Source organism: Vicugna pacos, chromosome 30, assembly GCF_048564905.1.
Source record: "Vicugna pacos chromosome 30, VicPac4, whole genome shotgun sequence".
Taxonomy (NCBI): Eukaryota; Metazoa; Chordata; class Mammalia; order Artiodactyla; family Camelidae; genus Vicugna; species Vicugna pacos.
Genome location: NC_133016.1, coordinates 21,425,355 through 21,562,139, shown reverse-complemented (window position 1 = coordinate 21,562,139; position 136,785 = coordinate 21,425,355). Strand labels below are relative to the sequence as shown.

Here is a 136,785-nt window from a genome sequence, read left to right as displayed (position 1 = left end):
AGGGTATTTACCTTTTCAGGAGCCATGCTGGGATCTGGGGTGACACTCCCCAAGAAGAGATTCTGAACATCACAGCGCTGGCTCCATGCTCCCATCAACATCAGTCTCCCCTTTAGACCAGGCCCCTCGGCTCCCCCCGGTTCCCTTATTTATGCTCACTGCCTACAAGCATGGGAATTATCCCTCTCTGACTAAATGAATAAGTTGATAAAAATAATTTTATAATAGCTAACTTCTTCGAATGCCTACTATTGTGCGAAGGCACCGTACTATGCATCTAAATGGATTCATTCATTTAGTGTTTACAACAGCTCTGCAGGTTTGGCGGTATTTCTGGCCCCAAGTGACAAAAGCAGAACTAGGCAGAGTGGTAAAGTGCCCTGCCCAAGGTCACACATCAATCAGAAGTGGCGGGACTGGATTCCCACACAGACAGCCAAACTCCAGAGCCCCCATTCTCAACTGCTCCCACAACTACCTCGCTGAGAACGTACTGTGTGCCAGGTCAACATCTTGTCTATGTGTGTTTCTTCACTCATTTGTTTATCCATGTATTCATTTATTTCCCTGTTACCTTAGTCCTGAAGGAATTGGAGCCTAGGCTTTTTCAGCAAAAAAAGGGAAAAGAAAAGGATCTAGTAAGATCACAGCTGTCGGTCTTGAAATGAATGAATGAACATGGACGAATACATTCGGGTTTAAAATGAATCCTGGGTGGTCTGATCTTGTCAGTGCTGTAGACTCTGAAGACTCTGACCACGGAGGTACCATCTTGGCTCCTTCTCCTGTTTGACACCAGCAATTCAATTCTCTACAGTGAATGGACTAGTCCTTACTTTTGGAGTCTGGGCTGTTTGGTACCCTAGTTACTAATATCCCTATTGCAACCATATTCAAATTGCCAGATAGGGCAGTTGCTTCTTCCCCTTCTGCAGGAGCAGGGAAAGACGGGCAGTTGATCCTACTTCTGTCTTGGAATTGTCTCCTAGAAATCTCCTGCGCATCTCATACTCAGCTCTCCAAGCTCCAGAAATACCACCTCCATAAAACCAGCCCAGCCCAGCCCCCACCCACATCACCACCACCCTTCCCACCCCTCTCCATCCTTTTCCCTCTACAGAAACTTCTGTCAAGATTCCTCTACTCACAGACACTGTCCTACCAATGTCCGCCCCTTGGCTTATCTGAAGTGTTACTACTGGATCATATCTCTGGTTCTACTCTCAACTTCTGTCGTAAACCCCGGAGGCCAAGGCCAAGCCTATCTGAATCACTTTTCAGCATCATTGCTTGCACCGCTGGGACTGGGACTGGGTCTGGGCCTGCAGCAGGTGCCTGTTAGAAACGGTGACCTGGGCCACAGCATCAGAGTGTGGCTGGCCTTGCTATGATTCTACTCTGTTCTCTCCTGACTGATCAGGTCACTTCTGAATTCTGCCCCTGTAAGGTGGACTCCAGTGTTAGAACCACTCTTACTGAGTTAAGTGGGGCATCTGAGGGACGGGACCATCGTCTCAGTTCTGGGCTGTCCCCTCTCTTCCCTCTCAGGTTGCTAAGAATGGGGCTACCCCTCCCTCAGCATACCCACTCCCACGCCCTGCCCCGGCGTAACCAGCATCCACTACAATCTCCCAGGACCTGCTATAAGTCCCTTGAACATTTGAGTGTGTGTGGGAGGGTGATATTGAATCTGCACCGTGGTGGCCACATAATTTCAGATGAGTCACCATTTTCCAGAGGGAACATTACCTGTTCTGCCTCACAGCATCATTCCACAGAACTAAATTATGTTCTCCCCATGGAAGGCCATCTGGAAGCAGCCCTAGGATTCCAGCCCAGGTGAGGGGGTCGCCAGGAAGAGAGCTCTGGAGCCTGGCAGATCTGGATCGGGATCGAGTTCTTGCTGCTTCTAGCAGAGTGACCTCTGGGCAGCTCTGTAACCTCTTGAGCCTCAGCGTCCTCACCTGTCAAACACGGATGAACCCTGAGTCTATCTTCCAGGCTGTTGTAATGGTGAGGGTGGACTGAGCTGCGTGTGTAAAGCTCTCAGCACAGCTCTGGGCTCCCAGACAACACTCTATAAACAGGGCCGTGGTTGAGACAACAAAGCTCCAGGCCGGCTCCTCTTACAAGCCCAAACTCACGCTGATCAGCTACTCAGTGGGCTCAGTTTTCCAGAGCCACAAGTTTACGTGGACCAGGATGGAACCGGACAGAAGGATGTGGTGAAGGTGGAGTCACGCAGTGGCCTAGGGCGTGTGGGAGCGGCACCACCCGCAGTGCCCCGCCTCCAGCTCTCGGGGGTGGACGATGGAGGCTCCTCTCTCTCGGGCTCCAAGCCCCTCTTTCCAATCAGGTGATCTCTCTGACATGCCTTCTATACAGAAAATCTTTAAGTCTATTAAACAGTGGAAACAAATGCAAAGGACATTTTAAATTTTTCAGCAAGTTTGTATTGGCCTCTCTTTTTTTTTGAATTAGAAATAAATTTAATGAGTAGAAAAATTACTTATAAACTTGTCTTTTTCTTTACATTTGAAAACAATCGATTTATATCAAATTTATATTTAGTTTACATTTATTAAGCACCACCTACATGGTTGTGGTGTGATGCTTAATATATTTGTGTGCATTTTCTCATCCGATTTTTTTTGTTCTTATTTTTTATTGAAGTGTAGTCAATTTACAATGTTAGTTTCAGGTGTACAGCAAAGCAATTCAGTTACACATATACATACATACATATTTTTTTTTTCAGTTTCCTTTGCATTATGTCTCATTACAAGCAATTGAATATAGTTCCCTGTGCAATACAGTAGGTCCTTGTTGTTTATCTATTTTATATACAGTAATGTGTAAGGCTTTTTTTATAAAAGGGTAGCTCTCTGTGAGAGCCCTAGAGGGGAGTTCCTTGGACACCTCATCTAAACTAGCACCCACCACCCATCACCACACCTGCTCCTTCCCCTCATAACCTTTGCCCTCCTTTGTACCTATTGTGTGGGTTCTTCTTTCTCATCCACCTGACACACCCAAGAGCAGGGGCTGAACCATGTCATCCTACGAGGAGGTGGCACCAGGTGCCAAGTGGGTGGGAGGTGGGAGGTGGGAGGCCAGCCAGAGGATCTTTTTCTTTGGAGAGAGGTAATTGGGTTTATTTTTTGATGAAAGTACTGGGGCTTGAACCCAGGGCCTCACACATGGTAGGTGGACACTCTGCCACTGAGCCGTACCCTCCCCACCAGCCAGATTGTGGTTAAAGAGAGGGGAAGAGTCAAGGCCTCGAGGGCAGAGCCCAAGCCATCCTTCCTCAGGTCCCCTTGGTGTCCAGCACAGAGCCTGGCAGTCAGGATGCGTTGAATACATGTCTGTGAGAGAAACTGACCTTTGGGGGAAGGGAGCCAGAGGTGGTAAAGCCCCTGGGGTGTTTGGAGGATGACAACCCAAGGGCTAGGCTGCCTGCGGCTGGACAGCGGAAGGGTGAGGAGAGGGCCAGCCCGCAGGGAGGTTGGGGGGCTGAATGTGAATGGAAGGAGTCTGGCTTCATTTTTTTAAGCACGGATGGGGAAGCAGGGTCTGACGTTGTCACCAGACTTCAACAGAGTGTTCAGGTCAAGACCAGGAGAAAGCGGATCGTCAGCATTGACCCCACGCTGACCACACCAAGGGGCAGGTGGAGCTCCCGGGGGAAGAAGGCTAGATCTACCATTGACTGAGAGAAAGAAAGAATAGCATCGGGAAGGAAGGGAAGAGGCTGCAGCCCCAGGGACCTCCCTTGTGGGTGGCTGATAGGACACTTTCCAAAGACACAGTGATTTAGGAGAAAGGACTCAAAGCATGCAAAGCAACACCTGCAAAGGAGAGCACCTCCAGTCCTCCCCCTCATCCTCTGCGGCTCTGAAAACGGCAGTATTTAAGTAAGAGCAACATCGGGGATCTGTGTAAAATTTAAAGCATATCTTTGGTCTTTGTCCCCAGTCACTTGCACAGAGCTCCTAAAATGCTTGGTATTTCCTGGGTGATGGGAGTGCCTTTTGTTATTCGTGAGAAACCGGAACTTATGCTAAGGCGGTAATTCTTCATGGGCTCCTAGGTAGCTGCAGGGTGGGAGCTGGTCGCCAGAGGAGCAAGACCTTGAGGAGGGAGATGGTTGGAATTTTCAGCCTCACCCCCAACCTGCCAGAAAGGGAAATGGACTGGAGGTTGAGTTCAGTGACTTATGGCTAAAGATGTAATTAACAATGCCTGCATAATGAAACCTTGATTAAAATTTTTTTTAAAACCCTACATGATGGGTTTGAGAGAGCTTCCTCAACACTTTGAGGTGCCTGGAGGCCCCGGTGAGGACGGGGAAGCTCTGGGCTGGCTCCAGCCCCAAGTTCCTCCTCCCCGCTGCTGATCCTGAGTTGCATCCTTCATAATAAGCCAGCAATAGTAAGGAAAGTGCTTTCCTGAGTTCTGTGAGTGCATCTAGCGAGTTATCAAACTTAAGCGGGAGTCACAGGAACCCCCGAATGTATAGTCTGCAGAACAGACGTGCGGGCAGCCCTGCTGGTGGCTGGCGTCTGGAGTGGGGCCCTCTCCAGGGACTGAGCCCTAGACCTGTGGGGTCAGTGCCAACTGTGGGCCGTTAGTACCCGAAGTGAACTGAATGGTTGGACACCCAGTTGTTGGAGAATCGGTGTCAGGAAAATAACACACACACATACACACAGAGAACTTTGACTTTAAACAAATATGTTACATTTGGTTTCAAATAAACATGTGACATTAAGCAAGACCAGTCCTAAGCCAAACCTCTCTTCGGACTCCTCCCTTCCCCTCCCTGTGACCGCGACCACCTTTTCACCACAGCCAGTGTTGCCATCACCCTAGACTCTGGAAGGTGGAGTGGGTTCACCTTGCCTCGCCCAGCGGTACTGAAATACAAAGGAGCGCCTCTGAGGAGGAATTCTTTCCTGGTGACACTGCAGGTTGCAAATCCGGGGGTGGGGATGGCCCCAAAGTTCCTCATTTGCACATATTAACTGGTACTACCTCTGTGTGTCTTAGGAGAGCCCAGCCAAGGATGCATGCCATTCAGTCTTAATCAGAAGATACTTCTTGGGGACCTGCCCGCTGAGCATACGGGGCACTGGTAGGCCCTCAGCATGGTGTTTCATTAATCCTAACAACAGTCCTTTACAGCAGAGGACACTGAGGCCCAGAGGAACCAAAGGGGTGGAGCCAGGATTCCTGGGGATGAGGCCACCTCCCTCAAGAACACGGATCAGGGTAGAAACAGGGCCCCATCTGGAAACAAGTCACAGTAGTTTACTGGAGGAGCACAGAGATCACCGAAGCAGAGGAGGGGCCTGAGGGAGGGAGAAATTAGCTCCTCACGGAAGAGGAAGCTTTTGACCAGGGCCTTGGAGAAAGAGCAGGGCTTCCTAGGACAGAGATGGAGAGAAGGGTATCCCGGCAAAGCAAGGTGGGCTTGAGGACAGGCTGGGGTCCTGAAGCACCAGGGGACAGGGGACAGGACTTCGTGTATTTTTCATACAAGTCACATTCCAAGTGCTGTGGTTTGGGCCCTCGTCCCCCACTCCTCCAATTTTATTTTTATTTTGTTTGCTGATTATTATCAACAATGTACATTTGTATCGAGCTTACTCTGATGTAAGAACTTACTTCATAAATAGGGCTTCATTAGCTCCTCCAAACAGTCCTGGAAGGTAGTGGGGCGAGCATTGTTAATACTCTGCAGAGAGATTATAGCAGAATGACACAAGGAGAGTCTGAATAAAGGCTTACTGAACGCATGATAATGAATGACGACTTGCCCAAGGTCACCAGCGCTAAATGGGAGAGTCAGGACCAAACTTTGCTCTGCTGCCTCCAAATCGCAGACTCTTCACTACTGTTCATGTCTGGGGGACTTAGTAGTGCCATTGTGTGTGTGTGTGTGTTGTGTGTGTGTGTGTGTGTGTAATTAGACTCATTATTGTGTTTTATAATGTGCTGATCATTTGAAAAAGGCACGGGGCCTGAGAACAATACAGGCATTCATTAAATACTTCAATAGACCAGCAGCAGCAGCCGCAATAAACTAAAATTACACGAAGCGGAGCATCTCACGTGACTCCCCTCTTGAGGAGTCAGGGTGAAGACACCAGGCTTTGGGAAAACAGGGTGGGCCCCCAGGAGAAAGACGAGGCAGAGACTTACAAAACTTGGTGTGGGGGGTGGGCAGCAGGCTGGGAGGGTAAGTCCCCCGGAACGCAAGACACCAGGCAGCTTCCAAAGGCCTCCCCTCCTCTTGAGTAATGGTCGTTCACTGCAAATCACGAACAACCACCAGACCGAAGAGGAAGCCTTAGAGAGCACCCTCTCATTTTGCAGAGAACTGGTATATTTTTATTAAGGATATTTTTTGGAGAAATGTGTTCCTTAAAGCACTTAGTAGAGTACTTCTGGCTTTTTAATTCTGCTTGTGGTTTCTGCCATGAAAACTTCAAAGCCACTAGAAGGGCAGAAGGCTAGCTTTTCAGGGTGGCATGTCAAGATTCCTTTCTGGGGTGGTGGGGAGGCCTCACTGAGTAAAGCCAGGCCCACTCTAAGTCCAGTGTGTCTGCAAAGCTGGAGGGTGAGTGCAAAGCTGGCTCCATTCTTTTTTTTTTTAATTGATGCATAGTCAGTTCACAATGTTATGTCAATTTCTGGTGCACAGCATAATACTTTAAGTCATACAGGAACATACATATATTCTTTCATATTCTTTTTCACCATAGGTTACTACAAGATACTGAATATAGTTCCTTGTGCTACACAGTATAAACGTTTTTTTTATCTGTGCTAGCTCCATTCTTGTCACTCAAGAGAACACACACATCCATGTACCATGGACCAGACTGAAGGAGGTAGACTGGCATCCCTGCCCTCAGGGAACTAATGGACAAAACAGTGTCTCCTCAATGTGTTACCTCTGCTATACAGGTGGCCTTACATGTAAGGCAAAAGTGTAAAATCAGTTTGTCTTTTTTTTTTAACTGTAGTTGTTTTTTTTGTTTGTTTGTTTTTTTAATTGAAGTGTATTCAGTTTACAACGTTGTGCCAGTTTCTGGTGTACATCTACATATATTCGTTTTCATGTTCTTTTTCACCATAAGCTACTACAAGATATTGAATGTAGTTCGCTGTGCTATACAGTATAAACTTGTTTATCTATTCTATATATACCAGTCAGCATCTTCAAATCCCAAACTTCCAATTTATCCCTTCCCACCCCTTTCCCCCACCCCCCATAACTATACGTTTGTCTTCTGTCTGTGAGTCTGTTTCTGTTTTGTAAATAATTTCATTTGCCTTTTTTTTTTCAGATTCCACATATGAGTGATATCATACGGTATTGGTCTTTCTCTTTCTGGCTTACTTCACTTAGAATGACATTCTCCAGGTCCATCCGTGTTGCTGCAAATGGCATTATTTTTATGGCTGAGTAGTATTCCATTGTATAAATATATCACAACTTCTCTATTCAGTCATCTGTCGATGGACATTTAGGCGGTTTCCATGTCTTGGCTATTGTAAATAGTGCTGCTATGAGTATTGGGGTGCAGGTATCTTTTTGAATTGAGATTCCCTCTGGATAAAATCAGTTTGTCCCTGGTGAAGGTTTCCCTACTATGTCCAGGACCCTCCCTGACCCAGTCAGTGCCTTTACCTCCCATCACTCAAGGCCCTAGGACTTTAGGCCTCCTGCCTCTCTCCTCTACCTTCTGACAACCAAAACATTCTGGCCTAGGACTCAATTTCGAAGGCTTCTAATCTTTGTCTTAAAAACAATTAATTAAGAAACCTAATTCTTACTAGAGTGATAGCTGACTAACATATTACCCCTCCCGGTGACAGAATATTTTGCCTAACTAAAATAAACACTTCCCTAGAAACTGTCAGGGAGTGACATAAAAGACATTTCAGGCAGCATGACAGGTCAGTTGGGGAGAGGAAGATATTTTTGGTTTGCCAGGTTTTTCAGCATTCTTAAGCCACGACATTCTGATGAGTTGGGAGAGCCAATCTAACACACATTCATCTGTGTGTTCTCACCAAGCCCCAGTACCAACTGCTTTTGCGTTCCTGGTGCACCAGGAACCTGGGAAGTACCAAGAAGCTCTAGAATTTACAAGGCAAGAAGACAAAAATAACCCAAAGGGAAAGAACAGTAAAAAGTTGAGCACTAAGTCTGTGCTATCAGCTATTGGTGCTACTAAGGACTCAGAGAGGGAATAGATTGATGTTGCAGAGAATGAGTCCCTCTCTATGGTGGGAGAAAACTGGGTGTAAAGTGGAGGTAGAGTGCGCATATGGTATGTTCCAGGCCTTTTAAACTTCAGAAGCTTCAAGAGCCTGTCTCTTCAAATCTACCCAGACTGGATTTCCCTTTGCCACAGGACTGCAGGAAGCTTGCTTCCAGTCTGGCAGGGCACAATCCTTCAGTATAATCATGTGCCTTCAGCTGCCCCTTGGGAGAGGTATGTTCTCAGCCAGAACCCTAAATTCATGCTGTTGAACTGTAAGAAGCAGGAACACCTATGAGACAGCTTACCATTCTGGCAGGCCCCAAAGAGATTGCCCCTGGCTACAAGGGGGTGGGGATGCGTGGTCTCTGCCAGGGCTACCCAGTCCGCGGAGTCTGGGGGCAAAAAAGGCTGGCTCTGAGGGCTCATCCCAGCCAGTCCCAGTCCTCTGCCCTGCTCCTGTCTCCCCCCAAAACAGGGCGTGGGCCTGTCCTGCCCTCCCCTCCCCATCGCCGCCTTCTTCTCCTCCCTCTCTCCAGTCTTTTGCTACCTCGTCTTCTCCCCTCCACCACCTCGCGTTGTGCCCCAGCATCCTTGCACTCGGGGCTCACATTTTCAGTCCATCTGCTTGCCATCCCCTGCCCTGGGGCTCCCCTCCCTGGACTTTTCTGGAGGGGAGAAGGAGTTATCACCCCACAGGGCGACCCTCAGCCAGCACAGGCTGGAGCTGGTGCATAAATGTCCAGCTTCTTTCCTGCAGGCGGACAAGTCCGTGACCTGTTCTGCAGGGGTCCTTAGAGGCCACCAGCAGGACCACGCCCCGTGGCCTCTATGGAGACCGACTTGGTAGCACACCCTGGGGTGTCTCTCCCTCCTTCCCTGAGCCCCTCTTCCCAGTCCCGCCCTCCTGTTCCTGGGGAGCTTCCCCAAATCAGCTACCTGTGTGCAAGCTCTGGTCTCAGACTCTGCTGTGGCGGAGCCCAAGCCCACGGCTCTCCCTCCTCGCCCCAGCCCTCCCCCTACTTGGCTCCCTCTCCTCTCTCCGCTGCTCTGTCCTCTCAACGTCTGTTCTCCTCTCCTGTCTCCCTTGGGGTCAGCTGGTGTGTTCCTAGGTCCACCGAGAGTGAGTTTAGAGATTCCATCATCACCACGCTGTCCCTGGGGAGCTCTGGTCTGACATTGAGGGAGAGGAGGGCACAGGGACAAGTGGGGCTACAGAGACAAGAGGGAGCTTGCGGTTTCTGAGAAGTCCCACCTGGGCTGGAGGTGACCCATCAGGCCTGAGAGAGAGACGTGTGCAACTTGGGTCCCCAAGGGGCACCATGTTCCCTGGAGGTAGTCCTGGCTGCTGGCGGGGTCCCCCGGAGCTGCACAGCCTCACCCTCGCCCCCCACCGATGGGGCTCAATCCCCAGGGAGCTTCTCCTCCAACCCCTCCAGGTTGCCTCACCCTCCCCGGGGTGTCTCGCCACTTACCTAGAGCAGCCCCTCCAGTCTCCATCCCTACTGAGGGAACAGGGGAAGAATCTCCTCACTGGGGCCCTTAGTCTCAGGCAGGAGGCGTCCACTGGCTGAGGATGCGCCTTCTGAGGCTGCCCCAGGCTGCTGGGAGGGCACACCTCACAGTCTCAAGAATGCTAGCCCGCTCTCCAAACTGCCACATTCCAGGCCACAGGTAAGGGGATCAGGGGACAATGAAGCAAATTCTAGGCCAGTTCAGGCCTCAGCAAAATTTCTGGGACAGAAGAGGGGGTAGGGGGAGCAACACTGTTTACGGGGGACCTAAACAAATGATCCAGAATTCATTTCTAGTGAATGATAACCTAGTCCTCCAACTCAAGTAGGAAAGAAACACCACTTTATTTATGTCCCATAAACCAACTTAATTTCTACCCAAAGGCACCCACCTGGCAGGGAAGTCCATGTCAGTCATGGCTGACGCTTCATTTCCCTTTCCCCACCCAGGACCCCCTGAACCCAGGTGCCTGGACAGTTAGGGTAGGGTTTAGTCTTCCATCCAGGCAGATCTGTCATTTGCTAAGGCCCAGTGGTGAGTGGTAGCTGGGTTGTCTCCATGTCACGTATGGCAAGAAATCATTGCCAAGTCCTCCCACCCCACGCAGGTGGACAGGCCACCTCCATCATGGGTGGCTGTGCAGGGCTGAGGTCAGCCACACTTCTCTCCCCTTCCAGGGCCTCATGATTTCCTCTCTGTCAAAGGCCATCTCCTCTCCTTACCTCTTCCCTTCCCACAACACACAGGACACCCAGTGAGCGGAGATTTTTAAGGACAAGAAGGGTTATTGACATCAGTCTGTCTAGCTTTGCACCAAGCATGAATCACGGAAACAAGAAATTATCAATCTGGCAGTCCACACGAAATGGAAGAGGTGGGCAGAATGCTACCAGAAACACACAAATTAATAAGTCAACACATCATCCTGCCACTCACTCATTCTCCAGCACGTTATGGATGCCCGCTTTGGAGCCAAGCACTTGCCAGCACAGGGGACACGGACACAGAAGGAGTCCTTTCTGGTGCAGCACTCAAGCCAGTCTGTCCCAGTGTGGAGGACAGAGTGAAGTCACCTAACATTAGGACTATGTGACCACCTAATGGGAATACACACCCAGAATCACAGGAGCCGAGACGAGGGAGCTGCCTGTGCCAGGGGAGGACGGGGCTGGGAGGAGGCGTCTAAGCCAAGACTCTGCAAACAGGGAGAATTTGCAGCATGGAGGGGAAGAGGCAAAGCTTCTAGGCAGATGTCACAGTGGAATCAAAGAGCCAAGCCTGTTGACCACTATATACACAAATTTCTTCTGTAGAGCACAAGGAACTGTATTCAGTATCTTGTAATAACCTTTAATGAAAAAGAATATGAAAACGAATAGATGTATGTAAAAGCATGGCTGGGACATTGTGCTGTACATCAGAAACTGACAGATTGTAACTGACTGTACTTGAATTAAGGAAAAAAAAAAGGGCCAAGCCATTCTGGGAATGAGCAGGCCTGGGGGCAGGGTGCTCATTTGGGAGTGATGAGGGCAACAGTGAGAGAAGAGTCTAGAAAAAAGAACAAAATCCCCAAGGAAGATTTATGTGTAACATGAGCTGGGCTGGTTCATTTTTTCTTTTTTTCCTGCTAGGGCAGGGGTGGCGGTGCAGTAAATAACCCTCTTTCTCTCTTCCTCTCCTCAAGTTTGGAACCAACTGAGAAACAAGACACAGGAAACAGGTGAACACTTAAGTGTGAAGTTTGTGTTAAATAAAAGCTAGATCGGAGGGCACAGTACAAGTGGGCAGGCGCCATGGGCTTCCTAACACCCCACGGCCACTGTGGACAGACGTTCACCCCGCCGCAGCCTCAGCCCTTCCCTCAAGGAGCAGATTTGCTGTCTGGTGGGCAGGGGGCAGGTCCTAAAGAGAGTATTGTATGAAGTCACTAGGACTGCCATCGTGACATTCCACAGACTGGGTGACAACATAAATTTATTTCCTCATAGCTCTAGAGTTGAGAATTCCAAGACCAAGGAGTCAGCTGATTTGGTTTCTTCTGAGGCTTACAGTTGGCCTCCTTCTTTCTGTGTCATCACATGGTCACCCCTCAGTCTGTGTCGTCTGTACCCTAATGCCCTCTTCTAAGGCCACCAATCATAGTACATTAGGGTCCAGCCGAACAACCCCATTTTCACTTAATTACCTCTTCAAAGGCCCTATTTCCAAACACAGCCACATTCTGAGGTACTGGGGGTGATGGCTTCAACATATGGATTTGGGGGGGGGACACAGTTCAGCCCATAACAGGTTCCCAACTGGTTTTAGCACAGCGTGCTCAGGTCCATCCCTCAAACTTTCCAGCCCTGTGTCTTTCTTCCCGAGAAAGACAGAGGCCAGAGAGACTCCAGGACGGTGGCTCAAACACAGCCCCGTCCACGTGGACGTGCAAGGAGTGAAGAACGGAGTTCCATGTGACACTCTACATCCCTCTATGGGGGCTGACGTTATTATTGCATTCTGAAATAAAGGGCAACCTCATGTCTATGTGGAAATTAAACTTTTCATGACGCTTTCACATCTAAAACAAGCATGAAAACAAGGCAGAAGAGTTTTCAGAAATCACCTAATCGTACTCCGCCTTTTACAGGTGAAAGAACCCAGGCCCACTCTGAATCCGGCTGGGGGCTGCGCGGTTCATCCGTGGCCACCTGTCTTCCAGCACATCCACATCTCACAAGTTCATGTGACTTTAAGGTCCCCAACAAAGAACTTTCCTCCACCTTTACATCCTCTTCTCCGCAGCACCTATTCTGAGGATCAGCACAACTTTTTGTTTGTTTGTTTTTCAGTGAAACCTTTTATCGGCCTTTTGGGTAGAAACGGGAATTTATTTGCCAGGAAGGATGATTGCATCAGACTTCTGCTGGAACTAGTGCGTGGCCTCCTCTTTGCTGATTCTGTGTTTGGCTCCAACGCATCCTGTCCTGCTTCTTGTCTACAATGCTGAAACTGACCTCTCCAGCACCACGTACAAGTCCACGACGTAGACACCAGTACTTGGGTCATATTTGATCCCCAGGTCGATGTGTCCTTGGAGCCCAAAACCAAAGTTTCCGGCATCTGAGAGGTTATTTTTCCTTAACTCGCAACTTTAAGACCTTTTTCCAGGATTTCTTCTGCCTTGGCCCCTGGACTGTGCAGTGGACAGCAATCTTTTCATTTCTCCTGATGCCAAAGGATCTGACGGTGCACCTAGCTTTGGAGAACACAGGGGTCCGGCCTGTGAGCTGCTCCAGCACCCTGGCTGCCTGGGTCCGTCTGTCTGCACTCTCCCTCACACAGATGAAGTTCCCACATGGGGTTCTTTTCATCTGGATTCTGTGCCATGGTGGGAAACAGGAAGAGAGAGCACAACTCTTTGAAAAAGGGAATTGAAGTCAAAGGGATTCTGAGTGGCTAACTACTCTGGGTGGACTCAAGTCGTGTGGCCTAAGAAGTGTATTTGTTATATTTGCATTCATTCCCTGGTGCTCAGCCCACGGTCCGGTCCACAGCAGATACACTCAGTTCACATTAGCCACGTGCATGAATGAATGAGTGACGGGGTTGAAGAGCCAGAAGACTGGAGACTAGAAATGTCGTTTTTTTCAGAAGTGGGTGAAGAGAGACTCTTCAAACAATAGAGAGCCCTGAACTTGGCATTGATCTGAGGCCTCCACTGGGCTTGTACCCTGGCACCTCTCCCCACTCTGCAGGGATCTTTCAAGGTCATCTTGGGCTCTGTCCTCTCCTCCATCCCTATATCAAATTTGTTTCCAAGTTCTCTCATATCTCCTTCTTTTCCATCTCCGTTGCCACATCCTGGCCTGGGCCCTTATCGCATCATGCTGGTTTGGACTCATGTGTCGGGGCAGGGTTGAACCCAGAGGTCTGTGGGGCAGCGAGGTGCCTATCTCAGCAGATCAGGCTGCCATGGACACTTGTTCTGTGTTCCCTCCCCGTTTTGGGCCTACATCTTCCTCCTTATTGGCTCCCCTCATATGTCCTCCCCGCCTCCTCCTTCCAGCCCGCTCCCAGCTCCCCACTCCCCATCCTTTCAGGCTTCTCTCCCACCCTGCCAGGGCCCACCCCTTCCTAAGGTTTCAATTAACTAGCTGCCCATAGAAAGATTCCAGCAAATTTATTCTCCCCGAAATAGAAGTGACCCATAACAAGGCTTAATGAGATCATCCCCCAAGGAATTTAATAAGGGCCCATGGCTTCAGCCAGTGAAGTGAGAGTGTCAGCTGTGTCTGAGGGAGGGTTGGGGGGAGGGGAGGCTGTTGCTCCTCCTCCGGGGGACAGCGGTGGCCTGGGGCCCCTGTGACAGGCGGCACGAGTGGGGAAAGCAGGGACACGCGGCAGACGGGCTCAGTGAACCCAGAAGCAGAAGCACGCCCTCTTCAGAGGTTTGCCAAGAGCTCACAGGAAACCTGGCGCCCTCCCTGACTCAGCTCCCCTTGAGTTTCCCAGGTCAGTTCCTGGTGACACCTGCCAGAGAGCTTCAGGTGTCTGGAGGTGAAGATGGCTGGGAATGGACCCCTGGTTCCCCCCTAAACCAGCAGAGACGGGGCAGTGCCCGGCATGGTGGAGCTTCCCTCACAGAGCAGGGAAAAGAGGATGCTTACTTGTTCCTGCTTTTGAAAGACGATCCCCTCTGTAGCCAGGAGTGGTGCCAGCTGCAGTCAGTGTCCAGCCTGGCAGATGGGTCATCGGGGACTCAAGGGGAATCCTTGGCTGTCCACATTTTTCTCAGCCTGTGCACTTTATTGGCACCCGCAGCCCCCAGCCCCACATCTGCTCACCCACTAGAGGATCATTCTCCCTTTGCCAACATCAAAGCAGCCAGCATCTCACAGAGTCTCCAAAAACTAGAGCTGGAAAGATTCCTACGTGCGACATCAGCCCACCCTTTCCCTCAACTTGCAGATGAGCGGCTGGAGCTCAGGGAGATTGAGGGCTGTCTCTAAAGTGCTAGTTCTCTGTGTTGCATGACCAAAAATCACAGTCTGGGGGATTAAAAGAAAGCACAGTTATTAGCTCAGTTTCCATGGGTCAGGAGTGTGAGCTTGGCTTAGCTGGGTCCTCGGCTTCAGAGTTCTTGGCTCTGCTGAAATCAAGGTATTAGCTGGGGCTGTCATCTCATCAGAGGCTCGAGTGGGGAAAGATCTGCTCCCAAGCTCCCTGAGGCTGTTGGCAGAATTCCTCTTCTTGCTGTTGCAGGACTCAGGTTTTTGTTTTCTTGCTGGTGGTCAGCAAAATGCTCTCAGTGACTAAAGGCTGCCCACAGTGCCTTGTCAGTGGCCCTCTCCCAGCATGGCAAGTTCTTCAAAGCCAAGTCGGAGCCTCAGCCTCTGGGAGGGCCCAGTATCTCTTTTAAAGCTTTTCCTTGATTAAGTCAGGTCCACTCAGGATAAATAGAAATCAGCTGATATGAGATCTCAATTACATCTTCAAAATCTCTTCACCTCTGTCACAGTCTATTAGTGAGAAATAAGTCACAGGTGCGGCACACACCCAACGCGCAGGGGTTTTACAGAGCAGGGATAAATGCAGCAGACGTGGAGCTTAGGGTCACCGCATCAAATGTCACACGGCTAGATAAAAGCAGAGACAAAATATAGCACCTAGGTTTCATACAGAAGCAGGTCCCAGACCAATTATGTTTCTGATTTCAGAATGTTCCAGAATTTAAAAAGACAATCAGGCACTTACACCACAGACTCACAACACCTGTGGTGGAGTCTGGGTCAGCACTCTGTAATCAAATGCTGCAGCTTTCTGCAGTGAAATATATAATTACTCACACCAAGTGGTACATGTAGACCAAAATTAGCTACATGGTGGTTCAGGGGAGGTTGTGCCACCAAAGAAGTGCAGGTCAGATTAGGTTTTGCCAAGTGAATTATGAAAGACCTTTGGGTTTTTAGAGTTTTGAGGCTTTGGAAATTCCAGTAAGGGACTGTGAACATCTAATAACCAATGCTCATTGAGTTCTTGACTTACACAAGATTTGGGCTAAGTCTTGTGCGTTCTCACAACCCTGTGGACAGAGAATATTTTAAAGATATTATATCCATTTTCCTCTCCTTATTCAAGCGGATTGTGCCTTTATTGACTTGGGGGTGGGGGTATTACTGAACTGGTATTGGTTGACTGGACTTGTGCTGGGGTCCAAGCCTGGGCCAGGACCCCTCGTCTTGGCCGGGGAGGTTCTTCCTCCGATTGCATTTGCATAGCCAATAATGAAACTGATTCTGAGACTGGAACAGCATGAGCTTTATTTGATGGCCAAAGAATGCAGGAGCAGGAACCTAGTTCACAAATCAATTCTCAACCCAATTTCAGTGGAGACACCAAATGTATAGGAGGGTCGAGGTAAAAGGGAGGAATTTGAAAGGAATATTCATGAGTTATCTGAGAACAGGGGTGTGGTTTGGACCTGGCACTGATACCACTCTCCTTTTCAGTCCTCGTTTGGGCTTTTTCCAGTTGTTGCCATGGCAATCGTCAACTGTCATGGCGCTGGTAGGTGTGTCATTAGCATGCTAATACATTCCAATGAGCATACAATGAGGCTCAAGTTCCACTGGAAGTCAAATCTTTCACCACCTTGGGTGTAATTGGTTCTAGCTAGTTCTTGTTTTTTTTTTTTTTTTTTTTTTATCTTTTTGCAGCTTCCTTCTGAAACTTAGATAAGAGTAATTGACTTCTATTTGGGGAGGGGCATGGGTATGATTCTGGGGCAACAGCCTTGGTAACAGGGGGAGGCCGGGTGGGAAAGCAGCTTGAGTATCTCTCCTGCTTCTCTGTTCCCAGAGCTGCTCCAGCTCCAGCTCGGGGAGGGGATGTGGGGCTTTGATAAAACACTATGAACAAGCAAAAACCAAAATAAAACAAAATGAAACACTGGAAATTGATGCCTTAGCCTAGGCTAGAGGGGAGGAAAGAGCACAGATGGAGCTCCCGGAAGCCCACCTGTGCTGACGGGGCCCCATGGGTAAAGGCTGCATGCTGCGTCTGGGGAAGCTGGAGGCTTGGGTGGCCTCTGTGTGCTTCTCCTAGGATGGAGGGGAGGGAGTCCTGACCGGGCACTGGCTCCAGCTGTCCTTACTGCTCTCTCATAATGTTGTGTAAGTGAGGCCTCGCCTTGTAGTTGGAACAAGTCTCCTTGTCTCCCACTCGATATAGACCTTGCTGTTGAAAAGACAGTGCTCAGTAAGCGCTCGCTCACTGACTTTTCAGTGAGGACTTGAAAGGTGGTGGGGGTTGGGGGGTGCTCTAGGCCCCTCCCTCTAGGAGTTCCTGTGTGGTTAACATCCTTTGAAGGGTTTGGTTTGGGAGACCCTCTGATCTATTTCATTACAGCCTGGGTCAGGTTTCATTACGTCATCCTCCACTCAAGGCACCAGAGCCTCGTGACAAATTGGTACAATCCGCAGGCCTGAAGTGGGACAGCGATTTGTGCGCTGGGCTGCGTCCCCGTTGGAGTGACTCCCACCATGTGATTTTTGACGCAGGCCCCAGAACCCCAGGGATAGCCTTTCAAGGAACGGATTTGTCCTTTTTCTTCCCCCTTTGAAAATATTTTTAAAATATGACTGCCCCCTGGTGGCTAAAATTATGTACGTAAATGCTCTGTGCCCTTCGGACACAGTCTAGCGGCACAGGAATGAGGGAACAGCTGGGTCAGGTCACTGAGTTTGTTTGGGATCAGGGTAGGAGAGCTGGAGGTGACAACTTTTTCTGTGCTTGCTGGCACAAAAACCAGACCAGGCAGTTATCTGGATCTGGATCGTTTTGGCTATAAACTTCTTGAGGGCTGGGCATCACTTCTGTTTTGGTTTAGTGTTTTATCCGAGCGTCTAGCAGAGTGTCTGGCACACAGCAATGGCTCAGAAATATTACTGAGTGAATGGGTGCACTGTGGGCCTGCCTCAAATGGGGTAACCACAACCTCACTCATTTTTACTTTATTTTACTGCCTCTTCATAGATGCTGAAAAGGCATTCGAAAAAATTCACCATCTATTCTTTATTGCTAAAAAACGCAGTACTTTCAGAATAGATGGACTTCCTTGACGTGATAAATAAATAAATCTGAACCCAAGGATAAAGGTAAAGCCCCTTTAGTAGAAGAATCTCCCCTCAACTCAGGAACACAGCAAGGTTGTTCCTTTTGGCAGGTTGTATTATTCCAAAGGCGACAGATCACAACAATATCTTCCTTCCCACATGCTCTTCTTAGAATGTAATCCTGACTATCCATCCACTGGGCAGGGATTCCATGTCCCTTTTTCTTGACTCCTTAGGTGGACATTTTCAAAATTTTTTTTAATTGAAGGATAGTCATTTACAATGTTGTGTTAATTTCCGTAGGTGGACTTTTGACATAATATGGTGGAAGTGAGGTTTTCTAACTTTCAAGGTTGATCATAAGAATGCTATACACTTCTGCCTTGCTCTGTTAAAATTTTCACTTTTAAAAGCCAGCTATCGTATTGGGAAGAAGCCCAAAGTAACCATCATGGGGAGACCACACAGAGAGGTCCTGTGTAAGCATTTCAGCCAGAGGCTGACAACTTGTGACCCCAGCCCAAAGCCAGCAAAAACTGCCAGACAAGTGAGTGAAGACATCTCTGATGACTCTACCCCTCAGCTCTTAAATCATCCCTAGGTTTTAAATCTCCCCAACCTGAGGTACCAGAGAGTAAGGCACAAAAATGAGCAATGCCCACGGTGCCCCGTCCAGATTCCTCACCCACAGAATCCATGATTGTTTTATCCTCTTTGGGGGTAGTTCATTACACAATAATGACTGAAACATTTGCCGTTACCACCATTACCACATTGGTATTTCCATAACAGGATAGTGCTTCCTGAGAAAAAAATTAGAAGAACCAAGATTGATGAGGAGGAAGTAAACTTATCATTATTTGCATGTGAAATAATTACATAGCTGGAAAAGCCAAGAGAATCAACTTAATTATTATTAGAAGAATAAGAGAATTCAATAAAGGGCTAGGTTCAAAACCTAATTTCCTTCATTTGTACTTACATTCATGACCAAAGTTGTGACTCCTGTTGTCAAGATTTCTGTAATGTTGGCTACTTGCGATTGGAATTCTAATTTAGAGACACCATCAATGGCGAATACACACTGGTTGCCAGTTTAGCAAAGAAAGCAAAATTCAAGACACCCAGCTAAATTTCAGTTTCAGATAAACAACAAGGGAAGTTTTAGTGTAACTATCCCTCATGGCTTCTGTTTATTAGAAGGAAGTCAGCAAGGTCAGCCCTCAACATGAGGGGTATAGACAAAGAAGAGGATACCAGAAGGTAGGGGTCACTGGGGGCCATCTCACAGGCCCACTGCCATCCCCTACTTCGTAAATTTCCTAAGAAGTCCACTTTATCCCAAACAGATGCTTGCCCAGAGAGCAAGCCTAGATACCTCCTCTCCGGAATTCCTTCCTTGGGCGATGATTTTATGAGACGCACCAAGGGCTTAGAGGTTTTCCCACTAGGTTTTCATCTACCCAGTGTTGAAGTGAATGAGTGTGTTATTACTTGCGTCCTATGTAAATAATAAAAGGGGAGATGAAAGATGAATTACAGCGTTTGCACTTTATATGTCCACAGTGTTGCTGAGGTCTGTAAGTTATAAACATACGTATTGATGCATGTATCATTTCACAGCCTGATTATATCAGGACTGTGAGATGATATTTACTTCCTATAAAAGGATGTGAATTGAAGTGGCAAACTTTAGACCAGGCAGGATAGAATAGAGAGGTTTATGTTGAAGCATAAATATGAGCGTACGTGAATGGATTAATCCTTTTGCTGAGAACTAGAAAGCCTAGAAAGATGAAAACAGAACCTTGTGCATGAAGGTGTCAGAGAGCTGCCCAGGAGCCAAGATTCCAGAGAGAAGGGGACTCTCAGGGCTGAGCATCTCCCTTTGCGTAATGTGCTGAGTCATAAAGGGTGAGGAATGCTGAAAGGCTGAGCAAAAATTGGTTGCCAAGAGGTGGGCATCTGAACACAGTATTTGGTGGTGTCGACAGGCTGGGAAGGAAAAATCTGGAGTTTTGGAAAACCAAAGCAGTCAGAACTTGAATGCCAAGATCTCAGAAAGGAAGCTCAGAGAAGAGAACCCAACATCTGAATTGTTCTTTTTTTTTTTTTCTTCTCCTTAAGGTATTCTTCCATATGTAAGGAGCACAGGTTAAGAGGCAGAGGACTGAGCACAGGAATCAGCAGTCTCATACTGCTGGGGATAAACTTGGGGGTTCAGAGGCCACCACAGCAGAGAGGTTGTGTGGAGCAAGCCCTGAAGGGCGAGACCCTAAAAGCAAGTGTGAACGGGAAATAAAACATATCTTACTGGGTGGGGAGGGTATAGCTCAGTGATACAGTGCATTCTTAGCATGCTCCAGGTCCTGGGTTCAATCCTCAGTACCTCCATTTAAACAAACAAACAAACAAACAAATCTACTTAATTACCCCTCAAAGATAAATAAATAAAATATTAAAAATAAAAAAATTAAAATATTAAAAACAAAAAATTAAATATTTTAAAAATAAAGTCTATTAATAATAATTAAAAAAAATAAGCCTCACAGGTACTGAAACCCAACCTTGCTTTAGCTCAATCTCTGCTCCTATTCAAACTGCCTGCCGGAAGTTAACGGAGGCAGAGTCTGTCATAGACTGACGAGGGCTTCAAACTTGAACTTGTATTAGAACCAACTAGAGGGCTTGTTAAAACACAGATGGCTTCAACAAAACAAAAACAAAAACAAAAACCAGAGATTACTGGGATCTGTCCCAGAGTTCTGATTCAGCTGACCTGGGGTAAGACCAAGAAATTTCACTTTTAACAAGTTCCCAGGGGATGCTGATGTCAATGATCTAAAAACCTCTCTAGTTTTCATACTCAGTATCTGATATCCAATCAAAAAATTATCCAGTCAAAAATTACCAAAAAGCTACCATGTCAAGAGATAGGACCAAGAAAAAAAGAAGACTAGCAGGAGACCCAGGGAGATGAAGATGCTGCAGTTGCCAAACATGGGCTTTAAAATAAATGTGATGGATGTGTTCATGAAAAGACAAAATGGAGAGCTTCATCAGAGAACTGGAAGTTACATATTTTTCTTAAAAAAGAACAAAATGGGAATTATAGGCTGAAAAATAACAATCACTGAACTCAATAATGCAATAGATGTGTCTAACAGCAGATCGAGGACAAGATTGGTGATCTGGATTGTGCTCTACACTGGAAATTGACACAACATTGGAAACTGACTATAACTCAATAAAAAAGAAAAAAGATTAGTGATCTGGAAGACTGGTTAGTGAAAATATCCATGCTGAAGGAGAGAAAAAAAGATGGAAAAAATTGGAAAGAAAAAAAAAAAGTCATGAGTTTTTTTTTTTTTTAACATTTTTTTCATTGAGTTACAGTCATCACGTCATGAGATCTTAATTTAGCATAGGTGAAGGCAAATCTATGGACAGTACTGCCCCTCCTACAGGGCAGACGGTTGGGTAAAGGATAGTCATTCTGAAGGGACCGGACATACATATGCCATGGTCCCCAGGTTTGTGCCATTAGGGCTGGACTTGCTCAGACAGTTGAATTTGGGAGGGAAAGTTTCATAAACCCAGAAATAGGGGTCTAATAAAACAGTAAAAGCAAAATGGTCAAAACCAGGTATGAAAAACTGGCTTCAGACAGATACAACCACTCACAATGTATGATCTTGGATTGGAGAAACAATTGTTATGAGCACATGGAGACAACTGGAGAAAATTGAGTATGGACTATATCTTAGATAATAAAAATTTAGCCAGGTTAAATTTCCTGAATTTGACCATTTTGCTGTGATTATCTAGGAATGTTTCTGTTCTTAGTAGACAAATGCAGAAGTATTTAGGGGTGTGGTTCTCTATAGACAGACAAGCAGTCCAGGGGTCAGAATTTAAGACAAAAGAACAGAGGCCCCCCTCTCACACACGTACTCCAGACATGTGGGTATATTTGATGTTCCCAGGAAATATGCGGGTTAGAGAACTAGACGTGGAAATAGAGCAAGAAAATTTAATTATGGGCTGCTTTAGATGCTTGCTCGCCCACACCTCACATCCTCCCTGTCACACATCAATACAAACAGAGAGATGGTGGCCTGAGCCATGTCCCTGACTCCTCCATCATCCAGTCCACTTCTCTTTGCCCTCTGGACCCAGGTTTCCTGGCTTCCTGGATCAGCCTTTTTTTTTTAACCCCAAATTTTACTGGAACAAATAACCAAAGGGGATTCATTTTAGATTCTGGAGATAAGAAGACATTAATTACATTAATTAATTATAAAACGTATACATTTAAAAATTTATACAACATGGCAAATTTCCTTTTTTTTTTTTTTTTAAAGAACCAAGTCTTGGCTTTGCTGATCTTCTCCATTGTATTTATTTTATTTCATTAATTTTTGCTCCTATCTTCATTTTTCCCTCCTGCTAGCTTTTCTGGGCTTATTTTGCTCTTTTTTCCCTAACTTTCTCGGATGGATGCTCTCATCACTAACTCCATCTGTGAATAAAAATGGTTTTACTTCTTCCTTTTTCATCTGTATACCTTTCCTTCAACAGCTTTACTGAGATATAATTCATACACCGTACGATTCACCCATTTAAAGTGTGTAATTCAATGGTTTTCACAGACATTTGCAGCCATCATCTCAAAAGGAACTCTGTATCCTTTAGCTATTACCCCCATCCCTCAACCTCTCACCCCTAAGTAACTGTCTATTTGCTTTCTATCTCTATGTATTTCTGGACATTTCACATGAGTGGACTCCTATATGTGACCTTTTGTGCCTGGCTTCTTTCACTTAGCATAATGGTTTCGAGGTTCATCCATGTTGTAGCATGTCTCAGTACTTCATTCCTTTTTGTGGCTAGGTAATACTCCATTGTATGGATATACCACATTTGTTTGTCCATTCATCAGTTGATGGGCATTTGGGTTGTTATGAATAATGCTGCTGCAAACATTCGTGTATAAATTTTTGTGCAGACATGTGTTTTCATTTCTCTTGGGTATATATCTAGAAGCTGAGCTGCTGGGTCATATGGTTAACTTGATATTTAGTCATTTGAGATCCTGCCAAACTGTTTTCCAAAATGATCCTACCATTTTTCATTGTTCCAATTTGTCCACATCCTCACCAACACTTGCTATTATCTGTCTCTTTCATTCTCTCCATCTCAGTGGGTATGAGATAGTATCTCACTGTGGTTTTGATTTTTATTTCTCTGATAATTATGTCAAGCATCTTTTCATGTGCTTATTGGGCATCTGTATATCTTCACTGGAGGAATGATCATGATCTTGGATGTGGCAAAGGAAATTTTTAAGTTCAATTAGATAATCTTTAAGAAACTAATTGCTTCTTGATCACATGATAAAAAATTCTCAAAAGTACAAAAGGTACACAGTGAAAAATCTCTCTCACTTCTCTACACCACATCTGTCATGGTTTGATTTTATTTATGGAAGTTTCAGTATTTCAAAAACTTCAAACATTTCAATCATTTTACTTATGGCTCTGGAATATTGGTCAAATATTTCTGACACTGTGAGTACTTAAAAAATCACAACATTAAAACTCCTCCATGATTTCTTTTACTATCTTTTTTTTTTAAATATTTAAATCTTCGATCCTTTGGGATTATCCTGACATAAGGTGTGAAGTAAAGATCTAGCACCACGTGTTGAATTATCCATCTCTCTACTATCGATTTAAAAGGTCATCTTTCTCATAAACTAAATTCCTGCATATATTAACATTTGGAGGTAGGCAGGTGAGCTGATCAGAAAGAATGACAGCAAATCCCAGGAGGGGGAAGAGTGGGAGAAACGTAACAGAAGCTGCAGAATCTTTCCTGTTCACTTAGCTGAACTAATGAGTGACTGCATGACAACTGTTGTAGTGTTGACCTAAAAGAATTACTGAAGGGCATTTAATCACCAGCAACATAGAAAAAACAATTTTTTTTAATATGAAAACTATGAATTTGGGCATAAAAATGCAATATACAACCAGAAACCACTATTCTGTCAATATGATATTATTATCTCCTCGAAGAACACAGAAATTGGATTATTAAGGAATGGCATGAGGAAATGATTCTTTAAAGTCCTATTCAATTTACTTTGTTAAGAAAGATGAAATTTACTTGGCTCTGGTCACAGTTCCATCATATTGACTTTTTTTGTAAGTTCAGCTTCAATGGTATCCTAAAGGGAGAAAGAAACACCATAACTATTATAAATAAGGACATAAAAAAGGTGCTCTAACTTCTAACATTATTTAAAATAAGAGAAGCAAGGGGAGAGGGTATAGCTCAAGTGGTAGAGCACATGCCTAGCATGCCTGAGGTCCTGGGTTCAATCCCCAGTGCCTCCACTGAAAAATCAAATAAATAAATAAATCTAATTATCTCCCCCCTGCAAAAATAAAAATAAAAATAAAATAAAAATAATAATAATAAAGTAAAATAAAATAAGAAAAGCAAAAAGGAAAAGCATTAAAACAGAAATTAAAAAAAACCATTACAAATATTAAATATGCTTTGAGCTATTCTTTCCTTTTACATCTCTCCCCCTTCCCACACCCCAAAAGTTTTCAGACTCCTGATTCTAACAAACATCTAAAGGGGAAAAAAGAAAAAACAAAACCCTGAAGAGAGATGAATGAGTCTAGTGATACATGAATAGATTTTTCCAACCTTTATTCCTTAGGCAACATACCTTCCACAGTGTCTCTGACATCACTCTTTTTTAAGTCTCTTCACCACTGTTCTCCTCTGGCCTAAATAGCCCAACTGGTTTCTGCAATTTTCTTTCTCCCTCCTCTAATCCATCCTGTACTATTATACACCTTATATTATTCCAGAATAATCTTCTTAAAGGACTGGCCTGATCAAAAAGCGTAGCTTTGATCACATTTCTCTTTAACTTAAAAGACAAGGAAACACAGAATTGTCCCCTATAGCCTCCAAGTTCAACCCTCTTTATATTTAAGGTCCTTCATCTCACAGACCAGCTGACCTTCCTCAGCCCTATCTTCCATTGCATACTCCTAGGCAGCTGGACTGTATCACTTGCCAAAGCTTGGAAAAGTTCTCCATTTTTTAGCCTTCATGCTTTTGTTAATTTCTTTTGTCTAGAATATTCTGTGTCTCAACCAACCTTTTCCATCCACAAAACTCTTTACAAATTTTTAAAAGACGACTATGTATTTTTTATGGAAAAGATACACATATATACCAATAAAGTATTAAAAGAGGCATGGGAAGGATACACAACTGGTTTACCTCTGAGTAGGAAGGAAAGAAGGAGGAGGAAGAGAGATTTTTAGCTTTACCAACATTTATTTTTTAAAAATCTTTAGAAAAAATGGAACTACTTACTAATTCTCGCTTTGCTTCTTCAATTTTCACCTGAGCAAGAGATGGATTCTTTTAAAGAAACATAAAATAAGGAAAGGTTATGTTAGCTCAACTAGGACTCAAGGGGAAAAAAAATACAACAATCCTTTTCAAAAGGCAGAAAACCCCACAGAAAGCATATCCAATGTACACACAATACTGAAATTCAGCCCAGACCTTAAGTCCCTAAATATGGACCTGGTACTTTCATGATCATTCAGTGCCCTTGAGGAAAGCTGGAGGAGATGACTTTTTCTTTTAATTCATAAAAATAGTTACCGGCATTAAATCTAAATAGGACTCCAATTTTTTCTTCAAAGGTATAGTCTGTTGTTTTAGTTCTGCCAATTTCTAGGGGTGAAAAAAAAGAGTCACAGAGTAACAGAGATAGTCATAATACAACTAAACACTGTCCATTTTTGAAATAAAACATGACAAAGCATAAATTAACATTAGGGTATATTAAATAATGTATCAAATAAAGAGCTTCAAAGGCAAATAGATAACAAATGGAAATAATCCTCAGAAGATGCTAAAATAAGAAAGCTATACTCCCATTTATTAAGAATAGGATTTAAGTATGCTGCCTAGGAATACAAAATAATGTGGTTAAGAGGAATTAGGACATCATGGAAGAATTAAGAGTCTCAAATACATATTTATGAATTATCAATTTTAGATTCCAAAAACCAGAGTACAAAAAAATCTTAAGAACGAAGAAAATAAAACAAAACCCTCTGGGGGGAGGGTATAGCTCAAGAGGTAGAGCACATGCTTAGCATGCATGAGGTCCTGGGCTCAATCCCCAGTACCTCCTCTAAGAGTAAATAAAAAATACACCTAATTACCTCACCCAACCACAAAAAAAAAAAAAAAAAGAAAGAAAAAAACCCACCAACCCCCCCAAACAAACCAAAAACAAACAAACAAAGAAAAAACACCAAAACCCTCTATTTCTCCTTCTTCCCACAAAAATAGATAAAACCCTTTTACAACCTAAAACCCCAGAATTGTACTCCTCAGGAGTTTGCGTCTTGCATTTTTACTATACACTGAAAGGGAAGAAAGAGGAGGACCTAGATAGTTAGCACAAAGTCCCTCAATACGTTTGTCCAATAAATAATAACATACAACTGCATCCAGTAAAGCGTTTCTAGCACATAGTAATAAGTAAAGGAAACTAAACATATGTTGACAACAAATATATCCAGCTAGACAAGTAATAAAGATATAAATACTGGTGAACATAAAGTACAGAGGTAAAGGAAAAGAAATCAGGCCAGTAGTGAACAAAGCTCTACAAAAAGAAACAAATGAAAAAGCAGATTCTGCGTTAAGATTTTAAAGAAAGTTAAGTTGGTAAGTTACAGTGAGCTCACCTCTGAAAGGGCGACCAGTGACTGATGAGACAGAGAAGCATCCATTCCTCTGGCTTTAAGCTGCTCCTACAATTCCAAAAGAGAGAGCTCAGTTTAAAACATTATTTTGCCAGCGACCATCATGAAATAGTTTCAACATCTAACACAGTAAAGAGAAGCTACACATCATAGATGAAAAACTATACCTCCTTCTAATAAGCACTTCGACATTGCACATGAGTTCTTTCAGACAGTCAGGTTTGTGCCAAGATGGGTACAGTGCTTAAGAGCCTCAGCTTCGGGGCCTGGCTGCCTGCATCTGAACTGGGGTCTGCTGCTCAGTAGCTGTGTGACCTTGGGCAAGTGACCTAGTTCCTCTGCAGTTCCCTTGTCAGTAAAAAGGGAATAATAATACTGCCTAGTTGTGAGGATGAAAGTCAAAAAGGAATCTGAAGAGAGCTAAATATATTCAGTCCTTCACACAAACCTCTGTAGCTCTGATTCCAGATCTGAACTCCTCTGACTTGGCTTTGAGGAAATGCATGTTCTGAAGACGACTGTCAACTTTGGCCCGTTCCGTAGACAAATGCAACTCTGCCTTCTTGAGATCCCTTTAAACAGTAAAGTTGAAAGCGTTTTTTTTTCTCAGTGAAATTATTATTAAAAAGAAGCTCTCCTACTTTTTGGGTCAGCCAAGAGTAGATACCATACTTGCTGGATTTTCTACCATAAAATTTCTATCCCAGACTAGATACCATGAACTCTTCCAGGTCACCTTTCTCTCTGTGTTGCCATCTGGGATTTTTCTCAGAAATACTGAATAATTTCAAGATTAATATATACCAGTTATTCTTGGAGAAAGTTAAGTCTGCTGCTCAAAGAAGTGACTTAATAGATCCTAAAGCCAATTTGAATTATGGAGGTTCCAAAGGACTCTCTCCTAAATGTTACATGACACAGTGCCTTGTATACACAGTCAATATTTATTGGATAAATTTAGACACTATCAAAGTACGTGTGCATATACATACTCCTGATCTAATCTCTGGGGTCACAGGGACTTAAGGAAGGTCCAGAGCATCAACAGGGATACCACAGCGCCAATAAGAAAGGGTGACAAAGTATAACGTGACTTTAAATTGCACCATAGTTTATAAGCTAAAAGGAAAAAAATCATACATTTTGAAAATTATAGTTTATTTGTGAAAAAGAGCAAAAAAACTGTATAAAATAAAAGGTAAAAGTATGTACCCAACCAACCCTACATTCACCCAGGTCACTTTGTACTTAAACAAGCATTTTATCTTCCCATTCCTAGTGTGTTGTTTTAAATCCTATCTGATGTCAGAACTAAATCTTACAATGTCCCGTTACTGCCTTTATAATAAAAATTGTCATCATTTCAAACTCAGTTACTTACTCTCGTAGGCATTTTTCTAATACTAAAGTTGCAGTTAGATTTTTCTCGAGTTTTGTCAATTCAAGCTTGGTTTCTTCATTTTTGGATTTGGTACGAAAAAGATCAGAGGTCAAGTCATTCACTGCAGGGATAAAACTAAAAGAAGAATCTGATCACATAAACGGACATTAAGGGCAATAATTACAATTATTCCTGATTTCTACAAGTGATTTTATTTCTCTGTGATTCTTCTTTAACCATGCTGTTTCACACGTCTGTGCTATTTTAGACACTATTCTCGTTGCCAGGAATAGCTTTCCTCAGCTGGCAAATTTCCATTTGTCCTTCAAAATTCAAATAAGATTGACTCCCATTCTGGAATTCACTACCCCTTCCTCTGTGCTTCCTGGCTACAGCCTGGACACTCCTGCACTGTTTCAGCTGCCACACTACGTTATAATTTTACATATCCATCTTTCCTAATGTACTACGAGCAGAGACCGTCCTTGCTGGCATTTATTATTCTGTTCATTTCTGCTTCCTCAGTGTCGATCTGTATAGTTATATATGTATAGATACATACACACGGAGTTTTACATACAAGTTTTATATACATAGTTATATATATTACGTGCCTAGAATATAATTAGTATTTGATGTCTGCCGAATTGGCTTAATTCAAGTCTAGATTCTGCTGCCAGACAGCCTACATATTCTTATACCTAAAACTCTACTGTTTAAGCATATATAGAAATTCCAAGGCTTATATTAGCAGTTAAGCAGAATGGCTGTACAATTCTCTGCTTACAAGCTGTATGAGTTCCAGCTAAGATGTGGCCACCGGTGATAGTTCTATGGACTTTGGAGTCTGACCCAACTCTGCCATTTACTAGCTCAGAGAAATCATTTAGTCCACTGCTCCTGAGCCTCAGTTTCCCCTTAAGGTTATTGGAAGAATTATGTCATTATGTAGGTAAAACGCCTGTCATGAAGAACGAAGATCTTTAACTTACTCTAACCAGTAGGGTAGGGACATGACCAAATCACTACGCTCAACCAGATGATTTCATCTACTGCTTTTCTTGCTGTTTATGGGAACAGTGTAAGTGATACCTAACCCCTTTTCAAATATACATGAGAATCAGCCTTCAAAAACCTAATCCTGAAAGCAGAAAACATTAAAATTTAGCCAATACCAAGTTTATATGAATTAATTATACATACTAGCAATAAGAAGTTAACTAAATTCAGTGTTTCTGCATATATTATTAATTTGATTTACTCTGTGAAACAAAAGGTCCTGAGGTCATGACCTTATAGCATACATGATTACAGAAATTAAAACTGTCACAAGAATTACCTAGCTAGTGAGGTATCCTTTGTTTCAAGGGCCACTGCGCTGTCAACCAAAGCGTTCAGATACCTGGAACCAGTGCTAGAGAGGTTGGCAGGGGAAAAATTCACACTCTCCATTAGAAGGTCTTGAAGATGCTTGGCTGAAAAGATATAAAAGTTCTATGGTGACAAAGATCTTTGTTGTATTTTAATTTTTAACAGCTTTAATGAAATCTTCCAAGTATTATATAATCCACCCACCCACATGTAATTCAATGGCTTTTAGTATATTCAGAATTGAATACCATCAATAAAATAATTTTGGAAAATTTTCATCATCCTAAAAAGAAATCTCATACTCCTTGGTCATCATTTTCCAACTGTCCAACCACGAAGCCCTGGCAACCATACACAGGTTACACCGCAGGCCAGCTAGTCCGCCTGGGAGGGCCAGAAAATGAGGCTTCCCGGAGGAGACATCCTGGGGTCAGAACAAATACTCAACACTGATCTCAGCAACCATTCCCTTCAGAGTGCCAGAATTTGACTGGATTAGTTTGTGGAGCAATTTGCCCTACATCGTTGAAATGTTGTGGGCATTGTTGAAAACAATAGTCAGCTGTCAATTACTGGAACTCTACAGCTAGATCTGGACAGTAAAAGAGGGGAAGACAGTCACAACGACTGTCATCCCAGGGTGACTGTGGGCACAGTCAAGTATGTGCCTCCCTGAGGAGCAACATCAGAGGCTTAACACTGCAGGGGTAAACAGACTTCACTAAAGTAATCTAGTCAGCCACTAAATAAATAAGAACACAGCAATAATTACAGAAAACCAAGGCATTGCCCCTCTGTACTCCCATAAGATTGTGGGAATAAAGTCTTTGAGCAGGGAATGAAATAGGAGTGAAGGGCGCAGGGCACAACCACTGAAGGAATGACACAGCCACTGAGGACAGGACAAACTGGTTAGAACCAAGATGGCGGAAGATTTGACTTCCAGCAGACGTTGAGTCTCATGATACACCCTGTTTCTAGGTTGACCTTAATAGGTCAAAAAGTAGGGGGGGTGGGCCCAATTCCTGGAAATCACCACATCTTTTTCAAAACAGTTGGAATAATCCTTCTACCCATTAGCATATGAAATTACTGAGCCCATAAAACTATCAACTCTGTACCTCATGGTTGCTCTCCCTCTCACCTTCTGAGACAGCCCATTCTGCCTATGGAGGGTGTATCTCCTAAGCATTTTCCCTTCTGAGTGATACAGACCCCTCTCTGTGACGTGTGTATCTCTCTAAATAAACCAGCTTTCACTTAAAAAAAAAAAAACAATAACAAGCTCTGGAGGAGGGGGAGGAAACTGATACCTAGAGTTACTATATTACCTACAATGTCCAGTTTCCAACAAAAAATATGAGGAATGCAGAAAACAAGAATGCATGATCCACAGTAAAAAGCAAACAACAGAAACAGCCTGTGAGAATGCCCAAATGTTGGATTTGTCAGAAGAGACTTCAAAATAGCCATTATGAATACATTACACAGTAGTAAAGGAAACATGACTAAGAAGTCACAAAAGGTCTGATGACAACGTCGTATCAAGTAGAGACCATCAATAAAGGGATAGAAACAATAAAGATTAGAATGAAAACTAATAAAATAAGTTAAAAAAAGAGTTCTTTGAAAACATCAAGAAAATCGAAAAATCTTCACCTAGATTGACTAAGAAGAAAAGAGAAGACTCAAATTATTAGAACCAGAAAAGGACGGATATCCCACGGACCTACCTACTTAATAAAAAGGATTATAAAGGAGTATTATGAACAACTATACCCCCAAATTGAGATAACTTAGATGAAATGGACACATTCCAAAAAGGACACTAACTACGGAATCCAATTCAAGGTCAAATATATAATCTGAACAGACCTAAAAGTAAAGAGACTGAATTAGTATCTACCCACAAAGAATAACTCAGGTCCAGTTGGCTTTACCATTGAATTCTATAAAGGGCATAAAGAATTAAAATCAATTCTTCACCAATTATTCTGAAAAACATCATCAAAGGAAAGAAAACTACAGACTAGTATCTCATAAGTATGGACGCAAAAGTTCGCGGGAAAAAACTAGCAAACTGAACCCAGCAACCTATTAAAAAATTATATACCACAAGAATGTGGATTTATTTTATAGATAAATGTTGGATCAACATCTGAAAGTCAATTCATATAATACATCCTATCAATGGAATAAAAAACAGAAGTTACATGATCATCTCACCAAACACAGAAAAAACATTTGACAAAATCCAACACCCTTCCATGAGAAGGACACTCAGCAAACCAGGACTGGAAGGAAACTTCCTCAACCTGATAAAGTGCATCTACAAAAACCCCACAGCTGACATCACACTTAAAGGTGGAGACTAAACGCTTTTTCTCTAAGATCAGGAACAAGACGAGGATTTCTACTCTTCCTGTCACATCTATACATTTTACTGGAGGTTCTAGCCAGGGCAATTTCTTTTCATTTTTCTCCTCAACTGAAGAATTGGCAGCGTAAAGAGTGAATGGTTTCAGCAATTTCATTTGTATTTGTCATGATTAAAAAGACTTCATACAAAACTTATACATCCTTTTCCTAATTCCTGAAAATATTTCCAAAATGTTCCAATTGTACATGCTGCAAAGAACTGTGCTGTGCAGAAATAAAAACTGCATCTACAAAATGATTTTTGGCCTAAAAAATCATTCAAGTCCAGCGGCCTGCATAGTATCACTATCCCCACTACTCAAAATTTAGAATTACAAACTGAGGAAGCAGGAGCTCCTTAGCAGTATATATGAATCTTATTTGTTACAAGGGTTCTAAGTTTTCTGTTTTCTCCTTGACACTTCGCTACCTAAAAAGAGGAAAAACTTAGAAAAGAGGAGTAATGATTAAAGTCCACGACGTGTAGCGTTAGGATGTCAACGGCGGCAGGGCTCTTCCGGATACCCAAGTATGGAAAATTCTGTCAAAACTGTGTATATATTACTAGAAAAATTTGCTATTTAATGTGTCACCCTAAAAAGGACTTAAGGTCAGACATAAGTGATCTTACTTTGAAAATCCTTAGCATTTTCATTATAGACTATTATAGCAAAAAGAAATGTTTTGTAAACTAAGATTTTTCTGGACTCAAAGCCCCTTTTGCCATACGGTATTTTAGTAACTACTAAAATAAAATCATTTAAAAATTAGGCTTAAAAGCATATGGGACAGTGTGACTACAAAGGATGACCACAGGGGAGGTTTTTAGGGGTGACAGAACTGTTCCGCATCTTGGTGTGGAGGTGGTTCTCAGAATCCATGTGTGTTAAACCAGTACACCAAAACAAAAAGTTAGTTTACTGTATGTTAATTTTTAAAAGAAAATTGGGAAAAAAGTACATATACAATAGAATTACAATATAAGTTGCTCTACATTCAAAACATCATATGTAACACATGCCACAAACCTGCTTAATTATTGGGAAAATATAGGTCTCACTTTTTTCTCTTTTGTATATTCCTACCCATAAAAAGGTTTTTTATTAATTTTTACTTTTGTGGCTTGTATTATAAAAACAATGAGTGTGTTGAATACACTTTTTCAAACTACATATGCAGCAGAAAATGCTCATGAAATTCCATGAATGCATAGTATCAGAATGATTTGTTCAAGTCTTATAGTGCCTGGCTGCCACCTAAGGTGTCCTGATGGTTCATTATAACTAAATCATGGAGACTGGAAAGAGACCAAAAGATACGTAATTGAAAAACCACAGGTATCTTATATGACAGGCTAATAAGCTTAGACTCTTCTTTCTTAGGGCTCACTGTTTTACTAACAAAGTACCAATAAAATATATACTATAATGAAATTTACGATTTATTGTTACTATAACAGAGTGTAAGAGAAATCTGGGTAAAGTAAAGAAGCAAAACTAACAAGGAGTCTACACTAAATCTTGTATACTTTAGTTATAAAATTTGATTACCTCTAGTTATTCAAAATTATGTAATCTATCTCACCTTCTGATTCATATTCCCTTGCTTTCTGTTTCAAGTCATCTATTACCAGGCAGACATCCCTGTCCCGGACCCTGTTGCGTTCTGAAAGGTGATGTAAAATCTCCGTTGTCCGCGGATTCACCTCATATTGTGGAATGGGATGATCTCCAAATATTTTTTTCAACCACGCAGCAATCTAACCATTAAAAGGAATATAAACTTCATGAGCCTTGTTTATTGCAATGGCACGAAGTATGACCAAGAAGTGATCAGTAGCAAATGAAATGCTTTCTATACTCTGGCATAGTATTTACTTCACATCCTAACTTGTCTTTAGGCAGGGTTAGGGTTAGATACCAGATGTCAGGAAATAGAAAGTGAGCAAACACAACGAACAAAATTATCAGAAAACAATCCATCCTTTCCCAAAGCTACGAAAGCAGTATAGGCTATTATTTTGCATGACTTCAATGATTTTAAAGCTCTCTATACAGGTGCTAAAGCATGATTATAGGTGCAAAGTCGGGAAAAAAAGAGTTGTCCCCTACACACCATAAACCCGGGAGGCTCCTAGAGTTGGGATGCGAGAGGAGAGGCGGAAGCGGGTCAGGTGTGAAAAATCTAGCAGGAAGCAGTAGTGAACGGCGAGGCTCGGCTAGAAGGTGAGTTTGGGTTCAGAAGTCCCACTCCAGTGAGCTGGGAGAGATTTCGCACCAAGGGCCCCACAATCCATCCCCAGGCCCGCGTCCCACCCGGGAAGGCCGGGGAAGGGAGGGGCACGCCCTTTCCAGGGCTGGGGATGGGGGTCTAAGCAGAGAGAGGCTCACAGATTGTCAAGGCGGGACTAAAGATGGACCAGCGCAGTAGGTAAAGGAAAAAGTAAAAGTGCCGCGCCCAGGAGACCCGCCGGCGGGGCGGGTGTGTCAGAGACGCGGTTTCCAGGAGGCCGCAAATTCCGCTCCCGCCCCGTCACCTGCGCCTCTTTCTCCTCCTTTGCTTCCATAGTCGCCGCTCCCGCCACTTCTCGAGCAGCTCCTCGCGGGAGAAGCCAGACACTCGCCCCGACGACCCCGCCCACACACCGTTGGTCCCGCCCCCTTCGGGGCCCGGGATTTCTGGGAGTTGTAGTTTTTACCAGGACTCCAGGCGCTGAGCCCTCTCCTCCCTTGCCACCTCCCCTCTCCGCTCTGCACGTTGTCACCTCTAAGCCTAGATGTAGAGCCGCCTAGAACCGGGCTGTTCTTTCTTTCTTATATTTTTATTTCTCACTTGAATCACTCGTCTTAAAAAAAATACCTGAAACTTGTTTTTTGGATGCAAATGTTTCTTCTTCACTGAGTGCATTAACTTAAATTTTTATTTTACCGTGGCAATATGAGCTGCAGCAGTCTTAATCTTGTACTTCAGTTTCCAGTACCAAATAGCTAAATGTGTTGGAGACTGTTTTAAAACAGTTTAAATCATAGAACTGCTGGCATTGTCTCTGTCACTCAGACATTCTTCCATTCTTTCCTTGTCTTTCCCAAAGTTCTCTTTTCCTTCCATCACACTGTAGTGAATGCTATGAGAGGCTCTTTATATTTCTATCGCAATGTATAGTTTTCTGTGTTTTCCTGTTTTTGTTTTATTCTTACAGGAACCCTGCAAAATAGATGGACACACATTATTTTACCTATTTTCACATTAAAACCACACACACACACAGACACACAGACACACAGACACACAGACACACACACACACACACAGATTATATGGCTTGACTAATATTAGGTGGTAGGGCTGGAATCAGACCAGTGTTTTGACTCCAATTGGGTGTTTCAGTCTTATCAGATTATGCCACATTGCCTCCACAACCTTCTGTAGTGTACTGCTACATTAGGAAAGGTAGACAATGTACTCATCTTTCTGTGATGTGTGGTTTAATATCAAGTTTTGGGTCAGACTTGGCACCAAATATCTTTCTCCTAAGTCATAAGCATATTCTAAATGATTAAACTTTTCTTTTCAAGGTAATTTTACTAACTAGCCAATATCATATTGTATGACTTTAATTTTTTAAAATTTTTGTTTCAAATGTGTATCTGTTCATTAACTAAATTCCAGATAAGTTGGTACCCACCTTGAGTATGGGGGAAAAGTTATGCCCCTTGTCCACTTTCATCACTACAAATTTTACAAAATATCCCTGCAACTTTGTTTTTACAAACCAAAATGTTACCTATTCCTACTCCTAATTCCCAGGAGGACTGTCATATTTATCCATGGCTCACCTAGAAAAGGAAGCAGAATACTAGAGAATCAGATTGCTGACCATATATTTGCAAGCTATGTTTTAGGACATGACTGTTTCAACCCAGATATTCATATGCCTTACCCGATTTAAGGTTTGGGGTTTAAGTTAGGATTTGGTGGATGAAACTGAAAGATCCTTCCCAGAACAGCAACAAGTGAAGGCAAACTTAATAGTCTCCACTATCACAAAATTTCAAACATTCCCCTCAAATTCTGTAACTATCACAAAAATCTCAGTATCACAAAAGATCGGTGGAGGTAACAGGAGTCTCACCCTGATCTCATTGGGTAGGTATAGAAAGTTACTTTCATCATTTCCGCTTTACTTCAAATGAAAAAGTAGAGTCTCCACTGCATGAAAGTAGTTGCTGGTAGAGGAAAATTTGAGCCGGAGCCCAGTCCAGAGTGAGACTGTTAATTATGGACCATCCGTCTCAGGATTGGCAACCACTCTATCCAAATTTGGGCTTGTTATAATTTTTAAACAAATTGTTTTAATTCGTAGATACGATTTTTCAGATCGAATCTAAAAGAACTGAGATTCTCCAACTTGAGCGCGTATCGGATCACCTAGAATGATGTGGGTGCTTCTCAAAAGTTAAGATTGCCCCCAATTTTTGACTCAGAGGGTCTGGGGTGTGGCCAGCGATCTGCGGTTTAATCTGCATTAATTCTGTCGGCAGGAAACGCTATGCGGCCGACCCGCCCGGGGGGAATAACAGTTTACTGTGGCTACAGCACCGTTTTAATAGCTGTAGCCTCGCACCTGCCACCATGAACCCCTCTGATGGTCAAGCCAGCCGCGGCCCGTAATGCGGTGACGCCAACATCATCTTGCTCCCGGGATAGGGCCTGGGAACTGCTTTCAGCCGGTTCCGGTACCCATGTGGTCTCCCAAGGGCGACCACAAGTTCAATGCGAAAGATCAAAGTAAATGTGTAACCAGTGCCTGGGCCGAAGCTGGCAAAGGTCTAATCACTCATCTGCAGGTTTAAATCTAAAAATGATAACTTAAAATAAAAGTAACACGCTCCTCCCCGCCTCCAACAGGCAGATTTGCGTCCGGGGGTGAAAGCGCGGGGCGGGACTTCCGGGTCAGGCGGGCCGGTTGCATTGACCTTCCTCGCCGTTCGGCCATTTTGTCCCAGTCAGTCCTGAGGCTGCGGCTGCAGAGGTAGCACCTGCGGAGGACCTGCGAAGATGCTGTCCGTGCGCGTCGCCGCGGCCGTGGCCCGCGCCCTCCCTCGGCGGGCAGGGCTGGTGAGCGCCAGGGGCCGGAGGGAGGGAGGGGGCCGGCGGCCGCTGCGGGCGGTGGTGCGCGGCCTCGAGCGCTCTTTCTGCGCGGGGGGTGAGGGGCTGGGGCGGGCGGCGCCATCTTGCCTTGCTGGGCGCTTGGGCTGGCCTGGGTAGGGGGCGGCAGGCCCGTTTTGCTTGCTCCGTTGCGAGAGGGTGCAGAGTGGTACAGAGGAGACAGTGACCGCCATGCTGCCCAGAGATGGCGCCTCAGGAAGTCTCCCGTCTTCATCCGAGAGCGGCCCGGGAAGGGCCTGGGATGAAGGTCAGGACTGGGGCGCTAGCTCTCCGAGGCCTGCACGGGGAGGGCGAGGCTCGGCCCCGCTAATTCCCCGGGACTTACTCGCTGAAGGTCAAAGCCCTGCTGTCAGCCCTGGTCGAAGCGAGCTAGGGGAACCTGACATTGTATGAAGGTCAGCGGGCCCCGGTATTTCACCTCTGCCCCGAGGTCGGTTCAGAAGGCGGCAATAAATAAAGGGGATTTCTGAATGATAAATGATAAATAAATGAAGGTGGTTTTCCAGTAGGTGGTCTTTCAGTGCTGAATACTGAGACGATCATGAAAACACCGTACAGGTGCAAGTATGTATTTCATGTGGCCAATACCTTGACAGCTGAAGAGCTAGGTTCTAAGTTGTCTCAGTCTGGCAGAAAGACTTTGCTTTGTGGAGCTTTGACATGTTTTAAGACTTCGTCCTTGAGGAGTCGTTAGTGATTGTGAACTGAAGTAAAATAAAATAGAGCATAGGTTGAAAAATACCCTTGAAGGTCAATGCCCTTCATTACTTAACATCCCTTGAAGTTAAGACTATCATAACCCTTAGGTCCTGTGTAGACACTTCACATTTACTTGTTTTTTCATCTTAAGAGTAGTATCAATTTGGAAGGTGAAATAAACATTGGCCATTTTACTGCCCTAACACTATCACTGGTAGCATCTTGGATTTCTGTTAGCAAAACAGCATTTTTAACGATTTCATCCAACTCCTTTATAAGGAAGGAATTGACATTGACCAACCACAGCATTATAGCTTGAAGGAGAAGTCAGGGTCCAGGTTGCTGCATGCTTTGTTGAAGGCAGTAAACAACAACAAAAAAGTGCATATGCCATATCTCTTAGTTCCTAGCCAAACTGTAGTAACATTTGCAGTTTTTTTTGTTGTTAAAATAGGAAATCTGTTGAGATTTGCCCTTTCTAGGAAGCAGTTTATTGAATTGAGAATTTCTACAACTCAATTGAAATGTATCTAAAATCAAAATAATATTATCTTATGCCTTTGAAAAGAAAGATACTTTGTTGCTTCTTAAAATATGCTTTTTATAACATACTCACAGTGTACCAGGAACAGCATCAGATAACAGATTTTAACATATAAGGAGAGTATTTCCTATGTGATTAACTCTTTCAGTTTTAAGGGGACTATTTTGAGTATAATATTTACATTGATAACTGAAACCAAGCCTGCATTTGTTTAAGCTTGCTAGATTTATAAAGGCTTTTTAAAAAATCAAGTTTTAAAAAATATTCTTGCACTAGGTCTCCAAAAATGCTTTGGGATCATCCTTCATTGCTGCAAGGAACCTCCACGCGTCTAACACTCGTCTTCAGAAGACCGGTAGGTCATTATTTCTGGGTCTACACCATGCTTACTACCTTGTCACTGAAAAATTAAGTTCTGTAACTGTTGTGAGTGAGTCCTCCCTCCCCTCTAGTTACCATGGAATCTCAGATTCTTAACCTGTGATGTGCCATTTAGCTCTGACTTGGTAGGTTCCCTTGTTCTGTTGAAAATGAGCTGTAATTATATATTTCTCTCTTGATGTCAGTACAGCTTCTTTTTTTCTGGTAATGAATGCCCCTTGGGTGGAAATAGCATCGTATATCAGGCTGTGGACTCCCTTTATGATCTGTGAAAGATTTGTTTTTGTCTCTCTTAAAAAACATTGCAAAAAGCAAGTAATTTTTATCTCTTTTTCAAAGACAGTAACTGCTAGCCTTTTCCTGGATGTCTCAATTTGCACACGTAAATGTGATAGAGAAGTGGAAAGGTGAGCATAGGAAGACACTGTAGGTTGGGGCTTTTGAAATAAAGATAAGTGTTTCCCACATGATGAGATGAAGAATATGGTACCTGTTAAAGGGAAGACACAGGTTTCCCCCTCAAAGTGAAGAAGCAATTACCCTTTTTTGTAAAAGTGAAATGACATAAAGAGAACTTCTGAAAAGCAGGGGCACCTGTACTTATACTTTGTTAACAGTTGGTTTTTTAAATACACTGCATTTTAAAAATACCTTTTTTTTTTAATAGTTTAGCCAAAAATTCAGGTATCTACATAAGTAGGTTCCCTAGAGATTATACCAAAGGATTAGAAGATAGAAAATATGTATTACAAGAGTATTGCTTAATTTGATTAACTTCTAAATCTGGTTTACATTTGGTGAAGTTCTCTGACTCTTGGGTTCATTTTCATAGTGGTGGGTATCAAGCTTTTTGAATAGAATTATGTATGTTAGATTTTAGAGCACCAAAGTTGATTATTATGATCACAAAAGTATAGTTTTTATGTTATTGGGGAAATGTGTTTTGAAAAGATCTTGATAGCAGGTTATTTCTGTAACGAAACTGTCCTCTCTGTAGGCACTGCAGAGATGTCCTCTATTCTTGAAGAGCGTATTCTTGGAGCTGACACCTCTGTTGACCTTGAAGAGACTGGCCGTGTTTTAAGTATTGGTGATGGTATTGCCCGTGTACATGGGCTGAGAAATGTTCAAGCAGAAGAAATGGTAGAGTTTTCTTCAGGTTTAAAGGTAAATTATAAAAGGAGATTTTGATGTTTTTAGCATTGGTGTCTTAGTTACAGGTGTAATTTTTTTCAACTTTGAATCTCAGTCTGCTTCAGTGTTTTTCGGTTTTGTTCTTGTCATTGTAGATTATGAAAAGAATAAAGGGTTTGGGTTAAATCAAATTTTTTTACTCAGAGGGACTGATTTACACACATAAATTGTAACCACTACAACTGAAATATAAAATTGAGCCAGTTTCTAAGAAGTTCGAGCCTGGTCTTTATAGCCATTAAGATATTATACAGAAGCGTTTGATAACGTCAGATAATTTCATTTCTGGTGGAAAGGTGGAAGTCACTGACTTGTGTATCCAGTAAGAGTAGACTGTTGTTGCTGAGAAGTCAGTTGTATAGCTCTCAGACGCTCTCAGATGATACAGATCTACTTTTTTTTCCTACTAGATTGAGCCTAGTTGGCCAATGGGATGAGAAATGAAAGTTGCAGGAATCATGGGTTCTCTGAAGAGTGCAGGGCATGATATCCATGCGGACCAGGGCAGTAAATTATCCACTAATCAAACAGACAGGAGAAAAGGTCGTCTTGGTCGTCTTGCTAGTATCCAGTATGTAAAAGTGTGGAAGACTACAGAGCCAAAAGTTTTATCAGTGGCTGTAAGGCCTTGGCTAAAAATTTAACCTCTCATCTTTACTGTATCTGCCTTTGAAAAGAAAGGCTGAAATAGATGAGCTCTAAGTTTCCTTTTAGCTTTTGAGATCCAAGAGTCTGGACCAGTACTGTCCAATAGAACTTTCTGCAGTGATGGAAATGTTCTATGTCTGTGTTGTTTTAAATACGGTAACTGAGATAGATATGACGCTATTGAATGTGAAATGTAGAGTTTCTTGCTGAGAAAGTGAGTAGGTGATATTTAGAGGCATGTTAATAATTGGAGGAGAAAGTAAGTTTCTCTGGCTGTGGTAATGTGGCATTTATTAATTTAATTTAATAGCCACATGTGGTTAGTGGCTGCTGTTGAACATCAGAGATACAGAGTAAAGATTCTGTACCTGCAGTGATGTTCCTCTATGTTTACTCAGAGTAGTTCTCCAGGGCTTCCTTACTGACCAGGTTCAGGTTCCTGGACAAGCCTTCTAGCTTCAGTCGTGATTTAGGGATCTTAAGTCTAACCATTGTGAAATATGACTAATGAGGAGAGATGACCCAGGACTATTATATTGTGAAGATTTGTAATTGATTAGGTAGCTTTTAAATTTCACTTTCTACTAACCTGGTGAGTAGAGGTTCTGATAATTTTTTAAAACTGTTTATAGAGCTTCTCACAGTTGTAAATCAAGTGTGTCTTAAATTTCCAGTTGATGTTGAGCACTTTATTTCATACTGGACACTCAATTCGGAAACCACCGTAGAGTACCTGCAGTGGGAAAAGCTTAAGCTGTCCAATTTCTTTGCTGCTTTTAGTTCTGAGAGGGCGTGATAAGGAACACGTTAGGTTTATAATGTAATGTGTGATACCGTTCAAGGGAACATGTTGCTATTTTAAAAGTCTTAAGATTGTTGGGAAAATACTCAGGTAAGCCAGATCTAAAAGAATAGCACTACTGTTTTCCACTAGCTGCTTTCATGTGTGGTGTAGGTGTATGGGAAGAAGTACCCCTCAAGCTTCATGAATGTTCAATTGTGTCTTTTATGTAGGGTATGTCTCTGAATTTGGAACCTGACAACGTCGGTGTTGTCGTGTTTGGAAATGATAAACTGATTAAGGAAGGAGATATTGTGAAGAGAACTGGGGCCATCGTGGACGTTCCAGTTGGCGAGGAGCTGTTGGGTCGTGTAGTGGACGCCCTTGGTAATGCCATTGATGGAAAGGTAGGTTAGGTTTAACATTTATTAGCTGTGGTGATAGCTTTTGACAAACGGCCAGACTGATTGTTCTGGAGTTTCTTTTTATTGTTTCACAGGGTCCAATTGGTGCCAAGACCCGAAGGCGAGTTGGCCTGAAAGCCCCTGGGATCATTCCTCGAATCTCTGTGCGGGAACCAATGCAGACTGGCATTAAGGCTGTGGACAGCTTGGTGCCGATTGGTCGCGGTCAGCGTGAGCTGATTATTGGTGACCGACAGACTGGGTAAAGACTCAATAGCTTGCTAAAAGTTCTAAGTAAAATTTTATATGTGGAAAGACTACTTTTTAGGCCTAGAATGATAAATGATTTGGATGTACTGGAGAGAGAGGAATGGGATATGAAGATTAGTAGCAGTAAAATTTAGGCTGGGAAATCTTTTGAAGTATTTAGTAAGATTTATGTTTATTTTCTCTTCTTAAAGCAAAACGTCGATTGCTATTGACACAATCATTAACCAGAAACGATTCAATGATGGAACTGATGAAAAGAAGAAGCTGTACTGTATCTATGTTGCTATTGGTCAGAAGAGATCCACTGTTGCCCAGTTGGTGAAGAGACTTACAGATGCAGGTATTAAATGAAGAACTTCAGCCTCACTGCTGTTATCTGGGACGCTTACTCTTTTTTTCTTTTTTAAGGAATTATTTTTTTATTTTTTAAGATTTTTTTAAACATTTTTTTTATTGAGTGATAGTCATTTTACAATGTTGTGTCAAATTGCAGTGTAGAGCACAATTTTTCAGTTATACATGAACATACATATATTCATTGTCACATTTTTTTCTGTGAGCTATCACAAGATCTTGTATGGGATGCTTATTAAGGCTGATTTATAATTATTTCCTAATGAACTGAAGTTTCTACTAGTGTAAATTGCTATAAAGCAAGAGTGAAACAGCAGCACGAAACATCAGTAAATTGTAAGGTTCTGTTAGTTTCTATATAGTAGAAGCAGTTTGACTGTGGTTACTAATAAATCACTTAGTAGTGAAGCCCTTAGATCATTTTTATTATAGCAGTTTCTAATTTAAAATCATAGTATCAATAACCTTGTAAAACTTAAAATCTCCTCCTTTCCCAGATGCCATGAAGTACACCATCGTGGTTTCAGCTACCGCTTCTGACGCCGCCCCACTTCAGTACCTGGCGCCCTACTCCGGGTGCTCTATGGGAGAGTATTTCAGAGATAACGGCAAACATGCTTTGATCATCTATGACGACTTATCCAAACAGGTCGAAGGAAATGTGTTTTTAGAATCTGTCTGTGTGTTTGCACCGCAGTGATGGTTGGTGTGGGTAACTTGTGTCTAATTGGGGAACCTCGCAACCCTTTTCTGTACTGCAGGCTGTCGCTTACCGTCAGATGTCTCTGCTGCTCCGCCGACCCCCGGGTCGTGAGGCCTACCCTGGGGATGTGTTCTACCTGCACTCCCGTCTGCTAGAAAGAGCTGCCAAGATGAACGATGCTTTTGGTGGAGGCTCCCTGACTGCGTTACCAGTCATAGAAACCCAAGCTGGTGACGTGTCTGCTTACATTCCAACAAATGTCATTTCCATCACCGATGGACAGGTATTGTTTTTATGATTAAAATAAGCATTAGAAGCTTTGGGTGATTCCGAGGCATTGCTAGTAGTTACAAACTAATTTGTTAAATGCCCTTTAGGTTTTGTTAAGGAAAGTTTCAAATGTAAGGAGAATAGTGTAATGAAACCCCATGTGTCTCCCCCGTTTATCCATTCATGGTATGGTGTGCTTCATTCTTGCCTTCTTTTTACCCCCTGTTCTCCTCCTTAGATAATTTTGAAGTGAATCCTAGAGAGATCACATCACTTCACCTGTATCTATTTTAGCATAAATATGATACCTGTTTTTCCCCTTATCTCATGCATCTCTCCTAATCTCAGCAATAGAATATGCAGGTTGATTTGGGTTGTGAATGATTTGGGGGCTCTCTTCACCCACCACAAGAAGACGCTTAGTCTTCTTCCTCAGGGTTTTTGGGCTTCAGTTTTTGCTGCAGTGACTTAGTTTTGGAAGAAAAGTGATTTCTTTAAGCTTGCTAATAAACATGTATTTTCCTTACATTGTAGATCTTCTTGGAAACAGAATTGTTCTACAAAGGTATCCGTCCTGCCATCAATGTTGGTTTGTCTGTGTCCCGTGTCGGATCTGCTGCCCAAACCAGGGCCATGAAGCAGGTAATTTGCATCACTTTTGTCATTAGGTTAAAAATCAAAGTGTATTTATATGGTGACCCGTGTCGTTGTGGTAGGTTTTCTTGTATTGTGTGGGTTGACCATTTCTGTGTTTCAGGTGGCAGGTACCATGAAGCTGGAGTTGGCTCAGTATCGTGAGGTCGCTGCTTTTGCCCAGTTCGGTTCTGACCTCGACGCTGCCACTCAGCAGCTCCTGAGCCGCGGTGTGCGCCTGACGGAGCTGCTGAAGCAGGGCCAGTATGGTGAGCCGGGCTACTCTTCTGGTCAAGTTAGGGCTCGGGGAGGTCCTGTAGCTCCTTATAAACCGTAAGACGTGCTGTTACCTTTCATCAGAGGCACTGCCTTTTGAGTGTGTTTGATGCCTGTTTTACTTACTTGAAGTACAGTTCTTATAATTTGAGCATAAACGCTAGGAGCTGAATAACCGGGAAAGAGGTATGCTGATGCCTTTTGGGAATTAAAACAGTAGATTCTGTGCCTCTCCATCACCGCTGCCTGGGCTGTCTGAGTGTGGATGGTGCCAGATTTAAAAGAGTGTTATTCTGTATTATTTTCCTCTAAAATTTAAGCAAATTGTCTATACCTAAAACAATACAAATGCTGCCAGATGATACAGAGTTGCGCATGGACTATGCCCAGAGGTTACACCTCAAGGCTTACAGATATGAGGAAAAGCCGTTTCCCGGGGAGGGAGATGGGCAGGAGGACTAATGCAGTTTCTCAGTTGTAAAATTAGGCGATCTGTAGAGACATGTTAATTGAGGAAAAAGTAAGTTTCTCTGGTTTTGGAAACGTGGCATTTGTTTGAGCAGCTCACTCGTTTCTTTTCAGCTCCCATGGCTATTGAAGAGCAGGTGGCCGTGATCTATGCGGGCGTCAGGGGGTACCTGGATAAGCTGGAGCCCAGCAAGATCACAAAGTTTGAGACTGCTTTCTTGTCTCATGTTATCAGCCAGCACCAAGCCCTGCTGGGCAAAATCAGGTATGAGCACAGTCAGTGTCCTCTTTTCTGTAGGTTTTAAGTTAAAAAGTCTTGTTAAAATTCTTTGGAATTCTGTAATTAGGCTAGTCAAAATTTTTGTCCAGGTCAGAACTGATTTGCTTTTATTTTCAAATAGGACTGATGGAAAGATCTCAGAAGAGACAGATGCAAAACTGAAAGAGATTGTTACAAACTTCTTGGCTGGATTTGAAGCTTAAACTCCTATGGATTCACATCAAATACCAGTTTGGTTTTGTCATTGTTTCGTCTAGTAATCAGTTCATTTGTAAAAGGATTACTGCCGTACTGCAGATGTACAGTGATCACGTTAAAATAAAGGTTCCGTACTGCCTGGGCAGTTTAGTTTTCTGTAGTTTGATTCTTTAAGAAGAACTGAGATTACTTTGAGGAATTGGTAAACATGTTTCTTAACATTTTTTTATTTAAATATTATTAAAGTCAGCAAGCCTACGTAATATTCAAGACAGGTCCTTCGCAAGATTCTGGAGTGCTTTGTGATTGATTAAAGAGAAATTATGTGGCAAAGTTCATATGTGATAATGTTGAAAAGCCTGACTGGCTTCTCTGGGCAGAGGACTAATCTGCATAAAGAGGTACTGGAGGTGAGAAAGGGTGAGTAAAATTCTCAAGGAAATGAAAAAAGAGCTAAGTGAAGAATAAAAGATCAGGGCAAACACTGAGAAGGAGATATCAGACTGAATAAAATTGTGAGCACTTGTCAGTATCATTGTGTAGTTTCTTTAATGTACATTTCATAAGCTGTGGTTCTTAATTATAATGTGATCAAGTTAGTTTTCATGGTTAGCATTTTTTAGTCTGTCTTACTCTACAGTCACAAAGACAGCTAACTGTATTTTCTACTAAGAATTTGAAGTTTGCTTTTGTCATCTAAGAGCTTAATCCACGTATTAAAGTTCTCCAGAGAAACAAATGTCGATGTGTAGAGAGATTGTAGGGGTGGGCAAGAGTGAAAGGGTAGGTGGGCCGGTTGGAGACCCAGGGAAGAGTTGCACTTGGAGGTGGAATTCCTCCTCCCACGGTGGACCTCAGGTTTTTCTCGTAAGGCCTTCAACTGAGTGAGACCCACCCCTGTGGGGAATAGTCGGCTTTACTCAAAGTCTACTGCATTTTCAGTGTTATTCACGTCTAAAAAATACCTTCACAGCAATATGAAAACTGGTGTTTGGCCAAAAACTGGATACCATAGTCTAGCCAAGTTGACACGTAAGATTGACCCTCATAATCTGTGTGGAGTTGTGTTTTTGTCTAGAGGTCAGAAGTCTCCCCCCCCCTTTTTCCGTATGCGTATCCAGTTTTTTCAGCCCCTTTTAGCCCCCACCATACCTGTCATGACAGTCATATTTAAGTTTCACCCACATTGAGGTTTTTCTGGGCTCTTTATATTTTTAAATTGTTAACACAGGCTTATGATTTGAAGAAGAAAAAAGTCAAGGCTGTTGATGAGAAACAGTGGTATGCTTGTCCCTCCCCAGCTGCTTCCTGCTTTCTAAAAGCAGCTAACCTCTGGTCATTTATTTATTTTGCCAGTTACCTCCATAATGCAGTTTCTTGTTTTTGTTTTTTTTTTTCCATAATGCAGTTTTTATTGTGCTACTTCTTGACTTTAACATGTGTGATGTATTGATTTCACCTAATAAGAATTTTGGACGCGTGTTGTCACACACCTCACCATAGTCAATTCTCTTATCATTACAATTTAAACAATTGGGATAAAGAGAAATGTTGCTTATACGATTTCTTTGTGAGCTGATAAAAGCTGACATGCTTATTTTTACCTTCCTTTCTGAGTCCTGGTAGGATGTTTTTATGTACAGAATATTTTTAAATTGTTCTAGTTTAATTTGTCTAATGAATGAGACAATACTGATACTGAAAGAATTTTTGTGAGTCTAGACATTTGGATTTCAGTTTCTACTGTCCACAAGCTGTATGAGTTTGGTAAGTCATTTAAGGCTTTGTTCATGTAAATTAAGAGTTGTGCTAGAACACGTCAACAGTTCTAAGCTGTGTGGCCCTTTCCTTGATTTTACTGAGCTAAAGCCCAGCACATTTCTGCTGCAGCAGTGAACCAGGAGCAACAAATTCTGAGGTTCAAATGCCATCTCTCATTAATTGCTTAGACCAATGTGATGGAATGCTCCCGGGCACCTGGCTGGTCTGAACAGGCAGGCATGATTACTTTGCCTAATGGCCTTCCTATGTGGTAGCCAAATGGCTGTCATAAAATATTTCTTGTATGGCTCCTGGAGTTTGAAATTTGAGATTTTATGGCTTTCAGATTTTTATTTTAAAATCTACTTGATTGTAAAGTCTTTCTAGCGCTGCAGAAGGCCTCTGATGTCTCGGGTATAGTCTATGATAATAGGAGTAGTAAGAGAAGCATATTTTAAATAGTGCTTAGTTCATTTGTTGAGCATCAACTATGAGATGACCACTAGAGAGGGGACACAGTGAGCAAGGCTGAAGGATCCTCAGTGACAACCTAAGGTTAAGGAGGGAGGACAAGAGACATTTAACGTAGTGAATACTGTGTAGTTACTACATAGAAATACAAAGAAGATGCAGTAAGTTACCAGTACAAAGTGCCATTTGGATTAAAGATAAATATTGGTAGAACTAGAAAAGAGTTCATGGAGGAATTGGCCTTCAGCAAGAGGTAGATTTTTTACTTTTTATTTTTTGATTGAAGTATTGAAGTAATTGATTTATAATACTGTGTTCCAGGTATCCAGCAAAATGATTCAGTTGTATATATTCCTTTTAAAAACCTTTTCCATTATAGATTATTATAAGATACTGGATATAGTTCCCTGTGCTAGACAGTAAATCCTTGTTTATTTTATACACAGTAGTTTCCCCTCCTCCCACCTTCCCCTTTGGTAGCTGTAAATTTATTTTCTGTCTGAGTCAGTTTTGTAATTCATTTATATGTTTTTCAGATTCCACGTGTAAGTGATAACAATATTTGTCTTTCTCTGACTTCACTAGGTCCATTCGTTGTTGCTGCAGATGGCAGCACACCATTTTTTATGGCTGAGTAGTATTCGTGTTTGTATGTGTGTGCGCGTGTGTGTGTATCACATCTTTATTCATTCATCTGTTGATGGACACTTACGTTGCTTCCATATCTTGGCTATTGTAAACAGTGCTACTGTGAACGTTGGGGTGCACGTTTTGAATTAGAGTTTTCATCTTTTCTGGATGTATGCACAGGAATGGGATTGCTGGATCATATGGTAACTTAATTTTTAGTTTTTAAAGGAATCTCCATACTGTTTTCCATAGTGGCTGCACCAATTTATAGTCCCATCAACAGTGTAGGAGGGTTCCCTTTTCTCCACACCCTCTGCAGCCTTTATTATTTGTAGAATTTTTGATGATGGCCATTCTGACTGGTGTGAGGTGATACCTCATTGTACTTTGATATGCATTTCTCTAACAATTAGTGATGCTGAACATCTTTTCATGTGCCTGTTTGACCATCTGTATCTCTTAGAAATGCCTATTGAGGTTTCTGCCCATTTTTTGATTGGGTTGTTTTGGTTTTTTTGGTATTGAGTTGTATATTTTGGAAATTAACTCCTTTACTTTTTTTTGATTATGAAAATACTCAGACCTAAGAAAAGTTGAAAAAATAATGCAATTAACACCCACATACTCTTCATCAGTATATACCACTTGTTAATATTTTGATGCATTTGCTTTATTCCATCATTACTTCATTTATTTTTCTGGTGAACCGTTGGAAAGTTGCAGGCATCCTGACAGTTTTGATACTTTGGCTAAAAGATTTCAGCATCTGTGTCCTAAGAATAAAGGTATTCATCTTTGTACAAACTACCATGTACAGAATAAATAAACAACAAGGTCCTATGTATAGCGCAGGGAACTGTATTCAATGACATGTAATGAAAAAATATGCAAAAGTGTGTGTGTGTATGTATGTGTATATATATTATATATATGTAATAACAATCACTATGCTGTACACCAGAAACTAACACAAAATTGTAAATCAACTATACTTCAATTAAAAGTGGGGTGAAAAAACACTAAACTGGAAGCCAAAAAGATACTCACCTTTATAATCACAATACCACTGTTACACCTAAGAAAATGAATATTAATTCACTAACATGCAGTCCATATTAAAATTTCTCTGATTTTCTCTCCCAGCACGTTTTACTGAGTAGTTTTAGGATCTATTGATTCTTGCCTGAAGGATAGTAATAACATTGGGAGTTGTAAAATGGGGATTTTATAATTCCTTTCTCCATTTACTAGCTGGCATTCTCTCAAGGGAAGTGTTCCTTCTCATATGACGGTGAACCATAGATTGCAAAGTCAGCAATGGAAAGGTGCTCCTGGTGTAACTTCGGGGGAAACCAGGTGTAGGCTTCCGAGCTCTCTCCTAGGGGATTCACACAGGACACTTGAATATTCCAGCAGTGAATTTTAGCAGTCCACCAAGAAAGCTCATTAGAAATTCTGTGCCCAAGGGTTTTATTGGGGCTGGTCACATGGGCACCGTCTGCCTAGCATGTACCAAAATTCCACGCTCCCAGAAGGAAGCAGGTGTTCAGCGTAAGCCACATTGTACAAATAGCTTTAGGCAGAACATTTTTATGTCAATGTTGGGAACTGTTTACCAATCAAGTTCCCAGGTGTCAGTCAGGGGCTAACATTGCAAGCGGGCTTTCTCGGGATAGCAGCAGCCCCAGCCCTGCTGTATTAACTCTCCTGCACAGGCACAGTTAGCAGGGTGACACCAACATGCAGTATTGACCTCAGTCGTGCTCCGCCACGGTCCTGCGTTTAGCCAGTTAAATCCCAAAGATCCATTTTAGAAAGATGGCTTCCACAGTTTCTGTCTGAAGCTATTTTATTTGACCAAGGCATCAACTCAGGCCCGGCATAGCCCTGGCCCATGAACGGAAGCTGACCTGAAGACCTTCCTGAGCTGAGGCCGCGTGATGGTACAGTCGTGTGGTATACTGTCACAGCTAATGAACCAATATCGATACATCGTTATTGACTAAGGTCCATACGTCATTCAGATTTCCTTTGCTGTTTTCTTGTTTGTTTTTTACTTTTCTTTCCCCCGTGAAGTTTTTTTAGTGTTAATGTCCTTTTTCTGTTCCAAGATGGCGTCTAGGATACCATGTTCGTCATCACATCTCCTCAGGCTCCTCTGGACTGTGACGGTTTCTTAGACTATCCTTGTTTGTAATGACCTTGATAGTTTTGAGGGAAATCAATTAGGTTATTAAAAATATTTTTTTTTATTGAAGAATAGTTGATTTACAATGTGTTATTTTCTGGTATACAGCAAAGTGATTCAATTGTACACAGACACACAGACACACACACATACACACACGCATATACTTTTTCACATTCTTTTCCATTATGGTATATTACAAGACACTGAATATAGTTCCTTTTGTTATATATTAGGACCTTGTTGTTTATCTATTTTATATATAGTAATTTGTATCTGCTAACCCCAAACTCCTAATTTATCACCCCCATCCTTCCTGGTGGTAACCATAAGATGTTTTCTATGTCTGAGAGTCTGTTTCTGTTTTATAATTTCATTTGTATCATATTTTAGATTCCACATGTAAGTGGTATATGGTATTTGTCTTTCTCTGTCTACTTAGTATAATAGTTTCTAGATCCATTCATGTTGCTGCAGATAGCATTTCTTTTTAATGGCTGAGTAGTATTTCATTGTCTATGTCTACCACATTTTCTTTATCCATTCATCTGTTAGTGGACCTTTGTTTGTTTCCACGTCTTGGCTATTGTAAATAGTGCTGCTATGAACACTGGGGTGCATGTATCTTTTCCAATTAGGGAAAACTACAGAGGTGAAGTACCATTCTTGTCACATGATATCAGGAGTACATACTCTCAACATGAATTATTGCTGTTGACACTCATCTTGATCACTGGCCTGAGGTAGCATTTGTCAGGCTTCTCTGCTGTAAGGTTACTCTCCCCTCCATCTCCTTCCACACTGTATTCTTCGGAAGGAAATCACTATTCATACCTCCCAATAAAGGGGTGGGACATTATGCTCACCTGCTTGAAGGTAGAGTATCTATATAAATTATTTGGAATTCTTCTGCACAGAAGATTTGTATATTCTTCATTTAATTATGTATTCAGGTACCTATTTAGATCCGTATGGACTCATGGTTAATCGTTTTATACTTGGGGTTATAATCCAGTATATTTCTTATTTCAGATTGTTTCAGCTTTGGCCACTGGGGGCTCTTTCACTTGGCTCATGTGTTCCTTTGCTGTGCCCTCAGTTGAGCAGGTGTTTGTGTACATGTGTATTTATTGGCACTACAAGATGCTCTGTGCTTACCTTACCTTGTGTATTTTATTTCCTGACCCAGCCCTAGAAATAGTCCTAGTTTTTTGTTTTTAGTTTTACAAGTTATATATACACATATATATACACACACACACATAGATACGTATACTGGATATAAGTCCTTTGTAGGACAGATGAATCGTAAATTTCCTCTTCTATTCTTTAGCTTTTCACTCTCTTAAATGATGGCTTTTGATGGAAAAAAAAAAGCCCCACATGCACTAGGTTGTCTTCTGTGACAGTGGCTGTCAAAGTTTTTCCATGTTTCAGCTACTTCGACCAGGAACATATCCTCTGAGTTCCTTACCTCACTCACTTTCACTTATGAAAATTCCAATCCTAAGAGGTTGTCAAGGAGAGAGAATTTCCCCTTCCCCCACTTTTGACTGGACTACTAATAAAATTGACACATGACAGATTAATGAGAAAAACTAACAGATTTTAATTTGTGCACATAGAGGTCTCAGAACTGGGACATAAGAAGTAGCCAAACCAGGCAGTTTTTATACTTTTTAGACAAACTTGAGGAATTGACAGGACAAAGAAACTTAGGCTTTGAGTGCTTAATAAGTGAATCTAAACAGAATTTGGGCTTGGGGTAGTAAATTAAAGACAGAAGTTTTGTTTATACAGGCTTCTTGGTTCTGAATTCCCTGTCTCTGGTGATAAGGATGTTTTTCAACCTCTTGGTACAGGAGGGCACCTTTCAAATGGAAGATTTATTTCCTGCTTTCAGGGAGGTTGAGAGGATGGTCAAAGTGTCCTTGCATTTGCAATTTCTTAGGTAATTTTAATTCAAAATAATGAACTCCACTGAGGCCCGATTTTGGGGTGGGTGACTGCTCTGGGCCCCAGCAGTGGTACCACTCTAACCCTTGTTTTGGTCCAGGGCGGACTTCACCTACTACACAGCTTGCCCTTGTGCACTGAAGCCTCCTGGAAGCTTTCCCTTTGTGTTCTATTCCTGTCCTGTTCTGACCCTCTGCTCCACTGCTCAGTGTACTCAGCTTCTAATCTTAGTGACAAAATCCAGCCTCTCTGCTTTTGCCACTGACTTGGCAGTTCTAATCACACAACGCGCTCCTGCCCTCTGGTGCTTTTGTGCCATGGCCTCTCCTTGTCCAGGTCCTGGTCCTGGGATCCTGGCTTTCACTACGTGGCCAGCTTTGCCCGTGTCTCCTGGAAGGGAGGGATCAGACTATGGAAGCTGAAGTAAAAATTAGTACTACTGTTGATACTCAGAACGTATTGAGTTCCCTGGCTGGCTCAGCACTGTTTGATCTATGTGAGGACACGAGAAACTACCATCCTTATCTTGAGGTGCTTTGCAGTCTTCTTGGGAAGGTAAACCATCCAAGAGAAACAAATTAGAAAAGAACATAAGGATATAAATCATATTTTATTAAGGGCTAGTTTGTGTGATAAGGATGACAAGTTCTAGAAATTCAAGAAGTGAGAAGACCTGAGGGCCGGAGAAGTGGTGATGAGCTGGAACTTGAGCAGAAGGATGAGCACCCAGGCAGCCTGCGGAGCAGGAGCAGAGATGGGGCAGCAGGACAGAAAGCCTGACTGCCCTGGGCTGAGGGGATGGTAGAAAGACAGCGAATGAAGTGGGAAAGGTCAGGGGTGGAAAGGTCTTGAGACACACTTTGGGGAGTTTCGGACTTAATTCTGATGGGCAATAGGGAAACGTGGCTTTGTGAGGAGAGGAGAGACAAGAAGAAAGAATGACAAACTAAGAACTGGTGAAGGTGAGAAAGAGGGATGCAGAGATCAGAGTTTAAAACACGTGAAAGGAAAATTGGTGATTTTACTGGGCATTTGTTCTTTTTGCCACCCACCATCCATTTATTCTATTTCAGTGAAGAGATCCCTAATTCCCTCTGCGGAAGCCTCCCTTTCTTCCACAACTTTCCTGGAAAACAATTTGACAGTTTTATTTCAAAAACCTAGAAAAACGGTTATATTATTTGACATGTAATTCCACATGAGGAATTTTAACAAAGATTTATATACAAGATCTTTATCACAGTAATATTTCTAAAAGCATTAGGGAAATGCTAAGGAAGTATTGGCATCCCTTGATGGGAAATTATGCAGAAGTTAAAAAATGATAATGAAGAGTTTACTTTTTAATTTTTGGGGGGGGGGTTGAAATAAACTCATATTGTACAAAGTCAGAAGTTCAGAAAGGCATGAAGTGAAGAGTAGGCCACCCTCCCTGCTATGTCCCTCTGCCCCTGCCCCTCCCTACAAGGGATTATTTAAAACGTGTGTGTGTGTCTATTCCTTTTCCTCCTCTCCCAAACAGCAGTTTGTTTTCCATCTTGTTCGGTTTTTTTTTTTCCACTTAATATCTGGGTGATTGTTCCATATCAAAACGCACAGCCTCCTCACTTTTTTAATGCTTGAATATGATTTCATGGTATAGATATATCATGATTTATTAAGCTATTTCTTCACTGATGACATCGAGTTCAAATCTTTTGCTGGAATAACCACGCTGCTATAAATAACTACACATATTTCATTTTGCACATGTGAGGACATATTTGAAGGGTAAATTCTTCAGCATGGAATTGTTGGGTCAAAATATAGGAACATTTTAAATTTTGATGAAATGGCCAAATTTCTCTTCACAGAGATTTTCAATTTTTACCTGTGCCATCAAACTTTTTGTTGGAAAAAATGTATTTGAGACTTTAGAAAATACTAGTGAAATATTGTTAAGTTACAAAAGCAAGGCTCAAAATTTTATGTACAGTAAGAGCTTAATAATGGGAATGTATATTATTGAGAGAGAGAATGCCAAAGTATTAACAGTAGTTAAATGTATTGATCATTAAATTTCATTATTCTATAATTGTTGTGGTAGTCTTATTTAACTTCGTTAGTAAAATATACCAAACTTGTTATAGGCCCTTGGAGATAGTACACATATTACTTGTCTTTTTAGTGACAACACCCGTCCAGGTGATGAGTTTAATAAATGAGAAACGAATGAGGGGTCATTTCTGGCAGTGTGGACAACGATTTGCAATTTGCAATCTTACCACCAGGTGGTGGAAGAGAGTTAAAATTCAGGGGTCTTTGGGGTCTGAGCTTCGAAAATCAAGCACAATGAAATGTGAGAAGTTACAAAACAAATGTTAAAACTTACAGTTAGAATTGTATCTAAAATATTTGTTCCAAATATCCAAAACTTCCAGGAAAAACTTTGATGCTGTCTGTGGCACTTCAGCGTCTTTCATTTCCCTAGTTGGCGCTGTTTCTTACCCCTCCTGTTGTTTAGCCGGCCTTGACGCCCACCGTGGCCTCTGCTGCCCCTAATGGTGCTTCCCTTCCTTCCTTCTAACCTCACTGCTTTCCAAAGAGATGCACAACCAGGGCTGGAGGCCACCTCTCCATCTTTGTTGTTGTGGGTGACTATACAGGTGGGATTTAATCACAGTGGGAGGAGTGGTGGGCTGGTATTACTAGGCAGAACCTTCCAGCTGTCCTTTACTGTACCTCAGCAAGTATCCTTTTACTGTGTCTGGACCAAGCTAAAACCGGCTCAGAGACAAAGCTTGCCTCTCCAGGCCTGGGGTTGCGGGCTGGGCTTGAGAACTCTGTCTTGGTGCTCTTGACCTTCATCCCCCTTTCCTTGAATGGATCTATCCCTGGAGTGAGGGCATGTATTTTGTACCAGAGTGCCATATTACTACAAAGCAGGAATGGGTCTGACTTTTGCCCTGTTTTATGTTTATGAGGGTGTTATATTACAAGAGTGGAGGAAGAGGAAGGAAGCTTGGGGCTCCTACTGCTGGAGTGGGATTGTTGGAAAAGGGTCTCGGGTCTGGATCCTGAGAATGGGCAAGAGTTGGGGAGGAGCTAAGCTCCCAGACACCCCACTGATGAACATGGTGTAAAGGGAAAATAGTATTAATGACTTTTCCGTGACTTTTTAAAAAAAAAATTGAAGTACAGCTGATTTACAATGCTGTATTAGTTTCTGGTGTGCAGCATAGTGATTCAGTTTTTTATTTATGTATTCTTTTCCATTACAGGTTATTACAAGATACTGAATATAGTTCCCTGTGCTATGCAGGAGGACCTTGTTGTTTATTTTATATATAGTAGTTTGTATCTGCTAATCCCAAACTCCTAATTCTTCCTCCCCCTTTTCCCTTTGGTAACCACAAGTTTGTTTTCTATTGAGTCTGTTTCTGTTTTTATAACTGCATTTGTATCACATTTTAGATACCACATATAAATGATACCATAGGATATTTGTTCTTTTCTATCTGACTTACTTAAGTATGATAATCCCTAGGTCCATCCATGTTGCTGCAAATGGTATTATTTCATTCTTTTTATGGCTGAGTAGTATTCCACTGTACATATATACCACAACTTCCTTTTCCATTCATCTGTCAATGGACATTTAGGTTGCTTCCACGTCTTGACTATTGTAAATAGTGCTGCTATGAACATTGAAGTGCAGGTAACTTTCCCAATTAAGGTTTTCCACAGATATATGCCCAGGAGCTGGATCATATGGTAACTCCATTTTCAGTTTTTAAAGGAATCTTTATACTGTTTTCCAAAGTGGCTGCACCGACTTTTATACAAAAATATGCCCAGGGGTTTATCTGTGGCGGTGCCTCTGGGGTCCTGCGCTTGACTCGACGAAGCGTAGCCACCCATGGCGGCCGCTGAGCGTTGACAATGCTTGGGCTTCACCGAGCCCACGTCAGGGCCCCGCGACCACCTCCAATTAAGCGGGGGGTCCTTCCACCACCGCGCTGAGCCTGGATTTCAACTCGAGGAATTGGGAGGAGGGGGCTTTGGGCAGGAACCGAGCCGAGTTCGGGGAGGCGACAGGACCGGTTTCCAATCCTTAAAGGCCTCCCAAAGGACCGGGGGATGTAGGGCTCACTGAGTGGGGTAGCTTGACACCCCTCCGTTCAGCTCGTGGCGGTGCGCGTGGTGTGGGCGTGGCGGCGCGGGGCGGGGCGGGGCTTGGGCGGGGCTTGGGGCGGGGCTTAGCCCGGGGCTGACGGCAGAGCTCCCCGGGCTGCGACTGTCGTTGTCCCGGCGCTCCTGCTCTGGCTCTCTCCGCTCCTGGCGCGCCGACCATGACGCGCTCACTGTTCAAGGCGAACTTTTGGGTGAGTTGGCAGTGCGGGCGGCCCACCGCCGGGCTCGGGAGCTGGGGCCCCGAGGGGAGCCGTGGGCCCCTGTCCCGTGCTCGGGGACAGAACCCGGGCAGTTCTGTCTGCGCCGCGCTCAGTCCCCTGTGCGCCCGCGGGTCGTCGGGGTCCGGACCCCGGGCTCCTCTCCAGCGGCCCCGGACACCGCGGACGGGTGTAGCGGAAGCCACCTTAGAGTCGGGACATTTCCCCCTCACCTCACACTTGGGGAAACCGAGACCCAAAGGGAGGAGCCACCCGTCCGGGGAGAGTCGCCAGTGGCCCCGGAGGCTGCGCCCTGAGCGGATTTGTGGGGACATGTGGTGGAGAACCCGGGGCCAACGTCATCGGGCTGATGGGCTTTCCAGGTCCGCAGAAACGTGCCGCCTGTCTGACCCGGTTAGCGCCCGACTTCCTCCCGCAGACCCTGGAGGGATTCTCTAGCAGGAGCTCTGCCCTGTCCCGGAGCCCCGTCTCCTGAGCCTCTCCCAGCCTTTGCCCCCGCCCGGAAGGCCAGTGCGTGTGTGAGACCCTGCGAGCTGGTGGGGGCATCCGAGCCCGAGAACCGGCCCAGCCCGGAGGCAGCAGGTCTGCCTGCCCCTCTCTATCCAGCCCTCTCCTCGCCACCCGCATCCTCTTACTCCCCAGGTTCTCAACGATCTGTACTTTGTCATTCCGGGGAACCGCCCTCATCCCTTTAGGGCAGCAGCAGGAAGTCAGCAACGCCTCCAGGCTGACCTCTCACTGCCAAGCGGCTCCAGCTCCTTACTTGGAATCCCGCTTGCACCTCACTTAGCTTCATAGCTGCCCAGCAAGTTCCTATCCCCCACTGAGGGCTGCTGGGTGGAGAAAGCTGGCTATGTGGCTTCGGGGACCCAATTTAGACTCTGCCGTGTGAGGCCCCCTTTCCTGGAGTTTTCCAGGGTGCAGGGCTATGGCAGCTCCGGAGAGAAGGTGAGCATCCTTACAGCCGGGCCCTCACGGAGGCCTGGGCATTCTTCAGGTGGAATATAAGACTTCTGGGTCCCATGACAGGCATTGTGGGAAAAAGCAGGGCAGAGACGCCTTTCTTCCCCTCCAAGTGTGACTCTCAGTTTTCAGATCTCTGCCCAGTGTTTTCTGTTTAGGGAACCCTTTCCTGATTGTGTCCAATAGCACATGCTCTGTTTCTTCATAGCATTTGTCAGTTTTTGGTTTTGAGTTTGAGGGCCTCCAAGCATGTGAGCACCTTGTGGACAGGTCCTGTACTGGCTTTCAATGCCACTGCCCCTCGCACAGGCTGAAAGCACAGTGGGTTCTCAGCAAATAGTTGTTGAATAAGTTTACTAGATCTGTAAGGCCAACAAGGCTTGAGATGGGGTGAGAGCTGTAGCCTTCATCCTTAGAGGCTCCCAGGCCACACTAAAGCAGCCCCCCAGCTGTCCCCAACGCAGACTCGTAGATGTGGCTAGGGGAGGGGGCAGACAGGAGGTCTGGGTTGGGAGTTAGAGGTTGGGTGAAGGTCCAAGGGAGAGAACTTTCTGGATTTATACTTTATTTTCCTCTGAGCTTATACTTTCAGAAGATATGAAATCCTGAGAGATAGTTTGCAGAGGTATCTTTCATCTCTAATTTCCTGTAATACTTTGTCAAATAATATAAAGCTAACAATAATAGCTAAGTTTCCTGTGTATAGAATCTGTGGCAAGCACGGTTCTAAACACATACCATTTAAGTCTCACATCTGCCCTATGGAGTATCTTATCAACTATCCCATTTTACAGATGAGGAAACTGAGTGGCAGAGAGGTTAAGCAATATTCCCAAGGCAGTAGAGCTATCAGATAGTGGAGCAGGACTCTGCATGGACCAAACGCTCAGTGAGTGCTTTCGACAGGGCTGGGGCTCAGCAAGAGCATCCCTTTGGCGCTGTGGGAGGTAGATAGATGGTGGACCACCATTTGCCTCTTCGTGTGAATATCTTTCTCCTTCAGCTCTAACCATGAGCTATTGTGGAGGGGAGGAGGGGTTGCACTGGGTACCACATCCACTGAGCCCCCAGCACTGAGATGGTACTTGGCATATGGATGCTCAGAAATTGGGCAGATGGGACAGTCAGCTTAGATTTGGGAGAAAAGGGGCAGAAGGGAAACCACTGGAGACCTCAGGGCTGCCTGCAAGGCTCTCCCGCTCTCAGAGGTAGGGGTGGGTCAAGGCTGTTGTTAGCACCGAGGGGATGGAAATAACTTTCCTGCTTCAAGGACAAGAAGGTTGTGATTAAGGTAGAAAACTTTGGAAACACAAGTGGGCATCAGCTGATTGAATTAAATAAATATTTTAAATACCTTCTCTGTATGAGGAGCTCTAATGAAGGTGGCATTTGCAAGGGTAGGATCACCCCCTTGGCTTGAAGGTGGCTTCCTCAGGAGGAAGCCGGCAGGGAGGGCAGGCTTTGGCCTTGAATACCTGTTCTCAGGGATGCAGAGAAGGAAGGGGAGGGAGATGGGAGAGTCTGGCAGGGGCCAAGAAAACAGGGGTAGAAAGGGTCTGTTCCAGGGTGGAAATCATAGGGAAGGGACAGGAGGAGACAGACAGGAGGAAGGGCAGAGGGTGGAAGAGGATAAAGCCACAGGACAAGGTCACTAATTGGAGCGGAGTCATAGGGGAGAGGATAGGAGGGCTCGGAGGATGCTCTGTGTAAGGTCAGCTGGAGAGTGAGGTGCGGGCCCCAGAAATAAGGAAGTCAGAATGAGGAGCTAGTTTGTGAGGAAAGAAGGAGGAGGAGGAGGCAGAAGTGATATTAACAATATTTAACCACAGGGGTAGCACTGGCGAGGACCAAGGCTGCACCACCCTGAACCACCCTCCCTGGCAATCACCGCCCCCAGGACCATGCCAGGGTTGCTGGATATGGGGAGGGCTTGGGGCGGGAACAGGCTGCCAGGCAGCAGGGACTGGGAGTATTTTAATATTTTAACAACCAATGCGAACATGTCAATGAGTGTGCTCTGATGTCTGGTGGTCAACATTCTGGATTTGAGAGGCTGGTGGAGATGGCCCTGGCACCTTGGAAAGGGTGTCCAGGCAAGAGAGTGCATAGAACAGCATAATGAACAGAAGGGTCATCAGTCACCAGCAGAGGCTCTGAGGTCATCAGGCCAAGTTTGGATCCTAGGTCTGTCCCTTATAGCTGGGTGACCTTGGGCAGGTGACTTCAGCTCCCCAAGACTAAGGTTTTCCATGTATAAAAATGAGGCTAATAACAGTGTCTACTTATAGGGCTGCTGTGAGGATTCAATCAGAGTTCAGTATGTGCCTGGCACATAGCGAGCACTTGTGATTGTCAGCTTTTATCAGCACAGAGCGACAGTTTAAAGAAATGGGTGATGGTCACTCCAGAAGAAAGAATCAACAGATAAGAGGTCCCCAGAGAAGCTCTCTTGGTGAATACCTGTGTTTAGACACAGGGAGGGAGGGAACAGATAAAGAGAGGCAGAGGTGTAGGGATTCAGTCCTCGCAGGAGCCATCACAGATCCAGGAGAGGAAGGTTCCATGGAAGCCAAGAGGCCCATCGGAAATTAGGTACACGTTGCAGAAAAAGTACGAGTCAGCACATACTTTATACATAATCGTAGACAAATGCCTAGCGGAAAACTTGTTTAAAGGAAGCTTTCAGTGGATCTGCTTGAAAAGCGAATACTCAGTGTTCTTCAAAATTGGAATGGTTCCCAGCTGAGTTTGCCTGACACAAACATGCCTGTCCTATTTCTCACCCAGTGGTCCTAGGTGTGCCTTTGTGACCGTGTGGTTAAGCGGGTAGTTTCTCTTGGTTAATGTTGGTGGTACCTTGTCAGAACAAGAGAGTGACCATGGATGTGGTTTCCAGAGTTCCAGGGAAATAGGCCACAGTAGAGGGAAAATCCCAGCCTTTGGCCCGTGATCACTGGGGACAGGTGCAGTGGAACCTGCTTCGGAAGAGGAAGGTGGCCTCCCACCCCAGGAAATCCCCACATTCCTCACTCTGGTGTGAGACCCAGCCTGTACCTGTCTGTCCTCTAGATTCTTACTTTGACCAGGCCTGCCTGATTCTCACCGCTCTTGGCCCAGGCCAGCACGGTCCCCGTCCTGCACTGCCCTCCCCGACCCCTGCACCCACAGTGGGCGTGGCCTCTCCCTGCGCTGCCTGGGGAATGGCCCCGGAAGGTTTGGGCCGTCTGAACTTGCTCATTACCTCTGGCCACCTACGGCTGTCCCTCTGCTCCAGATCTCTGACCACCTTGGAATCTGGTCATCCTGGGTCTTAGTAGAACTTGAGCTGGTGCTGCATCTGGCTTTGCTCTGTGACTTTTCTCTGTACACTGTGGGACGCTGCCTTTTTTTCTTAAATAAACAAGGAAGAAAACAGGTTATCCCACAGACCCTTCATGCTCACTCCATGTGCTATTTTATACAGTGTACAGGCTGTTGCTTTTCTTTTTAAATACTCCCCCTCAGAAACCAGAGCTTAGAAACACACCAGGAGGGCTGTTTTGTATAGTCCTGCCTGGTGGCAAACGCAAGGTAAAGTCGCTGATCATCACCCTGTCCAGTTCACTCTTCCGAGAGCAGCCAGTAGGCTCTGTCTTTAAATAATGATAAAAAATTCCTTTTTCTTGTTTTAGCTTCTGAAAATTTTAATAAGAGGCATAGGACCCATCTTTTAGGGAAAATGAGAAATTCTTATTGAAATATATAAAACAAAACCTGAACAAGTGGAAAGGAAATGAAAGTTTGTTAACAAACTGAAAAAAATCAAGATAATGCAAGCATATTCTTTAAGAATCTCAATGTTTCCAAAAGGCTCATTAATGAAAAACAATAGTCACTAGTTAGATTGTCACAACATGTAAAGTTTATTTCAAAGCTAAATAGTATATTATGATTAGATCTCCATTCATTTTTTTTCTGGACTTTCTAATTCCTTTTTTTTTTTTTTGGTGAGGAAGAATTCTTCACCTTTATCAGAGACTTTTTTCTTTTCTTTTTTTTAATTAAGTATTTATTTTTAATTGGCAGCAGGAGGTAATTAGGTTTTACTTTATTTAGAGGAGGTACTGGGGATTGAACCCAGGATCTCAAGCATGCTAAGCATGCACTCTACCACTTGAGCTATACCCTCCCCCAATATTAGAGACTTTTTTCATGCACTAGTATATCAGGCTCCCCTCCCCAACAACAGTTTATTCATAGATTGGACTTACATAGTGAATGTAGAGTTCAGAGTTCGGTATCTCAGATACCCATTATAGTAGAGGCCTAAAAATATACTCAACACACGCATAGATAAATAAATACATATAGTTTAAGTTCATTCTGAAGTCAGAAAGACTTGGTATGTGCACACTTGGTGTGTGTATGAATGCATGTGAATTCATGGATTTTTCTGGTGAAAGCATCTCTAGATGTTATCAGCCAGTTAACGCAAAATATGGGTTCTATCCAAATGTACGGAATATCCAAAATACCTCTCTTTGTTGTACAACGAATAGATAATTTTGCAATTAATTTCTGTGATTCTCACTATCTCCTAAGTTTTATCAGAATGTCCAGTTTTGTCCATATTTTGTCACAGCACAAATATCATCTTAGTTTTGGCATTAATGGAAGTAGCTGACTTTTTTCTTGCCTCGCCTGCACTAGAAATCTCCAGCTGTGACAAGAAAGGAACTTCAAATAAGAGGAACTGTTGGTTAGCTTCGTAGAATGACAGCCATTATAATTTTTAAAAATATAAAACTCTTAAAATTTTCCAACGAAATAAATGCTTTAAGTTAATAAAGATATTGTTGCCAGGAGTTCAAATACTCTTACACATGATGAAAATCCATAAAGATTGCTGAGCCATGGGATCTCACTCCAGAACAGTGAGGCAGCAGGAAACCAGACACTTTGGGTGCCAGTGTTCTGCGGGACCTGCCTCGGGTCGGCTGGAGGCGCCTTGCTTCCCAAACAGCACATATGTGAGGAGAGGGGAGGAGCCGACTTCTCGTAGAAGCAGTAGCTGAGTACCACATCTCAGCACTGTAGAGTGTTGGCCCGCTTGTTTAAACCTGCTCTCTGGGACTAACTGTATCCTACTTTGTGCGTTTTGGGCCGAAGTTAAGACAAGGGTCAATGAGCAGATTTCAGATATGGGCTTGCTCTTCATGAGAAGAGGACAACTTGTCCTCAATCAGCCCTGATGCTCTGTCTTAAACGCTGTACACCATCTGTATGTGTGAGGAGGCGCAGGGCAGCCCAGCGCAGTGTTAAACCCCAGTGCACGAATCCGTAACCTTCACCAATTTCTCTCTTCGGAAACTATTAAAGGGCCTCCCAGCTCAGATGTGGCCTTTGCATTAGCTCTGACCAGGCCACCCTGAACTGTGTTAGTGGGATTAGAAGCCAAGTGAAGACTTTCTTGCTTGCTTGCTTTTTTTTGTATATCTGAAAAATATTTAATAAAATTTAATATCCAATATTGATTACATTTAGATTTTTAAAACAGCTTTATTGTGGTAGAGACTTTCTTTTTCACAGAAATGATCACAGCTAAATACTTGTGAAAATATAACAAAAGAGTATTCTTAGATATTTAAATGCTCTACTTACTTGCCATGATTTTTTTCCTTAAGGACTGCCGTGATCTTAAATGTTAGTTTTTCACAGATGACTGTTCATTCTTTAAACATACTACTCTTTGTTTATGGGGGGTGGGTAGTTTCCAGTTTCAAGTGCTTTTATTGATCCCCAAGAATGGTGCTGTGAGTGCCACGTACCTCAATGACAGCACTGTTTTTACAACTATATTTTAGGAGAGGAGAGATGCGCGCACACATACAGAGTGAAGAACAAGGAAAGTTGTAGTGATGGAGGATGGCTGACCCCTCCTCACACCCTCAGCATTCACACTGGGAAGTGAGGCCACGGGAAACTACTTGCTACATCCCAAGGGGTTGGGGAAGAGGGTAGGGAAGTGTTGATCCCACCCCCCTCCTGACCCCCCAAGCCTTTGCATTGACCTCTACTCCTGCCTCCAGGTCTTGGCTAGGAGACTTTTTCTGAAAGTCTCTTGCGTATTTCCAACAGCACACTTATCACTCTTATGTTTAATCATGTTTCCTGGCTTGCCTGCCTTGCTAGACTAGGATCAGCTTCTATCTTATTTACCTCTGTGTCCCTAGAGCTTGAAACAGTTCTGAGAACAGAGTATGTGCTCCAAAAATGTTTAACACGTGAATAAATGAACACTGAACTCTCGCCTACTTGATGTTAAAAGGTGCCCCCCACCGCCCTTCACTCCCTGCATGACACATAATATTCAGGGGCATGCAACTGAATCGCACATATTTAACTAATTGCATTGCCTTTTTCTTAGTCTGATACCACATTAAAAAAATTATGGTAAAATACACATAACATAAAATTTACCACCTTAACCTTTTTTGAGTGTACAGTTCAATGGTGTTAAATACACTCACATTGTTGTGCAACCATCACCACCATCCACCCTCATAGTTCTTTTCATCTTGTAAAACTGAAAGTCTGTACCCATGAAGCAGTAACTCCCCGTTGTCCCCTCCCTCAGCCCCTGGCAAGCTCCAGTATATTTCTCTCTTTGTGATTTTGACTATTGAAAGTAACTCATGTAAGTGGAGTCATAGAGTACTTGTCTTTTCATGACTGGCTTATTTCACTTAGTGTAATGTCCTCAAGGCTCACCTGCATTGTGGCATAAATGTCAGAATTTCCTCACTTTTTAAGCTGAGATATATTCCGTTGTGTGTACATACCACATCATGCTTATCCGTTCATCTGTCAACAGACACTTGAATTGCTTCCATGTTTTAGTTACTGTGAATAATACTGCTGTGAACATGGGTGTACAAATATTTCTTCAAGGTCCTGCTTTCAATTCCGGAATTGTAATTGCCGGATCATACAATAATGCTATTTTTAATTGTTTGAGGAACTGCCGTATGTTTCCCACAGTGACTGTGCTGTTTTGCAGTCTCACCAACAGTGCAGAAGAGGTTCCTGTTTCTTCATATCCTCACCAACACCTATTATTTTCTCTTTTGGTTTGTGTGCTTTTGTGTTCCTCTCGACTCAGACCTCCACTTCCCTCCCACCTTCTTCTTCTGTTTTGATGAGCTTGCCTGCTCCTCCTTTAAGAAACCAGACGCCAGCTGGTGAAAGCTCACTTAGCTTCTGTGGAAATGAGATTAGGTTCAGCCACGAGTAATAGAAAACCGCCAACAACAATGGCCTAGACAAGGACAGTGTTTATCTCTCACACACAGAGTCCCCAGCTGGTCATTCCAGGGCTGGCACGGCTATCCATAGTGTCAGGACCCACACTTCTGTCTCATTCCTCCAGCGGCATCTGGGTTAATGCCTGGTACATAATGGATTCACAGTAGTATCTGTTAAATGATTGAAGATAGAGTTTATTAACAGAAAGACATTTAACAAACAATAAATGCTGGAGAGGCTGTGGAGAAAAGGGAACCCTCCTACACTGTTGGTGGGAATGTAGTTTGGGGCAGCCATTATGGAAAACAGGATGGAGATTCCTTAAAAAACTAAAGATAGACTTACCATGTGATCCTGCAATCCCACTCCTGGGCATATATCCAGAGGGAACTCCAATTTGAAAAGATATATGCACCCCAATGTTCACAGCAACACTATATTCAATAGCTAAGACATGGAAGCAACCTAGGTGTCCATCAACAGAAGACTGGATAAAGAAGATGTGATATACATTTACAACAGAATACTACTCATCCATAAAAAAGAATAAAATAATACCATTTGCAGCAACATGGATGGACCTGGAGATCATCATACTAAGTGAACTAAGCCAGAAAGAAAAAGAAAAATATCACATGATATCGTGGAATCTGAAAAAACACACAAATGAACTTATTTACAAAAGAGAAAGACTCACAGACATAGAAAACAAAATTGTGGTTACCAGGGAAGGGGGTGATGGAGAGATAAATTCGGAGTTTGGGATTTGCAGATATTAACTACTATATATAAAATATTTCAACAGCGAGGTCCCTCTGTAGAGCACTGAAAACTGTATTCAATACCTATAATGAAAAAGAATATGAAAAGGAGTATATATATGTGTAACTGAATCACTATTCTGTACACCAGAAATTAACACAACATTGTACACCAACTATACTTCAATTAAGGAAAACCAGTAGGACATTTAAAACTTTTGATGTGTGAAACTGAACTGATTTCCTAAAGGGCAGATGTATCCTCAGTGTTCCCAGTAATACCTGAAGATACCAGTTTCACTACATCAGTCATGGCCAGTGTGGTTTTTTCTCCACCCATTTAATAAGCCAAAGCAAATGCCTTATTAAAGTTTCATTTGTGTTTTTATCACTAGGGAGAGTGAACATTTATTTTTGTGTTGTATTTCCTCTTTTAAAAATGGTTTTATTTCCTTCTTCATGCTTTACTTATAAATCTACACAAGTTTTAAAAAATGATAAAGATACTCTTTGTCACTTACTACAGATATTTGAATGTACATTCTTGTGTGTATCTGTGTGTCTACGCAGTTGTGTGTGTAGTTCACACATTCTAGCATCGAGTAACTAGCACGCAGTGGTGAAAGGCATTCCTTTCACACTGGACATTCCTGGGTTGGAATCCCAGCTCTGCTCCTTTCAAGCTGAGGGATGTGCCCTTGTTCAAATTACTCCACCTCCCGAAGCTTAGCATCCTCATGTGCAAAATGATCATTGTACTTAAATATGTATATGTACTTTGGAGATTTTATACTGTCAAGTTTGTTAAGCTAATCTTCTGGGATTTCATCTATTACACAAGGTTTAAAAACTCCTCCCCATGCTGAAAGCTGGATAAACATTCAATTATTTTTCTTTGAATTTTTTTCTGGTTTGAGTTTTACTCAATGTTTAATTGTCTCTCAGTATGAGCCCTTAGGCGTTCCAACAGTGTCAGAAGCTGGAGATCTGTGTGGACCTCTAGAGCTAGGAAAAGATTGATCCCTGCCCTTGGGGGGCACCTACGCTCTTGTTAATGCTCAAACCCACATGTATGACACTGATCAGAAACAGGTTGACCTCCTCTTGTCAGGCTACAGGGAGTGGGTTAGCAGCAGGATTTGGGGGCAGGCCCAGTAGGGTGGGCACTGTGGGGTACCAGTACTGAGACGGCAGTGGGAAGGTGATGGGATGAGGAAATCTGTGTTTCCAGAACACCTGGATGGTGTTGGATGGGGCAGAAGGAATACTTGAGTAAGCTGCGTAGACTCCACCCCTCCCTGAAGGTCTTGTTTCAGTGATAACACTCACAGACTGGCCGCCCTCTGGGGGGTGGAGCCTGGTTAATGTAGTTAATTTGCTCAGTGATGGATGTAGGCTGGAACGCCGGGAGACCAGTCTCCATGGTCTTTCTTCTGCATTCTTGCCTGGCACTGCTGAGTCTCCGCTCCTGTTGGAACACTGCTTTTTCTATTTTAAGAATAGCTGCTTAAAGTGACAAGTTCATAAATGGCCACAAATACAGTTCCTTCTCTGCTCCAGACCTTGGCCGCACCACCTCTTCTGAGGCTGTGTCCCTGTTGTCAAACACAGACAGCTTTCTCGATCCCCAGAGAGCCAGGTCCTGAACTAGGGGGACAGAAAGACCTAAGCTCTTGGAAATAAAAAACATTTACCTTTTTTTTTTTAACCAAGTAGATTATTTTATTGTTTTCTCAGCTTCAACTTCTCACCAACCCCTGAATCATACAGTTCAGCCAAATAAAAAAGAATAACAGAGTAAAATGATATGGTCTTTGAATATGAATGTATTTTTTTCATTCTATTATCTTGGAGCAGTAAATTGTTCTTTTTTGTTATAAAGAAGTGGAACTTCCCTATGAACACAGTGCATTAAAAATGTTATTAATTTCTCAAGTTATTTATTTTACAATAGTCTATGTCTAACACGTTTTTCTTATAAACTTCAAGTCTTCCTGGTAGCAGCTCCTGGAGAAATTTAATTTATCTCATTTTACATACTAGAGAATCAATACAGCTGGAGTTTTCTCCAGTAAATTCACTCAAGGAAATAAAATTACCAAAAGATGAGTTATTTAAGAGGTAATACTAACCTCTATTAACAAAATTCTTCAGGAATAGACCATTTTTGTTAACTAGTTTTTCTATTAATGATGGTTAAAAATTTAGAGAGTTCTACATATATTTCTGAAATTCTTCCTAAATGATGTTACACACTACTTGCTTGAGACAGAGGGCAACGTGGTGGTTAAAAAAAGGCTTTGAAGACATAGAAACACAGGTTCAAAGTCAAGTTTCCCAGTTATTCGTTGTGGGATCCTTGGCAAATCTGAACCTCTTTAAGCCTCTGCTTTCTTACCTGTACTAAAATACAAAAACCTATCTCAAAAGTGTTGGTACGTTTGATTTCTTCTGAGGTTTCTCTCCTTGGGAAAAACATTTACCCTTTGTCAGCACCTTGCTGATAGCCAGGTCTGGACAGTTGACCCGTCCTGTGAGCTGTCTGTCCCCAGCACAGGCTTCCTCATCTCCCTGTCCTGTGTTAGCACCTGCCTGTTTTAGCAGGATTCCCACATAATCCTGCTCAGAAGGGTGGCTGGCTTTGGCTCCGACCAGCCATGGCTCAGGGCCACTGTCTTGGCTGGCAGGCCTCTCCCTGGCCAACCCAGGCCAGGCTTGCCCTTTCCTGGGGAGTCTGTGTATGAGAGACCGGCTGTTCCCTGCCCCAGGCATCCTCAGCTCTGAGTCAAAGGGATCAGATACGCTGCAGATCCAGACACCTGCCTGTGAGCCACGTGGCCTGTTCTGCAGAAGCTAAACCATAAGGCCCCAGAGGCCAAGGGCTGGGCAAGCTAGGAGCCTGTCTGCTTTCTGAGGGCCAAGAATTGAGTCCTGTGGGCAGGGCTGCAGAAGGGGAAGCTGGAAGCCTGGAAAGTCAGGGGCCCTTGAGAGGCTGAGTGTACAGATGGCAGCTATTCGGATGGAACTGTGATTGATTTGGGGAGAACAGGCAGTGAGGAGGCAGACGCCAGTGGCCAAGGGCAGCCACAGTCCTCCTGGCTAGGGCTACCTGTCATTTAGGGTCTGAACCCCTCTCTGCCTCAGACTTAGTTGCCTGAAGCCACGCAGCTCACCACTCTGGGCTTGAGCATCCTGCCGTGCAGTGAGGATACTGCTATCCGGCTGGCCCAGTCCCGGGACCATCCTGTCTCAGATGATGAAACAGACTGTGGTTGTGTCAAGGAGGTGGAATTGTCAGGAGTGCATTAGGATGTCAATATTGCAGTGTTCTTTGGCAGTTAAATTAATTTTAAAAATTCAGATCATGAATGAAATTGATGAGCGGAAGTCATTTAAAAAATTTAAGCCATTGTTTGAACAAGTGAAATAAAGTCCCTCCTCCCTGAAAATTACAATTTAAAACAAGCACTAGAAAAGGTATTGATAGTATATTAAGTTAAAAAAAGTTACTAATTTGTAAAATGAGACCTCATTTTTATTTAAAACCTATGAAGACATAGTCTTATGTCATTAGGAAAATATCTGAGGGTTGCACCGCAAAATGTTAACATTGGTTTCTCTGGGATTTCATGTGATATGGAAAATATAATTATTTTCAAAAGCTTATGTGTATTTTTCCATTTTTCTACAATAAGGATAACTTTTAAAATAAGAATTAAAAGGTTTTTAACAAAAATTTTTTAAAAGAACAAGTACATTTGTTCAGATTGTAGAATTAAAGTACCAAACCCAGAGGGACATGGACCAGCCTTCAGGGAAGGGGCCTCGCCACCAGCCTGTGCCAAGGCCGGGGCTTTCCCTCTAGGATGCACAGGGGCTCCACCTGACTGGGGGGATTCCAGTCCAGGGGAGACCCCATCCTGCTCCCACATACACTGGTGAGAGGACCAGCCCCCCACAGTGACCTCTCTAACCAGACCTTTCCTCAATGCCTGGCATGTAGGCAGGGAACCTTGCAGATACGAGTCATTTGTTTTTCATTTCCATTGGTTTTGTTTTTTAATTAAAGTATAGTTGATTTACCTTGTTGTGTTAGTTTCTGGTGTACAATGGAGTGATTCAGTTATACGTATGTATATTCATTTTCATATTCTTTTTCATTATGAGTTATTACAAGCTATTGAATATAGTTCTTTGTGTAGGACCAACAGCAGGACCTTGTTGTTTATCTATTTTATATACAGTACTTTGTATCTGCTAATTCCAAACTCCTAAATCTGTTGGTATTTTTTTAAATAATTTTTTTATTTTTTAATTAAAATTTTTTTTTCTTTTAAAAAAATTAGACCATATTTTATTTTATTTTATTTTATTTTATTTTATTTTATTTTATTTTATTTATTTTATTTAAACAAATTTTGGGGGGGTGTAGATAATTAAGCATATTTATTTATTTTTAGCGGAGGTACTGGAGATTGAACCCAGGACCTTGTGCATGCTAAGCAGGTGCTCTACCACTTGAGCTATACCCTCCCCTGAATTTTCTCTTTTTAAACTTAAAAAAATATTTTGGAGGGGAGATAGTTAGGTTTATTTACTTATTTTAACGGCAGTACTGGGGTTTGGCCCCAGGACCTTGTGCACGCTAAGCACTCACTCTACCCTTGAGCTATACCCTCCCCCCAATCTATTGGTATTTTTAAAAGTAAGAACATGATACATGCTTATTGTAAAATAGCAAAACAATACAGATGCACATACAGTAAAAAAGAAAAACATAAAACATCAGAGTCCCTCCATCTACACCTCAAATCCCAACCTCCAGGGGTGAGTTACAGAGAAGCTTTCGGGAGGCTTCCCCAGGTATACCTGACCCTGTACACATGGGCTTGTCTACTAGTCCACAGAGCTGCTGTAGGAGTGTGTTTATGACCCTGGGAAGAAACAGCAGGTTTACAAAGCTGTTCCTCCCCTCAACTCAAGAGTTTTGTGTTTTTCGAAAACGTGTAAATGGAAATAGTCTGTGGTTTTCAAGATTATGGGTGATTTTGATGCCCTCCCATTCCCCCAAGAAATGTAGTGGTTAAGTTATTTGCACCTTAATGTGACCGAGGGAGGTTCTTGTGGGGGGAGGGGTCTCTGCTGGTGGGTGGGAGGCAGGGCCAGGACTAAAGTGAGGCGCTTACCTGGGGCATAACATTTAATGCAGTGCCAAAAACGGCCCCCTAAACCCTTACTAATCAAGATAAATAATATGTTAATACAATATTAAAAATTTTTAAATTTATTTATTTTTTCATTAAAGCAATATTTTAAAAAATCAAAATTAATGCAAAAAACCCCACAATGAACAAGATTTCAAAATTTTAAAGAAAAACATGCACTTGCGTGGCCTTGCCTTTCCAGCCTCACCCTGGTTGGAAGGGGTCCTCCTTGGCAGAAGGGGCCTTTGGAAATGATGAGCACTTTGGGGAAGGGCAGTTCACAGCAGAAGGGAGGCCCCAGCTCGGGGTGGGCTGGGGGAGACGGGAGAGAGGAGCTGGGAGAACACACGTGGGGATCCGTTCTGCACAGGAATCCATGCAAATTCCCTGACCAGCTACAGGCTCCAAGTTGGTGAGGGACCATGTGGGTGTAAAAGGTGGACCCTGAACAGCCTCAGGATTTTCCGTTCTCCCAGCCCCTCCACGGCTGCTGGAGCTGTGGGTCCACAGAGAGGCTCCTGACTCTGGAGCTTGCCTCTGCTGTACAGAGGGAAGAAAGAAGGAAGGTGTGTGCATGGGGCTCCTGGAGAAGGCAGGCTGAGGGGGAAGCCCACTTAAGGCTCAGTTAGGCGCTCAGCAAGATGCTGCCGAAAAACATCAGGTTTTCCCATAGTAGAAACCTCTTTATCTGTGTGCTTTCTCTGTCTTTTGGTTTTCTTTTAAAAGTGATCTTTTGGGGAAGGATATAGCTCAGTGGTAGTGTGCCTGCTTAGCATGCACGAAGTCCTGGGTTCAATCCCTGGTACCTCCACTAAGAAATAATAAAATAAATAAACCTAATTACCTCTCCCTCACAAAAAAAATTTTTAAAAAGTGATCTTTCATAAGTGAAGATCTAAAAGTGGAAAAACTTGTAAAAAATATGGAAAATGTTCAATCTTACTCATAATAAATTATCCAAATTAAAACAGTATTGAGGTTACATTTTTCAGCTATCAAGTTTAGCAAATTAAAAAAAAATATATATATATATATATTCAGTGCAGTGCCTTCCACTGGGGAAGGTGCACGAAAGTGAGCACTCCCAGTCATTGCCGGTGACAGGGAGCACTGATAGAGGTTTTTGGAAAGAATTTGGCTGCATGTGTTATTAGTCTTAACAGTCATATGCTTGGGCACTGTTATTCCTCTCCTGGCAATCAAGCCTAAGGTTGTATTCCAAATATGAAAAAAGTGCTTATGCAGAAACGTGTACATGGCAGCAAAAGTTTGGAATAGTCTGGGAATACTTACATAAAGCTCTGACTTTATCCTATGACAGGTGGTCAGCTGAGGAGGACACGGGTTCAGGCGCCCATCCTGCAGTGTTCAGAGGAAGAGAGGGAACGAAAGTCCGCTTCAAAGACCCATATGCCCGAGGGCTCTACACCCAGGGGGAGCTTGTTCTAGGGCCCCCTTACCCAAGACCAGGTTTTGTTAATGGTTTCCACATTTATAAACTTCCTCTTCCCTTCTACTCCCATCCCCGTGGGTCCTAAATTATGCTTGATAGACCCAAAACATTTCAAATTATCTAAGCTAAAATAACCACCTCCATCCCTGCTTTTCCACTGAGAATATTCCTCCTCAAGGCTTCCAGACCTTCTGTGAGGTCTTGTCTTAACAGCCCTGGCAGTGCTCCTCCTCTGCGCCCCTATGGGGATCTCTGTACTTCTGTCATGAAACTAATTCCATGGTATTATCCTCGGGGCTCAGTGGCACAGGTTTGGCCCTGAGTGAGCATGGCTTTGAATCCCTGCTCAGCTATGTATGCTATTGCTGTGTGACTTTGGGCTAGTGGTATTACCTCTCTGAGTCTCTGTGTCTGCATCTGTAACATCTGGATGATGATACCCGTTTTAGGTTTGGGGTGAGAAATCTTGCATTTAATGAGTGTTACCGAGTACTTATGCTGTGCTAAATATGACACCAGATTTTGGGAGCATATAGTCTAGTGTGTGAGACTCATGGTGGCCAAATAACTGTATTACACAGTTGAAGATCTTGGTGACCGCAGTGAAGGAAATAGAGTGTATGAGTTTCCTATTGCTGCTATAAATAATTACCCCAAACTCAGTGACTTAAAACAGCACAAATTATCATCTTACAGTGCTGGATGTCAGAAGTCTCACTAGGCTAAAATTGAGGAGTCTGCAGGGCTGTGCGTCCCTCGGGGGGCTCAAGAGGAAAATCTATTCCTTGCCTTTTCCTGCTTCTAGAGGCTGGCCTCATTTCTTGGCTAGTGGCCTTGTTTCATCTTCAAAGCCAGTGACCACATCACTCCCCTTCTCTTTTTTAAGAACTCTTGTGATTAACACTGAGTCTACCTGGATAACCTCTCCATCTTAAGGCCCTTAATTCAATCACGACAACAAAGTTCCTTTTGCCATGTAAGAGAACGTATTCACACGTTCCAGGGACTATGGCTTGGACATCTTTGGGGATTGTCATTATTCTGCCTGCCACATAGGGTGATTGGATAGTCACTGACTGTGTGTGGGGATGGAGTCATCACTGGGGACTTCTCCGAGAAGATGACATGTGAGCTGAGATGTGAAGGGTGAGGTCCGGCTAGGCTTGCAGGCGGCTGGAGGAAGGGCAGGGCAACAGCAAGGCTGGAAAGGGCCCGGTGTGTTTGAGGAACAGAAAGATGGGCGCTTCAGCTGGAAGCAGGCCAAACTGCTGAAAGTCAGCTTGACAGAAGCCCATTTGCTGAAAAGATCACATCACTAAAAGCTTGTTTCCATAATTACCTAGAAAGCTGAAGTATGCTGTATCACCGAGGGTAGTTTCGACGATTTTTCAAAAAATTAATGTTTTGTTATTTAGAACAGTTTTAGGTTTATAGAAAAATTTTCAGGTTTACAAAAAACCCAAAAGTACAGGGTTCCCATATTATCCCCGTCTCAGTTTCCCCCATTATTAATATCTTACATTAGTGTGTTACAATTGATGCACCATTATTATTAGCTGAAGTCCACACTTCACAGTAAAGTTCACTCTGTTTTCAATGGATTTTGACAAATGCGTAATGCCAGTTATAGAATCGTACAGAATCATTCCACTGACTTGAAAAATCCTCCATTCATCCTTCCTTGCCTCCCCTGTACCCCTGGCAACCACTTACCTTTCTGTTACCTCCATAGTTTCAGTTTTTCCAGAACGTCATATAGTTGGAATCATACAGTAGGTAGCTTTTTCGGACTGACTTCTTTCATTTAGCAATACGTGTTTAAGATTCTCCTATGTCTTTTCGTGGCTGGGTAGCTTGTTTCTTTTTATCGCTGAGTAATATTCCATAGTGTGGGTGTACTACAGTTTATCCGTTCACCTGTTGAAGGACATCTTGGTTGCTTCCAGTCTGGGGCCATTATGAATAAAGCTGCTCTCAACATTCCTGTGTAGGTTTGTGTGGACATAGGACTTTAACTCAACTTAGTTGAGATTTAGTTTCAATGAGTCGGATTTGTTGATGTGTCAGATTTATTGAATGTCATTTTAACATGTGTTTCACATCTAAGTTGTCTAAATGTCCTCTGTGCTCCAAATTCATGCAAGATGTTTATTGGGTCAAGCTGGGTGTTTAATCAGTGAGTCAGAGGAGGAGGAAGGGCAGTGGATTCAGATGAGCATGTCCTGGAAGAACTGTTTCCTATTTGCTCCTAAAATCCTGACATTTAACGCATGCATAAGCCTGAACTTTGAAGATGAAAAACATTCTCTTTCCCAAAACTCACGGACAGGAAATGCAGAAAACCCAAAATGTACTGAACTGGGGCTGGCCTCAGTGACATGGCAGTGATGAAACTAAAAATAAACTAAATCTAAAAATTAACTAAATTAAATGAAAACTTTGAAAAAGCCTCAAGGGCAACACAAATTGCCTGTTTTACAGAGTCAGTTGGAACAAGTAGAAACAGAGTCACATATTTCAAGGGTCAGGGAGGGCTGAATCACTGAGACATGGAAGATGAGTGATTTCTGGAATGAAAAGAATTTATTACTTGATATTTCCTCAGGATCAAAGTTAGTCGGCCGGATGTGCAAATATGGAGATGATTGCCTTTATTTGCATGTTGCTGGTTGAGTGGCCCTTTTTGCACTTATGTATTTCTATTCATGTTAAGAATATTATGACTGGGCCTTAGTCTCTTCGTTGGTTAAAGGGTGGAGATTACTTATCTGATTGAGCTGTAAGGTGCTCTGTGATGCACCAGCACTCCAAGGGCAGAACACTGTAGGAGAGCGGACAGACTGATTACCTAGGCTGCTTAGGAAATGGGATATTCTGATTAACGGTACTTTCTGATCAATTGATAACTGACCCTGATTCATTTTGGGTCTGAAATTTGTTAGAAATTATAAGTCCACTTTTGCTTTGGATAATCCAAGTCCAGAGAATTGTTTTTGAAGACTCTTCTCATTATGCATTGGGGTTGTAGAAATGGAGACAGGTAAGACAGAGGAAACTGAATGGGAATGAATGCACTGAGGCCAGGTTCCACCTTCGAAAAAGTAATTTTTGTTAATACTAAATATTTTCTGTTACCTTGCAGTTTGTTTCCTTGAGATAAATTGCCATGGGAAAAAAAAATCCAGGCAATTGGCTATATGGATTACCTGAGTACAGGATAAGGAGTTGAGTTGAGGTTTCCCAGTTAGCAGTTGTGAAATGCATCCTCGCCATTACTTCTGCAGGGATGAGGCCGCCTAAGAGTCTTCACAGATACATATTGTCTTCAAGACTTCAAAATTTATTCCCCTTGGAGTGTCTGGTTTGCCTAGTGGGTCAGCCAGAAAGCAGATAAGAGATTAAAGGCCTTCAAAATTGTATAGCAGTAGGGTTGTCATATGAAGCGTGTGAGAGGCTGCTGGGTATTTTTATGGACTGGGCTCAAACTTCCCACCTGGAGTGAGAAGACGTGCAAGTCAGCTCGTGCAGTGACTGTGGATGGTCCCCTGGCTTTGACCTACTTTGGGTTCCTGGCTCGCTTCTATATTTGCTTTTGACAGCTGTGGCAGTACCTTTGGTTTTATGAACTGGCTTGCTTTCTTGGCTTTCCTGGCTGGACTGCTGGAGTTTGGAGTCACCCTCTGTCGTTCCCTTGGTCCCATATTTGAGGACCTACTTTCAGTTTCAGGCACAGCCTCTTCCTGGCCCGGGCAGTGCTCTTGGGCCAGCCTGGAGGATTCTCAGGAATGCTATGGACCAGGAGGAGGACTTTTGGGTCCGTATTTCTGGGCATTGACCCGTCACTGTTTTTACCCTGTGATGTGTGATGTGTACAGTCATGCACCTCTTGGGGGTAAGCTACAGACCTTCAACTTGTTTTTATTCATGAGAAAAGTAGTACCATTAACATTAGCAGTGCTCTTAGCAGTGGTCTAATGTTCCCTCTGAGTTAAAACACCCATCCTCAAGTCTCAGGTTTTCTCTTCCAGTGGATTTGTAAATCAAATTTCTTGTGTTGCTGAGGGTTTTGTGTGTGTGTGCGTGAGAGAGAGATCTGGATCATGTTCAAGTTTAGATGAGTAACGAACATTAGCCAACTTTCTGAACATAGACATCTTCTAAATCTTCTGCCTTCTATGTTAAATTTACAAGGCTAGTCATCTTTCACAAAACCATGATCTCACCATACATAATATACATTAATCTGTATTTAGTAAAATGTGAAGCTGTTTCTAGTTTTATGTCCAATTTTGGTGGAAGAATCCAAATAGTTCAGAAATACAGGTTGCCACTAGTACCTGTGAGGTGTGCCCCTTCCGGACTTTTGTCTGTGCTGTTTGTTATCTGCAATGAAGCTATACATTTTTCTTAACATATATATGCTCACCTATTATGGGCTCATATAGGAAACCTTCATTTTTCATGTAACAATATATTGTGTATATCTTTTTATGTTTCTATGTATAATTCTGCTTTATTCTAATATCTGTCCTGTTCTCCACCATACAATTATCATAACTTAAATAATTTTTATTGATAGATATTTAAGTTGTTCCAGTTCTTTGTCATTATGGTACCCTTGTGTATGTATCTTTTCAGATCTGTGTAGTTATTTATAGAGGATGAATTTCTACTCGTTAAAGGCGATACGCATTTAAAATTTTAATTGATATTGCCTATTTGCTACTCAAAAAGGTTGTATAGTCCTGCCAGTAGAAAACGACAGTGACTGTTTTCCTATATATATATATTTTTTGCCTGTGTTGGATATTTTCAACCTTTTTCGGTCTGATGGGTAAAAAATTATATTTTGTTGTTTGTTTGCATTTTTTGATTATTGATAATATTGATACCTTTTTGAAAAAGTGCTTATTGTCCATTTGTTTTCCTTTTTAAGAGCGCTGCCTGTTTATATCTCATATCTATTTGAAAAAAATTGGCTGTTCATTCGTCTGTGATTGATTTTAGGTGCTCATTACATGCATTAATCCTTTATTAAATATTTCTGCTCTTCTGAATTTGTCATTTGCCTTTTTACTTTGTTTAGACTGTCTTTTGTTACGGTTTTTTTTTTTAACTTGGAATACAATTTTCGATTTACAGAAAAGTTGTGAAATAGTATGGAGAATTTCTACATACTTTTTACTTGGATACCTCAAATGTTAATATTTTGTGAATGCTCTCTCTCTCTATATATATATGTTTGTGTATATATATTCACATACAGACATTTGTGTATGTATCCACAAGAGATGTTTGTATATATAGCCACACATAAAATATATATACGCACATTTTTTTTTCTGAACCATTTAAAGTAAAGTTGCAGGCACAATTTCCCTTTATCCACAAATACATCATTGTATATTTCCTAAATATAAGGATTTTTTTACATAATCACAGTATGATGATAAGACAATCTATAGACCCTACTCAAATTTCCTCAGTTGTCCCAATAATATCCTTATAACAAAAGAAGAAAACATTTCTGATCCAAGAGTCTGTGCTGCATTTAGTCCAGTCTCTTCAGTCTTTTTCAGTCTGGAACAGTTCCTCAGTCTTTGTTATTTATGACTGACATTTTTTAAAGAATACAGGACAGTTATTTTGTAGAGTGTCCCTCAATTTAAGTTTGCCTGCTTCCTTATAATTAGATTCAAGCTCTCTGCTTTGGGCATGAACTTCACAGAAGTGATGCTGTGTTATTCTCAGTATCAAGGGCACGTGATTTACTTGTCCTGTTACTGCTGGTGTTAACTTTGACCCTTTGGTTAAGGTGGTTGTGTTAGCTTCCTGTTGCTGCTTTAACAAACTACCACAAATTTAGTGGCTTAAAACAACACAAATTTATTATCTTACAGTTCTGGAAATCAGAAGTCTGAAGTGAATTGCACTTGGCTGAAATCACGGTGTTAGCAAGGCTGGTTCGTTCTGGAGGCTCGAAGGGAGAATCCCTCAGCTTGCCTTGTCCTGCTTCTGGAAGCTGCCTGCATTCATTGGCTTGTGGTCCCTCCTCCCTCCAAGCCAGCAGTGTGGCATCTTTAAATCTCTCTCTCTCTCTGACCTCTGCACCTGTCGTCACATTCTGACTCTCCTGCCTCCTTCTTATGAAGAATTCTGTGATTACATTGGGCCCACCTGGATAATCCAGGCTAATCTCTGCATCTCAGGAGCCTTAATTTAATCACATCTATAAAGCTGTTTTTGTTATGTAAGGAAATATATTCACAGGTTCTGGGGTTTAGCTTGTGGACATGTCTAGGGGACCGTAATTCAGCCTACTTCAGTGATATTTTCTACTTCAGTGATGTTTCCACTGTGCAACTACTGCTTTCCTCTTCGTAATTTTGGGAAGATACTTTGAAAATTTGTAAACATACTATTTTCCTCAAAATTTCAGCCAGGGGGAGTGGGTATAGCTCATTGGCAGTGCTTGGCATGCACGAGGTCCTGGGTTAAAACCCCAGTACCTCCATTAAAAAAAGTGAAGAGGGAGGGTATAGTTCAAGTGGCAGAGTGTGTGCCTAGCATGCATGGGGTCTTGGGTTCAATCCCCAGTGTGTCCTCTAAAAATAAAGAAATAAACTTAATTACCTCCTCCCACCCCAAAGAAAAACAAACAAAAACAAAAAAATTAAAAAAGAATTTCCGCAAACTTCCATCCATTAATTTTATCATCTGTTGATTATTCTCGTCTGAATCATTTATTACTCGGATGATTGCTTAACAGTGATTTTAAATGTTAGCAATTTTCCTGAAGAATAATTTACATACAGGAAACTGCTCATGTTTAAAGTATACAGTTAATAGGTCTTGACATGTGTGTGTGACCCATGAAACTAGCAAGCCAGCGAGCTAATGGCTGGCAAACATCCATCGTCCTCACCCTTTCCTCATGCCCCTACCCTCATCCCTCCCAGCTCGTCAGTCCTTTCCGGAGCAACCACTGACCTGCTTTCTGCCACGATAGATTAGTTGCATTTTCTAGAATTTATATAATTTGAACACAGTAAGTGCTCTTTTGTCTGGCTTCTTTCATTTATCATAATTATTTTGAGATTCATCCATGTTGTGTGTATTAATTTTTTCTTTTTTTATTACTGAGTACTATTCCATTTTATGGACATATCACAGTTTGTATATTCATTGGATTATTTCTAGTAAAAACTAGAAAGCTATTACAAATAAAGCTACTGTGAACGTTTGTGTACAAGTCTTTGTATGGCGATTTTCAAATTCCATCTACATGATACAGTTGGCATTCTGCTGTAAGGAAGTGTCTGCCCCACCCTGTCCCTCTCTCTCTTTCTCTGTTATGGTGGACTTACGGATTCTTATTTTGTTCTTTGGATTATAATATGTTACTGTCATGTTTATTTTGATGCTCAGATTGTCCTAGATTTGGACAGAGGGGGAGCCCCTTTAACTGGATTCTGTTGTCCGGGATCCTGTGTCCCTTTGGCATATTCCCATCATTCTTTGAGCATGTCCATGCTTTCTGGCACAAGATGTTACAGGCTTTGCATGACATTTCTCTGCCCCGGTCCTGGAGTCTTTCTCCAAAGAGACTGGGCTCCATTTAGCAGAGAATGTTACTGAGAAACCACGATCTGTGCTCTAGTTCTGCTCATTGCCACTTGGAGGTCATTGTTCTTAGGTTTTCTCAACAGACGAGAGTCAGGTGACACCCGTGTGGATAGTGATACCTCCAGTTTCACTCCCGCACCGCAAGGTTATTCCAGCCTCACCCTGCTTGCTGTATTTCCAGTCCCTTCCAGTGGTGTGCTGGTAAACCTTTAACAACCCCCCCCCCTCCTCCAGTGGATAAAGACTCTGATTTGCAGTATTTGCCAGTTTCCATGGTGTGAAAACTTGCCCTTTGCTTTTTTCTTTCAAATACAGACTGGGAATCACTCCATATCAATTCTTAGAGCTATTCCTCATTCTTTTTCTACCGGTGCAGGGAACTTCACTGTGTGGATTTATTGTAGTTTATCAAACACTCTCCTGGGTATGAGCACTGAGGTTGTTCCCCACATTTCACAATTACGAACAATACGTCAGTGAATAACCTGTGTGTCTGTATCTTGGTTTTGTTGGAGCTGTATCTTCAGGGCAAATTCTTAGAAGTGGGAAAGCTGAGTCAAAAGGTAAACGTAGATGTGGTTTGGCTGGATATTGTCGGACTGCCTTTCCCAAAGTCTGAGCCAGTTTTCATTCTCACCAGCAGCGTATGAGAGTGGCTATTTCCCACAGTCTTGTCAACAGAATGTGTTGTCACACTTGTTAGTTTTGTCATGCTGATGGGTAAGAAATGGTATCTCGGTTTAGTTTTCATTTGCATTTCTGTTTCTTATGGGTGAGAATATATTTTTCTCTATGTTTAAGGAACACATGCAAAGTAAAATCTCTGTTCATATCTCTTGCCCAGTTTTGGGGTCCTATCCCATCAGTTTAAAAAAGTTATTTATATATGAAAGATATTGGAATCGGGAATTCCAGATTTGCAGATACTAACTTCTATATACAAAATAGTTAAACAGCAAGTTTCTACTGTACAGCACAGGGAACTATATTCAATATCTTGTAGCGACTTACGGTTAAAAAGAGTATGAAAACAAATATATCTATGTTCCTGTATGACTGAAGCGCTGTGCTGTACACCAGAAATGGACACAACATTGTAAAGTGACTCTACTTCAATCAAAATATATTAAAAAAATAAAGATATTGTCACTTTAGCTATTATTTTGTTGCATTTTATTTTCTCTAACTTTTCGGTTGTCTTTTTATGTTGTTTATTATTATTTTCTGCTGTGAAAAGGTTTTTATTTTTAGGTGGTCAAGTGTATGAATCTTACAGATTTTAAGTTATGATTAGAAAGACTTTTTGAATGTTTACTTCTAGTACTTGTGTGGTTGCATGTTCCTACATTTAGGTCTCTGATCTATTTCGAATTTCTTGCATGTGGTATGGGGTTTGGATCTGTTTTTTTTTTTTTTAATCGTTTTCTAAAGGGCTAACAGTTGTCCCAGAACCACTTATGAAAAATTCCATTTTTGCCCCAGTGCTGTGAGATGCTACCTTTAGCATATATTAAATTTCCATGTATACTTGGGTCTACTTCTCGACTTTATGCTCCATTCCCCTGGTCTGTCTTTTATGCACCAGTACTGCACTGCTTTAATTATGGAGGATTTATAATGCACTTAAATGTCTGGTAGGGCCGGCTTCCTTCATAACTTTTGCTTCTCAGTTTTTTCCTTCCTATTTTTGCATTTTAATCTTTTCCATATGAACTTTGTTTACTACATTAAAAAAAAACTTGTTGATATTTTTCTTGGGACAGCATTCCATTTTAAAATTAACTGAGAACTGACTTTTTTTTAAAATGGAAGTACTGGGGATTGAACCCAGGACCTCGTGCATGCTAAGAATGTGTTCTACCACTGGGCTATACCCTCCCAGAACTGGTGTTTTAATGACTGAGAATATCTTTACATTTGTATTATATCATCTGCAAATAGAGATGGTTTTATTTTTTTTCCAAGTCTTATGTTCCTAATTGATTTATCTTCTCAAATTGCATTGGTTAATACCTCCAGTATAAAGTAGTGGAGATATGGGTGTGCATATATATGTATATATACATATATTCAGTACATATACACACACATCTTTTATACTCATCTTAAGAAAGTACTATCAATTCCTGTTTCCTTGACTTTCTTTTAAAATCAGAAATGGGTGTTGAGTCCTGTCAAAGGCTTTTTTGGCCTTGCATTACTTTCCCCTGGCTGCTGTAACAAATCACCACAAACGTGGTGACTTAAAACAACAGAAACGTATTATCTTACAGGTCAAAAGTCCAAAATCAGTACCCCTGAGATGACATCAAGGTGTCAGCAGGGCCACGCTCCCTCTGGAAGCTCTAGGAGAGAATCTGTTCCTTATTTATCCCAGCTTCTGGTGGCTGCTGGCATTTCTTGGCTTGTGGCCACATCACTCCTGTCTTGCCTCCGTGGTCACATGCTTTTCCACTTCTGTGTCAAGTCTCCCTCTGCTTCCCTCTTGTAAGAACATCTGTAATTGCGTTTAGGGCCCACCCAGATAATCCAGGATAATCTCCCCACTTCAGTATCCTTAATTTAATCTTATGTGCAAAAATTCTTTTTCCCATGTAAGGTAAGAGCCGTGGAGTCCAGGGATTAAGACCTCGGTATCTTTGGGGCCCATTGTTCTGCCTACCACACACATCTATGGAGAAAGCCATGCTTTTTGATTTATTAAAATGATTTATTAGGTTAATAAATTTCCTAGTATTTAACCTACTTTGCATTCTTGGAATAAATCCCACTTAGTCATGGTAAATTCTCTTTTTATATGGTATTGGATTATTTTTGCTAATATTTTATTTACTACTTTTTGGTTGATATTTACAAGTGATATTAGTCACTAACTTTCTTCTTTTTATTTTATTTTTTATTTTTTTATTTTTTTTAGGGGGAGAGGGGAGGTAATTAGGTTTATTTATTTATTTTTAATGGAGGTACTGGGGATTGAACCCAGAACCTCGTGCATGCTAAGCACACACTCTACCACTGAGCTGTACCCTCCCCCCAGGAACTTTCCTTTTTTATACTCTATTGAATTTAAGTATTGTGTTCTGCTTGCTTTATGAAGTGAATTAATACATTGTTTTTCAATTCCCATCAATTTATGGGCCTTAGGGATATCTTTTTTTTCTCCTGAAGATTCAATAGTTACATTCTCCTGTGAAAAAACATCCAGTTCTGTTGCTTTTCTCTGCTCCTTGATTACTTTCTCTGTTTCATCTAAGAAAATTGGCCTGTTTAAGCATCCCATCTCAAATAGGGCAATTTTGGTAAACTGCATTTTCAGAATAAGCTAATCTGTTAGTCTTCCAAGTTTGGAGTCATACTGAGAAAAATCCCTTACCTCAATATTTAAAAAATATATGCTTTCTATATTTTTTCTTACATATGTATGATTTCCATGTTCAGATCTTTAATTCATCAGATATTTATTTTAGAGCATGATGTTAGAAAGGGCTCTATATTTAGTTTTTGGCAAAATGGACGTCATTGCTACAATAGTAATATTACTGGAATAAGCCATCATTTGCTTTCTGGTTGTAAATGCTTCCTTTATCAAATATTAAATCCCCATAGGTACATAAGGCCATTCCTGGACTGTTGTTTATTTTTTATTTACCTGATTATCAATTCTTAATGTAAGTATCATAGTACTTGAAAAATTTTTGGTTACTTTATGCTGTCTTTTTATATAGTAGGGTAAGTCTTCACTTATCCGTCTTTTCAACAATTTGTGGGCTATTTTCATTCACCTACTTTTTTTAGGTGGACTTTAGAATGAACTTAAGCGTAAAAAGAAACTCCATTAAGATTTTGATTTTGTTTGAAATTATTTTAACATTATAGATTTACTTGGGGAGAATTGAACCTTTTCAATATTAGACTTTCCCACCTTGAACTCCAGATATACTGAGATCTCTGCATTTTTTAAAGTAATGTTTCATAGTTTTCCTTCAAAAAGGCTTATTCCTAGGTAGTTTATAGGTTTTGTTGGCATTGTGAATAAGATTTTGTATTTTAAATTACATTTTTATTAAAAAATTTTTTTTCATGGAGGCACTGGGGATTGAACCTCAGACCTCATTTATGCTAAGCACACACTACCACTGAGCTATACCCTCCCCCAAACTACATTTTCAAATAGTTACTGTTGACAATTAAGAAAGCTATTACTTCTTTTTTTTAAAAAAATTTAAATTCGTTCCTAGCTTTTCACTTCATAATCTCTGATTTACCAAGTATCCTCTAGAAATAATGACAATTTGTTATTTTTGCCTCTGCCTGGAGTGAAAGAACTGAAGGGCATTTTAGACTTGAAAACTGTGCAGAACATTACTCTGTTCCAATTTTTACTGTGGAAGCTTTGATGGTGCCTGGGGACAGTCGCCGTTGCTGCTCTGGTCTCCATGTCCTTGCGTGGAGCCCGTTGCAGGGTGGAGGCTCACCCGCTGTGGCTTTCTTTGGCACAAGGTCACGATCAGCTGCTCGGCCTCCAACCGGACTGGGCAGGACACAGGCCCGGGTCCCGGCGTCCTGCGCACACCCTCACGGTTTCTCCAAGGCTGCTCCGGTTTAAGTCCCTGCTGATGTGAGCTTGCGGTTTCCTAGGGCTTTGCTGGCAAAGTCTGTGGACTTGTTTTGTACTGGTTGGTAATTAGGTTTCTATTTATTAATCTTCAGTGAAAATACTGGGGATCGAACCCAGGACCTTGGGCGTGCTAGGCACACACTCTACCACTGAGCTATACGCGCCCCCTGTTCTGTGTGGGTTGGAATACTGGCTTCTGACCTCTGTGCCTCTAGTCCCATCTGCTGCTTACATTACAGAAATTCCTACAAACTCCCATCTTCCTCATTGTGCTCTGAGGGGCCTGGGAACAGATAAGAGAGAAACAAAAGACTTCAATTTGCCATCTCTGACGGATGGAGGCAGAAAGCCTTCAGATTATAAAAGCAATGTAACGTATTATAGAAAATGTAGAAAGCACTGAAACATGCTAAGAAGAGTATTGCTTTCAACATTTTGGTGCGCATCCTTCTAGTCACTTTTTTCCCTACAGCGGAGTCTTTGCATTGCACGTTTTCTTAGATTTTACTTCCACTGAATGTGCTTCCGGTTGAGTAGAGTTGCCTTTGTAATCAACCTGTTCACCTGACAGGAGGGACACTTAGACATGTGCAAACATCAAGTGTGGATCCAGGCTGGGCGGAGCTGCGGGTGTGTGACTGAGGGCTGCAGGGGGTGAGGCTTGCACACTGTGGGCCTGTAGGGCTGGCTGGAGTGCGAACTGGGGTGGGGTTTTATTCTTGCCTTCACGATCTATTACTATGGCTTAAGAGAAGATTTAAGGACACAAATGTTGCAGTGATTTTGATTTTAGGTTTAGGAAAACATGGCCAAAAATGGCAGTTTCCACATCCCTTGCTGAGGCATTCCTGACAGCTTTCCAGCTGCTTCCTCAGATGACAACATACTTATTTTTGAATAACTAACAGCTACATGTATTTCACTGTTGTCTGCTCTCAATGAAAAAAAAAAAAGATCATCTGGTTCAAACGCATATGCTGTTTTGTTTCTGTGATCTGGTCTTGAAAAATCTGGATGTGTCTTCCTTAATTTCTTTAGCTTGTGAAACACTCGACAAACTCAAAGCACATCACCTCATTTGATCCTTCCAATAATCCCCATTTTACAATCTAGTAAATTAACACTCAGAGGGATCGAGCTCTTAGCTCCAAGTCCCAGAGCTCGTGTGTAGAAGAGCTGGGACTCAAACCCACGTATGGCATTAAAGCTTGTGTGTGTTGCCTTTAGAACTGCAGGGAAATATACTAACTGGCAAAAAGTTAGACGTGGTTCTTGTCTGCAAACAAGAGAAGCTGTGTGGTTGAGTGGTTTCTGAATACAGAGCCAGTTTCTTGTCCTATAAAATGAAGATCATAATTAGACCTATGTCATAGGATTGTTATAAGAATTAAGCAAGACATCCCATGCAAAATACTTGGTCTGCTGTTTGGAGCACAGCAAGCATTCAAAGTATATTAGGCCTAATTATTAATACTGATTAACAATAATTAATCCATGTTTGCAGACAAAGTGAGTTGATCCATTTGGTTTTGCCACTTTGGGTAAAAAAGATAGGAAAGAAAATGCAAAGGGAAGATTAAGTTTGAGAGCCCAAGGATGTCCTTGGTCTTTATTCCAAGTCTGTTGTTGCCAGATAGCTTATAATAAATAACAGAGATTTGGATAATATTGTTGGCTGAGAGTTAAAACAGTTCGTTGTGGTTGGAGGCAGCGATGAGGAGATTGTCTCTTCCTTGTATCTTATCTTCTCCAGCTGTAAACATGGAAATAGCTCCTGTCTCCCTGTCTTTATGGAGCGTGTTGTGGTCCTTTAATGCAAAGTGCAGCACACTTAAGCATCCCGTGGCCACTCTTCAAACAAAGTCAGCCTTTGTGTGTCACGCAAAGTGAGTGCCTCCTCCCCATTCTTGGACCGGGAGGCTCTCTGGGCTTCCAAAGGGCAATTTGCTAATTTGCATTTTTTTCCCTCCAAATGGGAGGTTATAAAATGAAATGCAAATATTGGAGAGTCTTCTCGGTCCTCTTCTCCTTTGCGGTTTCCTCAGTCATTCTCTCCCTGCCCCTTTCTGCCGTGTTCTCTGGCTGCATGTGCATGTGACCTGCTTTCTTCTTGCAGTCAGCCCCTCCAGGTGGGAACCATGATTGCTCTTTTGTCTTTTATAATTTCTATGGCAGCCGTTCTCGCACGGCATTACCGTCCTTGGAGGGGCGTACAAAGTGGAGATTTCCCCACCCCAGGTTCAGAATCCGCAGGTCAGGGATGAGACCTAGGGGTCTGCCTGTTTACTGAGCTGCCTGGGTGATTCCGGCTTGGGTGGCCCTTGGAGCCCATGTCTAGGGAAACTGAAACTGTGTTGCAGACGTCAGGATAGGATGGACGTGAAATGCAGCACAGAATTGGGTGTGGGGATGCTCCGGCAGCAGCACCTGTAATGCTGGTGGTGCCTTGGGGGCTGCAGGTTCTCTCTGCTTCCTCTCTGCCTCTGCACCTTCTGCCCTGAGGCCACATGATGGAAGCAAATTCTCAGGGGCCCCTGCAGCATGAGCCTCCAGGCTGGGCAGGAAGGAGGGGTACATGTGACTGAGACCAGAGCAGAGCTGGGGGAGCCGGCGGCGGTGGAGTTACCCTCCGCTAGGCAGCTCACGGAGACTTCCTTTTTGTCTGAGCCCACGCCCTCGACCTGGACTGCCCACGGGCATCACGGCAAGACTGGTTTATTTCTCTTTGGCTCACACGTCTCCTGGATCTGGTGTGCCTGTGCTCGCTGCTGGATCTGGCAAAATGTTTGTCTTAAAGAAATTTAAGCGGCGTTATGGTGGTTAAAGTACTAAGCCACTGATTAAAACTTGAATGCTGTTTACATCTTTATAATTTAGGCATTATTAAACCTTACATTCTGGGTCTTCAGGAGGTTTGCCAGGTCCTTGGATCTGCCTTCCCTTCTTTTTCATCTCCCTGCCTCACCCAGGACTCCGAGACCAGATCCATTTCCAAGGCTTACCTTCCTCTATTCTTTCTTGTGACACCCCCCCCAGTATTCCTCTGATACCTGATGAATTTTTTTTGGCTTTTAATTTTTTTGAGGTGTAATTTACATACGATGAAATGCACAGATTAATGAGTTTTTGAAAACTGCACTTATCTGTACAACTCACACCTCTATAGAAGGATCTTGATAGGATGTGGGTCCCATGGGTGTGTGTATTTCCATCATTCCAGGAAGTTCCCCTGTGGGACCCTTCCCAGTCCACCCTCAATATCTCCCCTGACTCAGGCGGTCACTGTTTTCTTTCTTTTCTAAAAAAATTTAAATTTTTTAGTTTTTTGGGAGAAATTAGGTTTATTTATTATTATTACTTTTTAATGGAGGTACCAGGGATTGAACCCAGGACCCTGTGCATGCTAAGCACTGCGCTCTACTTCTCTCCTGTTTTATTTCTTTTACCATAGAAATAAATCCTAGAACTGCTTGTGTGTCCTAGAACTTCATATAAATGGGATCGTACAGTAAGTAGTTTTTGTGTCCAGCATCTTTCATAACATAGTGTTTTTGAGATTCATCCATACTGTTTCACTGTCAGTGGTTCCTTCCTTTTCATGGCTGAGTAGTATTCCATTGCATGAACATACCGCAACTTATTTATTATTCATCAGTTGTTAGACACTCAGGCTGTTTCCAGTTTTTGGCTATTGTGAATAGAAGTCCTATGAACATTTTTGTACAAGTCTCTTTATGGACATATGTCTTCCTCTCACTTGGGTAAATGCTTTGGGGTAAAACTTTGGATCCTAGGGTATACGCATGTTTAGCTTTCTGAGAAATTACCATTTTTCAAAATGATTGTACCATTTTTACACTCTCATCAGTGATGAGTGAGAGCTCTGTTAGTCCAACATCCTTGCCTATGGTCAATGCTGACTTTTTTTGAGTTTTTGTATACATATATTTTTTATTAAAGTGTAGTCAGTTTACGATGTTATGTTAATTTCTGCTGTACAGCAGTGCTGACTTTAATTTCAGCTGTTCTAGAGGGCAGGGAGTAGATATCATTGTGACTTTAATTTGAATTTCTCTGTCATGTTAAGCAACTTGTCATGAACTTTTTGGCCAAAGGAATATCTTCCATGAAGTACTTAAGAAGTTCAACTACTTTGCCCAATTTTTATTGGATTGCTTGCATTTTTATTGCTAATTTGTTGGTGTTATTATATATTTGGGATACAAGTCCTTTGACAGACCTATCTATTATGAATATCTTCTCCCAGCCTGTGCCTTGTCGTTTAATTTTCTTTATAATCTGCTTTGATGAGCAGAGGTTTTTAGTTTTGATGAAGTCCAATTTCTCAGTTTTTTTACCTTACAGTTCATATATTTTGTATTCTCCCTTAGAAATATTTTCCTGCCTCAAGGCTTCAAAGGTATTTGCCCATGTTTTCTTCTGAAAATTTTATATTTTGGTTTTGCATCTTAGTCTGTGACCTATCTCACATTAGTTGTGTGAGCAGTGTGAGAAGTGTGTGTAGCATGAGCAGCATGTGCAGTGTGAGCAGTGTGCACAGTGTGCAGTTTGTGTAGTGCGAGCAATGTGCAGTATGAGCAGTGTGTGCAGTATGGGCAGTGTGTGTATGAGCAGTGTGTGTAGTGTGAGCAATGTGAGCAGTGTAAGCAGTGTGAGCTATGTGTGAAATGTGAGCACTGTTGCAGTGTGGAGTGTGTATAGTGTGACAATGTGAGCAGTATAAACAGTGTGTGAGGTGTGAGCAGTGTGAGCTGTGTGTGCAGTGTAAGCAGTCTCACTGTGTGCAGTGGGAGCAGTGTGTGTAGTGTGAGCAGTGTGTGTAGTGAACAGTGTGAGCAGTATGTGCAGTTTGTTTAGTGAGCGGTGTGAGCAGTTTGTGCAGTGTGAACAATGTTAGTAGTATGACCAATATGTAGTGTGAGCAGTGTGTGCAGTGTGCAGTGTCAACTGTGTGAGCAGTGTGTGTAATGTGAGCAGCGTGAGCAGTGTGCACAGTGTGCAGTGTGAGTAGTGTGTGTAGTGGGCAGAGTGAGCAGTGTGTGTAGAGTGAGCAGTGTGAGCAGTGTGAGCTGTGTGTGCAGTGTGAGCAGTGTGCACAGCGTGCAGTGTGTGTAGTGTGAGCTGTGTGTGCAGTGTGAGCAGTGTGTACAGTATGGGCAGTGTGGGTATGAGCAGTGTGTGTAGTGTGAGCAATGTGAGCAGTGTAAGCAGTGTGAGCTATGTGTGCAGTGTGAGCAGTGTTGCAGTGTGGAATGTGTATAGTATGAGCAATGTGAGCAGTAAAAGCAGTGTGTGAGGTGTGAGCAGTGTGAGGTGTGAGCAGTGTGAGCTGTGTGTGCAGTGTAAGCAGTCTCACTGTGTGCAGTGGGAGCAGTGTGTGTAGTGTGAGCAGTGTGTGTAGTGAACAGTGTGAGCAGCATGTGCAGTTTGTTTAGTGAGCAGTGTGAGCAGTTTGTGCAGTGTGTGTAGTGTGAGCAGTGTGTGCAGTATCAACAGTGTGAGCAGTGTGTGAAGTTGAGCAGTGTGTGTAATGTGAGCAGCGTGAGCTGTGTTTGCAGTGTGAGCAGTTTGCACAGTGTGCAGTGTGTGCAGTGTGAGCAGCATGAGCAGTGTGTGCAATGTGTGTAGCGAGCAGTGTGTCTAGTGTGAGCAGCGTGAGCAGTGTGTGTAGTGCGAGCAGTATGTGCAGCGTGAGCAGTGTGTCTCTAGTGAGCAGTGTGAGCAGTGTGTGCAGTGTGTGTAGTATTGTGTGCAGTGTGAGCATTGTGTGCGGTGTGAGCAGTATGTGTAGTGAGTACCATGTGCAGTGTGAGCAGTGTGTGCAGTTGAGCAGTGTGTGCAGTGTGAGCAATGTGTGTAGTGTGAGCAGTGCCTGTAGTGAGCAGTGTGTGTAGTGTGAGCAGTGTGGGCATGTGTGCAGTATGTGTAGTGAGCAGTGTCAACAGTGTGAGCAGTGTGTGTAGTGTGAGCAGTGTGTGCAGTGTCAGCAGGGTAAGCAGTGTAAGCATTGTGTGCAGTGTGTGCAGTATGAGCAGAGGGTGCAGTGTGAGCAAGGTAAGCAGTGTGTATAGTGTGAGCAGTGTTAGCAGTCTGAGCTGTGTGTGCAGTGTTAGCAGTGGGCTGTGTATGCAGTGTGAACAATGTGAGCCGTACAAGCAGTGTAAGCAGTGTGTGCAGTGTGAGCAGTGTTGTAGAGTGAGCAGTGTGACCAGTGTGTGCAGTGTTTGTAGTGGTAAGTGTAAGCGGTGTAAGCATGTGAGCAGAGTGAGCAGTGTAAGCACTGTGTGTAGAGTGAACAGTGTGAGCAGTGTTTGTAGTTTAAGCAGTGTGCAGTGTGTGCATTTTGAGCAGTGTGTGCAGTGTTTGCAGTGTGAGCAGTGTGTGCAATGTCAGCAGTGTCAGCAGTGTGTTCAGTGTGGGCAGTGTGTGCGCTGTGAGCTGTGTGTGCAGTGTGAGCAGAGGCTCTTCTCTCCCCAGCTTTACGCAGCTGTCCCCGAACCACTTGTCCGAAAGACTGTCACTTCCCCTTTTGGAGTCAATGGCACGTGTGTCTCTTCCTAGCTTCTGTCCTGCCCCATTGAGCCCCTCATCTGGCCCTCAGATCAGTGCTGTACTGTTTTGATTACTGTAACTTCCCAGAAAGTTTTGAAGGCAGGTGGTAAGAAATCTCCAACTCTGTTTTTCTTTAAAAAAAATTTTTTTTTTTGCCTGTTCTAGGTCCTTTAATTCCACATAAGTTTTAGGCTAATCTACAGATTTCTACAGAGAAAACTTCCGGGATTTTGATGGGATTATGTTGATTCTCTAGATGAATTTGGAGAAAATTGATGTTTTAACAACATTTACTCTTTCAGTCCACAAACATGGTATATAGCTACTTTTATTTTCATTTCTACCAGTAATGCATTGTAATTTTTAGTGAAGGAAGCTTGTATAACCTTTTAAGCATTTATTCCTAGTATTTTATATCTTTTATGTCATGTAAATGATGTTTAACTTTTTTGATGTATGGAAATATAATGGATTTCTGTGCACTGACCTTGTGCCTTGAAACCTTGTTAAATTCATTAGTTCTAGTAATTTGGGGGGTAAATTCCTTAAGATTTTCTATGTTCACCGTCATGTTGTCTGCAAACAAAGGCAGTTTTACTATTTGCATTCTGGCACATATACTCTTTTTTTTTTTAATCTTTTTTTGTAGGGGGAGGTAATTAGGTTTAATTATTTATTTTATTAATGGAGATACTGGGGGTTGAACCCAGGACCTTGTGCACGCTAGGCACATGCTCCACCACTGAGCTATCCCCTCCCCCTCGGCTCGTACACTCTTAATTTTTTTCTTGCCTGATTTCCTCCTCATTAGGAGGAAAGTGCTCAGTCTTTCCCCATTAAGCTGTTAGCTGTAGGCTTTTGTAGATGTGCTTTGTCAGATTGAGGACATAGATAATTTGTGTTTTTTCTTGCAGTCTCTTGTTTTTTGATCAGCACAACTATGGGTTCACTGATTTTATTTAACTTTTCAAGGGACTAAGTTTGGGTTTCATTAGTTTTCTCTATTGTTTGTCCATCTCTATTTCATTGCATTCCACTAATTTTTATTTCCTTCCTTCTCCTTATTGCAGGTTTAAATTTCTTCTTTCTGTAGCTCCACAAAGTGAGAGCTTAGATCATTAATTTTAAAGCCTTTTTTTTCTTTTCTAATACTAGCATTTGGAGCCACAAGTGTCCCTACAAGAACTATTTGCTGCATCTCATAAATTTTGACGTGTTGTTTCTTTCACTATCTGTTGGTTTAAAACATCTTCCAGTTTCTTGTTGAATCCCAGACATTTAAAAAAGACTCAGTTTAAATCTTATTTCTTCTCTTTCCTGATGATTCTAGCCTACTTTTTCTTTTCCACCTCATTTATTATATCTTTTCTCTATATAGTCTTATATTCTATTTTAGTCTCTAATTTTCCTTATGCATACATGTTTGTTTTGTGTACATGTCTTTTAATGACTCCCTAAGTGAACAATGGGCTCTCCGATTGTAAGAGCTGTCATATTTCAGTACCTTGTCTGTAGTTGATATACAGTTAGCAGGCATTTCTTCAACACCATTAATGTGGAAGCTACTGTGGGTGATAAAGATTGGGTGTAATCCAGATGTGCTTTGCAAAGTTAATTTTTGGAAGATATTAGTTAATGATGCAGAATAATATACTAAGAGATACTAAGAGCCAAATAGGGGGGGATCAGCATCCAACACTCCAGGTATCCAGAAGAGGGAAAGGAGACTATGGGACAAATTATTTGAGGAGGACTTCAGAGAGGATGTGGGATTTGAATTGGCCCTGAAGCATAGGTGGGATTTCAGTGAAGAGGAGGAGATGCCCTTCCCGTCATGGGGAAATCACATGCAAAGGTCCTGGGGTAGAAATGTGTGCTGCCCACTTGGTGGACAAGGGAGAGACCACCATGGGAAAAGCCAGGGGAGAGAATCAGGGCTACTGGAAAGCAGGATATGGGGCTATGGGTTTGGCACACCCTTTTCTGATGGCAAGTCTGTGGTACCATCCTGGTCCTCATACAGTTTTCTTTCCTGCTTGGCCCTCCTATTCTGACTCCTGCCAGTCAGAGCTTCTCCCCAGTGCTCTCTGAGTAGCCTAGGAAGGAGGGTCCGGGCCAAATCCCCCACCAGTTTGAACTTGGCCGTGGGCATCTTTGTTTTCTCTTGGAGACCTCCTTTCTTGGTTGCCTCTGGAGTCAGTCACTCCTCTGAAGCAGCAGTTCTGGCTTTTTAAGGCTGGTGGCCAAGAGGCCTGGTGATTAGGTTTGTTTCCAGGAAATCCTAGTCTGGCGCCACCCTCCTTACCCACCTCAAAGAGTCCACACCCTTGATTAAGAAAAAGAAAACCACCTTTTTGAAGTCAAGTGTACTTCTCTAGGAAGACCAAAGCATTTCTGTCTGCAGATCAGCAAGGACATTGACCCTTTGCGCGCATTCATTCCCTCACTCCCTTCGGAGTCTTTGTGTTCATTGTTCTAATGTATCTGGCTGGGAACACAACTCACATTTTCATCCCCCAGAATTTTACAGTGGACATTTGGTGTGCATAATATTAAGCTAGATTTTTGGGGTGTGTGTGTGTGTGTGTGTGTGTGTACAGCAGTGGTTCAGGACTTGGAAGAAGCTGCAGGCCCTTGCAGGCGCGTTGGGACAGGAGGCCTCTCTCCTGGGGGATACCAAAGAGCAAGCTCAGAGCTGGGCAGTCTGACAGCCCAGAGGAGGGAGCGTTAGGGCTGCTCGGGAAGGCTGCCAGAGACCGTGCAGGGTGAGGGGCTGCATTTGGATTCAGGAGGGGATAATGTAAGCGTCGTCTTAGAGTTGCCACTGAACGCTGCATTTCAGAGGCAGTCCCAGGCTTGCACGGCTAAGACGGAAGTGTGTGTGCAGGTGGGTGGAGAAATGGAGCTTTGGTGCAGGCTACTTCCTTGGGCTTCCTTCCTAAGGCCTAAAACTAGGCTCAAACAACAGCCACAACCTGTAGAATTAAACATATTTCTAACTTAGATTTATTTATATCCTCATGTGTAAAATTTCTTATATTTATAATAATCTGTTTGTTTAAATGCTGTGTGAGTTATGGTCGGTTAAGTTTCTGGATCCAGGTTGAAATCAGCGTCAGTCCTGCTGGGTCGCTCTGGGACCCCTGTCTGCTCAGCCAGGCCGTGACAAGTGGCAGCAAATGGAAGAGAGCAATTCTGCTTGGCCAGTGCCCAGGGCTGGGTAGAGAGTTGTCTTCAGGAGGTCCCTACCCGACCCAGTCGCAGAGTCGCACTTCCCTCAGCAAACTGAGGGCTGGACTGGAGGTGGTGACTTCAAAGTTCCCCAGGACACACCCAGAGGCGACCTAACCAACCTCCCTGAGGGACTGGAGTCTGGATCAGACCACCTATTGCACACACTTGGGGGAAACCGGGGAATCAGCTGCATGGGGGCACTTCAGGGGGTGTCTTTAGAACGCCTGGCTTGTTGGTTTGGGGAGCTAAGGGGACTTTGATTTTTAAAATATACTGCATCAGGGACTGCTGCTTTGGGAGACTGAGGCAGCTTCCTCCAGCCTCAGAGCACGTGGTATAATAAACTAGGAATAAATGGCTCATTTAAAGTTAAAAAGTTGGAGCCAGACCATGCGGATCCCTCTGGCTGCTGGGCTCCCCTTCCTGTTACGGTGGGAAGCCGGCCCCTCTCCCTACTCCTGGGGCCTGGCTCAGCGATGCCCTTGACCCTTAGACCAGGCTTCTTGGCTGTGGGAAGAGATGTCAGGGTCAAGCTCTGGTCACAGGGAACACCGTGTACCCCGGTTTGGTGTGAGAGAGTTTCCCCTTGGCGGGATGAAGGGTCACCCTGCGAGGGCCGGGGTTGGGTTCTGGCTCCCTGTCTGCCCTGATCAGGGCGTGGTGGGGACCCTGGGAGGGGCCCCGAGCCCGGCCAGCTCCTTCATCCATGTTCCTCTCAATCCTCTGTCACTTCCTTCCTGTTTTGTGGCCCTTTCGTTGCATAATTTAAAGAACTTTTCCATGGCTACATGCATTCCCAACTTCTCTTTTGTCTTTCTTAGTCACATGTGTCTGGGAGGTAAAGTGTCTCAGAAACTCCCCACGGCCGGCTTCCCCGTGTCCCACCCCGTCCGCGCTCTGGGCCTCGGGGCTGCTGACATCGCGATCCCCAGGCTGACACAGGGTTGTTTTTCTCCCCAGAGCCCAGACATCCTCAGCACCGTTGGCTACGACAGCATCATCCAGCATCTGAACAACGGCCGCAAGAACTGCAAAGAGTTTGAAGACTTTTTAAAAGAAAGGTGCGTGTGTTTCTCTCCGGAGACGGAGGGCACGGACTGCTCCCACACGGTCAGGGACCACTGGCTGGTTTCGTTTGTTTGTTCAATAGTTCCCAAGACCCTCTGCTGTACGATAGGAAATGATACCCAGGAAGCAAATGATATCTTTGTCCTAAAGCTCTTAGGAACCCGTTTGAGAGAGATTTGTGAATGAAACAGCAAACAAAATATAGTAAAATACTAAGTTATGTGACACAGATAATCCTGAAGGACCTCACGGGAGAGGGGAGATGGCAGAGGACTGGCGGAAAGGGAGGAGGAGGTCCTTGAAGGGTCCCTCGACTCCATAGTTGGGGGGCTTTGGTGGGCAGAGGAATGTCCTGATATCTATGGGAGGACAGCAGGCTGGCTGGGTGGTGACAGGCGGGCAGGGCCTGAGTCAGGGATCCCTGGGTTGAGGGAGCAGTGAGAAGGATGCAGGGGCCAGTTATGGCCCTCCAGAGGGCAGTGGTCTGGGGGATCGGCATGGTTTAGAGGATTTCTTTTCTCTTCCCTACCCTTCCTTCCTTCCTTTATTAATTTAATTTAATTTTTTATATATATACTTTTATCAAAGTATAGTTTACAATTGTGTCCATTTCTGGTGTACAGCACAATACTTCAGTCATATGGGAACATATATATATTTATTTTTATATTCCTTTTAACCATATGTTACTACAAGATATTGAATATAGTTCCCTGTGCCATACAGTATAAACTTGTTATTTCCTTCCCTTCCTTTAAGATTAAAAAAATATTCTATGCTTAATGGGGTAAGTTGGTTTTGTGGAAGGTCTTATCCATCTGGAATACGCCATTTCCCTCTGATTCTGGATAAAGGAGTGCGTTAGGGGATTCTGGGCCAAAGATCTGGACCCAAACTGATGAGCAGGTGCTGCTTATAAGGCAGTGAGTGAGGATCATAACTTGGAGATACAGACATCGAAGTGCATTCCATCAAATCGCTTTATTTTCTACTCAAGAGAACATTTGGAAACATCAAACTCGCATTGCTTGCTCACGCTCAGATGGCGAGGCCTCTCCCCTTGAACTCTTTCAAAAGTCCAGGGGAGCCGAGCACTGCCCCTCTGTGTGTCTCAGGAGGGGTGGACAGAGAAGGGTCTGTCCACTGTCAGGCTGCATGGAGCTGGTCACCGCACCTCCTCCACTGAGGGACCAGCCTCCCTCTTTTAACCCACGCTGGTTGACAGTGGTGACACCAAGTTACAACTTCCCTGTCTCTTGACAGGCCCTGGAGTTGGGCTTCCTCCTTTCTTTTTTTTTTTTTTTTTTTTTTTTTACAATTTTTGGGCTTCCTCCTTTCTTCAAAAGAGCTCCAACCAAGCAGCAAGCACCCGAGAGTTTCCCCAACTGTGCGGGACATAGAGACTGCAGAACGTCCCTTGCTTTACGTGTTTCTCTTCCAGTTAGGGCTTTTATACATTTTTTCCTGGAAGTGAAAGAGCCTTGCTGTACATCCATGAAGGAGGTGTTGGCTAAAGCTTCTGCTGTCCAGACAGGACCATCCAAGGGTCCCCTGACACAATGGGGATGGTGGTGAAAATCAGTGGTGTCTATGCTGTTTTGACTGTAATCCTCAGTAGGAAGTACATTTTATATTATCACCCTTTACACAAGTGCATGAAACAAAAGGTTCATGAGACATTACTACCCTATTGTTCTATTCAATTCTACTTAATTAAAAACGGCTGGTCATAACTCATTGAATTGATTTATGGTTGACAAATGGGTCATGACCCACAGGTTGAAAAATACAAGTCCAAACAGACCTCAAAAGCTAAAATCTCACTTTTAAAATGTTTTGCAAATGTATGTGGGCAAGAAGAGAAACTATGTGCAAATTACAATTATTAAATTTTTTTTACTGTAATTCTAGTATATGGTCATTTTTTTCTGCAGGAGTTTCATAGCAAAAGAAACCAGTCCTATGCTCTGATTTTGGGAAGAATCTGCTGGCGTCAGGCTAGAGTGTCAGCTATGTATACCCGGGGGTGGGGACCTGAGGGCCCTGAGCAAGTGGCCTACCTGGCCCTGGGCCTCCTTTCCCGGTGGTGTGTGTGCTGAGCCACTGAGCGTGTGTGTCCCGTTCAGGGCTAACTCACGTGAGCAAATGCAGTCCTCTTTAGGTTTGGGGGGTCCAGCTTTTCTTCTTGCTGTCGCAGGTGCGGGGTGCTTGTGGGACCTGGGACTCAGTCTGCCGAGTCTGGGCCCAAGTCTGATGTTGCCAAAATGCCCTCCTCTGGCCTGGAGCACTGCTTTACTGAGCTGCGTCGGTTTCAAACCCTGGCAGATCCGGCGTCCATATGGACTGGACGGAAAACACACACAGACACAGGGGCAAAGATACCAGCAGCCTGTTGTGCATTATTTATTATATTTATTATTTTTGTTCATTGAGTGTAATCACATACATTTATACAATTTTTATTATGTGCGGATAAACATGCCCTGTGTAGTAGTTTTAAGATCTGTACCCCGCCCTTAAAAGCACTGAGGTCCCGCCACGGACCTCTCTGGAGTTTCTGGCAGCTCAACCTGCCCGGGGGCAGCAAGGTGAAGGGGGAGATGCTGCACTTCCCAGGGGAGCTTCCTCCCCCGCATTCTCCAGGTGGAACTAAGACTGAGTTTCTCCTTGTTGTATTTTATTTCTCCTACGGACACCAGGAAGTATCCTTTTCCTTGGTTGCACCACGTGGATCGCAGTAAATCCACCTACAATTCATTTGAGGATGCATAGAGCAATCTAGATGTAGTGCCACACGCAGCTCTGGGGCAGGCAGGAATGCTGCCTTCGTTACGTCAGTATTGCCCTGGGCCATGTCTCAATGTGTGCTCTGCAGCTGACTGGTCCCCAGTAAGTCCTGGGTGACATACTGTAACACAGCAAGTAACAAACGATCCATCAGTAAATTGTAAATTTGCCTCGTGTACCTTCCATTGGTTGGAAAGGCATACTGATGATTCTGATAAGGGCAGCCACAGCCCACCCCTGAAGAGCTACACAGTAACAAGTACACACTGAGCATTTGCTGAGCTGTGCCAGGAGCATTACTACAGTAACACTGAGGGTTACACATCCCTTTGGAATTTTTTTTTTTATTGAGGTATAGTCAGTTTACAATGTTGGGTCAATTTCTGGTGTATAGCACAAGCCTTTGGAATATTCTCCTTTGACACACATCAATTGCACAAGATATTATTATTTCCATTTTCATTGCATGAAAATGTAGCTCTTTCAGTGAGGTTGGAAAAGTAACTCACCATGCGAACCTAGAAAGTGGGAATCCACAGTGGCTCCAAAGGATGGCAACAGACCCTGTGTTAATTAATGACTCACCAACTGTGGGCAGAAGGGCAGGTGACTTTCTGGGAGGATGAGCTTGTTCCCAGCATGGAGGTGGTCTCACCCTCCCTTTCCCTTCTGGTCCATACATTCTCACTCATTACACCCACTCTCTCTCTTCCAGCCAGACAGGTTTATGAATGAGCATGCTTTGCAAGTCTCTGCCTCTACACCTTTACACCATTATTTCCCCACCCAGAATGTCCTCCTTTCTCCTCGATACCCAAGTAAATTCTCCCAATCTTTCAAAGTCCGGGTCAAATTTACATCTTCTCTTCTTTTTTTTTTTTTAAGTTTCTCTTTTTTCTTTTTTAAAAAGAGCTTTATGTTTTATTTATTATTGTATTATTTTATTTTGGTAGGGGGAGGTAACTAGGTTTATTTATTTTTAGAGGAGGTACTGGGGATTGAACCCAGAACCTCATGCATGCTAAGCAGGTGCTCTACCAGTTAAGATATATGCTCCCCATCTTCTTCTTCTTTTTTCATTTTAAGGAAGCATTCTACATAGCACTCCAGACTGAGATCTTCCACTGCTTAACAATTACAATGAACCTGTCTTGTCACTGGTAGCCCAAGCCCCTGGACTCTCCTGGCCTTAGAACCCCAGCTGGGGCCACAAACTACATACTGAGCTCCTGATATGAGCAGGAGATGAGAAATATAAAATCAGGATAATCACATTGCAGAGGGTAGCTAAGGGTGACTAAATAAGATTATGTTAATAGCCATTTATTGAAGGCTTACTAGATATAGGCTACCATGGAATTTGCATATTTCATCTCATTTAATTCCCGTAATAACCCTGTATGGAAAATTTTATCATCCTTATTTTACAGTTGAAGAAGCTGAGATTCAGAGAGATTCTGTAACTTGCCTAGAATCAGACACATAATAAGGGATAGAACTGGTTTCAAACCTAGGAACGCTGGCCCCTGGACTCTGCTGTAACCATCTCAGTGTGTTCAGCACAGTACCTGGTACCCAGTAAGCAGTGGCTAAATGGTGCTCTTTACTAATATTGTTATATTGAGCCTAGATGGTAAGAAGGGAATATAGCGTTAGCTCCATTTTACAGATGAGAAAACTGAGGTTCAGCAGGGGGTTTAAATTACTTGCCCAAGATTATGGAGGCAGTAAGTAGTTGAACAGGACTTTTATACCTCTATGTCTAATGGTTTTTCTACTTGATTTAGTGGTCTCCTAAGAAGACTGGCTATAGTCTCTGAAAGGAGGTATTGCCAGGAACTTAGTGGCCAAATCAAGTCTCTTAATTGTGTGTTGTAACATAATCCTGAGCAGGGAAGAGGGAAGAGTGCCTATGGAACCTCTTTATGCCTGGAATTAGCAGCTACACGTATGGACTGGGGGATCCCCAGACCCAGTGCTTTGGAGCTCTGTGCTTTTCCCACAAGTTCCTGTGCACCCTATCGTTCCTTTTTGGGGAGAGGTCAACCTATCCTGGTTACAGCTTGCCTTCTGGGGTCCTCACTGTGAGACAGCTGTCTCTCAGGATGGGTTTAAGAATGACCGACTGCCAGGGCGGGAGTTACAGATCCCGTTAGACATTAGCAACCTGTGGTCCAGTTACAGCCAAGCCAGGATGTACTGTATGAGTGTCCTGGGGCTGCTGTAACAAGTTGCCACAGACTGGGTGGCTGAACACAACAGAAATTTATTCTCTCATGGTTCTCGGGGCCAGAAGCCACAGGATGATGGTCTTGTGAAGGCTCTAGGAGAGAATCTGTCCCATGTCTTTTTCTTAGCTTCTAGTGTTGCTGCCAGTCCTTGCAGCTGCTAACTCCTATTTCTTATTTTATTGTCACATGGCACTCTTCTCCTGTGTCTTCATATCATCTTCATATTGGATTAAGGGCCCATCTTAACCCAGTGTAACCTCAGTTAGTTACACCTACAATGATCCCATTTCCAAGTGAAATCATATTCTGAGATACTGAGGGTTAGGGCTTCAACATACCTGGGGGAGTGGGGTGGGCAGGGGACACAGTTCAACCCATAACATGCACCCAGTAGGGCGGGCTGGGAGCTGAGACCTATAAGGGGAGTGGAGACAGGGATGGAAGGAGCGCCGGATTCTTCAGATCCAGGCATCCGCAGCAGCCGGTGGTGATGTTAATCAAGGGCCTAGACCTTCCTCGGTGTCAGTTTCCTCCTCTGTAAAATGAAGGGCTTGCATTAGATATCTTGTAAGAGCCCCTCTGGACCTAACAATGCGGTTCTTCTCAAGGAATTCAGACTTCAGTTGAGGTGCTGTGATTGCCATATCTGCTAAAAATGAACAAAATATTTAAGTGTCAGGTTTTATAGCAGAAGGACTTCATTTGCACGCCCACTCCGACTTTGGGGCTGCCAGGAGCACAGGGTTGGGAATCAGCTTGAGGTCCCTTTCAGGCCTGATGGAAAAGGTCAAATCTGACAGTATCTGCAGTGGGTTGGTGACGAGGAAGTGGCACAGGGATTACTTCTGGTCTGGGAATTTGAGTAAAAGTGAGCTGGAATTTTCAAGGAGGGCTTGTGAAGAGACTGTAGCCAGCTGAGTGCTTAGACTAGTATTCCCTCTTCTGTCACCTATACATTTGGTACTTTTTCGTCCTGGCCCTTGTTACATGGTAGTAAATGAAGGTATTGGCTTACACCCCACCCCGCCGCCACCAAGCTCCTCTGGGCAGGCCTCGTATTTCAGTCATCTCTGTGCTCTCAGTAATATGATGCCTGACACACAGTGGATGTTCAATAAATGACAAATTGATGAACAGATGAGAGGGAAAAATTTGGATAGGTGGTAGGAGGGTGATCCAGGCAAAGGCTTACCTATTCAGGGGTGGTTTTTGCAAAGTCTAAGCGATTCCTTCATTGGCTACAGGCCCCTGAACTCCACTGATTCCCATTTGCTGGGGAAACACTCTCCCAATCATGTGGTCGGTCCCCTGATTTCAGGAGGACAAGGCTATAGTTTTACCTTCATCAGAGTGCCTTCTTTTCTCCAAAGAGGACACCATCGTGCCTGCTGGAGCTCATTATAGTCATCCGTTAACATCCACAGGGGATTGGTTCCTGGACTCTGAGGATGCCAAATCTATGAATGCTCAGTCCTTACGTAAAATGATGTGTATTTGTGTACCAACTGCACACAACTTCTCGTATACTTCTTATCCCCTGGTTCACTTATCATACCCTAATACAGAGTGAATGCTGTGTGAATAGTGCAGGCGTGGCAAATTGAAGTTTCGCTTTTTGGAACTTTCTCGAAATTTTCCCCCCAAGTATTTTTCATCCCCATAGTTGGTTGGATTTGCAAATGCAGAACCCGCGGATGGGGAGGGCTGACTGCGCTTATCCGTCTTTCCGCGGGTATCGGGTGCTGCCTGGGGTGAGTTCAGATTCATGGTGCCTTAGTGTTAGAAGAAAGGAATTAACTTCTCTTCCTGGAAGCCACAAAAGATTATCAAGAAATCTTAATGGATATAATTCTCAAAGGATAAAATACATGCACGTGTGTGTGTGTATGTATGTATATATATACACATACACACACACATATATATATAAGTGAAAATGGCCTTAATGTCTTTTTGCATGTAAAATATTAAATGTTCATTGTAGAGTATTATAATTTTTATGTAGAAATAGTGAACAGAGATTCCGAAAGGTATAAATAGCTTCTAGCGAGTAAAAATGCATCCTTTTTTTATAACTAGAGTCAGTTTTAGGTGGGCTTCACTTTATATTATCAGGAGTTGGCGAAAACTTTAGAAATAGCATCCAAGAGGAGTAGAGGCCAGAGGAAACCAGGATTCTTGCTGAAAGTGTGGTAGCGAGGGAAGGCTGTATAAGATCAGAAGGGCACGAGGGAGAATTCACTCGCATGGTCTTAGAGCAGACAGAGAGGGTTGCCCACAGTCCCAGCAACAAGATGAACCCAAATAACCTTAGAGATGAAGGCCACTGGCCTTTTACAGTTCTTCCCTGTTACTTAGAGTTTTGCATTTTAGAGAATGTTGTCATATCTGAGTTTCTCCTGTTTTGTACAGTTTTGCCTTTAAGGGAGGTACCATGTGTCTTAAGCAAGAGTCAGCCCTGAGAAGGATCATAACCCTCTCTTCTGCTCCCCTTAGGGCATCAATTGAAGAGAAATATGGCAAAGACCTGCTCAGCCTCTCTCGAAAGAAGCCCTGTGGACAGTCTGAGACCAAGTAGGTGCCACATTTTGTTCTGGTTTCCAGGTTGGCTAGTGCTGCTTAGAGGGCCCATCACTTCAGCACAGAGCTAGCCAGTCGGTGGACTGTGTGGGTAAAAAAAAAATTAATTTTTCTTATTTTCAGTTGTGAAAAATATATAGAAAAATAGGAAGCTAAAATAAACTATGATGCCCCAACCCATCATTCATTTTCTCTAAATTTTCCTTGAAGACCTTTCCTACATATAGTTGTAGGTAGAATTATATATCATTTTATACCAGAAATTAAAAAAAATTGTATTTACTTATTTGGAGGGGGAGGTAATTAGGCTTGTGTATTTCTTTTTAGAGGAGGTGCTGGGGATGGAACCCGGGACCTCATGCACACTAAGCACACGCTCTACCACTGAGCTGTACTCTCCTCCCAATACCAGAAATTGAATAGAGGGTAGTCTTGCTTTATTATATACACACACACACACGTAGTTTGTGATAACTGCGAGAGACTGTCTTTGCACCATTTTATAGTTCTCACCACCAATGTGGTATTTCTAAACCACAATCATTTACTCTCCTATCATTCACTGACTACGCTGAGGACACAGAGGTGGCCAGACATGGTGCCTACTCTAGGAGCTCACTCCTTCATTTCTGTGTGTGGCTTCATGGGCAGTCCTATGGGATCTCACGCTTAGATAGCCTTCACAATTGGTTTAATGCTCTTTGCTGTCACTATTTGAAATTCTTAGTAATTTATAAACAAGGGGTCCCGTATTTCCATTTTGCAGTAGGTCTCACAAATTATGTAGCCAGTCCTGCTGACATGGAAATTTCTAGATTCCTTCTCCCCAGAGCTTATTGAGGGAGACGGAGGAAACGGTGTAGGCAGACCTTTGCGAGTCTCTGCAGATGTAATCACATCACATGCAGACCTGCACACTGCTTTGGCTGTCCTGTGGATGGCAGCGGGACTTCCCCGAGAACTGTGTCCCCTCAGAGACAGCACGGGCAGCAGACAAGACATTGCCCTGCTCCTTCTCTTGCTTCTAACACACACGCACCCAAACACACACACACACACACACACACACACACACACATATTCATCCCAGTCTGCAAAGCAAAGTACTGGATTATTGAGAAGGAGGAAAACATTGGAGATATTTAAAATATGAGTAGTTACAGAAGGCTAAAACACTTGTTACCTTCAGACTGATGGAAATGTTAGCTGTCTTGACTGTGGTGGTGGTTTCATGGCTGTACACATCTATCAAAATTCATCACAGTGCACATCTGAAATATGTGGAGTTCACTGTACAGGCATCATTCCACAATAAAGGTGTTAAAAAAAAACCCTAGGCATTAGTACAAGGAGAATTTGTTTATTGATTACATTATATTTCATTTCTGACATTTTAAATGGAATGTTAAAAAACACTGAAAAGTAAAAAGACATGACGAATGGTTATATACCCATGACCCAGATTTAACAATGACTCATCATTGCCGTATTTTCTTAATATATTTTTTTTGTGAATTTAAACCTGGAGTCGGCTATTTCTCCAAGTATACCTGGTTCCCTTTAGTGATTAACCATATTTAGAGATGAAACTCTTGAGTTCTAGCATTGGTCATTGTCACTGTTTCTGGGCCCTTTCAGGGGACTGGTTTAAAAGCATGAGTTCAAATCGACATTTCCAATTCTCATTTAACTTTGAAGTTCACTTAATTTCTCTAATTTTTGTATTCATGTACTCTTGCACTGAAAAATATTGATTTCTGACAAAATTAGCATAATTATTTGCTTTGTACAATATATACGAGAATGGTTCAAAGTAATATTACTACTGCTCCTGACAGTAAAACTTCCAAATGACACTTAACATTCCTTTGCGGTTCCTCTTGACCTGACATCCCGCTAAGGATACTTGTGTACTAAGGTCACTTAAAATACTTCTTTCCTCTGTGTGTCTATGTAAACAGTTTCATACATAGTTACATTTATTTGTTTTAAATTTTAAAGATTGTTTTCTTTCCCTGCTTGATTTAGGTTCATGTTTTGAATGTGTGAAACGTTTCCATGTTCAGAACTGTGCAGACTTAGGTAAATTCCACTGTCACTCAAGGAGGGTTTAGATAATTTCAAGGCATATTGTGGGTCAATTGATCCAAAAACTTGTTTATTTATAAAGAAAGCATAAGCCGTTTGGGAAGACATCCAAAAATTTTTAAGGTGATGCAATGGAAAATAGCCATATTCTCTCACATGGTGGTTCTTGGAAAAGGTATTTAGTAGAATGAGTCTGACCCCAAATGATATTTCTTATATTCTTTTTTTAAAATTAAAAATTAAAAAAATTTTTTCGGTAGGGGAGATAATTTGGTTTATTTTATTTACTTATTTATTTTTAACAGAGGTACCGGGATTGAACCCAGGACCTCATGCATTCCAAGCATGCGCTCTACCACTGAGTTACACCCTCCCCCCAATGTTTCTTATATTCTTGTACTTCTGACCTAGTGAACGCAAAGAGAGACTAGCACATTCTCTTCTGTTCTGTGGCAAAACCTGTCAGTTTTCCTTCGAAGAGTCTGCCTCAAGAGGAAGATGCAACAGCTTATGAGATCCGGGGACTGTGTTTCCAGAGTTGAAGTGACAGACCATTTGGGTACTTCTGTTTTGTCATCTTCAGGGTGGCCTTTAGGAAGGTACCCAAAAAGAGGGGCACATCTTTGCTCATCCACAGATGATGCAGGATTTTTTACCTCGTTCATCACATTGAGAGACTTTGGCTTCAGATGGGCCTGGTTAGAATTTAGGGGAATGTGCTTACCAAAAGGGTGGTAGGACACTTCCTTCTCCCACCGTTAAGGAAAACACCATGGAGAAGAGGACGTGGATGTTGCTGGAACACCATCCCCGAGGTTCAGACTCTACCCTTGGGGTGTAACCCGGTTCTGAACGTAGGAAATGAATGTGGCGTCGTGGAACAACAAAGCTGATGGCAGACTAAAGGGAGCTTGGGGCTGATCCTTTAGTGGCCTTTTAGGCAGTCACTTAGGCTGGGAGAAAAATTTTAGACCCCGAACAGACTATCTATAAGTCACTTTCGAGCTGCACGACTTCTTGTTGTATCTGTGGCCATGTTTCTCTCTCATTAATTCCAGTTCTAAGTCCGCTCTCCAGTGGTGCTTATCCACCCTTCTGGACTACGTGCATTTGTCTGGACGTGGACACTTTCCTTAGCGCATTGCGTTCCTTGAAAAATTGTATCACAAGCTGGTTAAAGTGTATGGAGAATGTGCATTTATGTTTCTCTGCTTGAGGTGTTTGTAATCATTGGGAATGTATATGTGAGAAAAGGCAGGGAGAAATAAGAACCCTTTGTTTGGGAATGAATAAATCGAGTGGGAGAAATGAGGTGTCGCTAAAAGAAGGGGCCAGCTGGAAGATACAAGGTTTTTAGTTTGCAAAATAGCAGAATTTGCCACATACATGTGTACATATAGAATATGACCCATGGTCCTATGCTGTTGTGGCTGGGGCTAGGAGACCACGAATTCACAAAGTCCCACTCCTGCTTGAGTGCGCCTACTTGGCTAGAGTGAGCCTGGTGAGATCTGCTTCCCTGAAGGTGGCAATGAGCAAGAAAGTCCCCAGAACCACGAGACCTCAGAAGGAGGCCTAATTAAGGAAGTGTAGGGTGAGGGAAAACTAAAACCATGAGCAAGGGGGAGCTATAAACGGGGAGGAGCCATGGGTTATGGCGGGGGAAGATTGGAGAAAGTATGAAAAATGAGTCATGGTTTTCACCCCAGAAACTGTAAGATATATGTATTGTTTTGTCTCCTGCATTAAGACCCTCAATTCTGGGGTGATGTCTGCCTTGTACCATCGAGTCACCAAGATCTCACGCAATGCCTGGTCCATAGTTTATGTGCTCGTAGTGTATGTAATTGATGAATGGATGAGAAAGGGGATGATCAGGAGCCAGAGTTTGAATTGTTCCTTTATTGGATGTATCCATATTTCTAACTACCATACTTTGAAGGATGACTGGTATTCTTATGAGAAAGGGACCTTAAGTCCTATGTTATCACTGGGGGAATCAAAGCATAAAGAATTTTGGCATCTTACTCCACCCAAGTGGACAGTGAAGCATTTTTGATGCTTGTAGCTGGGATGGAGAGAGTAAAAAAGGGGGGAAACTGGATTGAAGAAGTCTTGATCTTTGGCTGTCTCTCAAGCTCACAGGCAAAGATTAGACCATAGGCTGTAAGTTAAGATGTGAGCGGAGAGAAGCATGCAATGGCATCATAATGAGGTTGCACAGCCAATTTCCAGAACTGAAGCTGTAACACATGCTTGTTTTTTTCAGCACCCTGAGGCGCGCCCTTGAGGTCTTCAAGCAGCGTGAGTGACTCTTTAAAAAAGCATTTGTTGTCCTTTGGCAAGTTCTATGTCTGTCATCAAAGGTGGTTTTTAATTTGACCAGCAATCTTGTACTGGGTGAAAAAAAGTTAGAGCAACCACTCAGGTGAGAAATAGCTCTGCAGAGTCGAAATGAGCTGGAGAGCCATCATGCCTAACACGTCATGATGTGTATTTGATTTATTTAGGGCAGTGGTTCTCACCCTTGAAATCCAGGGCGAGGCCCTGGCACTTTGGTCTTCAAGGGGTCCTGTCTGGTTCTAGTATCCCCAGGCCTGTTCCTCAGAAACTGCCTTTAAGGCTTTCTGTTCTGGGTGCTTCCAAGCTAAGGACTTTAACGTGGCCCAGTTTGTACTTAAAATGTTTCTGTAACTACTTCATGTCTGTGTTTCCATTTCAGTTCATGTAGATCTGCCCCACTCTTTTTTTAAAAAAATTAATTAATTTATTTTTATTCTTTTGTTTAATTTCAGTAGAGTCAGTTTACAATGTTGTGTCAATTCCTGGTGTATGGACAGCATAATGTTTCAATCATACATGTACATACGTATATTTGTTTTCACATTCTTTTTCATTATAAGTTCTCTGTGCTGTACAGAAGAACTTGTTTATCTCTTTTATATATACTAATTAATATTTGCATAGATCTGCCTCACTCTTACATTTAAAGTTTTTTATTCTAAAAATGCCACATTTCCACCTGAAAGGTTATACTGATTTTTTTCCCCACCAGTAGCGCTGTTTTTCCTCATGCTTGCCAATACCAAGAATTTTTACACTTTAAAAAATTTGCCAAACTGAAAGGTAAAAAGTGATACACTTCTTGGTTTTAAAGTTTTGCCTTTTTTTTTCCCCAGTAGTTTCAAGGCTGAATACATTTTCAAGTGTTTACTGGCCAGTTAGCCAATCTTTTCAAAAATTTCATGTTCTTTAACCAGTTTTTTATACTGTAACACACACACACACACGTATTTGTGAAAGCTCTTTTAATATAGCTATTTAGTCTTTGTTATATAAATTGCAAATATTTTTTCCAGTTTGTCATGTATCCTCTAAACTTGTTCAAGGCTATTTTGACACACAGATGTTTAAAATTTTTTCTTTGGTCAGATCTGTCGGTTTTTCTAGCTTTAATTCCATCTTCAACTTGTTTTTCTTACAACAAGAAACAAAAAAATTTTCAGTTTCTTTGATAGAAAGGTATGTCATGTTCATTGCAAAGATCTTAGAAAATAAGGGGAAAACACCAATAGTCTCTCTCTCTGGAGATAAATTTCTTACAGGCTCATGAGATGTTAGACATGGAAAGAACCTTACAGTCGCCTAATGAGAAACAGGATTGAATTTGAAAGTATAGTGGGGTTAGTAACGTGTCCAGCTTCCGAGCTCCGTGAGCTTCTCTCTGGCCCTGGGCATACACTAGGTTACTAGCAGTTAGTGGTAGGAAGCTAAGCTAAAGTTTTGCCAGCTTGGTCTTGGTGGCCAGGGCAATGCTGAACTCATGGAAGGACTCAATAAATGTTGGTGACCAAGTGCGGTAGTTTAACCACTTGCCCAAGTGTTTTGTATATATTTAGAATTTCTGTATAGTTTTATACGTTTGAATCCAGACATGTGTAGATCTTGTTTAGTTACTTATTTTTATATTCTTCTTGCAGAAGTTGACAATGTGGCCCAAAGTCACATTCAGCTTGCACAGACTCTAAGAGAAGAGGCCAGGAAGATGGAAGAATTCAGGGAAAAGCAAAAGTCACAACAGAAGAAGGTTGGTTTGCATGTGTGTTAAGACATTGCCTTTCTTCCAGCAGAAAACTCCAGACTTGTTTGTTCATTAAACTCCTTGGCTCGACTCTCACCTTCAAGCAACTGTGCTCTTTCATGAACCTACAAGATTATTTACCTGGGAACCTACAAGATTATTTACCTGGGAACCATGTGCTACTCAGTCTAGACTATGTTACCTCTGTGCCTGTTCACACACCAGGCCAGTTTTTTTTTTTTAATTGTTGCAGGAGCCAGGGATCCAGCCTGCCTTCCTCTCTTTAGATCTGCTGCCCCTCTTCAGACTATGACTGGAAAGGGGAACCCCCTGTCTTCATTAGGGTCTAGCACAGCCAAGCTGGTGGCTCTCAGACCACATCGCTCCTCCTGGGCAAGGCAGTGAGGGGAGGGTAATGAGTGGAGGGGACTCACATTCTCCTTGGAGACCATAATGTCATCCAAGCACCCTATTTTATGAACAGGGAAACTGAGGCCCTGGGAAATTCAAGTCCTTTTTGGCTTCAAAACACATGTACACAGGCTCTTTTTTGTTGATGGGATTTACGCTGGCCAACTACATGGAAAGAGTTGGAAGTGAGCGAGAGTTAATAAAACTGACAAACATCTGGGAAGTTATAAGGATCAAGAAAAGAAGTCTAGATTTATATTAAAATATTCTTAGGCTAGACAGGCACTGTTCTGAATCCCTCCTGTTTTGTTCTTAAAAGACTTGAACATTCAGGTTGTCTTGGCAGCCAGGTAGGGCCCTTCCAGAAATTCTTTATTATGTCTGGTCTCCATGTTTTGAATGACGTTCACTTGGGGGATAAGCTCTTCCCTGTCTGGCATCCAAACATTCTCTCACCCAGGTTTCCCCAGAGAGCTCTGCATGGACTCTTTGGAGACCTTTCCTCCTCCAGGCCCTTTACTGTCTGGAAGTCATTGTCTGCAGTGTGTGTATCTAATAAACAGCTGGTTCTACCCCTACCCCAATCTCAGCAACTCTGTGTGTGGTTCTAATTCAGGATCTAATTCCAGCCTCCTTGGTGGCCACCTGGCATTTGGAGTGGGTGGCAGCATCTCAAGAGCCTGACTGCCTCGTATCAATTGTCATTTCATGAGCTGCTCTGACAGCTGGGCCTCATCTAGGAAGGAAAGGCAGAAAGTAACATTTAAGGAACACTGTGTCAGGTGTTTTCACAAAGCCTCAAGCTTCATGTATCAGGTTTGAGGGGTGCATCTGGCCCAAAGTATTTTTCAGAGCAGAAATAATACATATAGCACATGCATCCATTGGATGGTCAGATTCTTTCTGGCTCCCTTGACCAGCCCTCCCCACCTCTTCAGAGGATTTACAATTTTTTTCAAAAGCAAAATGCCTGAGACACCCAGAGTGCACACGTGATTTCCACTAAGAGGAGAAGAGGGTCATTTCCTCACATTTTCAAGTGGCCTGGGGTTGCCCTAGTGATTTCAGGGAGAGTTTTGTTCATTTTGCAAGGCTTCTGAAACTTCCCCTTCGAGCACGTTGCAAAGACCGAGTTCTTGTAGCTGGAAGAACGTGCTCCGAATTGTCTTAAGCAATCGAGGAGCCTGGGCTCATTCTGCCGCTGTCATCCAAGCTCCCTACATTCTCTGTGCCCTTGACAGCAGGAAAATACCACCCTGGGCTTGAAGTCCAAAGTTTGTTAATAAATTTGTAATAATTCCTTGTGTCACAATGCACTCTGGGTTGTGCCACTTCTGTATTTAGATACTTAAAAAAAAGAATCAAACTTTGGGAGAAAATGTGTCGGTGCTAACTTGTCATTTTCACTGGTCAAACCCTGCACATGTGGGTCTTTCACTTCTTGGAAATTAATCAAATCCATCAGTTGGTTTCTTTCGGCAAACTGGGGCAGGGAGGTGCGGATGGCATGGCTGGTAGAAGTTTATGGTGTACTTGCTTTTTCAAGTCATGTTTCTGATGGTGGTGGACAGCATGGACAGGGTCATCCCTGCCCCACTGAGCATGGAGCACGGCCATGACAGTAATCACGACAAAGTGTGATGAGCCCTAGAAGGTAGGGGCATGAACATGCCCACTGAACATGCAGGGGGGGCACTGAACCCAATCTGTGGGCCTGGGGAGGCCTCCTGGAGGAAGCTAACGCCAGCAGAGTGAAAGGCAGAGTAGGTGAGGGTGGAGGGAGAGGAGGCTCTCACCCCTGGAGGTTGGCAGGCAGAGAGGGATCTTCAGAAACACTCTCAGGAGTCTTGATGTTTTAGCTGCCGAGGTTCCTGCCCCAGCCCAGAGCGTGCCAAGCCTGACCAAGACAGCACGAGGTCAGTCACTCTCTCCTCTGGCGCCCACATCATGCTTGTCTCTGAGATTGGGACGATCCCTGCAGAATGTTCCACCTGTGGCAGAGCGATCTCCAAAGATGGGAAACTCCTTGGTTACACTGGTCTTCACTTTCAGTTTTCAGAGTACAATCTGAGTGTGGGTAGACAGGCAGACAGACAGATCACTCAGCGGCTATGTCAGTAACTCACTGCAGGGTCATTTGGGTCATTTCTACATCTCTTCTTCCTCCCCACCCCCACCCTTGCTTTTTTCCACTTTATAGCAGAGATGACTGTTTTGACCCCCTAGTTTGTGTTATGGATAATAAGACATAATAAAATTTCCATCCATGTTTGTGTGCTATGATAACAGACAAAAACTTAATTTTCCAGAAAAAAGAGAAACATTTGAATATCGTTTTCAATATTGTTTTGCGTTACGTCATTTTGTTCAAGAGCAATGCCATAGCTCATTGTCAATTATTGCATCTCTTGGTCTTTTATATACCCGTTTGGCTTTATAAAGCTCTCATAGGGATAATGGTTGTTTAGGGTAATGATTAGGAACAAGGGCAAGGGAGTCAGGCTGTGCCCAAATCCCAACTCTACAGCTTACTGAGAGTGTTACCTTGGGCAAATTAATCCATCTCAGTTTATTGTCAAGAAAATGGGGGTGAGTACTCACCGTTGTTGTGATGCATGAAAGTTGCTTAGCGCATAATAATGCTTGATAAATGGGAGCTACTGTGATGTCTGAGAGGTGCATTTTTCTTATTAGCTCCGTTATTTTGACTAATAAAAGCATTAACATCACAACCACAGCAAAGAAATTGCTCCCACGTGGCCTCGACAGAGTAGCTTACGTTTCCTGGATCAGATAGGGCAGAGAGTAGGGGAACAGCTGCTTCTAACTGTCCCACAGCAGTTCTTCCCTTCATTCTGCCTGGGCTCCTTGGGCTGGCGAAGGGTGTGTCACCGATGGATGCCACAAAAAATGTTTCTGAGTCCCTAACTTAACTGTGCCGACTTGGGCTTACAGAATAAAGACCCCCTTAACATATAAATGGTGCTTAACAAAAGTTTTAAAGTCCCTTTTTGAATCCTAAATTCCTTGATTCCAGATTTCCTCCAGATGAGGCCACTTTAAGGTGATCTGTGGTTCTTAATGGTGGCCACCCAGGTTCTAAGACGTAAGACCTTGGGCAAATTGCTCAGCCTTTCTGTGCTGCAGTCTCCTTGTTTGTGAAATGGGAGTAACAGTAAATAGCACATCCACCTTCGGGGCTGCGAGCGGCTGAGATAATCCACGCGGAACACTTTGCCCTCAAGATAAGCCGGTGTTAACAGTGGTTTTGATTATTCACGGTGCCTGTGCTCTCTTCACAGACGGAGCTCATAATGGACGCCGCCCATAAACAAAAGAGCTTACAATTCAAGAAGACCATGGATGTGAGTCACACTTTATTGCCTTTTTTTTAAAAAAAATAATAGTGACATTTTCTGAAACCCTGTGCTGTGTATCAACATATTCCCCAAAATAATAATTTCAGTAACGTTATTAGTGCAGTGTTGTAGAGAAAGCAGCCATTAGTGGTCTGACTCTTGGAAAGACTGAGGGTGACATTAGGTAGGAGAAACACAATGATGTTGTGTTTCTGGCAACCTGGGAAAGTACAGCAAGTCAGCTTAAATAGCTGTGGCCAAGGCGCAAAACCACGTATACTGTGTGGCGCCATTTGTCTTGTTGGATTTGAGCATCTTCTCTGTAAGACTGTTTGGAATCTTTGCTTCTTACCTATTTTTATTGTGATCTCTTCCTGTTTTAAGACTTCTGCAAATTGCAACAGCCACCTTTTATTTATTTATTCATTCATTCACTCATTCATTCAGTGAGCGGGACGTACTTAGGTTTATTTATTTATTTATCTTTTAATGAGAGGTAATGGGCATTGAGCCCAGGACCTCATGAATGCTAAGTGTGCACTCTACCACTGAGCTATATCCTCCCCACCCTCCCCACCCCCACTGCCCCGTAATTTATTTTAAAAATTCTTAACAAGACAGAACTAAGGCAAGTTGCATGGATCTGTTAACAATGAACTCTTACTGGAAATTCTGTGGCTCCATCTTTGTACAGAAGTATTGTCATGATATTCTGTGACTATGGCATCATACCCAGTAACCTCGTCCAAAAAGAAAATGCCATCAGTGTTGATGGCATCCACAGTCTATTCTGCACTGTTTCTTTCTTTGATGCAGATCACCGGAAAGGCGATTGATAAGCAGGGAATGATGTCAACATAATGCAGAAATATTGTTGGTTGATACATGATTATTCCCAGACCTTTTATGTTTTGAGCACTCTAGGGGGAGAGAAAGCCTTATTGAAATATAATTTTTCTAGCTATCTCTCCTGCTTACATTTAGAGCTGTAACAGTGTTAAGATTTTTGCTTCAACTGTCAAAAATAACTTAGAAAACTCAAGAGGAGAAAGGAAGACTATTGTATTTACCTATGTTTCGCTTGATGTGTTTTGTTTTCTGTGTGTGTGTACTTTTTTTTTTTTTAGAAATTAAGAAATGTATTTTTTTTTGTTGCTGTTGGAGGGGGGTAGTAATTAGGTTTATTTATTAATTTTTAGGGGAGGTAGGGGCATTGAACCCAGGACCACAAGCATGCTAAGCACACTCTACCACTTGAGTTATACCCTCCCCACTGGTGTGTTTTGTTTTATTTTTTTCTTCTGATTTACCAAGGTTTCTTCTTTTATAATTTTCTTTTGCTTAGAGAACTTCTTGTACCATTCGGCAGGGTCGGTCTGCCAGTGATAACTACTCTTCGTTTCCCTTCATCTGAGAATGTAGTGATTTCGCCTTCATTCTTAAAGGATGCTTTCACTGGATATAGGATTGTGTGGTGGCAGTTGTTTTCTCTCAGTACTTGAAGCATGTGCCGCTTCCTTGTAGCCTCCATAGTTTCTGATGAGAAAGCTGGAGTAATTCAAGTTGATTTTTCTCTTATAGGTCAGGTGTCATTTCTGTTTTAAGCTATTTTCTTTTTTTAGTTCTCAGAAGTTCACCTCTGTGTCTTGTCATGGATTTCTTTGGGTTTATCTTGTTTGGGATTTGATTGACTTCTGGATTCTGTAGTTTTATACCATTTGCCAAATTTGGGAAGTTTTCAGCCATTATTTCTTCAGGTATTTTTTCAGCCCTCCCTCCTGTCCTAGGATTCCAAGGATGTGACCTTTTGTTATGGTGGCAAAGGTTTTTGAGGCTCTGCTCCTTTTCCCCCAGCCTGTTTGCTCTCTGGTTTTCAGATTAGGTAGTTTCCATTGTGCTGTCTTCTAGTTCTCCAATTCTTTCCTGTCTCTTCCATTCTTAAGTCCCTCCATTCAGTTACTTCTGTCAGTGTACTTTTCAGTTCTAAAATTTCCGTTTGGTTCTTGTTTATACCTTCTATTTCTTTGCTGATATTTTTCTACTTCTTTGCTAAGACTATTTTTTCATCTGTTTCATGTGTGTTTGCAATTGCTTGTTGAATATTTTTATAATGGCTGCTTTAAAATTTTTGTCAGATAATTCTAATAGCTCTGTCATCTTGATGTTGACATCTCCTGATGGTCTTTCTTCATGCAGTTTGAGATCCTCCTGGTTCTTGGTATGATGAGTGATAGTCAATTGATTTTGGACATTTTAGGTATTATGTTGCAAGATTCTGGATTTTATCTAAAACTCCTGTTTTAGCGGGCTTACTCTGACACCACTCTAGCAGGTGAATAAGGTATCACCACTTTACTGCTGTGTGAGGGTAAAAGTCTGTGTTCCCCCCTTGGCCTCCACGGACACCTGAGGGTTGGTGTGGCCTTGTTACTACTGGATGGAGGTGGTTAAAGTTAGACCACCTCTGATACCACTGCAGCAGAGAGGGGGTCTACCTCATTACTGCCAGGTGGTGGGGTGGAAGTCCAGGCTCCCTACATGGTCTTCACTGGCCCTGGGGCTTTGCTCCCTCCTGGTAGGAATGAAAGTCCCAGTCCCCTAATTGTCCTTCTCTGATGCCACCTCAGCAGAGGAGTTGGGCACTTCACTATATCTTGGTAAGAGTGGAGGTCTAGACGCCCCACTTGACCTTTGCTGGATGTGTGGTGGGCAGGGGGGCAAAGTTTCTTTATGTGGTGTTTGTCTGCAGTAGAACGTAGAGGTTTCTGTCCTCCTAGGCTGCCCCCTTTCTGCTCTTTTGGCTAGAGGGGGTAGTTTTTCATTTGGACCCTTTTTGTTTTTGCCCACTGGCATTTCTTGTCTGCTGCTTTGGCACTCAGTCTGTGATATATGAGGCCAAAAGAAAACCCAGGGAACTAGCTTCTGGGTCGCTCTCTGAGACCAAGGACACTAGCCAATCTGCCTTCTCTCCACCTTTCAATATATTGCGTTTGTTTTATGTAGAATGCCCAGGGGGGTTAGTTGTACTTGTGAGGAGGAACAGGGAAGAATGCATCGGCTCGATCTTCCCTGAAGCCCATATAACCTTTAAAAAATACTTGGTGATATGCTTTCAGAGCCATAAATGTGATTATACCCAGTTATGCGAAGATTCTAAGACTCTATCTTTAGGAAATCATCCAAAATACGAAAAACAAAATGCACAACTTTGTTTACTACTTATAATGAAAATGATAAATGATTTAGTGGCTGAAAAATGGAGGTTACATAAATTGTATAACCTTTGAAAATATGATTATGTAGCAACAGTGGAAAAAATGCTTTATATGTCATGTTTAAAATAATGCAGGAAAAAGAAAAGTTGATCACTGATAACATTAAAATTTAAGACTTCTTTGGAGCAAAAGAAAAAAATAGATCTCAAGATTTCAAGACAAGTGACAAATGGGGAGAAATATTTGTAACTTATATAATTGATAACGAGTTTTTGTTCCTAGTATAGACTGAACTCTTAAAAAATCAATTAAAATGAAGAATGCTCAAAAGGAAAAGTAGGAGAATGAAGTAGAAATGGTATAACACCTTAGTAGTAATGAAATAAGTACAAATAAACAAGGAAGATGCCAACATTCTCACCTCTGGTATCAGAAAAGGTTAGAAACAATGTCAGTGTTGGTGTTGATGAGAGCATGAAGCCACATACCCTCGCATGCGTGTTTTTAGGAGTATGAAGCGGTACAGCCATTTTGAAGGGAAGTCTGACATGTACATACTGTTTTACCAAACAATTGCACTAGGAATGTGACCTCTAGATTCACACCACCCAAAACAGAAGTCAGAGTATTTTTATGTTATTAAAAAAAGGGAAATGAGATAAATGTCCACCAGTAGAGGCACTTGGTTAAGAAAATCATGATATATATATATACACACACATACATATACACACACACACACACACACATACACGCTTGGGTGTGTATTTATAACCATTAAAAGTGTTCAGCTACGGGCTTCCTGCGTGATACAGAGAAATGTCTATAATACATTGTTGCATAAGAAAGGAACTGTTGCATGAATATCTTATGTGCGTGTAATTATGAAAAATTATGAACTTTTATTTCTATGTGTGTGTAGCATAGAGAATTATAAGGTTGTTTATTGAAAGTTTAACCCCAACTGAATTGTAGGGGATACCAAGAAATATAGGGAAGCACATGAGATATTTGATGAGCATGGACCATCTCTGCAAGGGTGTCTTCCTTCCTAGTCAAGCATTTTTGGGGGAGCTACCTTTTTTATTGACTAGCCAGCTGATTCACAGCTTTGCTTTGTTTGAACAAATCTCTGCTTCAATAGTTGAAACTTGGGGGGGCGGTATAGCTCAGTGGTAGAGTTCATGCTTAGTATGTACAAGATCCTAGGTTCAATTCCTAGTACCTCTGTTTAAAAAAATTAAATAAAGTTAATTACCCCCCCCAAAAGCTTAAAAAATTAAGTGGAAATGAAAAAAAAAGTGTTAACAAAAAAAAAGGAAAGAAAAAATAGTTGAAATAGAAAATTATTAGATTCACTAAACTGTCATTTGTGATCTGTTTCCAGACTGCCAGCGGTAATGGTAGCACAAGGGAGACGTGGCTTACTTTTAAATTAGCCAAAACAGAATTCTCTAAATCAAGAAGGAACGTGACTCTCCTTAAGCTACAGAAATGATGGGACTGATGCCCTTCCCGCTGTCCACGTGCTATGACGAGACGTGTTAGAATGTCGACGCATAGTTACAGTCATTAGGACCGACTGATTGCATCTAAGTTCAGAGGGTTATGAGTGTTTCATAAATATTGGGTGACATCTCGTAGTTACATAAGTATTTGATTTTGCCCATTTCAAATTTCATCTTTTGTCAGTCAATTTTTAAAGCTCACGTACTTTGTTTTTGCCAAGTAGGAGTTCTTACTTCCTTGATCAGGTTGCCACTAAATACATAATTTGGAAAAGGGCTGGAGAGACCTTCCAAAGTTAGAGCAGAAGCAGCATCTGCTCTGAGTGCCCACAGCCTTGCACTGATCGCAGGCCTGTCCTTTGCTGGGCCTGGAGGTGGGGCGGCTGCTCTTCAGGGTCCAGTCTGCTCACCTGTCTTGGTTCTCTCTGGGCTCATAACCACACAGGCGAAGAAGAGCTACGAGCAGAAATGCCGAGACAAGGATGAGGCAGAGCAGGCTGTCCACCGGAGTGCCAATCTGGTAAACCTGAAGCAACAAGAAAAGGTACCTGGGAGAGCCTGGAAAATCTGAGATTTACATATATCAACATAAAGCCAATTAATTATCTTAATAAAAATGGGCTTGCACTCCAAACTCCTGGCAATATCCTCTTTCAGGCTGTTAGAGTCTCTGAGCCAGAAAAGACCCTTGTCCTGTTTTTAGGATTGGGGAAGAACTAGAGAGGCATGGCTTGAGGGGAGAGAGTCGGGTGATAAGAAGAGATGGGGAGTCTTCTTCTGTTTTCATCTTTCTTCAAAACTCAGTTCATTATTCTTTGTAGCTAGGCTTTGGATATATTATCAATTTAATATTATAAAACCTGGATATAAGATGGTCAGCAATCCGAAGTTTTTAGGAAGATATAGGGCAAGATGCTTGATGGATATTTGCCAATGGTGTAAGATTAGAAGGCGAATTGAGTGATTATCATTGCTTTTAAATCTGCTTCGCCTTTAGAAGCCTGGCCCAGCATTTCCAACCTCTTGTACTTTTTTGTCCTGACAGCTTTTTGTGAAACTGGCAACTTCAAAGACTGCAGTGGAAGACTCAGGTGAGGGGGCTGGGCCCACAGAAGGGGGAGGATTGTGGTGGGGCTTACGTGATCCCAAATCTATCTGTGAAAGGCAGTTTTAGAGACCTTCTGATAATGAATATATGGGTATACTGTAGGATTGAGGTATCGGAAGGGAAGATGGGTGGGACAGAGGGACAGAGGGAGTGGGGAAGGGAGCGTACATTAGAACCTTGCTGCCTGACCTGTGATTGAAGAGGGGGTGGGGGTCATGTGACAGCTACTTTATAATGTCATCAGGTGCTCACTCTGATTTATTGGAAACACCATCTTAAAACCCCATTTCAGCCCTGATAACTCACCTGTGTTGTGAAAGAAACAGCCAAGTTGTGAGGCCTTGTCCTCACTGAAATCGTGAAATACCAGAGGCCTCTAATTCCTGGAATATCCTGCTGGAGACGAGCCTCTCACGACTGTGGTCACTTCAGTCTCTAAACTGAAAACCGAAGTAACTTGATAGTTCACTTTTCTGCCTCCCTCGTTAGATAATTTTCCTGAAAACGCAGAGGTGGAAGGAAACCCAGGCTGAAGTTCCTCGTCAGCTTTCACTTCTCTTTCCTTGGAGCATTTCTTGCTGGTTGCTTGGCTTTTCGTTAAAAAGAAATTTTCTTTAAAAAGAAACTGATGCCCACCTTTGCTTATGTTTCACAAAGATATGATGAGAGTGAGATGTAATTATGACCTTCCAGCGCTCAGAGCTCCCAGAAGCCTCGTTTGCCTTCTGGGAGGGGCCTGGGGGTAGGTCTGCGAGCACCCCCATCCCATCTAGTTTCTAAACCCAGCCCCCTCCCCTCCACTGCAGACAAGGCGTACATGCTGCACATCAACGCGCTGGATAAGATCCGAGAAGAGTGGCAGAGCGAGCACATCAAGGCCTGCGAGGTACCCGGAATCCCCTGCTTTTGTAGAACTGCTTGAGGGCAAAGAATTCTGGAACTTGAGTGGAGGGTGGAAGGAACTGGAACGTCTTCCCCCAAACCTCATCTTTCTGCTTCTTCCCCATCCTGACTGTGCCGTCCCACGCAAGGCCTCCCCTGATGTTTGGTGAGTGCAGGCCTGAAGCAGCTTGAATCAGCTGCCAGCTGGTTAAGGAATGACCTGTGAGAGCCTCACCTGTACTCGCTCTGAGATGAGGAGAATGCGGACAGCCAGAGAGCGGCTGGAGAGCTTTCTGCTCACAGCTTTCACTTCACCGCTGCCCCTCTCATTTTCAGCACATGCCTCGCTTACAATTTCCCAGAAAGTAAAGGCACAACCTGGAAACTTCCTCACATTTCTGTCACCTCGTCTACACCTTTTCTTACCAGTGGTTCTCAGAGGGAGGTCCCAGGACCCGTAGCGTCAGCATCACCTGGGAACTTGTTAGAGATGCAGATTCTCAGACCAACTCCAAGCTTCTAGAATCAGAAACTCCGGGCGTGGGCCCGGCAGTCTCTGTTAATAAACCCTGCGGGTGACTCTCATTCGAATTCAAGCTTGAGGACCACTGATCTGCACGCCTCTCCACCTCCTTCCTCCTGTTGTAGTGGGGGAGGGCTGCTCCCCCTCCGCTGGGCTCAGGGTCCCGGCCAGCTGGCTTTCCCCGCCCGCTCTGCTATCGCTCCCTTTCCCGTGGACTTCTGTTGTCATTCGCACAGCCTCAGCTCCTCCTGCTTGAAAGCCACCGCTGCTGCTTCCGCCTTCTCCTCTTCACAGCCAGACCTCCAGAGGGAGTTCTCTCTGCATCCTTGCTGCCCTGTCCGGCTCAGCCGCTGTGTCTGGGGTCTGCTCCCCTGCAGCCGCTCTCCCAGAGGAACCAGTGGTCCCCTGGGTGTGAGGTCCAGTACCTTGGCAGTTTCTCGTCTTACTGGACATGTCTTTAGCGTCTGGTACCCTGGGTTCCTCCCTATCCCTCTAACATCACTCTTTTCTGCTTTATGTTCCCCTGGAAAAGCCTGACATAAGGACATTTTTAAATGGTTTGAAAACATGCAAAGCAGGGTCACATGCACCTTACGGATACATACAGACTGTAAAAATCTCATAAGAGTGATAAAGTTTAGGGTAATGGTTATCTCTAGGGGAGGAGAAGGTGACAGAGCTTGGGGACAGCACCCAGAGGCTTTAACAGAATCTGAAACAAATATGCCCAAAGTTTTGACGAAGCTGGGTGATTGGTACGTGGGTCTTCACTGTATCACTTTGAAGATTCTGCCCATGTGAAATATTCTATAATGAAAATAAAGTATGTTTTAGTACGTATGTACTACGTATGAATACTAAAATATTTACTGGTGAAACAATGTATTTGCTGCAAAACATTCCAGGGGGTAGGGGAGTTGGTAGGGATGCAGGTAAAACAGAATCATTTGTGAGTTAAGTGTTTAAGCTGGTGATGGGTACGTGGGGATTCATTGTGTTACCCTCTCTACTTGTGTGTATGTTTGAAGTTTTAACATTATAAAAAGTTTTAAAGCATAATGGGGGCGGGTATAACCCAGTGGTAGGGTACGTGCTTAGCATGCACGAGATCCTGGGCTCAATCCCCAGTACCTCCATTAAATAAACAAATAAACCTAATTACCTTCCAAAAATAAAATAAAAATAAAACAAAATGTACTAGTATTATGGTAAATGTTAAAAAATACATTAACATATAACGTCCACTCTTTTTTAAAATATATTTTTATTGAAGTAGAGTCAGTTTGGAATGTTGTGTCAATTTCTGGTGCACAGCACAGTGCTTCAGTCGTATAGAAACATAACTTACTACAAGTTACTACAAAATATTGAATATAGTTCCCTGTGCTATGCAGTATAAACTTATTGTTTATCTATTTTATATATAGTAGTTAGTATCTGCACATCTCGAACTCCCAATTTATCCCTTCCCACCTTCTATCCCCTTTGGTAAACATAAGTTTGTTTTCTATATCTGTGAGTCTGCTTCTATTTTGTAAATAAGTTTGTCTTTTTTTTTTTTTTAGAGTCCACATATGAGTGATACCATATGGTATTTTTCTTTCTCTTTCTGGCTTACTTCACTTAGAATGACGTTCTCAAGGTCCATCTATGTTGCTGCAGATGGCATTATAACATCCACTCTTGAGTAGTGTAAAATCCACTTGATAGAATAGCTTGCTTTTCCATACATTGATATTTGTGTATATCCAAAAAACTACTGTTCAGGCAATGACTTTTTAAAAAACTTCTATCAAGGAAAATTTCAAGCATACACAAGACTGAAGACAAGGGCAAGGATCCCCATGTGCTCAGTAACTCGCTTCAACAGTTATGAGCATCTCGCTGGTTGAATTCATTTATTCCAGGGATGGGGTGAGAGGGAGGGCAATTTTCTGAATCTGAGGCTCTGGCAGGCGGTCCCGGCACAGGTGCCCATGAGGCAGCTGGAAATGTGAGCTGGAGCTCAGGGTAGAGCATTGGTGTCTGGGGTCACCATGACCTCTTGCCTTCCGAACTGTGTCCACACCTATCTGTGTTCATCCGATATTAGAATCCATTTGCCTTCTTTTACCTGAGGTAAGAGTTTATGAGCTTGGGGGTGGGGGGTGGGAAGTACACTAAATGGGACAATAAGCTTGCAGATAATTCAAGGTTGACACTGTTTCTTAAGTCATAGCCAGTCTAGACAGAAGACCCCTTTCTCTGCATATGTATGAACATCTAGTTACTTTTTTCTCTATTTTTTAAAACTTTTTTTGTTGTTATAGTCATTTTACAATGTTGTGCCAAATTCCTGTGTAGAGCACAATTTTTCAGTTATACATGAACATACGTATATTCATCGTCACATTTTTTTCGCTGTGAGCTACCACAAGATCTTGTACATATTTCCCTGTGCTATACAGTATAATCTTGTTTATCTGTTCTATATGTACATGTAGTTATGTTTTTCTAGGTGTTCGAGGCTCAGGAATGTGAACGAATAAACTTCTTTCGGAATGCACTGTGGTTACACGTAAATCAGCTGTCACAACAATGTGTCACAAGCGATGATGTAAGTCAGAGGCATCCACGGAGGATGCTCTGCCTATTGGATTCATTAGAGTGGAAGGAACCACAGACGTTCATTAGTTCACCCCCATCATTTGAGGCCCAGATAAGTACAATGACTTGCTGAAGTCCACACGGTGAATGTGATCCCAGATAAATACCTAATCTGCCTGACTCCTGGGTCTACTTTACCACCAGGACTTTTTCTCTAAGAAATTCAGAGTTAGGGCAGGAGAGCAGAGAAGGGAGACCCAAATGCAGCTTAATTTATGGAAAACTGAGATGTCACAACATATGTTGCATGTGAGCCCCAGAGAATGCTCCAGTCCAGAGTGGGGTCACTCGGGGACAGCACCAAGTACTTGCAGGCTGAGCCATGTCCAGGCTCATGGTCACTCCAGGGCTCCAGCAGTGTTCCAGGGTCATTATCCAGGCTTAACTTATGCACAGCAATTGTCATGGGTTTCCCAGATGTTGGAGGGACCAGAATCACATTATCACAACCTTCTTTCCTAAGAAATAGCCATCCTCCCTTAGACGGGACATTCACTTTAGAAGAATAATTAAACATCCAGAAAACAAGTAGGACTGATTGGAAGAACTTTTCTCCAGTTGTCTTTGCTTTTGTCTGTGGAGCTGGTAATGGGGTTTGGCATCTATTTTCTTTGCCCCATCAGTATTAACAAAACCAAAAAACCTTTCAGGGGTCAGGGGGTTTTAGCTCAGGGTAGAGCATGTGCTTGGTGTGCAAGAGGTCCTGGGTTCAATCCCCAGTGCCCCATGTTATGGGGGAGGATGGAAACAAACAAACAAATAAATATTTAAAAAAATCTTTCCTAGGCTTTTGTGCTGCTACAAAGATACATTTTTTGTCATTTAAAAAAAATTTAATAGCAGATACTGATTTGAGAAATCTTTTTATGAGCCCAGGACTTGGGAATATCTTATTCCTTTTCAAAACAAAGTTTGTAAAACAGTCAGTCATTTGTCAAACCTCCTATTTGAATAAGCCGTGTCGCCATTGTGATGGACACACCTCTACCTTGATCTGTCTTCTCCTCGTTAGATGTATGAAGAAGTCCGTAAGAGTTTAGAAATGTGCAGCATTGAGAAGGACATTGAGTACTTCGTGAATCAACGCAAAACTGGACAGACTCCACCAGGTGAATGGAGCAGGGGAGGGGGGGTGTTATCTGAACAATTTTGGTAGTCCTTCTTGTCACGTGTCATCGAGAATGGAAGCCATCAGCCTCTTAATGTTGTGTGTCTTGCTGGTCCCCCTAGCTCCCGTCATGTATGAGAACTTCTACTGCCCCCAGAAGAGTGCAGCCCCACCAGGAAAGTCCACGGGGCCTAACTTGGCAAGGTAACATCCAGCTTTCTTTCACCTGAAGCAAAGTACTTTTAATAAAGCTTTGTATTATTAGTGTTCCAACGTCCGTATTACAATTAGACCACATCTACCACTGCATTTGCTTAGCCAGACTGCTGGGTTTTTGGAAATAGCATTTTTAGGACAAATGTTAAATGGATTTGACTCATCAGAGTTCAAGGAGGACTCTGCCATGCTTGTGTGTGATCACTGTCACTTGTGTACGAATCCTGGACCTTTCTTGTTGCCTGGGGAAAGCAGGAGTTGGCAAACTGGCCCCAGTGATTCAAATCTGACCTGCCTGTTTTGGAGGCCCTGCAAGTTAATTTTTACATTTTTAAATGGTTGAAAAATGGAAAGGATACTATTTTGTGACCTGAGAAAATGATATGAAATTCCAACATCAGTGTTCACACACAGAGCTTTGTTAGAACCTGACTGTCCTCTGTCTCCATCCTGCCTGTGGCCGCTTTCCTGCTGGAGTTCAGTACCATGGCCATACCAGCAGAGCCGAAATCATTTGCCATCTGACCCTTCACAGAAAAGGTCTGCTGCCCCTGATATAAAGGATTTTGAGAGAAGAGAAACTTCCATTTCACATACAGTCACCTTGAAGTCTAAGCTTGTAAATTTTCTGTCCAGATTTTAAAAATATAAGGGAATGTTTGACGGGGGAGTGCACGTCCATCCTCAGGGTTGAAGAATGCCAAGAGCCATTCAGAGCAGTTACTGTGAATGAGTTCCTGTAGCCTTCGCAGCAGGTTAGAGCTGTTTGATGGCCCATTGTGCATGTGAAGATGCTGCAGTACGAAGCCATCAGGAACTTTTGCCCACCCAGCTGAGGTTTTCACCCTGCCGATCTGGGCTGCAGGGCAGGGCTCTGGGCGTCCTACCCTCCGGCATCACGTAGTGTCTGTGCCCAGATGCAGGAGGTCAGTGCTGCAGAGTTTTTGCTTCATCTGAATTTTTCTTGACCCTCCAGGGCAGAAACCAGATCAGAGGGCAGTATGCTTATAGAGTGAAGAAGAAACATAGAAAAATTATAAAAGCTTATCTGAAAGACTTTGGTTTTCATTTCTTACAGGAGAGGACCTCTCCCGGTTCCTAAAACTGTACCAGGTATGCCACCTAGAAAGACCGTGTGACATCTTCGGTCAGGTTTTCTTTCAGGTTGAGTAGCTAGAATTTCGAAATAAAGGGAAAGAAAGCAATGAATAAAATCAAATTTTCAAGAGAATGAACCTATATTCGAGACTATGACACTGTTTGTCACAGAGTGGACTTTGATAATTGGTGGTCTATTTCACAGCTTATCCAAGAGAACTCAGTTACTCAAATACCAAAAGGAACTTATTATAAGACACTTTTACTTAAGGGAGCCAAGATCAACTTGGCTCATGAGAATGAGCAAAACTAAAATATAATTTCCTCTGGATGACATGGAAATATAATTTATAAAAGATGTCTAAAAACATGTAATCTGGTATTACATATTTTATACGCTGCCCATAGTTGGGCACCTAGTCTCTTTTTTCCTCCGAACTCCTAAAATACTTCTCAGAGAACCACACATTTAGTACTTTTTGTTAGTTTGTATCCCCTGGATAATTGCAAGATCCTTGAGAGCAGGTATCTTTTTTCCCCCCTCTGAATCAGTCATAAAACTTAACACAGTACCAGGCACACAGTAGGAGCTCAACAAGTGCCTGTTATTTGAATAGAAGAAAATCGATCTATGTATGCTCGAGGGACAAGACATTTTAGGCTGCATTTAGCATCTGAGCAAACATTTAGTGACTAAGAAAAATATAGTGGCTGAAATTACATCTTTGAACCATACAAGGATTTAAGTTAATTTATTTCTTGTGGCCTTGTAATTACCACTTGATAATGTGGGAATTATTTTTGTCCAGTTTTGAAGATGATTTTACTGTAGGTACTGCTATCCAGGCGTGGATGAAAAAGGACGAAGAAATCATAGTAGAGATTTCCACTGTGTTTTCTGGCTTGTAGTTTTGATTATTATTCGTAGGTTTTGGTGCCAGACATTTTTTCTTCTTACAAAAGGGCAGTCACCAGACTCTGAGTGGAATGCCTTGATTTGAAAAAGGCTGAGATCTTACTGTGAAAAATGTTCACTTAATGTTGCTCTGTGCTCTGCCCTTTGTAGACGATCCTGATTATTCTTTGGTTGATAACTACAGCTTGATCTACCAGTAACACCAATGGTAAGAACCGTTAATCATCACAGAACTGGGTTGCGTTTAGACCAGTGATTGTATTTTTGAAGTCTGTGAAGTTTCGTTATGATCCCACTGCAGGCAAAGAAGGCCTTGTGTCAGGCACCCTGGGGGGGGGGGATGCCCCTGCAGAATGGCCTCTCTGGCTCCCACAGCTGAAAGGGGATGGAGACCACTCCAGACCCATTTGAATGAGGATATTTCCCTTCATCATTCTGTGACTCTATTTGCTCTTGTGAATCTCTTACGTGGCTACTACACACCCACGCTTAAGGCAATACCCACAAACAAATACACCTGCTCCTCACTGTTTAAGGAACTTCGCCTCCGGTGTTCTCCCTCGTTCCCCAAAGGGGAAAAGTCAGGAGAAAAGAAGTTAGAAATGAGGCAGGTGATAATCACACTCTGGAAGTACATGAGGGCATCCAGCACCAGGTAATCACTGCTCCGAACTAGTTAGGAAACTGTCACAGAAACCTGAATACCATCAAGAGACCAAATAACACTCAGAGGGTTGGAGAACTCAGGTTTATTATGCTGGCGGCCCAGAGGAGTTAACACTCCGAGCTCTGGACCCTGTCTGTAGACTTACACAGGCTTTTATAGGGTGTTAGGTTTCGATCAAGTTTGCATCAAATGCAAATGAGGAATTAGAAATGGACCAATCAGGAGTGAGCTTTCAGGAACCAATTGAATTCTAAGGGTAAATGCAAATGAGGTGCTAGAAATGGGCTAGTCAGGAGTGAGCTTTAGGGAACCAATGGAATTCGAGGGGTAAGTTTTGTTTTCCTAGAAGCAAGCCATTTTACAGAAGCGCAAAAGTGGGAAGACATTGGCCCTGCCTGGGAAGTCTTGCTGGTCCCTTTGTGGGTTTTGCCCCTTAAAAACTATAAGGATTCCTGGAGCAGGACTACTCAGCCAACCGTGGCTGCAAAGATAATTTTTCCTCTTTGGCGGGCAGGTGCTTGCAACATGCCCCCAGGTCAGTATCAGTCTTCACAACCCGAAGGATGTCTCTGAAGCTGAAACAGCACTACTGAATGAAACCCCTCATGAAGTGTTCATTCTTTTAACCCAAGCAGGCGTATCTTGGGGTTTGATGGTTACATGCATGTAAGAGCACTTTTCAGAAAATGTCTGAAAGGACGTCTTTCTAAACAGATAATAATTTTTCTTTTTGTTTATTCGTGTGTTCTGATTTGTCTACAATGAAATTTTATGACTTCTTTAATTAAAAATTGTTTTGAAGAGTTGACCCCCTTGCATATTCCTGATCTTGGTGTGCTCCTGGGAGTGACAGGAGGGGTGGGTTCAGGGAGTAGTAATGGAGCTGCTAAGATCTCTCTCTCACCCGTCCTGGTTTGGTATTGGCGACACTGACTGTCATTTATGAAACCAAACAAGTTTCAACCATGCTCCACAGTGGCCTTCCTTCTGTGTCCTCTACCTTGAAACGTGCTTGTAAGTGGATACATTACGCATGACTTGTCTTCCCTCCTCTAAAAGCACCCCCTTTGTGACTTACGGCCAATAAGCTGTTAGGATGGAAGCCATCATTATCTTGATTAGACAAATAAGCGGTATTATTTATATTTACACATAAGTCTTTAAATTGCTTAAGAAATGTGTTTACTATTTAAGGAACTTCACTGTGAAAGATAATGGATATTTTTCTGTTTTTGAATTTCTTTCTTTATTTTTAATGGAGGTACTGGGGATTGAACCCAGGATCTTGTGCATGCTGAGCATGCATTCTACCACTGAGCTATCCCCTCCTGATGATGTATATGGAAGACATAAAAAACCTCATCCTTACTGTATATAACTTTCTGACCTGCAAACAAATTGTAGACTTTACAACCAGTCATCATTTCTTCATTTCATAAACCTCTCTCTTTTTCATGGAAAGAGGCCTGGCCCATTTTAAAGGCAGAGCAGGAACGAGGGCTATCAGTGACTTGGCATTCTAAGGTGACACCTGCTGTCTAGGACACCAGGTAGTGATGGCTATGTGGCAGGGCATCAGCAGCTCCAAGTTTCTTTTATTTTTTACTTCCCTTTCTTTCTCTCTTTCTTTCTCTTCCTTCCTTTCTTCCCAAGCCTTCCTTTCTTTCTGTCTCTCCTCCCCCCCCTTTCCTCCTTTCTTTCCCTCCCTCCTTTCCTCTCTCCTTCCTTCCTCTGTCCTTCCCTCCCTCACCTATTTGGATAAAGCATATATTCCAGTTGCTTAATAATAGCATTTGACCCAACAACTCTAGTTCCTCAGAGCCCAAGAATCTGCTGTTTGAATGCAAGATGCTAATACCAACTTATTTAAGTTAGATCATTTCACTGGGGCTCATTAGTGTCTGTGCCAGCTGAAGAAATAGAAATCCAACATGTATAATTGACTGAATTTAAGAGAATTTTAAAGAGGGAGTCTACCTTCATTGATCACTTAGTTAAGTGACTTGTCATAACATTTTAAATAGTTTAGATGAACCTTTGGAATTGAAATTGAAATAGGAAGCTTTAGGAATTTGTGATTTTTTTCTACAGTTGTTGATTTTAGCTGCTTTTCCTATTTTTAATTCTGACATGTTTAGGCAAAAACAGGTTATATTTTTAATTAAAAATACGCATATCATGAAGTATAAATATATGTATTATTTACAATTAAGTGATGCTCTTATTAACATTCCATTTTTTCATCGCTTGGAATACCTGCTCATTTCTCACCATTTGTTTTCCTTGGCCAAACACATTATTATTATACATTATTATTACATTGAGATTATGGATAAAATCTCAGTGCTGCCATGAATAGCTAATACAAATGAAATCTCTTTGTTTTTGTCTTTCAGAAAACGAAGCTTTTTTTTGGCTGGTGCTTCTGTGGCACTGAAGGAGGCACTCAAAGCAGCAGAATCTGTAGGAATTGTGTCAATCGTGAAGACTTTGAAGTGAACCCTTGCTATAATTTTTCAATATTTTAAATTTATGGTAGACATTTAGTTCAACTTAACCTATTAGAGTTCTGCAGTTTTTAAAAGAAGTTTATAAATTGCCCCAGACCGAAGAATTATCCTTTCCCAATCAAGTTACTAAAGTTGTGAATAAATTGTGTTTTCTGCTCGATTCAGGAAACTCTGAATTTGAAGCCTTGACTCTTGGGGCGGGAGCAGGGATGGCTGCAGAGAAGTCTGAGCCATCAACCTGCTCAGGAAGCTCCTTTGCCTTGGGGGCAGCATGGCTATGGAATTTCCACAGTGACACACACTCTCAGTGGTGCAAGATTTAGAATTTAAGATTTAAAACCTTCCTTTTTGGCTGGAAGACTTAGAAGCCATCCAATTGCACTTTCTCATTTTGCAGACGAAGAAAGGAGGCCCTGAGTGTGAAATCAGTTTCCTCACTGCTCTCCCATCTGATCAGGGACAGAAGCAGAAGTCAGGTGCAAGCTCCTCCCGCATCACCATCTTTCTAACCCCTCCTGAGGCTGGGATGCTCATGGTGAAATTTAAGACGCCAAATGTTTCTGCCGGCATCTTTTCAATTGGGAAAATCACCAGGATGTGAATGTCAGATTTATTTTTATATGGCTCAGTGTGTGTACTGAACCACAGGGCATCGTATTTAATCTAATCTGAGAAGCCATTGATTGTAAAACATGTCATTACTTTATATACCACTGAGAAAGGCAGTGGGGGAGTTGACACTGTGATCGTTAATGGCCAAGCCCATTTGAATTTGAGATGATAAAGTGTGTGTGTGGGGGGGGAGTGCATCTTAGAATCAATGATATGTGGTATTTTGACTATTCCTGAAAAAAATTTTAGACTTAACAAAGCCAGTACTCAGTCCTGGGTCTTCACAGAGAGTCTTTTCCTTGCTAGATCCTGGGATTTTTAAAGTGTCAATCTTACTGTTTCACAAATATTTGAGCCCTCCTTTGGTAACCCACAAACAGCAGCGAGATTATGTACCTTTATCTAATGTTCGCACACTGACTAATGGTACATTTTAGTTAATGACAAGTTAAAATAGCACTGGCGTTGACTTGGGATATTGTAAAATTCTGGTACCACAAAGGACAAATAGTTTCCTTTTCTGCTCTGTGCAGTAGCTTTCCCGGAACTATGGACAAGTTAAGTGAAGGAAGATTGATTGTTTCCCCCTTTTCATGTTAAGATGCTGCTGAAAGAGGTAATTTCTTGTCATGACGGGAAACTTGCATCAGTTGGATATCCTTTTGAGAAACTGAAGTTTGCAAAGGGCCATTGACTTCCCCAAATTGAACAGGCTCAGGAAATTTTCCTGTGAACTCGGGACATCGTATTCTTAAGTATTTTATTTATTGTTAGCAATTCCTCAGGGATTTCAGCTTTCTCTCTGTTGGTCAGTGTAACCTAATGTAAAAGTGTTTTAAGAATTGAAAATATGTTTATTTTATTGCTCTTCCAGTTTGATATCAAGTAAAATAAAAGTTCTTGGTGATTTGGGATGTATTTTGCATTTTTGTGTTAGTCATATCTCTCTTCCAAGCGCTATGTGACCCCTTGTCACATTTGTCATCATTACACCACAGAAGGACAGTTGCAGGTCAGGGGGGCCAGGTGGAGACTGGTGTCATACCACTTCCTACTGTGGTCAGATGCAAGGTCACTTCCTCGGGGAGGCACCTTCCCTGCCTCCAGACTTGCTTGGGTCCCACTGCTGTAACTTTCCCCACCTCTCACATTGTTCTTGCTGTTACAGGGTTTACTTCTTCCCTCATAGACCATAGTCATCATGAAAGTGGGGTCCCCACCATATCCCCAGACCCCTTTTTTCTGGGGGTGATTTCAGAAAGTCCCAGTGTGGAAGTGGGGGAGGAAGGTGAGACAGGGAAGGGGAGGAAATCAAAAAAGGATGTATTATCAAGCAACTTACCACTGTGGGCAACAGCTTCGACCTGTTGGGGACTCTTGGGAGACAGTAGGGGAGATGCGTCTCAGACGGCTTCCTCTGATGGGAGGGAGCTGGGGTGGTCCTTCACCAGGCCCCCTCAGTCATGGGCAGAGGGCTGCTTCTAGGAGCTTTAGTTCCCTGATGCTTCTGGCTGCCATGAATGCTGGCAGAGGGGGTCCAGCAGCCCGAGGGTCCTCAGGTAGGGACGCGGGTCCTGGCAGTTGGAAGTTGGGCTGTTGTGTGAGGAAGCGATGGTACCGAGGGGGTGTGGATGGGGCACTGGCATTGCTGACCCCATGCAGCTCAGGACCCTGTGCCCCACATGCATCTTCCCCCACCCTGTGACCGCCACTACAAGTCCCAGTTTCCAACACACACACACACACACACACACACACACACACACACACACCAGGAAGTTCAGCAGGAGGAGCTCTGGGCCCCGCTGCTACAGATGCTCCTGGGTCCATAATTGATGTTCATAATCCCCCTCCTCTACCACCTGTTCTGGAGTGAACTGTGTCCCCACAAGTTCATATGTTCAAGGCCCAGCCCTTGGTCCATCAGAATGTGACTGTTTTGGAGACAGAGTCTTTAAAAGGTAATGAAGTTGAAGTAAGGCCACTGGGGTGGGGCCCTGACTCGGTCTGATTGGTGTCCTCATAGGAAGAAGAAGAGACACCACCGGAGAGTGTGCACAAAGGGACGGCCGTGTAAAGAGGCAGCCAGACGGTGGCCATCTGCAAGCCAAGGAGAGAGGCCTCAGAGGAAACCAGTCCTGCTGGCACCTTGATCTTGGACTTCCAGGCTCCAGAACTTCTGGAAAATTCATTTCTATTGTTTAAGCCACGCAGTCTGTGCTCTTTGGCTATGGCAGCCATCGCGAATGCACACACACGTGTTCTAGAGTCCCTTCCCATCTGCCTAGCCTTTTACTTGTCCAGGTTGCTTGAGCGGTGGGGGTGACCCAGACTCTCCTCCCTAAGGGGGTCTTAGCCCCTGGTGGTCAGGCCCTCATCAGACCCTGTTTGCTGACATTGCCAATTTACATTTATTGCCAGGCATAGCAACACACCAAAAGGCACCCCAGTGAAACCCCTGAATTCCAGATACAAGCCTCCCTTTCCTCATGGGAATCACCTGCTCTGGATGAGATAGTTACTCATTTCGTTTCTTTGCTTGCTGGTCTCCTGGGATGAGGACCCCTCAAATGGACAGGCATCAGCCGTGGTTTTAGTGGAACTCTTTTAATGTCCCCCTGATAGATGTATTCCGTGCCAGCCACCTACAGGCCAGCAGAGCCTAAAGCTGAAGGATGGGAAGACAGACTCCCCAAGGGGGTCAGAGTCAGCTGCGGTGACGGAGGCCACTCCTACCTCCTGGTTCCCAGACCTGTGTTTTCTACCTATTGGAGTCAAAACAGGCAGTGCCATATTGTGACCATATATGTGCCATACAATACCATACCTCATCTGTAAGGCCAGCACCCCAACCCTAGAAGGTATTTTCAAGCTGCCACACCTTTAGAATGCCATTCTAACATTCTACCAGGACCAACATCACCTTCACTGAGAAGTGAACCATCAAGGTGAAGCTCTTGGAGGCATGCATTCTCAACAGTGGCTTGTTCTCAAGGGGGTGAAAATTGCTTCTTTTTTTGCAGAGGTGGCGGGGAGGTAACTAGATTCATTTTATTTATTTTTAGAGGAGGTGCTGGGGATTGAACCTAGGACCTTGTGCATGCTAGGCATGCGCTCTACCACTATACCCTTCCCCCTTGAAAACTGCTTCTTGATGGATGAAACAAATGTTTCTCTTCTGGTATATAAAGCACAGCTATTCCTACAGCATGTAAACAGTGATACAGTGTATCTGTGGTATTAAAATTTCACAGGAGGGGCAATTAGGAAAAAAATGTCTAAAAAGGCTCCTTAGGGGAGTGGTAATGAAAAACAATCTGATAAACACTGGTCCAAGGTGATATTATGCTGAATTTCATAATGATACTCAGATACTATTACCCTCAGATGGTGTTATTGGCCAAGGCACGGCTGGCAAAAGAGAAAAATCTCTTCTTGGAGTCAATCCCGGTAGAGATGAGTCTCTCTGCTCCTTCAAGAGTGGAAGCAGTTCAGTGGAATCAACTTGCCACCAAGTGGCTGGTTGGTCTCCCTGGGGGATGGTAGCATGTTCAGGGCCCAGCTTCAGCCGCTGGGGATAACTGGTCAGACCTTGAGCAGTAGTCACTAGATCAGGCCTGGAAAGTGGGGCCTCCGTCCCTGCCACCATGACTCCTCTGTTCACGAGACTACTGCGTGAGCACTGGGCGACCCCGGGCAGAGGCTGGCTGGACACCGCTGGGTGTGCCATCCTGGCCACCTGGTTGTTCTGCATGTCCTCTTTGATGGGCACTCTCTTGTGGGCTCTGATGTAAGACACAAAGGCTTATACATTTTGTTGCCCATCCCTTTGTCTTCAGTCTTCTTTTTTTTTTTTTACATTTTTTATTGATTCATAATCATTTTACAGTGTTGTGTCAAATTCCAGTGTTCAGCACAATTTTTCAGTCATTCATGGACATATACACACTCATTGTCACATTTTTTTCTTTTTGATTTATTATAACATTTTGTGTATATTTCCCTGTGCTATACAGTGTAATCTTGTTTATCTATTCTACAATTTTGAAATCCCAGTCTATCCCTTCCCACCCTCTACCCCCCCCCCCAGTAACCACAAATCTGTATTCTCTGTCCATGAGTCTATTTCTGTCCTGTATTTATGCTTTGTTTTTGTTTGTTTTTGTTTTTTAGATTCCACATATGAGCGATCTCATATGGTATTTTTCTTTCTCTTTCTGGCTTACTTCACTTAGAATGACATTCTCTAGGATCATCCATGTTGCTGCAAATGGCATTATGTTGTTGGTTTTTATGGCTGAGTAATATTCCATTGTATAAATATACCACATCTTCTTTATCCAGTCACCTGTTGATGGACATTTAGGTTGTTTGTCTTCAGTCTTCTGATCTTGTTCCCTGATCAACCAGTCCAGTCAAGCTCACTGCCCCGTGGTCTGCGTGTGGACTCACTCGGGCTGCTGCTCCCGTCCCACCAAGCTGATGACCAGCTGTGTTACTTACGGACCACTGACTGGGAGTACTTTTCTTTGTCACTTTTTTTCACAGTCACCCCTAAGTAGGGCTGTTGCATGGCATCAATCTACAAACAGACTAACAGTTAACATATAGAACTAACCTGGGGCAGCGTATAGCTCAAGTGGTAGAGTGCATGCCTAGCATGCAGGAGGGCCTGGGTTCAATCCCCAGTGCCTCCATTAAAAATAAATAAATAAGTAAAGCTAATTACCTCCCCTGCTCTGAAAAAGAAAAATTAAAAAAAAGAGGACAACAGATAGAGCTGACCTAGTTTTGAAGCAGACTTGAGGGTTTTTTGATTTTTGTTTTTTGTTTTTTGCCTTTCTGCATTTGAAAAGAGTTGGTTGGGTTGAAGGAAAGCCCCTGCGAGGCCACAGGTTGGAGCTGAAGGAGAAGTAGCGAGACAACAGAGGAAGGTGAATGAGGTGTCTGTGTTGCCTCTTTGTGTGACATTCTCTGACCTGCCCCGCCTATTCTAAAATGTACCAGTTCCATTGTATGATGGATCGCTGATGTGTCTGCCTGACTCAGGTGGTCTGAAGAAAGCTAAAATCATTTCGTAGTAATATGGTCTTTTGTTCACGTTTCCTTTATAATTTTACAAAACGCATCTCTTGAAATGCTGCTATAGAGGCTTCCTTATTAGTCCCTGGTGATCTAAGCCTAGAATTTTCTTCAGTGGGCCAACAGCAGCCCGTAACAACTAACCTACTCTGTGGTCCTGAGAACTATCTTTGGTCCAATATCTCTTGAATTTATCTTATTTCGTCCTAATTCACCACAGATGAGGCCTCCGACGACTGTGATGCTTCAGCTCAGCGATGACCACCATTGTGCTTCCTTCAGTGTGAGCTCTTTGTTGCTCACTGGCTGGGGCGGGATCCAACTCTAGAATCCCATCCTGACATCTGAATACCCTTTCTGGTGCTATCTTGGTTTGGGTTCCCCAGAAGGAGGCCAGAGATAAGGACCTGAGATCAAGCCATTTATTCAGGAGGTGAACCCAGAGAATACCAGTAATAAAATGGGAAGTGGAAAAGGGAAGGGAAGGAAGTGGGTAAAGAGTAGGTCACCAAGCAAGTCGCCACTGTGGGACAGTGGAGCTGAGCCCTCCTGGAGGCTCTGGGATATAGCACTGGGTACATACCTTGGAGTTTTGCCCCCCAGGGGTTGAGGGAGCTGGGTATTGGTGTTAGTTTGCTAAAGCTGCTGTAATCGGGCACCCCAAACCAGGTGACTCAAATAACAGAAACTTACTGTCTCTCTGTTGTGGACGCCAGAAGGCAAAAGTCCAGGTATCAGCAGGGCTGGTTCCTTCTGAGGCTGTGAAGGAAGGAGGTGGGCTAGGCCTCTCCCTTTGTCTTGTGGGTGTGTGTCTTTGTGTCCAAATTCCCCCTTTTTACAAGGACACCAGTCATACTGGGTGAGGGCCCGCCCTCACGCCCTCACGTTGACTTCAGTACATCTGGAAAAATCCTATCTCCAAAGAAGGTCACATTCTGAATTAGTGGCGGTTAGGACTCCAACATATGAATTTTGGGGGATACAATTCAACCCATAACTGTGTTTGTCTGCCAATTTATGTCTCTGCCCCTGGCTGAGGGTAGCTTTTGGCTTAGGAAAATGTTAGTTCCCTAGCACTTGCAGCCTGTCGTACACGTGGCTGAAGAGATCTCAGAGGCGAAGAGGCGACAGTAGTTGGAATTTGGGTCTGCACACTCAGGAACGCTAAGTGCCATGGGAGCTGGAGTGGGACACCAGCATGTCTGATGCTTTGGGAGTGCAAGTAATTGTTTCCATGATTTATTTAATCTTTTTTTTTTTCAGTGGGGAAGATTATGAAAGGGTAAATAATAGAAAAAAATTTACATTTTATGTTTCACTTCCTGTGGAAGCAGAAGTCTGTTAACAGAAGAGACATCATCTATACAAGAGTTTTTCTTTTTTTTATAAAAAAAGTAGTTGGATGTTTTTGGTACTTAATTGCACTGCCAGTTAATTGGCTCAAAAAACTGAACTAATTTTTAGAAGTAACATGATTTCTTTATAATTAAAAATGCCTTTAGTTGTATATGACTGAATCACTGTGCTGTACACCAGAAACTAACACAACATTGTAAATCAACTATATTTCACTCCAAAACTAAGCAGTTGAAAAAATGCACTTAGTAGTCATGAATGATGAAATAGTTGATTCCTTGTACAGAATGATGTACAGGAAGTAATTAACTGTTTGTAGAAAGAATGACTTCTCTGAAATCTTGTCAGAAGGGAGATGTCACCAATGGAGAATTATCACCAATGGAGAATTGCCACCAGATGGCAACAGAGACTCTGGAATTTAATTTTGTAAGGGACTTTAAGGAAGGTTTACCCACGGGTT

General features: G+C 42.9%; 3 protein-coding genes and 1 pseudogene across 6 annotated transcripts; 2 read left to right on the top strand and 2 right to left on the bottom strand.

The window, feature by feature from the left end:
• Window positions 1–12,666: 12,666 nt before the first annotated feature.
• On the bottom strand, window positions 12,667–15,639 carry LOC102533302 (large ribosomal subunit protein uL5-like; annotated as a pseudogene).
• Window positions 15,640–23,864: 8,225 nt separating this feature from the next.
• On the bottom strand, window positions 23,865–34,900 carry HAUS1 (HAUS augmin like complex subunit 1). 4 transcript variants are annotated; one of them, XM_072952293.1, is made up of 9 exons: window positions 34,814–34,900; window positions 33,470–33,644; window positions 29,436–29,571; window positions 28,097–28,231; window positions 27,164–27,287; window positions 26,698–26,763; window positions 25,598–25,669; window positions 25,301–25,348; window positions 23,865–24,125 (listed from the first exon to the last, which is right to left on the bottom strand). In XM_072952293.1, exons 3-9 carry the CDS (start codon window positions 29,546–29,548, stop codon window positions 24,075–24,077), a joined length of 609 nt encoding a protein of 202 aa, XP_072808394.1. In that variant the 5' UTR covers window positions 29,549–29,571; window positions 33,470–33,644; window positions 34,814–34,900; the 3' UTR covers window positions 23,865–24,074. The 4 variants fall into 4 exon arrangements, with proteins under 4 accessions (XP_072808394.1, XP_072808392.1, XP_006216456.1 ...); XM_072952291.1 differs by having other exon boundaries at window positions 34,745–34,833; XM_006216394.3 differs by lacking the exon at window positions 34,814–34,900 and adding an exon at window positions 34,422–34,518.
• A 1,949-nt stretch (window positions 34,901–36,849) lies between these two features.
• ATP5F1A (ATP synthase F1 subunit alpha) lies at window positions 36,850–45,302 on the top strand. Its single transcript, XM_072952290.1, has 12 exons — window positions 36,850–37,003; window positions 38,574–38,652; window positions 39,676–39,845; window positions 41,535–41,708; window positions 41,801–41,967; window positions 42,167–42,315; window positions 42,827–42,978; window positions 43,091–43,315; window positions 43,837–43,944; window positions 44,060–44,204; window positions 44,794–44,944; window positions 45,081–45,302. Exons 1-12 carry the CDS (start codon window positions 36,944–36,946, stop codon window positions 45,160–45,162), a joined length of 1,662 nt encoding a protein of 553 aa, XP_072808391.1. The 5' UTR covers window positions 36,850–36,943; the 3' UTR covers window positions 45,163–45,302.
• An 11,104-nt stretch (window positions 45,303–56,406) lies between these two features.
• On the top strand, window positions 56,407–130,802 carry PSTPIP2 (proline-serine-threonine phosphatase interacting protein 2). Its single transcript, XM_072952287.1, has 15 exons — window positions 56,407–56,527; window positions 95,231–95,331; window positions 102,853–102,930; window positions 107,294–107,328; window positions 109,005–109,111; window positions 112,819–112,881; window positions 118,044–118,142; window positions 118,644–118,689; window positions 119,513–119,592; window positions 122,609–122,707; window positions 123,770–123,866; window positions 123,988–124,069; window positions 125,160–125,194; window positions 126,246–126,303; window positions 129,159–130,802. Exons 1-14 carry the CDS (start codon window positions 56,495–56,497, stop codon window positions 126,293–126,295), a joined length of 1,005 nt encoding a protein of 334 aa, XP_072808388.1. The 5' UTR covers window positions 56,407–56,494; the 3' UTR covers window positions 126,296–126,303; window positions 129,159–130,802.
• Window positions 130,803–136,785: the final 5,983 nt, after the last annotated feature.

Bases quoted from the DNA above. Each gene is read 5' to 3' on its own strand.
- HAUS1 (XM_072952291.1), bottom strand. From the start codon at position 34,792: ATGCACTCAGTGAAGAAGAAACATTTGCATCCAAAAAACAAGTTTCAG. The intron at 29,572-33,469 runs GTGAGATAGATT...ATATCTTTTCAG, and splicing joins AAGGGAATATGAATCAGAAG to CCAAGCATCTTCAAGACCTT. The intron at 24,126-25,300 runs GTAAGTAGTTCC...TTCTCCCTTTAG, and splicing joins AAGAAGCAAAGCGAGAATTA to GATACCATTGAAGCTGAACT.
- ATP5F1A (XM_072952290.1), top strand. From the start codon at position 36,944: ATGCTGTCCGTGCGCGTCGCCGCGGCCGTGGCCCGCGCCCTCCCTCGG. The intron at 41,968-42,166 runs GTAAAGACTCAA...CTCTTCTTAAAG, and splicing joins ATTGGTGACCGACAGACTGG to CAAAACGTCGATTGCTATTG. The intron at 44,205-44,793 runs GTGAGCCGGGCT...GTTTCTTTTCAG, and splicing joins GCTGAAGCAGGGCCAGTATG to CTCCCATGGCTATTGAAGAG.
- PSTPIP2 (XM_072952287.1), top strand. From the start codon at position 56,495: ATGACGCGCTCACTGTTCAAGGCGAACTTTTGG. The intron at 109,112-112,818 runs GTTGGTTTGCAT...CTCTCTTCACAG, and splicing joins AAAAGTCACAACAGAAGAAG to ACGGAGCTCATAATGGACGC. The intron at 124,070-125,159 runs GTAACATCCAGC...CATTTCTTACAG, and splicing joins ACGGGGCCTAACTTGGCAAG to GAGAGGACCTCTCCCGGTTC.